The sequence below is a fragment of the Perca flavescens genome, chromosome 4, assembly GCF_004354835.1.
Source record: "Perca flavescens isolate YP-PL-M2 chromosome 4, PFLA_1.0, whole genome shotgun sequence".
Lineage (NCBI taxonomy): Eukaryota > Metazoa > Chordata > Actinopteri > Perciformes > Percidae > Perca > Perca flavescens.
Window position 1 is genome coordinate 29,654,211 of NC_041334.1, and position 122,557 is coordinate 29,776,767.

Consider the following 122,557-nt stretch of genomic DNA (forward strand, 5'->3'; position numbering starts at 1 on the left):
TTTTTATTGATTTTATATTTTTAAATATACAGAACAGACAAACACAATTGAACAAGAAAAACAACCCTTTCCCACCCTCTGCGGTCTCGAGGAAAACAAAAACAAACAAAAAAAGAAATCACACATTGCCTAGTTGCTCTCCTCTACTTCTTATGCTGCTGAGGTCATTAGGACTGATACTTGTGCTGCTGCGTTTCTCCATAGGTCTATAGTCGATGACCTGGCTTTGTTAATCCTTGCTTTAGAGAGCTCAAGCATAACTATGTCCAGAAAATACACCAACCACTGTTTCATACAAAGCGAGTGGGGGGGAGCCAGTGCTGAGCTATCCTTTTCTTGGTCGTGGTTGATCCGGCTAACCAAATTTTCTTCTGTCTCCCAAGTAGGTGTAATTTAGAGTTAAGTAACAAAACAAGTGGGTCAGTAGGAAGTCGACATCCTATCACATCAGATATTATTGATGTTGTTTTATTCCAAAACTCATGCACCTGTTCACACTCCCAGACCATGTGCAGGAAAGTTTCAGTTTGTTCAGGTTGGCAGAATGTGCAATAGGGAGCGGGAATGACTTTAGAGACGTATCTCTTCTGAGGAGTCCTATATGTCCTATGACATACGTTGAAGTGGATGGTGATTTGGGTTCTTGGAACAGTGGGAAATGTTGTCCCAAACTGTCTCCCAATTAATTACGTTCCCCTCCGGGCTCAACTCTCGCTCCCATTTCTTTACTATTGGGAGTTCTCCTACAGATACTTGCATCAGTTTAGCATAAATCCTGGACACTAATCCTCTCACAGGAGAATCAACAAGCCATTTAATGATTGGGTGCATCTCAAGACTGTTCCCCCATGGTACTCCATATCATTTTAGGGCTGATCTTATGTGAAGATAAAGGAAGAAGGACGTCCTAGGGACCTCAAAGCTAGCTCTCAGGTCTTCAAAATTTAACATACCTTCATCATTGAATACCTGATCTAGAGTATAAATACCTCTGTCAGGTGGTTGTAAACAAAAGGTTTGTTACCAGACATTAAGTATATGTTGTGCCAAATTGGGGTGTTCAAATGCCACTTATTAGCGTAGCGTAGTTGCTCCTCCACCTGTTGGTCAATGTGTTGGTGATAATAGGGCCATAGGCTAGCATACATTTTTTTGGATACACACCTGTAAAGGGAAGGTCTTGCAGTCTTAGACTTCCAGTGAGGTTTTGCTCTATTTCTCTCCATGGGACTGTAGATGAGGGGTCAATCCACACTCTGAGGGCCCGTATCTGAAGGGCTCTGTGGTACACTTTAAGGTTGGGGAGGGCCAGGCCTCCCATGTTTGTGGTATGTTGCAGGGTAGAGTATTTTAGCCTAGGTTGTTTATTATTCCAAATATACTGCCGAATTACGGTATCAAGTTTCTTCCAGAAATGTATTGGTGGGGGTAAGGGGATCATTGTACTTAAGAAATTCATACGAGCAACTATGTTTATTTTAACCACAGCAATCCTGGACCGTAGCGATGCCGGCAGCGCAGACCAATTGGCCAGATCCCTTTGAACACTACTAGTATAGTTTCATAGTTGTCCGGGACAACTCGCTGTAGCGATGCGTGAATGGTGATGCTCAAATATGTAATTTTTTTATTTTGCCTTATGGCCTGGGCTATTGGTTCAAGAGGGATCGCAAATAGCATGGGAGATAGCGGGCATCTCTGTCTCGAGCCCCGCGTGATGGAGAATGGCTGTGAATGCAGGCCATTGGTTGAGACTATGGCCGTGGGATTCGCATATAAAGTACGTACCATGTCAATGAATTTGGCTCCCAAACCAAGCCTCTCCATTACTTGCCACAAGTAGTTCCACTCTAGGCGGTCAAAAACCTTTTCCACGTCCAGTGATAAAATTGCTCCCGTTGCTGGAAGGTTTTTGGCTTTTTCTATTACATGGAGTAATCTGTGTATATTGTCTGAAACTTGACGCTTTGGTATAAACCCTGATTGGTTGCAGTGGACTAGCTTCTCAATGAAGCGTTCTAGGCGTAGTGCCAAGACTTTGGAATACAGCTTAATATCAGTCCCAATGAGGCTGATGGGCCTGTAGTTCGAGCACTCTGTAGGATCTTTGCCCTTTTTGTGTATGACCGAAATTAGTGCAGTGTTGGTTTGTTGATGAAAGGTGCCCCTCTCTATGGCCCGAGGTTAAAGTTTATAAAATGATAGGTCCTAGTGTGTCAAAGTACTGTAGTAAAAGTTCTGATGGAATTCCATCTAACCCCGGTGTTTTTAACTGTTTTTAACGCTGATTTGAGTTCCTCTAACGTAATAGGTTGACCCAGTTCTTCTGCCTCCTCTGGGTCGAGAAGAGGCAGGTTTAGCTCTTTCAGGAACTTTTGGCACTGTATCAGATCCAGATTGCAGGAGGATTCATACAACTTTGAATAAAAAGATTGGAAAGTGGCAGTGATATCTTTAGGATTCGTTGAGATGGCTCGGTCTGTGCGGACGCTGTTAATAGCAGCTCTGGACTCACTTTGTTTTAATTTCAGAGCTAGCAATTTGCTTGGTTTACAACCATTAAAATAGTAATTTTGCCTCACTCTGTGCATTATGAATTCAGCTCTCCTTTTTAGCAAATCATTTAGCTCTGCTCGATTTGTGACCAAAAGAGTATGTGTAGATTTAGAAAAGCATGTCTTTAGAGACTGCTCTAACGATTTACAACATTCTTCCAACTCCACAATCCTCTTTTTCTTCAAATTTGCCACTTTGTTTCTTTTCCAGGACCCTGGTCATAACCTGCTCCATACATAGGTCCGTGTTAGCATCAGAATCCATGCTAGCCGTCGCCATGTTAGCAGAGTTGGCAGTTCTGTCCTCAGTTAAACGGCAGCGAGGCCTGCTTTTTCGCTCCTCAGGCATTCCACTAAGTTACTGTGGTGACAAATGAAATGATTGACGTAGAATTAAAAAAAGATTAGACCTGGTTTTAAATGAAAATGCAGAGATGGGGCGAGAAACTTTAGCCTCGAGCAGCCATGCGATTCGTCGGTCACGTGATCTCCCTCTATAATCAATATTTTAACAATGGATCAAATGACTAATTGTATGTGAAATGTGTCACTCATAGTGATGAACCCGCAGATAATTAACTCTGAAGTTCCCCTCTATGGAGAATTTTAGCACCTTTCAACAAATTGCTTTGGTTTTCTGGCCTGTGCCTTTACTGTTTTGGTTCACCCTTACCATTCTTATCAGCATAGTTTTCTAAATAAACAGTGTACACTATCTGCCAAGCACCAAACAGCAGACGGGCAAAGTTAGCGACTAGCTGGTGAACATGGTAGAGCATTTAGCAGCCTGATATTTTTCTCAGGAGTTAGTGGAGACTAAAGGAGAGTGAATATTGGACTTGCATTCATTAGATGCTCCAAAAGGATGCTCATGCTGCTCTGTATCTGTTGGATGTGTAAATTGGCAGCTGTTTGCGAACAAGTCCACCATAGTAACTTGATGGTGAAGGTTTAGGAATTTCGAAGAAAGGCTAATTTGCAGATAAAATGTTCATCTAAATAAACACACTCTTACAGACATTAAAAGACACATGATGACCAATGACCCAATCAGATTTTGTCTATAACACTGACTTTTTACAGCCAACCTTTTCTTCCCCCCTCTGTTCACAGCCCTGTGTTAGAGTCTGTCTCTCTGTTGCATGTAGGCCAGGGTGACCACAGGGCTGATGAGGAGGTCGACAGGTGTCCCCCTGCCTCCAGCTGTGATCAGAAACACTCTCTGTGGTTTTTACTGAGAAAATGCCTCGCTGCAGAGGCAAGAACACACAGCTTCAAGAGCTGCTCACTTTACACATGCTCGAAGTATATCTGACTTACAATGAGCATAGCAAATATTACACAATGTGATGTACTGGTATACGATCATCAACATCACATTATACATACACTTTAACATGCAGGGTTGGGGAGTAACTAGTGACATGTAACGGTGTTATACAATTTAATTACAAAATAAAGGTAACTGTAATCTGTTACAGTTACTGGGAAAAAATGTGTAAATGTAAATTACAGTTACCTATGAAAAAGTTCATGATTACATTGGGGATTACATTTGAATATTTTCTGAAAAAACCTAGGCTATATGTTGAAGAATATAAGTGCACGTCTTCTTTTGCCATTTCCAGCCACAGCCGTCTAGTAAAGTTTGATGCTATTCTGATATTTGCGATTGGTTCTCCTGTTTGAATTTGCAGCGCCACCCGTCTAACAGTTAAATTACCTCTCAAGCTGTCTGAGAGTCGCCACTATAGCAACGGATAAAAGTGTGTTCCAGTGCTGGAAATATATATATATAAAAAAACATTTCATGCAATGCTAAGAATGTTTGCCAGCGGTCAAAATGCTATCGACGTCAAACATGTTGATGTCCAACCTCAGGAAACATCTGCAGGTATGTAAGTTACTGTAAGTAGGCTTACTGAGAGCTAGTCTATATCGACGACGTTTCATTTCCGGGATTGCTCCGGTGCTGCCGGAAATTCCGCCAGATGTCCCTCATTTTGGCCAGATTTCCGTTTCCTTCCGCTTCCTTTGTGTTGGCATTTTAAACTCTGGTAGATTTCTGAGGACTATGGTTAACTGCTCCTCAGATCTCTGCATGGTAAATAGAGACAGCTAGCTAGACTATCTGTCCAATCTGAGTTTTCTGTTGCATGACTAAAACAACCTTTGAACATATATATGTTCCATTTTGCAGCGGCTTCATTGCTCCGTCTGGCGCCTGGTGCCACCCAAGATGATTGTGATTGGTTTAAAGAAATGCCAATAAACCAGAGCGTTTTCTCCGATCCAGGAATGCTGTGTGGACTAGCCAGACCAAGTGTCTGGCAATGCGATACTATACTGCAAGCAGTCACATTAAATCAAGTAGGGAAGACATGCATACATGTGTTGGAGACATATTTTAGCACCATATCTTGCTTGGTGCATTAATAAGAGGTGCTGAAGTCTGACTTTGTGGTGACATTTCCAAAGTAACCTTCCCAACAATGCTAACATGATACACAGTCACCCCACAGATGCATACAACAATCACAACAGACATACACACAGGCCAACATTATCACTTTTGAAGTGACCTTGTTTGCACAGCCGCACTGCAGGAAAACCCATAACAGACACACTTGCACACCTAGTAGCACACTTTAATATGAAACTTGTGCTTTGGTTTATCCACAAAGCGGTTCATCTGACATGTGGCTCATTTTACGACAATGTTTTCCGTGCTCTCTCTCTCTCTCATGTGTGCCTGAGTCAAGCCTGAGATGTGAAATGTTCAGGAAACCACAGAGACACTCGACTCGAGCACCACACAATGACATTTAAGATCATATTCTCTCTCTCTCTCTCACACACACACACACACACACACACACACACACACACACACACACACACACACACACACACCAAGGCCTAATTTCCACCGGGGACAGGGGGACATGTACCGCCCACTTTTCAAAATCCCGTTTGTGTCCCCCCCGCCACTTTCAAATTTGTTTGATACATTATTTAGCCTATAGGTCTCTGTGATTGGCCACTATTTTAAACAATAAAGAAAGTAAGACATATTTTTCTTATCAAATGGAAACATTTTTCTGGCGGAAGACCCCCAGACCCCCTGTTTGTGTGCCCCCCCACTTCTCAACCCAAAGTTACACCCTTGCACACACACGCACACACACACAATGAGCACATACTAGTCTGGTGGCTACCTTTCTCCACCATGCCAACATGCTCACAATGACTCATGTTTAGCAGGTATAATGATGTTCCCCATCTTAGTTTAGCATGTTAGCGTGCTAACATTTTCTTATTAGCACTAAACACAAATTACAACTGAGGCTGATGAGAATGTCATTCGATTTGCACGTATTTGGTCATAAACCAAAGTATTGGACAAACCTTTTGACCTGATGATGGTGCTAGATGATTGGTCAGGAGACGCAAACTACTACAATTCAGCCTGAGGGGAACATGAATGTCTGTACAACATTTTATGCGAGAAAAAGTCAGTGGTTCACCAAAGTCAGTAGGATTCATCCTCTGGGGACCAATAACGATATTTCACTCTGGACCAAAGTGGTGGGCTGACCGACAATTCCATCCCTTGAGCAATGCCACCTTGCAACTAAAATGCACACAACCTATAAACAGTGAGCAAGTAAAGACAAGTACATTTTATTTATATAGCCCACAATCACAAATTTGTCTCTAAGGGCTTACAATATGTGCAATGTATGACACCATCTATCCTGAGACTCGTGGTTTGGATAAGGAAAAACTCCCCGACAATGTGATAAATGTTGTATGTTCAGAGCAGGCAGAAAAAAATCAAGTGATGTGTGTGAGTGATTATTTCCTGTTTAGGATGAAGTCTGTACAGTTTGGACACAGGGATTTATTATCAGACAGCTGACCAGCTTCATACCGTGTATGGGGAGATCTGTGTTAAAGTGATGGTTCGGAGTAATTTCACCCTAGGGTCCTTTGCACCATGACCTCGAGCCAAACACCCTCCCCAGAAGCTTTTTTCCCTTGGTCGAACATTGGGCAAGTTAGCGCTATCAGCCGAATGGGATAGTGCAGGCGCTAATGGATCCAAAGGTGTATCTCATAAGTTACCCCACTAATAATGCCCGGAATGGTACCAAACTTCTACAGTAGTACAAATAGGTTCGGTATTCATAAAACGAGGCTTTGGAAAGTTTGTAAGTACACCAGGAGTTTATTTAAATAACACTCGCCTGATGGCTTCTACTCTCTGCTACTACCGCTACCGCTGCTAGCTAGCTAACTCTCATATTCTCCTCCATTAGTTGTAGCTCCTCGTCCGTGTATTCAGGTACGGGTACGGGTGACTTTCGAAATTGAGCCACTCATCGTCACGTTTGATGCTAACCTCAAACTCCGCCATTTCGTTGATCTCTTCTGCTGTTCTCTCGCTTCTTGCTCCTTCTTCACTACTTTACCGGTAGTCTTTTCCGGCAATAGATGTCGCACTATCACCCGGTGTTGCTGAACATTTTTTTTGGTATATCCAAAGTTTTGAATTATTTTTAAAGTGTTTATAACTTAGTGTTAACTAATAATTGTTGCAAACTGGTTCTACAAACAAAATATTAGTGCATACCTGGCGCGAGATCCCGCACAGAGCACAATATCTATTACTCCAAACAATCCCTTTAAATATCATGTGGAAATCAGCGGTGGAAACCGTGTGAATTATGAAGCTGATGAACTTTCCTGCAATCTCAAAAGATTCTCACTCAGTCGTGTTCTCAGTTTCATATTTCAACACTGAAAACGTTCACTCCTTTTCTGAACATCAAATAGGTGCGAAACTCATTTTGCTACAACAGGGACTATTTTCAACCTTGGGCTGCATGAATTGACAGTAAACAACAAAAAGCAGAAGATACTAAGAAGAGTGTCAAAAATAAGACAATTCTGCCCTATCATTTCCATACTTGCACTCATGTCGTGAGAAAAATCTACTGAAACCTCTCAGTGTGTCACTACAAGCTGTTTTTCACTCATGTAGAATTTTACCTAAACTCAGAAATGGCAATCAGGTTGTTGAGTTTATTCTGATAGGAGAAGATCCGTTTTCCGATAATTATTTATCCAGAACTGTTCAGCTGTACATGCAGGATTTTGGTTATGGCAATGTCCTACTTCTGATTCTCACAGATTGACAAATTTAAATCTGGTGCAGCCAGCCTGACACTGTTCCAGTGAAGCATCTCAGGCCTTAAATGCCTCGCTTTGTTCTGGGCACAGTTCATCAGTAATTTATGACTTATACACAAATATATATGTAACTTAATATAAAATCTCAATGAACGGAAACTGCAATTTAAGTTCTAATCTGTGTTTATTAACCACACTTTAGAAATAAATCAGCACTTCTACCAACTTTCCACCTAAACTCCATGTATAATGAAATCAGTGCTATTATAGAAACCACATGACTGAAGTGGCTAGAAAGTGAATAAACACAGTAGCACACTGTGTGTGTGTGTGTGTGTGTGTGTGTGTGTGTGTGTGTGTGTGTGTGTGTGTGTGTGTGTGTGTGTGTGTGTGTGTGTGTGTGTGTGTGTGTGTGTGTTGCACTGAGAGTATAAATACAGGGCATGGGAAAACAGAGGAAATGTTTGGCTGTTAATGCGACTTTGCAGCCATTATTTTCCAAGAACACTTCCTTACACACACACATACACACACACACACACACACACACACACACACACACACACACACACACACACACACACACACACACACACACACACACTTAATTTTGCCTGGAAAGTAAGGAGGGTACAAGAACAACAGAAATATAAAGCTAAGATGTTTTCCTTTCCTCATTGGAAAAATGTCCAGCTCAGGAAAAGAATAAAAAAAACATCAAAACTGTAATTAACATTTTTTCTTTTAAAAATGTATAAAATGGGATGTTCCTCCTGTTCCACATTAATCAGCCAGCTTTGTAATAATAAGCAATATGATTATTCACACTGTGGCCCCTGCACTGAGTAAAACCTTGCATGCAATGCTACCTCCTGAGTGCTACATCTCAGAACCTCTCCAAAAACGCAGGTTTATTGATGTTCTGTATGTATGTATTTTCCCTCCGTCTCCACCTTCAGCTCCGTGAGAGCAGAGAATGTTATTTTGCCCCATGTAGGGCCTGAGAGTAGAGAAACATCCACGGGCCATGCATGCGTTCCTCACATTCTAAACCGAAACCACATGGTGGGTTTAACCCTAATGATATTTGGATGACTTGCATAAAGGGCATCCAACATCCAATCTAGATAAGTGGGCACAGAATCAATAGAAAAGCGGAAAAAAGGGTCCTCTCGCTTTCACCCCGTAGGCACACACAGACATTCAATGCATAGCATGAGCTTCCCATTACTGATCTGAGTGCATCCTTCTTTTGCTTTGTCTTCTCGTCGTGACTGGTTGTTTAGTTTGAAATAAAACTCCCTCTCTGTCTCACACACGGACGTACGAGAGATATGCACACAGAAAACAACACGCCCTTGTTATTACTGGAAAGTCACAACTGACATCCCCCTGCAGGCGGCTATGTGCCAACTGAACAGTCATGCCCCAAGCTGGGGTGCAAAAATAAAACACTCCTTATTATGCCAGGGGCATTCTTAGCCAAAAAAATATAGTGGCATTTCATACAGAGGTCTTGGCAGTGGTGGAATGTATCAAAGTACATTTACTCATAAGTACTGTACTTGACTTGAGTATTTCCATTTAATGATACTTTATACTACTCCACTACATGTAAACGTTACATTGAAGATTCACATTGTTAATACACAATATAAATCAGCTAATACATTATTATAATAATATAATAGTAATCCTTTTGTACGTTTACTTGAGTAAGATTTTGATTGCTGTACTTTTTAACAGAGTATTTATACACTGTGGTATTAATACTTTTAAGTAAACGATTAAAATACTTCTTCCACCACTGGGCCGGGGTCTATCAGTATGCACATGTGCTGCTCAGAGCTGCAGTATCAGTCTCTTATAATGTGAGCGCATCACCCATTAGTATTTATACCACCATAGACAGAAATAAATACATTGAAGGATCACCCTATTGTGCTTCTTCTAGACTGGGGCCACTCGGCAGTGTGTGTGTGTGTGTGTGTGTGCGTGTGGACGTCTTTATCTGGCACTGGCTAGGCTCTGCCTCACCCAAAAACGAAGTCACGTAGTACCATTCCAAGAAACTGTCCTGGTGCGACCCCGGTCACTGAGTGGTATACAGAGAAGAAGCACAAACAGCCAGAGGTCAAATTGTATTTGGACTTTGTGCATTATTTTCAGTCACACCTTTTGTCACATTATGAAGAATGTGATGGTACTTCAGAGAAAAAAATGAACACCCTTGAGATGTTTAAATTTTAGAACTGGATCTCAGATTCTCAAGCGAAATATTTATTGTACATTGAAGTTACACTTCAAAGTGGCCAAACAAGCTGTGAACCAAACATTGACATTGATATAACCATTGACCTTATAAAGTTGTTGTGGCAAACATGTTAGCCAACAATTGCCTGATATGAGCATTCATTTGGAGTTAAGTTTGTGTCCACCACAATGTCCAATGTCCAACATTCACTCTCCTTTAAGCTCTGTTTTAGTCTCCACCAACTCCTGAGGGAAATATCAGGCTTTTTAGCTGCTAAATGCTCCACTATGTACACCAGCTAGTCTCTAACTTTGTCTTTGTTAACTTTTTGTTGGTGCTGAGTAGGTAATGTACAGTGAGTTTATTAGAGCTTTTTTTTCTACTATAAAGCAGCTGGAAACAAAGCTGATGAGATTAAAACAGTAAATTTGCGAGCCGGAAAAAAACTAAACAGTGAGCTGAAAAACGCTTAAACGCTCTGTAGAACTGATGGGAACTACAGACTTGCGTGATAATTCTTTGTGAGTTTGTCACTAGGAGCAACTCCTTTCCCATTTCACATTAGTTATCTTAATCAATTGTTTGTATAAAAACATTGATCAGTGCAGTTTTAAAGGACACATGGAATTAAATATATTTCCCTCAGCAATAAACCAGCATCTGAATGAACTGATTTCTGTCAGCAGAAAGAAAACTGGAAGACTGGTTGTACAAGACTGGTACGGACTGGTTTTGAAACTCACTATATGAGTCAACCGTTATACTTGTACTAAATGTAATAAATTGGTTGCGTTCATAAAGAGTGCAAATCAGTGCCATTTGACTGAAAAAATTGAATATGAATGCAATTCGGCCTGTTTATTCATAGAACAATTAGCATGTGGACATCCTAAAATTGTACTGTTGCTGGTTCACCTTTATACACCTGAGTGATGCATGAGACTGCTACTTGTCAGTAATGCTTATTATGTATCGAAAGGTAATGTACAGCCAGAAATACATCCCCTGTGGAAAAGTACATGGTGTACCATTTCTCGTTGCCCTGAGATAAAGTAGCCAGAAAGCCCTCACCTAAGGGATTTTGCTGCAACCAGAACCTCTCTTTTCCTTCATCTAACCTCGTGCAGAGACGCAACGGCTCAGCAGACCGCACGAGCGCAACCTTATCAGCAGGCAAAAGAAGTGCCTCTGCTCCGTACCAGGGCTGACAATTAACTGTCGCGCAATGACTGGATTTCTCTGATAACCTTTTATTTGTTCCTCCTGCACATCACCACTCGCGCAATCTTGCTCCATACATGACCAGCCAGAGAGAAGCGAGCTGAGGTGAGCTCAAATCTCTTCCGACATATTGTACATAATGTCAGATATATCTACATACAAGCCTGCTGTGTGCGTTTACCAGCGTGACTGTGTTTCCCTACAGACAAACCACAACTTTGTAGTGAGTCTGTCCAGTATGACCTAAATGATCTTAACTGTTTCTTTCTGGCTGTTGTCAGTTTGGAATCAGAGAGGTCATTGGGTCAATGGAGGCACACAGCCACACGCAATGAGAGACAGTGCCCTCTGGCGGCCAAAGGATAGCATGAAAATAATGAAAGTTTATTGAAGAAGACCAACGTGGAAAACCTTAAAAAGAGAACTTTTAGAGAAGAGAGTTGTATTTGTGAGTAAAAGAGGGGCAAATAGGATTTACTAGTCATATGCCCAAAAACAGAATGGAACAAATATTTTAAGAACTGTTTGGCATCGACCATGACCTGCAATGTCCCGTTTGATGTACTTGAAAATGTTCTTGTGTAAACTGCCCATTCATTTCTTCTAACAATATAAAGTAGTTTCTAATTAGCTGTTCAAAGAAAATAATAACAAGCTTCATGGACAGCCATGTCCATGTACATATTAAAGATGTACAGGTAATGAAAAACAAATCACACAGAAGCCCACTGCTATGTACAACTGTTTATTTTTGATTTGCAAAACATCTGACAAAAATAACATTACATAAACACCAATTTAAAATAGAAAAAAGAAGATCTTTGAAAAAAAAAAAAAAGACAAAAGAAATTGCAATTACATTAGAATTTATGGTGACTTAACTTTTTTTTTTCAATAATTGGAGCCATATCATGCTGACCTACACAGGCAGTTTATGGCTAATAGATTCATCCGTATACATGTGTTACAAACATTACATTAAGTGCTTTTTGTTGGTTCAGGCATTTTAATTGAATGTGGCATGACTTGGGTTCACATTGCAAAGTTGAGAATGCCAAAAATAAAATGTACTCCTTAGATCAATACACATGACTAAGTACTAAGTAAGAGGCCAACCTTCTCATTAGAATTAAGCTGGGGAACATCTGAAGCCAGCTTCATTAACACCCTCCCCTGCATTAAAAAGGGACATATTATGGCACACAGCTCAGGGTAGATGTGACCATGGCAACATTGTTCCTCAGTATTCACTGATCAATAATAATTCTTTTATTTCATTCAGTGTTTACCTGAAGCAGTTTGACATGAATACAAAATAAACTTGGTTTTAATTCACCAAAGTGAGTAGTTGCTCCGTTAATATGATACTACGATCTTAAAGGATTTTTTCCCCCCCAATGAGCACCACTAAGTTGCGTGTGTTTCAAAAGACACGATCTTCCAATGAGGCTTGCCGCGCCGCTGGGAGGGCCGACATTTTGGACGATGCCTGTATTATGTGGTGTCAAACAACACACAACCTGACGATGCTCGAGATAAAAGCAGCATTGCATGGATACTGAGGATTTCCTAATTCCCCTTATTAGGACAAACACCGGCAGGGAATGAAGAAGGTGCGGGAGCAGACTTTAGGACAGAAGGAGAGGTGAAGACTCAGAGAGGGGATGAAATGATGCAGCAAATAAAAAAGGGACAAGGTAAGGATGGCGTACTACAGAGACCATGCTAACAGTACCAAATGGAGCGCAAACACACCTCCCGTTTCTCCTACTGCCACAAAGTCTTTCAGCTTGTTCCTTCTTTACAACTGCATTCACTCCACAAAGTTCTCCTCTTCAGTTTGCCCTTAAGAACCATAAAGATAAGGTGTCACCAAGACATCCAAAGGACAAAGATGCAGAGGAGATGTCTTTTTTGGAGTAAATGCAGCCTCACCCTAGCCAGTGTGAGCCCCGTTGGTCAGAGTGCAGGCACTATATTAAAAACACTCCTGGTATTTTGTGCGTAAAAAAAAAAAAAAAAAAAAAAGAAGGCAATGTTAAGTCTGAAGAAAAAACTGTACAAGAAAAAAAAAAAAAAAACTATGAATGACTTCATTAGCTGGACTCTGGACTACATCTGTGAGATATCTGAGGTAATCATTGAAGTATGACTCATTAGACAGCAATAAATACCAACATGGATACAAATATTACAAAAAGTAAAAACAGAGGCAAATGCTTAATGCTAAAGCAAAATCTGAGCTAAAAGAGGTAGGTTTTTTTTTTAGGTAGATTATGGTGTACATCCATACTCCTTTTTGTAATAACTAAATTGAGTTGATTCCATTACAATCCCTGTCCTAATAGGAGGAACAAAAAAAAAAACGACTTGAAAACCTTTGCACTGGAGATGGACAACTGTTTTCTATGAATGATATACATGTTTTTACAGACAGGATTTGTAATGGCAACAGTTATACAAAAACTTCAAAAATGTCTAATGTGATAAACTGTAAAGCTTGCTGGTGAAAGTGTACCATGAGTTGTATATTGCAGGCATTGTTACTGTGTTATGTTTGCCAACCTTAAGAAAATATCACCAAAGATGGATCCCTCTAAATTTGTGGTAGATTTCCATTGACATATGGGTTTCAAGTTCCAGCATTTTCAACGACCGCAACGCAGAGTTAAAAACTTGAGCAGCCTACCATGTTAAAACCAAACAGGAAACTCTGGGGATGCACCAGATTTAGTTGTATTTGCGTGTTATGTACAGTATGTTGGGAGGGGAATTAAATGGGGGAAAAGGTCCCAAAAACAACATTTAATCACATATTTAGTCATAAAAAAAAGGTGGTTCCCTTCTTATGATGAAACCTACATTAAGAATTCCCCTGGCGCGATGCGGTACTGACCAAAATCTATTTGTTGAATTAGGGGCTACATAATACATCCACAAGCCTCTTCCTGTTTGGTTTTCAAAGCCCCAAGAGCAACTCCTCTTTTACCCTGTTCTTGTGTGGCGGGAACTCTCCCCGTGGCACTTACATGTTCACCAAAACCTCCCGCTGTATTAAACATACACAAATCAACACCGTATCTCTATCTCAAAAACGATATTGAACTAAATCAACCCCATAATCTACATACTGAAGTATGTATTCAGAGAAAACCAACATGGAGACTTTTCAAAAACTTCAAAAGTCAGTGTTCAGTAACCAAGCACATCACACCCCTCATCAAACTGACATACTATACATATGAGTGGTACTGCCTAAACACTCAGTCCTCAACTCCTTAAAGTCCAATCACGGTAGAGAGATTTGTGGGGCATATATATATATATATATATATATATATATATATATATATATATATATATATATATATATATATATATATATATATATATATATATATATGTGTGTGTGTGTGTGTGTGTGTGTGTGTGTGTGTGTGTGTGTGTGTGTATGTATGTATGTATATATATATATATATATACATACATACTCCCAATGATTTTCAAGAAGAAAACCAATGATTACATCCAAAAACATCATTTAACTATCTGTGCTATGCAGATCATCTCTGTGTGCAGCACTGACTGTCAGCTAGTTGTCACAGTGACTGATGGAGAGTTGGAATAAAACCACATTGACGGAGAATGGACTAAACATCCTAAGCCATGTGGCCTGAACAAATTAAAGCAACAACTGTCACAACCTCACACAAAGCAGTTGTGAGAACTCGTCCAGCTCAACGACAAACACGTGCTCTCTCTCCCACCATCTTCCTCTAAGATCACAGAGTAACCCTGGTCTGCTCTCGGTGTGACATAGGAGGCCTGTACAGGCCAATCACAGGAACCGTTTTAATCAACGTCTTCTGTCACACAGCAAATAGAAGACCAAAAACCATGTGTTTGAGACTCGTGTCATCTCTGTATATGAGAGACGCTTTTAGTGAAATCATTTGAACTTGGCAAGAAATTGACTTAACACTTCTTTGGGGAATTTTGTTGATATAATAAAACACGCATCTCATAAAATGTTACCATAACCCCACATGCAGCAAGCTAAACATTACTGGCCTCTAAACCTAAGCATTTTAAATTCTCTTGGCAGTTTGGTTTATAAGCCATTAGATGCTGTCTGATGAAGCATAAGCCCAAGATGACAGCAGAGAGAAGGCATATGAGCTCCTATCATATACAAGCTTATCTTCCAAGAGCCATGGATAAATAGCATATGAATTTTAAAGATTATATTGTGAGGATATCCAAGGCTCTGGAGTCATCATTTCGATACATGATGTATCAGGTGTATAACTAGCTTAGTGATCTATATGGCTTATATTAGAGAGCCTGTCCTCTTTCTGAAAATGAACCTTGGAAATTAGGCAAATACATCAACCCACCACTAAAAAAATTATTTGACTGAGTCAAATACACAAGCAATCCCTGTTTAAGCCATTTCTAACTCATTCTTACAAAAAGAAACTTGATCAAAGTCAAAACAAAAGAGCATAGTGTCTCAGAAAGTAGTGATAATGAATCAAAAAAGAAAAAAAGGGTCAATATTATATTTGCATATATATTTCTGAAAGAATTAGCCTTGAGAATTATTTATGTAGCCCTATGTACAGCGGCAGACATCTTTTATACATTTATATACCTGGTATTTACACAATGCAGCCACTAGAGGGCTGCGCAGCATACATCATCAAACAGGAGGGCCTGAGTGTAGAGGTGCGCACCATAAGCACAACCCAGGCCCTCCGACATTCTAGAAAATCCACTTCCCTGTCAGAAACGAAAGGGGTACGATATCTGGGGAGGTCTGAAGCAGCTTCCTAAGCTCTCTGCCCACTGAGCCACTGTTTACTAAGGAGGAACAATTCATGGAATTGTCTTTAAAAGGTGAAATGACGTACAAAAAAAACATCCATTGCAATTACATCAGTATATATGCCAATTCCAAGTATGGTATGCAGCTATATATTAACAAGACAGGCCCCTTGCTTTGGCCTCGATTTACTATCCAGTTAGATTTGGCATTTTAGCCCTTTAAAATCTGTGATAATATAGACACTGTATTTCAATACATAGGCTTGAGTAAAATGTGGTAAAACAGTGCGTAGGATACATGTGGTAGTAATTAACTATTTACATGGAAACAAACAATTAAACAGAAGAGAAGAATAATGAAAAACATTTTTAAGAGAGTAACAAGCCATAATGCCGGCTTGGTTTGATTGACAGTTAGCAGTGTAAAAGTAGCTAACACATTTAGTGGCTAATTCTCATCTCAAAACCAGGCACCCCAAAGTCCTATCAAAACCTCACTAGATTACAGACCGTTCTGTACTCTGCAGTATAAACCTAAATAATGACAGTTTAGTTTTCATAGGCTGTGAGGCTAGTCAGACAACTTGCTAGCATGTCGAGTGGCTGCATGCGTGAAACGAGCCATCAAGCAGCAAGGCTATTTTTAGGTACTGGAAGCTTTTTGAGAAAGTAGTTGACCATACCTTTTGGTGAAAGGTATGTGTCATATAGATGCTGCCTTGGAGAGAAGCAGATGAAAAAAAAAAAAAAGAATGAAGTTTTGAAACATCAAAAAGTCAAAGTAATGTGCAGGCACTGCTTTTGCACTGAAAAATACTGAAATGTCAGTATAGTGTAGTAGACTGTATCTAAATTGTCCGTGTAAAGGTTACTGTTTTACATAGGTGATGTAAAACAACCCCAGTAAAACAAAGAGGTAGCTCAACTGAATGGCTAAATGAATAACTGAGTATGCTTGTTGTGTTGGTGTGTGCACGTCACGTACACACACAAAATGTCCAGGCATTTAAAGCAGCTGCTTGTTGATTTAAATAGACAAAAACACTGTGTATAAGCAGAAGTTGTATGTATGGTTGATTTGTATTATATGAAGTTTCCTTGTTTAGTCTCTAAACATCTGCTTGCTCTCCATCACACACACACACACACACACACACACACACACACACACACACACACACACACACACACACACACACACACACACACACACACACACACACACACACACACACACACACACACACACACACACACACCTCCATTTAATCCCATCCAGCGCATCCTCAACTCCCTCCCTCCATTTCTCCTCACTGAGGTGGTTCAGAGGTTCTAGGAGACCTCGCTGCCAAACACCTCCAACACGAGCGGAGTGAGCTGCATGCTGTGCTCCGGCTGGAAGGAGAGTGAGCGGTACTGTTTGGAGTGCTCCTCGTTGAGGCTGCGCAGGTCGGCCAGCTTCTGGATCATCTTGGCATAAAGCAGCTGTCCCCCTGGGTGGCGAAGCTGGATGTAGGCCTGCAGGGTCTCTGACAGACTGTCTTGGAGGGCTTCGATCCGTGCGTGATCCTGCACACCTGGGCGGTCTGCAGGAGGGGGAGAGGAGACTCTTAAGATATTTATGGTTGTTACACAAGCTAAAAAGCAAGCAAAATTAACTATAAAATTGAAACGGCATTGAGCAAAACTGAGCATCAAAATGTTTGTTTATTGTAGAATAGTATTTATCCCACAAAACAATTATAGTTCAAATGTAAATAAACATATAATTGCGTGTTCTTTGTGTTTGTATTTCTACTGTTCAGGTGGCTTGCTAGGGAGAGCACATCTAATGAATAATGAGGTGCCTTATATATAGGCGAACAAGATCACCCATAAACAATTCATCTTGACACTCTATAGGTTCCTTCCTCCACACAGTCAGACCTGCGGTACCTGGAGAAAGCAAGCAGATGGCCATCAGCAGCACATGTTCCTCCTCCTGCAGGTTGAGCTTCTTCAAGCCCACCTGGAACTTCACCAGTGGCTCCAACAGCTCCAGAGTGTGGCCCGCTACAGAGAATGCAACACATCATTACTGTCCGTGCGGCACATAGAATCAGCTCCATACTAAATCATAGAAGAAAAGCCCTCCAGGTCCCACTTACTCATTATTTTTCATTTTGTCTTGCATGCTGTGCATTCTCAAGTTTGTTTTCACTAAGAACTACCAGTTGAGAATTTCTTTTAAATCAGCAAATTTTAATTTGGATTGGTGTATATGCCTTTTCTTGGGGGGGCGGGGTTTATGTAGATACATAAATAAAAAACCCTACAAATACTGATTACATGTTTTCATTGATTATCATGACTGTACCTTAATTTCCTTATTTCATGCCAGGGGCTGTGAATTAAACCTTAATGTTTTCTGATTATTATTATATATATATATTTTTTTTTTGTTGAAATCTCCAACCCCTGATTCTATCTCGCTTTGGAAGGAGCTTTTTCTGCTTTTTTTGCCTCACTATATTTGCGTATTTTCAGGCGCTGTGTCCGCCATTTTCATAGCTTCCTATTGGATGTGTGCTTACGATATGTTTATTCCTTTTTTTGGAGTCCTGCCTTCACACCCTGTGCACTGTGGCTGGCGGCTATACACCAGTTCCCAAAGGCCTGACACCCAGAAACGTCACGAACACACCAAAATGCTGCCTTTAAAGATATTTTTTTTTTTTTTTTAAAGTGGAGTTTAAAATGTGGTAAAACAGTGCGTAGGATACATGTGGTAGTAATTAACTTTTCGGAAAAAAGGTGTTTACCAAGTATTGAAAAGTATAATTTGGATAGGTATGGAAAAAAGGTTGTACTGGACACTTTTAATGATACACAGCAGTAACTATGACTATGTTACATTACAAAATTACTAATGAACTGCAACTGTGAAACAAGGGGCAGAATTCATTTGAAGTACCATGTAGAAGAGAGTAAAAACTTTTTTTTAATACTTGTATAGGCCTGTCACGATAACAAATTTTGCTGGACGATAAATTGTCCCAGAAATGATTGTGATAAACGATAATATTGTTGTTCTGAGACCATTTTCATCCAATATAATGATAATGGCATAATAATGCAGGTACACTTTTTCAAAAATCAATAAACTATTATTTCTAAAGAATATTTAACACTGGAAGTGGAAGACATTTTTAATATCCACAATAAATGAACAAAACAACCAAAAACAATAAATAAAATGGACTCTGTTAACAAAAAATGCACTGGAATAAAAACCAAACCCAATCAAAATAATAAATAAAATGGAATTTTTTCCAGCCACGATAATTTCCATTTAAAAATGATCAAGCTCATTTTTATTTATCATGATTAAATCTTTTTTTTTTTTTTTTTTATTCATGATCATGATTAATTGATTTATTGCATATTGCGACAGGCCTATACTTGTATACTATTAATTACTGCATAAGAAGAAGAAGAAAAAAATCTGCATTCTAGTCATGTTCATGTCAACTATTTAGTGATATTTTAAGAGCACAACAGAGCTGCTTCTCCTGGCCCAGACAGGGGTCGTTTTGTTTGGTGAGCAGGTCAGGAGTGACATTCTTTAGTTAATCCCAGAGAGAGGGCTCTTGTGTGAAAGGCAAATGAAAGCCTTGCCCCCAGGAGCCTCTGTGAATATGTAAGACTGGTGTTGCAGAAAAATGTGTATTAGCATCCTTTTCCTGTGGGGTATGTAGGGAGGCGACCATCAGCAACCTTTTCTGTACTCCCACGCTAATGATCCTGTCGCTATCCTACTGCCGGACTGCTTCCTTCGAGCTCTGAATAGAAGCATTTAGCTGAGCAAAAAGGGTTGACGAGCATGCACATGCATACGCACTAGCTAATTTTCACGGCAGTCAGACGGTACACGTGGCAGAGTTGACACTGACCTTTGGTGACATCACTGATCTGGTATTTAAAGTCAGGCCCACCACAGCTCCAGGACATGTCTTCCAGGTTGAAGCTCTGATTTGAGCGCAGCATGATCACCTCAATGGCGCTGGACTTAAGCAGGGCAATCTGGTCCTCTGCAGTCAGCTCCCTGCAGGGAAAGATATCACTTACTAAGTTAGTGAACCACATTCATGTTTAATTTGAAAGCAAAGCGATACAGCAACAGGTAACCAAGTAAAGATCCAAACCAAGTACATTCCCTTTCGGTGTGTTTATGTCAGTTCATCAGTTGTATAATTCACGTCAAAAGGATTTTGTTTATCAATGGTTTACTGACTACAGGTTCGACGTCAGTCACATTCTTCAAAATTTATCAGAAGCATGCTGTGCAGGAAGACAAAAACATCCACAATATGGCTTTCGGTTTGCTTCCTCCTGCGGTGATGGGTCCCTGTGTACGGATAACTCATTTGATAAACCTAAATCGTACTGATGCTGTTTTAAGCGCCGTAACTGTCACAGTAAATGTAGCAATGTTATGAAAGTTCTTTAAATGTTAATTAAATGAAACTACTGAACTAGCAGGAGACATGACCTGAAAGCTGCAGATCTTCAGGGGAGGCCTGGGGTGTTTTTCAGGGCTTAGCGAGCAGATCATAAGTGGACAAACATTCCAAAGGTAATCCGACCGCATCCATCACTCGCTGCCAGTGGGAACAACAACTTTCAGGAAAAACAGGCCCCGACTCGTTTTAGAATTGACTTTGGGGTGACCCCCGAGACACTGAGTGTTTGTCCCTGTCAACACGCTGAGAAACAAACGCGCTGAAAGGCCGCAATTGCAATGTGAGGAAGGTAGGAAAGAAACAATGAAAAAGCCTTGGGCAGCTATTGTTATTTTGCCTTTACAGTTACAAATAATGTGCTGGCTTGTGTCTTCCACAGGTATTTTATTCTATTTTATTTTCAAGGTGATATTGCATTCTCCTTTTGTATCTCTTAAGGATTGACCTTGTGCCATTCAAACTTTCTTCCTCTAAAGCCAAGGCCACTTACAGGCAGATTGTGGTCCGGACCCAGATGCCATCCGGTTTGGACCCAGAACTATAACCGATAAATTGAGATTCATCACATTTTTGGCAGAGCGTTGCTTTTCTAACCAGCGCAGCTTTTCCAGCCTTTACTGCACCGGTTTAGCGGCCCAGGAAACTCACAGTCTATTTCTCTCGCTGAACAAGATAATTTGGAGGAGTGGGATATATAAGACGGAAAGAAAGAGAAAAGTAGATGTTAAAGCTGTTCAATTGTTAAGATGTGTTGAGATTAGGGCTGTCAATAGATTCAAATTTTGAATCGCAATTAATTGCATGATGTCCTAGTTAACTCAGGATTAATTGCAGATTAATCACACATTTCTTTATCTGTTCTAAATGGACTTTAAAAAAGGGATTTTTTAAGTTTTTAAATGTTCAAATGGTATTTGAGACTCGACTACTTTGCAGGTAACTCAATTCACATCGACAGTACGTGCAAATAACTTTAGTCTTATGGAGAGAACCATCTGGAACCTGCTATTCAGACGACCCTTTTATTTATCCATTCCTCCTCAAGAAGCTTTGTTTCTGCTAGCCATCCACTCCCATTCATGGATGTATTGTATTACAAGACCTGTAACCGCTCCCGTTTCGTCGTCTCATCCCCACTCTCAAGCCACACTTTTTATTTCATTTTAGTAAATTATTTTATATAATATAAGTATTTTAAGATGCAAAAAAGATATTTTTTTTTTTATTTTTTTTTAAAAAGGCAGCCCATATTTTACTTTAAATGACAAAATAACATTTATTTATTATTCGAGTACTCATTGTTTAGAATCCCTGCAGTTCAATGTAAAAACAATACATATTGTTGAAATATTATTGAATTGTTAGCTTTCTTTTTTATCAGTCAGTTATTGACTACATCACACGTTGATACAACTTACTAGGCTACTTTAATATTTATGGAGCTAAATCGTAACGCTAGTTAGACATAATGTTCTGGACCTTTGCTTGAGGAGATTTTGTCTAACTAGACCTCTTTGAATTTGAATTAAATACTCTTGCTCTAGTTAGACAATCACCTACTAACTTCACCCCAACATGATGTGGCAAATATATAATCTCATTCAGTGAAGGAACACCAACATAAAAATATTTTCAACAATATGTTAGCCATCTGTAATATACAGTCTCAGTAATCTATGGCCTTTAGACCACAGCCATCACTGTGACAAAATATCGACTAATCAGGCAGAAAAACAAGTAGGTGTACAAAGTCTTCGACGCACATTTAGGTAAAAAGTCACTCAATACAAAATACATGAGGTCTGAAAATGGTGTTGTTGAATAGCACGATAACAATTTTATTTTTATATATATATATATATATATATATATATATATATATATATATATATAAATATATATATATAAATAAATTATAAAGTAGTTCTACCTTTCGGCTGCTTTCAGTATACTATAATATACAAATTGCTTGTTGAATTAAAAAACTGAAAGGAAATTATTTCCAACTTTTTTAATTTAACAAATTGAATATTAAACTGAACACAAAAGACACCAATAAAAAAAAGAGAATGAAAGTAAAATTTTAAAGTGCCGTTTTCTACAGAGACTCTCGACTATCTTAAAAATTCCCTGAGCGTTTTTGGCAATGTGTTTATTGCGCAAGTTGATATTACGATGACAATATAAAAACGATATATTGTGCAACCCTACCATACGTCTTTGTTCAGGCAAAGATTACCTTTTGCCAGACAACAATATGTGTTTACTTGAGCAGTCTATTCTATATGCAAACAGAAAATCAACAAAGAAAATCAAATCAACAGAAAGTCCAAAGACCCTCTCCTCTATCTTTATGTCACAGTAAATATGCAAAACAGTACAGCCCAAGACTAAATTAGCAACATGTCATTATTCTAAAATAATTATTTTCGCTAACATCTTATATTGGCCATTGTGAATTTGGAAAGACAATATTTTTTAACTTAGGAGTCACATTTTCTAGATGATGATTAACATCAGTTGTTAACCTTTCCCAATTGGTTGAAGCCCTCTTGAACCTGTGAGTGACACACACACATACATATGCATACCTGAACCCAGGGATCATCTTGGCAAAGCCAATGACTTTCTGGATGCTATAGGAGACCAGGTCAGCCAGGTGGGGCAGCATGGAGAAGCTGGAGCCCTCCTCCTCGCTGGAGTCAGGGCTGTTGCCCTGCTCATGGTACATCATCAGCAGGTTGTTGAAGTTCATTTTTGTGTCGACCGACTCTGCAGTGAGCAAGAAGAAGACAGCAAAGCAGAGAGGAAGCAAGAAGAGACAAGAGGAGAGAGAGAAGGGAGAGAAAAGTGGTCACACACAAAGCATGACAATGTCACACTATTCCTCCATGCATAGACCCACTCTGTCTGCTGACCCACTCTGTGCTGAGAGAACCGAAAGAAATCATGGAAAAGAGAGGGCCTTGTTGATGGAAAGGATCATCTGAAAATATGCAATCGTCGGGGCAGCAGGAGTGAGATGACAGCTACGACAACATGTGAAGCATGTAGAGCTTGCTGGGGTTGTTTTGAGTCATTTGTCTCTGCTGAGTGTTGGCGGTGGGCCATGGCACCGTGTTCCTCGCTCTGTTCGCTCCATTAGTGGCGGATGCATTAATGAACTGATGTTTACTAGTAGGAGTCAGGTGTCTGGGGGGGAACAGGTCATTCACAGAATTTCCACTGGATTCTCAGTAAAGGGGCGTAAGAGATTATATACGCCAACATGCAAACAGCTGAACTGGAAGAAATTGCCATCTTACGTCAAGTATTAACTCTTTTGATAATATTTTTACAAAACACTAGGCCTGAAAGAATTAAATTTTTCGACAGAAATAATTGCGCTAAACAATATAATTGTCTCTTTCCGTTAAATAATACATTCTTTATTTATTTATTTCCTTTTCAAACTAATTCAAGTTTAAATGAATCCCAGGATACATCTTTTGTTATGTGACCCAGATATGCAGGTTCACAGCCTACAAAGTAAACCACGCCTCTTTGTTATCATAAAACATTGTAATTTTTGCTTAAATGAACAACATTTTTTTTAAATAGAACATTTATTCCCGTCAATAAAAAAACAAAACATTAATTATAAATAGAAAACAGAGCGTGTTTAATTTCTCTGGCATAGCTAACAGTTAACAGTCATACCCCTTAGGACCTTATCAAAAGTTAGCAAACAAGTTGTTCTGTCCAGATTAGAAAAATAAAAGCACAAATCCTCGTGGAACTACGTTAGCATAATGTTAAAGGTCCCATGACATGCTGCTTTTTGGATGCTTTTATATAGACCTTAGTGGTCCCCTAATACTGTATCTGAAGTCTCTTTCCTGAAATTTACAGCCACTAGAGCCAGTCCCACAATGAGCTTTCCTTAGGACGTTCCATTTCTGTGTCTGTAGCTTTAAATGCTATTGAGGAGGAGAGAGGCGGGGCAAGGTGGAGGGTGGGGGTGTGGCCTTGACCAGTTCACGGCCACAGTTGTAGCTCTATTTCCTCATGGGCGGACCAAATTCTCTGGGCAGCTGTGGGCGGCAGGGTAAAGCAGAGAAAAGGGAGGTAACCTTATGACCTCATAAGGAGGAGATTCCAGATCGGCCCATCTGAGCTTTAATTTTGTCAAAGGCAGAGCAGGATACCAAGGGCTCGGTTTACACCTATCGCCATTTCTAGCCACTGGGGGACAATGAGCAGGCTAGGGGAACTCATATTAATGTTAAAAAAACATCATAAAGTGAAATTTTCAAGCCATGGGACCTTTAATGAATGATGGCCATTTCCGCTACAGCGTCGTCACTTACGGTAATGTTACTAATTAAACAAAACACCATAGAAGATTAAACACCACAGATGGACTAACTACATTACTTAAACACATGTAAAAGGTGCTTTGGTGGATTTTTAACGTTTGAATGCCGACTGGACTTGCAACTGCGGGTGGGGTGTCCTGTGGTAGGAATAGGGTTGGGTACCGTTTGGATTTTTACGATTCCGATGCCGAACCGGTCCTTTTAAAACGATTCCGATTCCTAAACGATTCTTAAATCGATTCTTGAAAAACTGAAAAATGACAAAAGAAAGGCTTTTTATGGAGTTTTTTTTTTTTTAAATTGAAAATTATTTCAATTTAACAATATATTAACGTTTAAACCTAACACATAACTACAATAATTTAACAAATAACACTTACACTATTAACAAGTAACAACAAAATAAATGTTGAGTTGGTATGCCAACCAGCTTCAAACTTTAGCAGTTCTTTAGCAGAAAAATGACCATATTTGCCTTCTCTGGCAAGATAGGACACCTCTCCTGACTTATGGCATGTCCTGCACAGGAGAAAAATCTCAGATGGTGTCCAAGAGGTCTGTACACACCCAGGTAGGAGTTTAAAAGGGCAGACAATTTGGGGAGGCTGTCCTGCCTCCCCCACCACCAGGCTACAGGCTCTTGTCCTGAACGATAGACTAGCAGAGTAAGTGTAATGTTTACTAGCGATCACGTGCAGTCAGTGAATAGTTAATATGCTTTTACGTCCGTTTTGGTGAGCCCAGAGGAAAATATGCTATTTTAAAAGTAGCCTACATTTACGGTAGCTAGCTAACGGTAGACTACAGAGAAAGTGTGATATTTTTACGTCCGTTTCTGAGTGTGTACAAAAAGCCGTCTATCAGCAGGGATTGTAGAGTGCATGTCGGGGGAATAGCGCGGACACGCGCTTCACACCGCAAGCGGGCACGTGCGCCACACGCCAGAAAAGGGAGAAAGAAGAAAAAAAAAAAAAAAAAAAAAAGTCTGCCGGAGCGACAGAGGGAAAATATTTCAGTCGGAACCGAAATGAGGAACAGAAATTCGAGTTCTAATCCGGTCCGAATACTACCATTTGCGTAGGAACCGGTACCATAGTGGAACCGGGTTTCGGTACCCAACCCTAGGTAGGAATCCATAGCATCATAAGCTAGCTAACATTACGATTATGTGATGCTATGCCAGTATTGCAAACGCGTATGATGGATCCAAACAATGGTGTGACCAATCTCATAAAAAAAAAAGTGCGCTAATGCTTTAATTGCGGATGGACAATTATTTAATAATTGTCACAGGCCTACAAAACACACCTTATCCCACCTTTTTTTCAATGTAAAATTTGTTTCTAGATGATTCCTACACAAAGACAAGTGTGCAGGACAAACTAGTTTCATTGTAACCCGAGACTGTCAGTGTTTTCACTTGATTTGACTGAAGTCTCCATAGTGTGTGTCTCTTACCTGGAGAGTGACTGAAAGAGTCAGAGGAGGCATCAGACAGAGAGTGGAGAGAGGCCGCTCTACTGGCGCTACGCGTCACTGGGCCCTCGCGCACAGGAGGCTAGACAGCAGAAAAAGACACCGGAGGATTTTTAAATAAGTCTAGTCACCAAAAATAAAAATGGGTCTTCTTTCACAATCTTCATTAACACACCGCCAACAATTTTGTGTTCATAATTCTTACTCTCATTCAAAAATACAGAATATTTTGTGTTTTGTTGAATATCTGCTGAAAACAATAGGCTTAAAATTACTGGACTTGAGTATGTACTGTAAGTATATTTTGTGTGGGATGAACTACAGGTTAGATGTTTGAAAGGACAGAGGTGTTTAAGGGGGATTCAACACAGAGTTTTGGAGGAGAAATGGCATGACATTTGTTGACAGGTGGTAGAGCAAGGCTGAAGCAGAAGGAAATTCTGATGTGAGGAATCAACAACACTGAAATGCTGGTTAATGCAGGAAATGTAAAGATCCTTCTAAAGCAGCATAATACTGGTCTAACAGAGCTAGAACTGTTCCGTCAATTTAAAACTATCATAATGGGCCCTATCTAGTGCACTGCGTGTCTTTGCTAGTTTAAGATTGACGCAGTTTTCAATTTCCCGTCCAGCGCTCACGTTGTTTAAATAGCAAATGTACCTGTGCCCATCTGTGCGCCCATGGGTGTGTTGGTCTTACAGGGAGGTGTGTTTAGGTGCATTCTTGGCGTATTGCTATCTTGAGGCAGCAATTGGTCACGCCACAGACCAACAAAAAACCTGGTCTAAAGTCAATAACGCAGCATTTCATTGTTATTTTAACAGCGCATTAGTAAAATGCGCACAGCGCGCACACTATGCTTGTCTCACTCTCACACACACACACACACACACACACACACACACACACACACACACACACACACACACACACACACACACACACACACACACACACACACACACACACACACACACACACACACACACACACACACACACACACACAGAAGCGCAGCCGCAAGCAAACATGCAAAAGATAAAAAAATAAAAATATTACAATGTGAAATAGTATTATGATATAATCTGCTCACACGCTTTCACTTCACGCACAAGCAGATCAGTTTCTTCTCCTGAAAATCTCTCCTTCCTGCTTAACAAATCTGCCATCATAATAGCAATACAAGCGCGCCTGGCTTTTAAAAGGGAATGGGAGATGACACTCTGGTTTACTGCATGTTACGCCCAAAACACACCTATGATTAACTAAGACACTAAGTACAACCCTTTTGAACCATGTGCCTGGCGCACTGACCCTTTTTCCCGTCGTTAAACTAGCAAAAGCAGATTCGTACACGCCCCAAACACACCTGCGCCAGGCGCTTCACAGCGTACGCTTAGATTGTTAAAATAGGGCTCAATATCAGAAAGATTTCTATTCAGTTTGAAGTCCCACGAAATGTGTGAATTGAAATAATCTGACTGCAAAATGTTGACATTGATGATGAAGATAAGTGTATAAAGACACAAACCCTGAAGCGGCAGAAGTCAGAGTAGGAGTCGTCATATGTTTTGTGGTGCGCTTCCACCAGCGTGGCGATGACCTGACTCTGTTCGTCACTGAGCCGGGGCCGCCGCGCCTCCTTCTCCGCTTCACGCTGTGCTTCCTCATCCTTCCTCCTTTGAATCAGGTCCTTCTTCCTCTGCACTTCCTCATCGGTCAGAATGACTGAGGGTGCAAGTATCAAAAAGGGAGAGCGTTTATATACGAATTTATATACGATATAACCATATATGACATGAACTATGTACGCACAAAAAAGGTAAACTAAACATTGGAAAACACACGCATGGCGGGGAAGAATGAGTTTAAGATATAACTGAACACAGGTACTGTATATCATCAAAATTGCTTGAAGGTACACCACTTTTAAAGCTTTTCAGTATGTACTTGTGTTTTACATTGTGATGACAGCTATGCCAATGTGGTTTTGGGTGGTGGAAGGGGGGTGGGGGAGTTGTTATTCTCTGGAGGAAGAGAATGGGAGGGGACGGGTCCATATGGAGACCCCTGCTGCAATGAACAAGTGAATGCATTGTCTTTGTTCCGTTTGCTCCTTGTTGTTCTAACCACTGAATTAGCTCACAGAGACAGAGAGAGCGAACTAGCGAGAGAGAGAAAGAGAGAGAGCGAGAGAGAGAAAAAGAGAGCGAGAGCGAAAGAGAGAGAGAGAGAGAGGGGTCACAACAACATGCTGCTGTTTTTGCAACAGCAATGCCACTGGCTCCTCTCCACGTACAGTAAATCGCAGTGTCTCCCACAACCACTCAGGGAAAGAACATTCAGCTGGAAGTGAGAGGCCTGGGGACAATATCCGGATATATTGGGAGAAAACAAGATAAAAAAAATAAATAGGACAATGTACCTGCTATTTACAGACCATGAAAATAAACAAGACTGTGTGGAAAGAAGAGGCCTCGTTAGATTGAACATAACAGCAGGTGTTTAAACTTCAGATGGAGTATACTTACTCTATACACAATGTGTGGAGGCTCACTATTTCAAATAGAACATGTCAACACTCTAATGGGGGCAAAGACCCAGAGATATTTGACCCCAGTAAATATTACATAACATACAAGAGGGACAGTAGGTCCCCAAAACTGCAAACAGAAGTTGTGTCAATTTTACTATCAATTAAAAAAAAATTTACAGATTGAATGTAATTTATATGCAGTATTTTATATTAATGTCTAATATGTCTACGTGGGAGGGTTGTCACATAGTTTTGATCCACTTTCAACAGTGTTGGGCAACCACAAAACCGTCAATAACGTTAAACTAATAAATACAATCACTTTTTTATTGTTAGTACCATGCATTTAACCCAAAAGGGTTACTCCCCATTTGAATACATGCAGTAAATCACAAGGTGTAATGTTAAAGAGCATTGCCTTGAAGACATATGGGTCACCTGTCAATACTTACACTCTTTCATCATGCCAATGTCCACACAGCGTTTGAGTCGGCATGCCTGGCAGTGGCGCCTGTTGTCCTTGGTGATGGTGCAACTGCCGTTAAAGGGACATGTGAAGGCGGCCTTGCGCTTCATACTGCGCCTAAATAAATTGTATACATTTCAGACTATTAAAATACACACACAGTTATCAGTGTATAAACACACACACGTAGAATTCAAAGAACTCACTGAAGTTATTGAGAATTTGAATCTGAATGTTGATACGAGGGCAATTCAATTGAATTTAATAAATCTACCACTGTGGCACCTTTGACACTGTTGTGCACAAATAATAGTCATTTTTTCACTTCAAGACAGCATAAATATGGATGAGTGCCAAAGAAAACCCGGGGTAAAAGAGTCTTGCCAAACAGTGACGCAAAGCATAGTGATTTAGTCAGTGACGGACAGTACGTATGATCATTTATACACAGATGTGTGCAAAAACACACAGATAAGCGTGCTTGGTAAGAGTTCAAACAAGGGCCAGCTGAGAGACGAGGAAGGAGATTATTAAACATCCTTCTTCATCCTCTCCCTTTAAACATCAACACTGCCGAGAGGAACATGCGTAAATGGGCGGATACATCACACACATACACACACACACACACACACACGACTTGCTCTAGTTTGGTCTTTAATTAAATTGGAAACTCATGTGTGTATCAATGGGCAGGCATCAGCCAAGTCATTAGGAATAGGAAGGAGCTCATTTGTATTATCTACCTGCTGCTGGGCATTACTCCGATGTCAGTGGTTTTGTGTGTGTTCTTATGTAACTGTGGGTGGTAATTATAGTATAGTGTGTGTGTGTGTGTGTGTGTGTGTGTGTGTGTGTGTGTGTGTGTGTGTGTGTGTGTGTGTGTGTGTGTGTGTGTGTGTGTGTGTGCGCGCGTCAGGGCTGCTCGATTATGGAAAAAAATATAATCACGATTATTTCGATCAATATTGAAATCACGATAATTTAACACGATTACTTGTTGACTTGTTGCAATTATTGAACTTAAAATTTATAAAAAAAAATAGTTAGAGTTAAATCAACTGTTAAAAAAACACATACAACTGTAAAATTTGCCTTAACTTTATTTTTTCAGTTTACTTGCAAAAAGTAATGAGCTAAAAAATTGTTTTTCTCGATTATTCTGTTTTTGTGATCATTGGGAGCCAAAATCATAATCCGATTACATTTCGATTAATTTTACAGCCCTAGTGTGTGTGCGTGTGTGTGTTATGGGTGTAACGATTCTCCAAATCCTCACTTCGATTACATTTTCGATTCTAAGGTCACAATTCATTCTCGATTTTTCCTCTTTTTTTTTTTTAAGCACAGGTTTCTATTCCATTTTTAGACTAGACTTTTATGCAATATAATATCTGACCTTTGTTCACAATGTGCCACACTACTTTGTCAAATTTAAAACATTTATCAACAACATAATGTAACAATAACTTACATCTTCAGTCATTTGGAAACTTAAACAAAATAACCTGCCATCTAGTTTCTCTTTTGTAACTGCAGTCTTCTTCCCAGAAGATGAAATTCAAGTTCACAACAAAACAAACAAAAACAATAAAACAGCCATGTCCATAGTCTTCTCTGAATAATTAAGTGTCTTAAACTATTTCCGAACAGTTGAACATATACTACTCCCTGTGTCCTCCATTTCTACATCACCGAGGCAAGCGCAGCGGAATTGGACACTGACTGCGACTTGTAGCGATCGCCACTTTTTGGTCCTACACGTCCTGCATCACAGACACACACCCCCAGTCGGCCTCGATAATTACGCCGGCAATTGCAAACTAAAATGGCGCCAACGCTCACTAGTGGAAGAGGCCAATTCCATCCAATGAGTGGCTCCGTAGCTTTCCAGCCCCCGGGGACGAGTAAAAGGTCCCAGTTGTTTTTGCCTCGTTCTAAGCAGATTACTACAAAATTGCCTCAATAGCCTTTTTCAGTTTAGTGTAAGATTTATGTTGAGATTTTTTCAAAAAAGATTTTTTGAAGTGTTATTTATTCCAATAACAGCAAAGTAATTAAAATGATTTATTTTGAGCATTAAACACTTCATTTCCTGCATTCTGGTGAATTTGTATGCACCTATTTCTACCTTTTTCTGAATCAATGTATGCTGCAAATATCTTTATGTGAAGAGAAACATAGATTACAATCCAAATATAAAAACATAATGGAATATATTGCAGTAAGGCTCTCAGGCATTCTGTATTGCTTTCAACTATTTATTCTCCTTTGGATCAACTTTTCTAATTATATCTGAGTCAGCACACATGTAGCCTAGGCATCATTTACTCTTCCCTCTTCTTTTGCGTCTTTTGTTGGGGAAGTAACCTCCTTAATGTGCATATGACAATTATTCACCTCAATGATACATTAATTAATTTTAATTTATTAATAAATCCCTGGACTGTAATATTTCAGATGTGTTTGAGCAATGTCCAAAACTTTGTGCACATTCAAAATACAGTATATCTGTGTTCTCTGTGATTTGGAGTTGTGATATTTTGAGAAAAATAAAATTATAAAAGGCTATTACAAGAATAAAGTCACTTTATTTCAGAAAATAATCTATACCTGCACCATAGTCTGCTGTGCATTACGCGATTGCTCAGCTGATACGGTAGATCTCAGACCTTCTGACAGACACAGAGCCCACCTTTGGGTCTCTGGTCTCTGAATGAGACAAATAGTTTAGCTAGAGAAGTGGCTGTACGCTGCTCTACGTCGGAGGTGGAAAACCGAAACTACTGCAGAAATACACGTAGCACAAACGCAACATGTCCACAGCTGAGCGCATCCATAAACCTGAAACTGCCCTGCATTTTACATTGACAGTGGACACTAAGCGACGCATGGGTCTGCTTGAGTCTGAACCGTAGACTGGAAACATCACGTCACGGGAACTTCAAACTAAATCATTAGTATTGCCTTCCTAAACTTTGTGTTGATGGCATCAATGTATTGGACTGATTTGGCTAGGATTCCTCCAAAAACTTCACCCCTTTCACAGCTTTCCTCACGGAGAGACGGTTGCTAGGTGATAGCAACAAATACAGCATGGTCGGACCCCGCACGTAGCTGCCCGTTCTATTCGCCTCGGAAAAATAAACTGGACAAAGTTACATTCGGGGCTACACTCAAAACATTCGGGGCTGAAGACCCGGCAAAATCAGCTGACGCCACTCCTGGTGTAAAACGGGACATTCTAGCGTCCCGACAGGCTTTTGTCAGGACTCGGGACAAGCAATTCAAAATCGGGACTGTCCCAGTCAAACCGGGATGTCTGGTCACCCTACCCCAACCCCACGCTCACAGCTGTACAGTCTCCGGAGCGACGTCAGAGTATTGGCCGTAGCCGGAGGTAACTAAGGAGGCAATCAAAGATAATCAACTAAAAGCAAGAGGCTTCACTATGTTAGTTTTTGGTGTCCCGCAGGGAACCTGACTGTTCTTTTTTTTTTGTGGGTTTTGCTAGGAATGAAGAGAACGGTTGAAGCATTTCAACACATTTTTTTTCCGGAAAGCCAACCAGACGTGACATGGGGGCGTGGCAGCATCAGCGATTCCATTTTTTAATTCAAAGTTCGAGATTGTGACTTAATTTCATTCAATTTTGAATTTAAATCGAAATCATGACGCCCTTAGTGTGTGGCCATTATATATATATATATATATATATATATTTTAAGGGTGTGACGAGATCTCGTTTTACGAGATCTCGCGAGATTAAAACGTGACGAGATTTCTCGTCGAGGTGAAAAGTTGTCTCGTGAGGCGATGTGATGTCAGCGTGATGGAGCGTGAAATTACTATTGAAGATCCCCCTGCAACTTTTAAATCATTTGTGTGCAAACATTTTGGTTTTCCTGCGGAAATAATAAACGGCGAAAGAGTGACAGACAAGACGAACACAATATGTAAACATTGTAAGAAAAAAATGCCGTGTACCGCGGCTAACACGAGCACTATGCAAAAACACTTACAGCACCACCACAGCTCTCTACTAACTACTGCACCCGCGACGAAAACATTAAAAGGGCAAACAACTCTAAAAGCCTTTGCATCTCTGCAAATAATTGCCGTGTAAGAGCCACGGCAATAACGAGGGACATAGGCGTTTTCATTGCAGCTGATATGAGGCCATTTTCTGTGGTGGAAAATGTCGGATTTCGGCAACTCCTAAATATCCTTTGCTGTCTCCACTTGCCAAAGCATACCTTTCCATCCCTGCTACCTCTGTTCCAAGTGAGTGTGTTTTTTCTACTGCAGGAGACATAGTTACTGCCCAAAGGTCTCAACTGCTGCCAGAAATAGTCAACATGCTTATATTCTTGAAAAAGAACATGACCATATCTTAGGCTGTTCTGTGTAGTAAAAAAATTGTTTCTGTTTGCACTTGTAGTTTTGAGAGAGCAGTACTTTGGTTATTGATACACTTACTGTTTGCATTCAAAGTTTTTCTGTTATTTACACATTTATTTTATTTACACATACTGTTTATTTTTTTATGTTCGATTTGTGGAAAGGAGTTAGATTTCTCATGTGAAATTGTACAAGGCAGAAGCCAGTTGGTAGAGTTTATACAAAACATTTTGCAGTGTTTGCACGTCCTTTACTGCATATGATTCATTAAAATAGTAAAAAAAAGTGAAATAACATTCATCATTAATAGTTGATTTCAAAATGCACACAAATTGTTTTGCATTTTGTGATTTTTCAGTTGAATAAAAAAACTATTTTCCATTCATATATTTCATCATTGAGGATTTCTTTAAAAAAAAATTTAAAATCTCGTCTCGTTCTCGTGAACCCAATCTCGTGATGTGTCTCGTCGAGTAAGCGTCTCGTCACACCCCTATATATATATATATATATATATATATATATATATATATATATATGAGCAATTGTGCTGCAACACAATGCCTCTAGAGTGTGTGTTTGTACATTGAAATTGTCAATTTGTGTGTGCTTTACAACAGAACTGTGACCTCACATTTGTATTTGTGTACCTGAAAAAACCTTTGCAACCTTCACAGGTCATGGCATTGAAGTGGAAGCCGGTGGCTTTGTCACCACACACGCCGCAGATCCGTGGCACGTTTCTATCAAACTCATCAGGGGCCAGAGTGGACGTACTCACAACTGTTGACTCCATCACTAAACAAAGAGAGGGCAAATGGAGAAAAATAAGAGAGAGAGAAAGAGACAAACAAAATCAGCTCCTGGTTAAACAAACTGTTCACTTGCTCAATAACTCAATAAGAAAAAAGGAAAAACATTAACCGTTAACGCCTAACATCTGTAGTGAATTTAAGAATATTTCCTTAAATTATAATCTATTCAATCAGTGTTGCACTTCATGGAAAATATGTGAGAACAAAACAAGTCATTTAAACTAACTTGTCATTATATTTTTAATGAGATAATGTTTTAATGGTCATGTTTTTTCTTACAAAGTTGCTGTAAAAACAACTCTACAACAGGTGAGACACATCTCTTCTCACCATGCCGACCAAACAGTGTCCCTTCCTTCAGGACATATTCAAGTCCCCAGTCTCCCCTTTGGAGGTGAACGCAAACTCAAAGACTTTTGTCCAGGGGTAAGGAACTGGAGCCATATCAATCAAGTGGAAAAACTCTTGTTCCACTCCAAAATGCTGGCTCTGGGTTACATTTGATTACATAGTGCTCCAAGTATCTATTTCACTGAACGGCCTCATGAGAGGAAGAAAAAAAAAGGCATGTCACCGCAAGGCTAGAATCCTCATAAACAAACAATCACTGTCCTTTTCACAAAGCTCCTTTCTTACCCTCTTCCTTGCTTCGACTGCAGAATGAAAGCGAAGCAAATGACGGAAGTAGATGGAGGGCCAACGGAGGGTGGGGGTAAATAACAATACGATACAATCTCACCAATCAACATCCAATACGGTAAGGGCCTAACTAAATAATTAAAAATGTTTTGACATGTCTAATTAAAACCACTGGTTTGCTTAAAAGGTCGTACATACTCCTGTAAACAACTGTATTCTTATTTATGTTTTTTTATATTTAGAAAAAGTGAATATGAACCGTAGGACTTTAAACTAATGTCTGCTCACGGCCAATTATATTAAATCAGACATGCAGTCCTTATTAAATCCAAAGAAGAAAGGAAACAAGAGGATCTTTTCAATTCCTCACTGCTGCAGGCATCATGGACAGCAGTGACTCAAGCCTCTCTACAGTATGTTGATGTCTTGTATCCCAACCGTAAATATGCACGTGATTGGAAGGAACAGCAACTGACATCAACGATTTATGGAGGGAACTGACCAGACAGGTTGAACTGAAATCTGATCAACAACTGATCACAGAAAAACTCATAGGTTGATGGGAAATCACTTCAGACGATTAGTCTCATCACTGAGCTCCGGAAAGAGTGGGCTGTGGCTAGCTGATGTAAAGAAAACTAAAAACAGAGGAGGTCATTTCACAAATTGTACAGAAACAAAGATAAACAGATGTAGTGGGTTAAATCTACACTGCCTGACAAATGTTAACATATTTGCTCTCAGTTTACGGTCTCTCTGCATGTTTTGTTACAGTAATCAACTAGTCTACAGTGACAGAATAGGCAAGGGTGTCCTAAACTCTCCTGTTTTTCCCCAATTGTCTCAGCGCACAACTTGTTTCCTTCTCCCACCAACCGTCTCACACATCAGCTGAGCAGAGGTAAGGTACACATGAGTCAAAGGTCCCTCAGAACGACATACCAAGCTATGACGGCTGCAGTAATCAAGATAAGCCCTCTCTGCTATTTACTATACAATAACACTTGTCATTAACGTGATGTAATATGAATGGCCACAGGTTTTACATTTCAAGCATTCACACTCCATGTAGTCTACAAAATGTAAGTAACCCTGCTGGCCAAGCCTCTGACGCTAATTGTAGTTTGTATAAAAGCACCGAAAATGAAGTGCAGCACACCTGGGGCCCGTTTCAGAAAGCAGGTTTAGTGAAAACTCTTGAGTTTGTTAACACTGAGATGAAGGAAACTCTGGGTTTTCTGTTTCAGCTCCCTCTCTTCATTCACTCTCTAGCATGCTCGACCACCGCTGTGCTCTCTCTCTCTTTTTGTCTCTGGCTCTTGGGATGAGGAGCCAACTTTGAATGCTGTGTTTACAAAAAAGTAAGCTCTATCGCCTACATATTATACCTTTTAATAAAAATGTATTTCATGGGAAAACACAACTTCTAAGTAAGACCATACACAGAAATCATAGTAAGGGTCTTCAGGGGGAAAGGTCTGGTGTTTGGTGAGGTGACACATATCAACATACAGTACAGAGTACGGTACATCTACAGTATGACCCAACAGGTCACAGCTACAAAATCGTTATTGCTATAGCGTAATGTAAGGTTACATAATACTGACCAGTATAAACGACACAGCCCTTTGTAAAACATCAAATCTGTTCTACTGCATGTAGGCAAACTAATCCCACCAGGCATTCACACTCATCACTCACTGTGAACCAATAGGGAAAACACCCATTTATCTTACCATATCATCAACTGGTCAGTGATGTCAGTCCTATGTGACTACATTCAGCGCTGACAGGCCATTACACTGAATGCACAGTAGTATTGAGAGAGCGCTAAATAATGCATGAGGTTATTAGACCAGATCTGTACTCATTCCTGTGACCGGGCGCGCCAGGGAACAGGTTTTGAGCTTTAGGCTTCTACTGAATGTCTCACTCTTAACTGATTTACATATTGTGTCTCCTTTGTAATAATGTCAGATATTACTCATGTCTCATATGTTGGCATAAAGCCTAAGGATAAAACAGTAGCACTGATTTCTGATAAGCTTACAGGATCGAGTCCTGATCCATTACAGGCAATTAAGTATGCATTTTTCACCTCCAGGTATAATTAGTGTGCTTGTAGATTTTAACAAGTAGGGCTGCCACTATTTTCTTGATTATGCGATCAGTTGTTTGGTCTATAAAAATATGTAAGAAATGGCAAAAAAATGTTGATCAGTGTTTTCCAAATCCCAAGCTGTCGTTCTCAAATGTCTTGTTTTGTCCACAACTCAAATATATTGGGCCCCATCTTGCAGCCGGCGCAGCACAGCGCAGAGCCCGACGCAAGTGTCGACACAGTTGTCAATTTCCCCGTCCAGCGCCCACGTTGTTTAAATAGCAAATGCACCTGTGCTCATCTTTGCGCCCATGGACGTGCTGGTCTTACTGGGAGGTGTGTTCAGGTGAATTCTTGGCGTATTGCTATCTTGAGGCAGCGGGAAGTGATCGCGCCATTGACCAACAAAAACCTGGTCTAAAGTCAATAGCACAGCATTTCATTGTTATTTTAACAGCAAATTAGTAAAATGTGCACAGCGTGTGCCCACACACACACACACACACACACACACACACACACACACACACACAAATAAAAATCTTACGGTGCAAATCTGCCATCATAATAACAACGCACCAAGGTACAAACGCGCCTGGCTTTTAAAGGGAATGGGAGAGGACACTGGTTTATTGCATGTTACGCCCAAAACACACCTACAACCCTTTTGAACCATGCGCCCGGCGCACGGATCCTTTTTTCCGCCGTCGAACTAGCAAAAGTGAAAAAATAGGGCCCATTCAGTTTACTGTCATAGAGGAGTGAATAAACCAGAAAATATTCACATTTAAGAAGCTAGAACAAGAGAATATTTTTCATAAAAATTACTCAAACCAATTAATCGATTATCAAAATAGGTGGTGATTAATTTATTAGTTGACAACTAACTGATTTATCTTTGCAGTCTCTGGTAACTAGACTACTTTACCAATTAGAGAATCACTGCCATGTGTTTTTCAATAGTGCATTGCTATAGGATAGACATTTTTATATATTGCCACTGACTGTATTAGTTTAACAACTTCCAGAGTCCAGCAACTTCTGAAGCAAATGTTGAACACCAACCTGTTGGATCTAAAAACTTCTCAGGTGGTTAACAGATTTGTTGCTCCCTGCAAAAAGGAGCAGCATATTTTTGGCAGAAATATGTTAAGAACACGCTGAGCATACAGAGAGACAGTGAGACTATGCTGCAGAAGGGGTTTGACACGTTTGAATGGATATTTTACTATTCTCCTTCAAACCAAATTCCACATTCCACAACTTGAAGAAAGCATGAGAAAACCGTAATGCTGGAAATTAAATAGAATTGTATAATTGCTTTAGGATCTCGTTTATTTGTTGTTTTATTGTCATTTTGACAATAAAACTTTTGGCTAGGACTTAACATTGGAAAAAAAAAAATCAACCTGATTAATAATAAAAGTACTGAAACTAGGGAAACCAGGCAAAAGTAATTTGAGATTCCACTTCATCTAATTAATTTAAAAAGGGACTGACACATTAGGAGTTGCTATTGATTGTGACATATACAGTATATGTGTCAAAAGGCTATATTTAAAAGGAGAAGAAAGATAAAACATGGACAATTATAGTTGCATGTATTCATGGGAGGCGTGGAAAGCAACTGAGGGTTAATTAAGATAGCTCATCTCAGCTACGTGACTAGTATGAGTAGGAATAAGCTTACACCAGCTGAAGGAAACCAATCACTTGAACAAATAATTCAGCATTATGGCCGCCACATTAGTTTAGGTAAAATACTTTGAATCTCTTACGTTGTTTGGGGTGTTTATTAAATGTGTTATATCTCTCTCTCTCCTTCAAAGCAGTGGTACCATTGTACATGAGTGATTTGATAGCTTTGTATATTTATCATGGCAACATCGGAGTCTGAAATCTTCTCACCATGTTATTGAGGGTGTCATGTGAAGGGCACGTTTTTACTCTGCTTCTTATGTGTCCATTACACCTCACTACACAGTTCAGATGAGCTCTCACCTATTTCCCTCTGAATGGCTGTTTGCAATCAGAGAGAGGAAGTGCCAGGCCGTTACAGTAGGGTAGGAGGAGAGAGGGATGCACGGCAGAAGCATGCTAGAGAGGGGTGGGGTGAAGGGGACGCTGGAGAGATGGAGTAAAAAACAGATATGGATATATACATAGATACAGCGAGTAGGGGAGGGGTGACCTCTTTGTCCCAGTGGCTTTCTGTGTCACAAGGCATACCCTGCTGGCTGTTGTGGATGTGACAAAAGGGATAGTATGAGGAGCGGCACTCAGCCGTGGCCCAGAAAGAAGCAATCAACACAAAGCCTGATTTTGTTATCTAAAAAGATGGCTAAAAATACACAAGTTATAAGCACTTCAATTACTGGCTAAATATAAATAAATGTCTCATTTCTGACAGCCTCTCATCTTGAGAAGTTACAGAGGAAAAAGGTTTGCTATTCATGTAAGAATCACATTTTTAGTATGATTTATTTCTGTTGGTATCGCTTTACTCCCTTTTTTTTTTTTTTTTTTTTTTTTTTTAAATCAAGGAGCAGATTTTGTTTGTGTTTGTACACTGTGTTTGTCCATGTGACAATGAAAAATCGGTTGGTTGGCCAACTAAATTGTATGTACTGTATGATAATGACTGGTATTAATACATTTCATCTTAATGCAAGTCTATTTTAGGTTCAAGCCATAGAAAGGATCGACAGCCACCACACCCCCCTGCACACCCAATGAGCATTGGCAATGAAAACCAGGACAGTTATTCCGTTTTGGGGGTTTATAAGGATGTTGGATTAATCAGATGATAACTTCCTCAGTTGAACCTTACAAGGCACAAAATCGGGGGAAATTACTATTCCCTGAAGCCCAAATGTCTTGTTATGTCCGGCCAACAATGATACCAAACTGAAAAAGACAGCAAATCCCCAAGAGTGAGAAGCTGATACTAGGAAATGTTTGGCATATTTGACTTTGCTAATTCAAAAAATTCAATATTTTTTTGTCTTTTACTACTTGATTAATTGATTAATCATTTCAGCTCTGATTAAAGTATTGACAATATCATAATTCTTTACAGAGAATAAGCACCATTTGCTCCGCAACTAAAGATAACCCTTACATAAGAAGTAATTGATGAACTATGCTAAATCAAGGGGTAAAAAGAAGGAAAAGCGGTGTGTACTGGAAGCCTGGGGTTTGGGAGTCTGAGTTGCACAGCGGCAGTGGTCGATGAGCAAGAGATGAGGCCTGCTGTAATTATGCGCAGTACCGCAGACCTGACTCAAGCGTGTCATTTCAACTGGGTGGTGAAAGCTGCAAAATAAAGACATTACCCTAATTTTGGTGGCGTAGCTGGAGGAAAGTCTAGGGAGTTTTCCTTTCTTTTTACCCAACAAAATAGCGGAGACAGAACAAGTGCTACTTAGCATGCAGTGAAGCAGTGACTCATCTTTTCCTCCTTTGATTTATTCACATCATGGCCGAATTGACACGCGTGTCTCATAATCCAGGGACTGACGGGTCCCAGGTTGGATTTAAAGACACGACACGGTCTGCAGAAGCATTAAACATTTCATAGGTCATCAATTCTAAAGACTAATGGTCTAGTGCTCCTGGTGGTCTGGACTAAATTAAGATCAACGTGTCTGAAAAAACACCCTTGTCATATAAAAGAATATCTTTTAAAACCTGCGCATAACCTACACTACAAGACCAGTGATTAAATATTTATTACTCAACATCTGGCCAACTTTTAACTCAGGTGGAGTTGAAGGAATACCCCACCAATTTTTGCATGAAATGATACAACCTGTGTCACATTTATCAGTGTAAATTGTTTGCACCATCTGCATCCCAGTGTCCCAAATGGATACGTCTAACTTGCAAGTCTCAACTACAGATGGTGTGAACCTAAGGGACAGAGAGTAGAAACTTGCCAATATAAGAAATAGTAACATTTCATGCCGACGACATTGCAGTGAGTGCATTCCTTAGAATATGGTCATTTGTGAATCTGAGTATTACTGCTGCAATTTTAGTTGCTGTGAGATATTCATACAGGGAGGGGCCAAGGTGGACCATGGCAGAAGTCCAATACCACTCATAAGGTAGCTTATCTCCTTCTGGTCTACTCGCCATTTCATTTCGAGCTCCTCCATTGTCAGATTATGTGATTACCAAACAGGAAATACAGGCCATTGGTTTTCTTTCTGTCAGGTGCCCTGCTACTTACAGAAAAGACACAAGTGAAAACTCAGCTGTAAAAAAAAGATTTGGACCGCAGCCTAGGTGTTAGCTTAGCTTCCATCAAAGTCAATATTAAGTGATCATAAAAACCCACCGTCCACCAACACCCACCATCTAACAAAACTAATTAAGTGGTGCTATTAGTGCCTGGGCTTTGAAATGAAATGTGATTGAGGAAAGGGCAAGATATAACAAAGTGGGTAAAGAGAAGGATCCAGACAGCATTTCAAAGAGGGATCATTTTAACGACACACAGACGTGCAGAAGAGGAGAAAGGGGAAAGAGGGAAATAAAAAACCTCTGGCATCACGTTCCAAGAATGTCAGCAATGAGCTTACAGACCACATCCCAACACAAAGAGTCAGAGTCGGAATCACATCCAGACTTATAACAGCACTGGAGGAAAGAGAGGGATTGCTGTGGAACGCTTGAGTGGGAGAAGGAGGCCCTGTCTGACAGTCCAATAAGCATCCTCCATCTACATCACATGACGCAATCCCACAAATGGTTCTGAAATTGTTCCATGCTGCCAAAAGTTTCTCTTAAAGGGAAAAAGAGAGAGAGAGAGAGAGAGAGAGAGAGAGAGAGAGAGAGAGAGAGAGAGAGAGAGAGAGAGAGAGAGAGAGAGAGATATGACGGAGAAATGTAGAGAGGGTTGAAGGAGAAGGGAGATAACATTATGACGATGTGTTTTACTGCATACCTCGGACTGGGTCACTACGAGTACAGAGGAGACAAAACAAATCAGATCTGGAATGACCCGGGCTGCAGAGAGAGCTGGGCTACAATGGAAATACATGGACTTGTGATTGACACATAAAAGTACATTAAGACCCACAATAATGGCAAAAAAGGGTGGGTGCAAAATGGAAATTTAAGAGGAGGAAGAAAACATGATCTGGGATTTGTGACAGAAGTGTAATTCAAATATGCTTTGTGTTTAGAAATTGCCTAAGAAGAAAAAAAAAAAAAAAACATGGGGAGAACAGAAAGAGAACAATGGACAAAAACAGACAATGTGGACCTAACAACAAAGCAGACAAACTGAGTCTGTAATGCAGCTAAACAACTGGCTAAGCAGACTAGTCCAGTCCTGTACATCTCTCTCTCTCTCTCTCTCTCTCTCTCTCATCACAGGGAGCATGTTACAGCAGCAGTAATAGCACATGACAAGGTGACCTGTGCCCCACACAGGATGGTCTAAACTGAGGTGGAAGAGATGGGGGTGGGTCACATGTCCTGTGTCCAACGCTATAGTCTCTGCACCACTTCCCCCCTGCCCAGGCCCCAGTGCTGGCCTGCAAGGCAAGAGAGGCAGTGGCGGCAGCCTGCCCCCTTATGCTGGGCCCCTTGCTGGACTCTGGAGAGTGGAAAGAGACGAAGCAGGGAGAGGGCCTCTCCAACACACACCGAAAGTCCTGTTTATGTCTATGCCGAATTTGACAGAGAATGCACAGTCTCAAGCACACAGAGCCAACTGGACAGAACCGGACAGCAACAGACATGTGGGTGAAGTGGGTACAAATGCAGTTAGCCCACAAGTCAAAGTTAGATAACTTCCATAAAATGCAGAAAGCTTTTGAAAAGGTGAAAACAATTATACTAAAATTTCATCCATAATCCAGTTATACACTGAGATTAATTTTAAAAAGAAATCTAGATATACATCCACCGTACTGGATAGCATATAGTGACTTATATTTTGCTTTGCAGGAAGAACTTTTTCTGCATGGCTTGTGCTGCACATACAACAAATATTACCTGTGTGATGTGTTTGGCCTAGAAACCATTAACCAAGGGAGGTAATTGAGGACCTAAAGACATTAGGGAGAACTTAACACTTCATTAGTCTCAAAGGCAACTGAACGTATGCGGCAAACAGCACGCATGTACAGAGCTACATACAGGAGGGTCTTTACAGTTATGTACAGCAGCCTCTTTCTATAGGGTTACATGTGAGAGGAAGCAACCAATTACTGTAGTCACGAAAGGGGGGTGGGGGCAGGGTATTTCACTGTACAGGAGACCTAATGGACTGTACCATCACCACAGCACACAGTTCCATGAACAACCTGCTACAGTTAGAGTCAATAAAGACACCAACCATGCCCATTTTGTATCTTTTTATCACATGTACACACTTAGTCCTACTTACAAATGAATTGAAAATGTATTCCAAAGCTGACGCATATGTGGTCCTCATTGGGGTAGAGTCTCCCATCCTGGCCCAAATAACATGGTTATCTCGTATATTTCCACATGATATAAATTCAGAACATGTGTGACCGTTGATCGTTGAGTTGTTGATAATTTTTTCCGAAACAGGCGATGCAGCAGCTGACATAAAAACAACATCCTATCTGCTACTTTTTTCAAGCGTCCAACTTCATTATAGCACGAAGCTCATTGAGAAAATAGGTAGGAATACATCAATGTACTCATTGCCATTAGATGTATTTGGTCCACCTCAGATTTACTTTGAAGTGATGAGCAGCAGAGAGAGAAGAGCTGGAGGATGTTTACATTTCAGATGCAAGAAAGACAAGAAGCTTGTAGTAATTCATTATAATCAGTATGAGCCAGTGGCTCAGTTCTCTACAACTAGGAAGTGAGTGGTTAAGGTGTAAAAATAAAAATAAGTGTAGATATATAAATAATTCTTAGAAAAAAAGCATTGCTTTATGTGGTCTAAATGTATGTTACATGAGAAGAGGGTATAATCCTGCAGTGATTAGTTCAGATCACTGCAGCTTATCCTTTCTTTTTTTTTTTTATCATGTGCTAACACAATAAAAATGTGAGTTGATACTTCACAGATATTAAAAGCGGCTAACTAGCTAGTAGTAATATTAATAATTTATGGGGGGAATTTTCACTCTGTAGCTGTATGATATAATGTTCTCATTTGGACAGAAAAACACCCTATACCTAAATGGACTGTATTGATAAATTAATTTTCTGTTGTGCATTTTTCATTACACAGCCCTTTGGCTTAAGAAGGTGTCACAAATGACAGGTCACATATTAACCTGACATTTTCAATTTCATTTCATTATTCAGTATACCGATATTACAGTCTTATTAATGGCAATGTTGATACTAGTTCATGGATTATACTACCTTAATCTTAGAGAGATTTATTGTGTATGATTAGAGTGAGTGTATGTCAAAGTATTATAGTTGTGAAATCAAGAGACTGCAACAATACCATGAAATCTGTGCAAAAATGTGTGACTTCAAAAGCAACATAAATTATATATCTTTTTTTTAAAGACAGCAAGCTATCAATATAACGTTACAAAGGGGAATGCCTTAAAAGCAAAAGAAAAATGTCTCACCTGAGGTTTTCGCATGCCCTTATACAATAGTAAGACTTGAAACCGTTCTTCAGTTTATCCGAAGTTGTTAATCCTGTTCAAAACAAAAGCAAAATGGCATGTCGCAAGTCACTGAGTGGGCCTATAACGTCGTAGCTGACCTGCAGCTGCTCTGTTTATGTAACACTGCATTACTTCCAACAGCAACATACACACTCAATTGCAATCATCACATATATAGCAGTAAGGCAAGTATGTAGGCAAATACATTGATAAAACAACATACTTAAAACTGTGATAAGGCTGTTTTTATGAAGTCTTGAGCAAGAGAAATCACAATAACTTAAATCCCGACTCTAGCATTCCTGCTGTGCATGCAAGTTTCATACCTCAGCTCAACTTTTCCCCATCAAGACCGAGTTGCTTTTAATCCTCTTTAGTCGCCGTTTGTCGTCGTGTTCATGCTCTTGCAAAGTGTGCCCCCTCCATGTTGACTGGGTGGGTGAGCTTTGAGGAGAGAGGACCGCGTTGTACTAAACTCAAAAATGTGAGGAGACTTGGGGAGAAAACGTCAAACTCGTACGCCCTTCCAGACGTTGGCTCACACAGCAGCGCTTGTAGTAGCTAACGTTAGCAACGTGGCTAGCTGGTTGCTTTAACCCTAAAACGCGGCACCAAGTTCAGCCAGCTTATTAACCGATATGCGACCGCGGCCAACGAACATCCAACGAAAAAATGGCTGAGACGCAACTGTATTTCACTGACGGGCAAACGTACGCACGAACATGAAGAAAACTCAATCAACACATATGGTAGTCCGACGTGAAATACCCCTCCTTCTTCAGGACCCAAATAGATGGTCTTTACTTTTTGTTATGCACCGCCCCCTCTACAGGACCTCTACGGAAAAGAGGGATTTCCCCCCCAGCCCCTCCGGTAACCAATCACAGGGGGGCTCGTCATGTCTCCCGTGTTGTGATTGGTGACATTTCGGCCCCGACCGGCTTGGTTTGGTCGGCTACGGTGTCCATAAGGCGGAGAGCCGCCCCCTCAAACAGGGGTGTGTCGTTACGTCAGAGGTAAGGAAGAGGTAAACAACTTTGACCGCGTGAGGTTTAAAGCAACATCGTTTGCCTCTAATCTCTGAATCAATGGACACCGTGTGGGGGGTTACCGCATTCACATTAGATACGTGTGGTGTCTCAATAGGTGGAAATAATCCAGTTGAGGTCCTGTATGTCTTTCTTTTGCTGCTACAGGCTTTGAGCCCTATATTTGAAATACTCCACAACACCATCACCGTCGATATCACGCAGTTGAAATAATAACATGCGCTATGTCCGGTCCTAAATCTTTAATTTAATGCATTTTGCTCCATCTTTTCTTTGACTGATTATTTCTCTTTCAGATGCGTGCAGTGAGGCGTGTGTATTGGAGGGGTGTGTCTACTCTGCAGTACAGTGGTAGGCTGGAAAGCAATGCCGCCGCATGGCGATCTTGCCATACATTTGCAATGCATGAGAGATGGCCGAGCCTATGCTAAAAATAGACGATTAAACAACTCCTCTACACGATCAAACTGGGCAAACGCTGCTGCTCTTCATCAAGATGAAATTTCTTGTTTTTTAGGTGGCATTTGTTCATTCACGGTTGTGTGCACAAGGAGCTCTGGTTTGTGGTATAAATGGTGGGTTGTTTGTGTGTCTGTGTGTGCGAGCATGTGTGTGTGTGGGGGGCCAGCGGAGGGAGCCTGTGTGAAGGTCAGGGGTGTGTCTATAATGTAAACAGTAAAGGCGACAGATACGAAGGGGAGAGGGGAGAGAAAAAGAGAGGAGGCCCCATCCGTTTTCATATATCCTCTTCCTCCTAATCGTTCTTTACTTCTGCGGCAGCCAAACAAGAGATAGGCCTAGATAGGGTGCAGATTGTAAAGAGAATATACAGCTCTTTACAAATTACAGAGATTGTCATATGATATAACAGAATCTGCCTTTCAAGCACATTCATTTTCACGTTTTTTTTTTTTTAAATAATAGCATCTTTTACTATGGTAATTATACTATTTGTATCCCATTTTCTATTTGTGCTATTTTTAATTTATCTTTATTTCGGTCTTTAAGTTAGAATACAATATTAAATAGGCTACTGGAAACAGTGCATTCAACTCTACCTGCCTGGTTTTCAAAATCCGGGAGGCATGGCGGCGCGACCGGGGGGAGGGGATGTAGGCCTACGGTTAAGTGTAGGCTACTAAGTGTTAAGTGAGGTCAGCTTGCATAACGTTTTCTGCCTTTGTCTGTCCTTTCGTGATGAAGGATGAAATCGTGTGCCCTTATGTGCCTCTTCTACGCGATGGTGCCAGTGTGTTTTAATGTGCTGGGTAATTTTTTTCCGTCGTGGGCTACATTAAAATCAATGCGACACACCTTACAAAAAGCATGGAGGTTGTCGATGTGACTAGGTAAGATGCATGTAAATTGATTATGGCCAACACTGTTGAAATGTACAGCTATATTTCGATTTCTTTGCGGGAACACCGACTTCACCTGTCATTTTTATCCGCTCGCTTTCGGGTCTGACTCTGAATTTTCCGCGAAGCTTGCGCAGAGATCAACTGCGCAACTGGGGTTGCCAGGTTGAGGTGACAAACGGGTTGAAAATTGTATATGGTGTGTGGATTGTGTGAATAGGATGCGTTTCATACAAGATCTGGCAACTGGTCAACATTAGACAAATATTGGTCCGATTATTTATAAAGGAGTTTTGGCCATGCAAATTACGGGAGTTTTCCGGGAGAAATAACCGAGAATAAACCGGGAGAGGTCCGGGAGATAGGGCAAAAAACGGGAGAAACCCGGGAAAAACTGCAACAGATAAGTCAATGAGTCGATGTCAAAAACAGATTATAGCAGTAGGCTACCCAAAAAATGAAGGCTAAAACTATATTATTGTGCCTATACCCCTCTTACAATTTAGAAAATGTATGAATTAGCTAAGTCCCCTTTGTTGTGTTTATCAAATGTGTATCAGACATGTATCCCCTACATCCCCTGATCTATCAGTCAGCATTGTGCTTTGAGCTGCAGTGTTTTGTACACTACTTTTATACTTTCTAAATCCATTGCCAGCACAGCCTTGCCTCCAAAATGAAAAAAAAAAAACATTCATGACAAATATGCCCTAAATATTCCAGTCCACTCCACATTAGACAGTAATAAAAAATGTTTACCCTCTGTGTGGCTAAAGAGTACAGACCAATCAACAATAACAGCCACACCATAAAACCCAAGAATAATAACCTTATAATTAGCATATCCTGAGACCTTAGACATGTGTAAGCTTGTTGACTGTTGATTCATGTAGAGTAACTGGTGGTAAAGTGTGTGGGTGTTAGGTTCATGCTCATGGAGAGTTGATCCTTGTCCTGCGACTTGGGCGGTCTCCAAGTGTGCCACCAGCTCTGGATCAAGCCGTTCTCCTAACAGGGATTTATTTGGCTCCACAGCACCCATGTCAGGCATGTTTTGTGTCATCACATGCGCCGGCCCTTAACAGTACACTGGCTTGCTGTTTGGAAATCATAAATCAGTGACATCCACTGAAACTATGTGAATATGTGTTTAAATAACTTGCATAGTAACAGCACATACTGGAACATGCCTAACAGACAGAGTTAACTTTAGGCTGTTCTATAGTGCAAAGTACAGGACATGTAAACATCAGTTGAACATACATATTGGAGAGATGCTTTATTTGTAAAGTGGAACATTGGTCCATTATGGTCAATTATGGTGCATTATGACGTCATTAACGCTCCCAATAAGATGAATTAAAACATTAAAGAGAAAAAGCATCATTTTCTGAAATGGTGGACTATGCAGAGTAAAATTACACAGGACTACAGGTGTGAGTTGTGTGCAAAATACTGTTCATGTATTGTAAAACTAAATAGTAAGGTCATAAACAGTAGCAGGGTAACAGACATTAAACAAATAACATCAGTGAAAATAGATTGTCAGGGTACAAAACTGTCATGTTGCAAGGAAGCAAATCAGATTTTACGATTCTGTAGAGAAAAGCTGACATACACGTGCACACACGTACACACATTTACAGTAGCTACAGCTGCAGGTGCATGCACATCTGATAAGATGAGAAATATAACAGTAACTTTTTTATCTTCAATATATGCATGAAAGCGTGACCAAACATCATGTGCCTAGTTAAGCGTCACATACCTCCCTCCCAAATAAGACGAACACATCCTACACATGTTTTGATAATTACAGGATGACCCGGTATGTGGGCAGATCACTCAGGTGCACCAACCCCCTTACAGCACCTGAAAGCCTCTCTGGCAGAAAGCATGTGCTGATCAGCTGGCAGCTGTCCTGTGGATACACTCAGTCTTTGCCCTTTGCTCCAGTTTGTAACGTTTTAGTGCAACATACATGGTGTGCCTATGAAACCTAGGATATCCTGCCAGAGGGACTACTACCCTATTGCACTTATGTCTGTCATCGGGCTGCTGGTCAAAACCCACATAGCCTCACTTCCCCCCGGGCAATTTACACAGTCTGAAGCTAGCCTATGAGCAAATAGATCAACTGCCATCACCGTCACCCCACACTGCTCTGTCACATTTAAACATGGAGAGCATATATGTGAGAATATTGTTGATTACAGCACAGTCTTCAATACAATTCTCTTCACTCTCAGGGACTACATGTGAGCACCATCATGTGCGACTGAATCTCGGACTTGCTGAAAGGCAGATGAAGATTGACTCATTCTCAGCACTGCAGACACCCAAGACTGTATGCTAAGCTCATCATGCCACTACTCCCTGATCACATATAACTGAGGCACAGCACGGCCCCACTGTCATCATTTTGAGAATGACACCACAGCCACCAGCATATAGTCGCTTACCAAGTTTTCATGAAAGAAGAAAGAACATTAGATTATTTTTTTATCTTTCAGCAATAGCCTGATTTCTGAACCATCATCTTCTAATTAGTAGGTGTAATATTCAGAATCATGTACACAACAAAATAAGGAATAACAGGTTTCTTACACAACATAATATTCGGAATGCACTTGCCACGACTAGGTTTAAGTCAGATGAACGAGGAGGAAACAAGGAGGAAACTCCTGCATTCTCATCAAGCCCTAAATCAGCAGTTTCAAGTCCTTAGAACTGCAATACCGCGGGATGTTGAATCCTTCTCCAGTACACTAGGAGTATCTGTAGCAGCTGCATCACTGTATGGTGTCCAAGATGCACCACCCTGGACTGTAAAGCTGTACAGCAGGTGATGTAAACAGCATAGTTTCTCACAGACAATAAACAACCAACCCTCCAGGACATTTACCACAGGAGACGCTTGAAAGAGGCCCACAGAATCATCAAAGACACAAACTATGAAGTATTTTACCTTCTGGAAAACATCATCGGAGTATTATTTCCAGAGCCAACAGTTTCAGGACACCATAGTCCTCAATGCCATCAGACCGTTTAACGTATAGCCAAATATCACTCGCTAATATATCTGTCTTTTTTTCTGTATGTTCTGTTTTGGATTGCTCGGCAGTTTGTAATACAGATTTGTACTTGTAGTGTCTCGTACTGTTCTTTAGTTGAAGGTACAATTAAATTAAATGAAATTCAATTTGATGTTATTGTAATGCTGTAGCCAGTATCACATACATTATGTAATATTCACCTGGATGATTTATTTTTAATTGGCCACAGTTCAAAATAGTGCAGTTTAGTATCATCTGAAATGTAGTGACGCTAAATTATTAAGATTCACAAAACATTGAAATATTGAAATAAAGTAAGTACCTCAAAACTGTAAAGTACTTGAGTAAATGTACTTAATGTTCACCCTTGATGATAGGTTTAATAATATACAATCAATAAAATTACCACAGCCAATAAAGTTTTTTTTTATTATTACAATAATAAATTTGAATGATACACACACTTACAGAAGTTGTTTAAATGTGTGACATATAGTTTAGAATTAGTATTGTGTGAGTTCATCTGTTTTTTCTTTTCTTCAAAGTTTTGTATTGCAGCAAATACAGAGCATTATTAGAATTCCTTTTTTCTTTTTCAAATATTGACTTGAGGAACCAAAGGTTATTTTTCTTTTTAATAATTCCTCAGAAGGTAGCTACGAGGGGGTGGAAGCTATTCCTAGACTCCCACAGTTCTTTAACTTCATAAAGCACAAAAACAACAGGGCTTATTGAAAACAGGTATTAGTTGCTACATGAGCCAGCTCTCCTCCAGAGTTTAGACGGGAGCTGCAATATGGAGATCTGACTACGCAAGAGGATTACCATGGTCTATTAAAGTCCCTCTAGTCCCCTCTTCTGGGAGGATGTGGGACAACATATGGACACACTGATCATCCATTAACATGTACTATCATGGTTCCCTGGGCTTTAACAAACAACATCAGTGCAGTGCTAAATCTTAATGTTGCATTTTGTCAAAATGGCACAGAGGACGTCAGCCATGAATCCCAGAGTGCCTGCCATTAAAATGTGCTGCTATGCAACCGGTTGAGCAGCTGCTTCCAAGCTATTGCACCAAAGTGGAGCCTTAATTGTCCCTCAACAAAACAAGAAAAATAAACAAGATGTTATGCAATTGTAGTATTCAAGATGCAATAACTTTATTGTCAACATGCAAGCCCAACGTAATTGCAAATAATATATTAGTGACTACCCCTAACTCATTATATCTCCCAACCCAGTCAACTGGATCAATTGTTCAGAGTATTGCTGGATTGAGAACCGGCAAAACGACTTGAAATGGGCTTTGGTGGGTGTATACATTGTGATCAGCATGAGTCTGGGCAGAATGTGCTGCTGGAGTGTAGGGGTTATGAAAAGGAAACTGAGATGAGCATTAAAAGAAGCTAAGATAAGCTTTACAGTAGAAAATGTACTTGGAGATGTTGCATGGGGAATGCATGCTCACATCATGGTTCACATTATTCAATATTTGAAAGAAACAGGGTTGTTAGAGAGAATTTAGTTTAGTTCATCCTAGTTTAGTTTGGTTGGTTTGTTCGTTTTTGTTTTATTTAGTTTTTGTTATATTTTATTTATTTATTTTTCCTGCTAATCTACTGTTTGGCATTCCAGTCCGGTAGGTGGCGGTAATGCACCTTAAAATGGTTGCCAACCGTCAATTAAAAATCTGAAGAAAAAGAAGAAGAAGAAGGAGAAAACAGAGCTTTTATTTAGAGGAGACCAAATCGGTTAAAGAGTAGCTAGCTAGCAGCATGGCTTGCAGACATTATTGAAAGTAATTGACGTGACCCTCAAACCTTAAGTAATTTATTTAAAAACACATATTGCTAGGATCGGTTAGACAAACGTGCTCGAATGTCTGCACCTGCCTGATTTCACACTGCGTTGCTGCAGCAGTCTCTCACCACACAGCGATGTTCGTTAGGTTTACAGAGTTAACGTTAGCAAGGTTAGCTTTCGTTGGCTAACTTGCGTTATTATTGCCGAAAACACGGGATAGTTGGTGTTAAGATTAACAGTTACAATTCACCGCTGATACATACGACGGATCAGAAAGTTGGAACTACAAGTACGGTCATGTGGCTTTCGTTGGCGGAGATGGTCCCATGGTGTAATGGTTAGCACTCTGGACTTTGAATCCAGCGATCCGAGTTCAAATCTCGGTGGGACCTCATCCTTTTTACCTGTCATTCACCGTTAAATTGTTATGAATGAATGCTTGTCATGAATCGTGTTGTTTCAAGGGGATATGTAACCATGAAGATGCGTAAAATGATACAATACTCTAATGAGGTGTAGGCCTACATTTCCATGCTCTTAGCTAGTAACAACAGAAGGTAACAACATATCTTATTTGGTCCGCAAATAAGTACAACATCTTAAAATATATTTTAGATAAAGCCTTTGAATGATGAAGCATACACTTGCATTTTATTCAATTTTATTACTTAAATGTCCTGTCAAATATGACAGATATACCATTCTTCATATGGGCCTAAAATATATTACTTCTTTTACATAAAAATCCATTATGAAAAATAATAATTGTGCTGAAGTCATCTAAAAACGGTATCAATTTATAGAAAACACACAAAAACCAAAAAACAAAAGCGTATAGATAAAAAAATTCAAACATTCAAAATATCTTTACACAATAATGAAGTCTTTGGCGTATCTGTTGCCATAAATATTGGTTAGTTAAATAAGGACATAGACAGGCCAAGACTAATCTGTGATATGGAGAGACTTTTCTATACTGGCTCTTTTTATAATGTCATCACCAAAATTGCAGAGACTGTCATATGAGAATGTCCTTTGGTTCCATCACATTTTTAACTTAACAAAGTAAGGCTTTTTCTTATTTAGCTGTAGAAATGTTGAAAATATTTAGGTCCTGTCCACAATCTCTTAAATTACATTTGTTAACTCTGTTTTAAGGCTGACCCCCCTTTTACTTGCTTATGTAGTTAGTAGCCATATACCATTTTGTTAAATCATCTATCTGTCTGTGTTTTAAATTGGAGGCAGGTTTAGCATAATACACTACTACATCTGTTGTTATCACTTCAACAAAAATACACTATAGTTGCATCAAGAACAAAATGTTGATTGTTACAAATGTATGTAGTAGTTAAAATGTAGCCAAAGACACTTTCTTCCCAATAATCCAAATACATGATCTCTTCCATATTTAATTACTTCATTTACTCTTTTGAACATTTCTAATGACCAAAATTTCATCTGGTCACTTTACACATTAAAGATGACTCTTACATTTTACTACTTGTTAAAGACTTCTTAGCCATATTTCCTTTAGCTCTAACTTTACTACAAATAGCAATGTGGTACTTTGTTATAAAACATTTGAACTGTTTGAAACAGTGTTACAAATTAAATAACTTTATCAACAGCAAAAAACAAAACCAAAAAAAAAAGACCAAAACTCTCATTTCAATCTCATTTGGTAAAGGTTACCAAAGTTAGGTCAGTCTTTGGCTTATCAAACTTTTCCTCTCACGGTTGTGCACGTTGTGCTTTGTAAACTGACATGTAAATAATACTTTGCCCTACAGAGCAGTGATCTGTCAAAACTGGATTATGTTATAAAAACAGCCACAGCCGAGCACAGTCATGCCACCTGTACAAATGCAAGCACAAATGTAGTCACACACACACTTCATTAAAATTCATATTAACATCTCCCCCAGATTCCCTCTCTCATCTGCGTAGTTGTGGTCCCAGCATGACTTTGTTGATAAAGTTGACAATGGCCACGGCTGGCTGCTCGGGGTCCATCTCTGCAAACAGGTGACACACGTTCTCTGTAGCGTTGCCTGTCCTCCTCGCAACAAAGCCAAACATCCTGCAGCAAAAAGGAGACGTAAGAGGTAAAAGAAAACGGGAGAGCTATTAATAATTGACACTGAAAGAAACCCAGTTTTGTCTCATGAAGTCAAAGTGACAAATTGTATTGTGATTAACTGCCATGCAAAGTAGCACATTGTACCAGTCGGTAATATCACTCGCCAAGAAAGACACACAGTGAAGCAAGCACTTACTTGCTTGACGCGCTATCAGAATTAGTCCACCTGAAGCACGAGCACACAAATAGAGACACAGAGACAAAACGTAGGGAAACATGAATAACAAAGACATGGAGACAGTGACTAGCAATCTACATTCACCTCTTAGAGTAAAAAAAGCAGACAAATCATAAATATCTTATATTTATAAAATATAAGTCAATACAGGAAGTATTTGTACAGCAGCAGCAGGCACACAGATGTTACTGTCTGTACTAAAGATAATCAGCGGTAACACGTACAAGCACAAATATTTTTTTTTATTCAATTATACTGTGAATGTCTGTTTTATCAATATGTCTCAGTGACCCACCTCTGGTCTTGGGGGTTGAGACTGCTGAAAGTCACACTGTTGATTGGGTAGTGTCTCCTGAAAAATAATCTTTGTACACACAAACAATATGATGACTCATTTGTCTTTGGCGTTGGTTTTAAGTATCCTATCTGGAAAGTTTTCTATGAAACATTGTACATACTGTGTCAGACCACTTTTACTTACAGTACATAAAATGACCAGTTACATCGACTGAATTGAAAATGTTAATAATGTTGTCAAGAGGTAAGATGTACCTTCTTTTGCTGTCGGTTAGAGTGATGCCCTGAGCAGACACTTTGAAGTGGACCACTGTTGCCACCGGACGTGGACTTAGGCCCAAAGTACACTTGGTTGCCTTTGAGATTGCCTCAGGGCCCGTCAACGACTCGGTTTCCACAGAGTTCAGGTAGAGCACGTTGCAAGCTTGTTCACGAGAGAGATGAGAAAATATAGATTAACATAAACATACAGTATGTGTACTTTCAGCTTGATACTATGAACATATGAGGCTTGAGCATTCTCTGCCGGTCGAAGGTAAGAACCGCAACTTTTGCACTGCATGAGATAGGTCCCGTATGGAAGTGCATGTAACAATGGAATCACCAAAAACAAAAACAAGCCCATGTACTACCTGCTCCTTGTTTGAGGAGGTCAGCTGCTGTGCTGGTGTTTGTTGCACTCTGCATCTCCTGAAGCTCCCCAACCAGATCTGAAACATCATAGTCTTCATCAGTTACATAACAACACTCTTACTTAATGAGGGTCTGGTCTGTAGCTGTTGTAATAACCTGTTATTCTTTGAGTGTTTCATTGTTGTCTCATAATAAATAGGTATTATTTGATTTTTTATACATATATATATATATATATATATATATATATATATATATATATATATTTTTTTTTTTTTTTTTTGGAATAAAATTCATGGCGTCTAAGTATAATGGCACTGATTTTACCTTTTTCTGGGATGCGAAGGGCACATGGCAGAGAGATGGGAGTGATTGAATGCTGGTACACCAGGGCAGATAAACTTCCTGAGATGAAGACAGAAAGAGAAAATACGTAACACAGATTATGATAATGACAGTATAGAAGGCATTAAAAGGAAGATAACTGGGGACTTGAAAGGAGGTAAATAAAAAACAAACACTTTCTTTAGGTTCACAGGTTAAAACGATCAGTTTCAGTGTCTCGTACGTAACAAAATTTGTTAAACATATTGCGGCAGTTGTGTCTCCCACGTAACTGACCGAAGTAGGACTCGTTCTGACAGCCCTTGATCTTCACTCCCCGTGGCCCTGTCTCGACGAGGAAGTGTCTAACCAGCTGTTCCAGAGGGTCCCCTGGGAGGGAGGAGAGGAGGGTGAGAAGGGAGGGAGTGAGGATGAAAAGTAAGGCTGTCTTGCTGAGAGCATATTTTATAAGGATGCATGAACAAACATACAAAAAAATGTATGTTTCTGATTACAATAGACTATCAAAACCATAATGTAACAGCATTGGTTGGTCACGACAGTGCCTAATTTGTGTTTTTCATTTCATGACCAGAAAGCCTATCAATATTGCATGAATAAATATGGTCTATCATCAACAAAAAAAAGATACATACACAGGAATGCATAATAATAAAAAAAACATCACTTATTATTTATATTGGTACCTGTGCCATACATTTGAAAGTACTAAAACTGTGCTTACACATTACATAATTGTTTTTCTTTTTCATTATGGAAAAAGGAAAGGAAATCACACATTGGTTGGATCAGAAACTACTTAATAAGCACTCAAACTACTTGGATTGGATGTTTTCTGTGGTCTTATTTGCTGGCAAGTATCTTTCTCGTAAACCCAAAGGTAGTTCTCAAACCGTGGGTGGAGATACTCAGATTAGGGGGCGGTATATTCTAATGAGCCTGCATGTGACAAAGGAAGGGGAGCCAAATCTGAATGGTTACGTTGAATCCCATGTTTTCTGATCTCGGCATTCTAGGCTTTCTATACATAGTTTGTTGAATGGGAATTGATGTGACTTGACTGGTGCCACGAAAAACACATAAGCCTTTTTTCACAGCAGGCATTTTGACTTGTCAAAGTAGGAACAGCATAGGTGTTGCTATTAACATTAACGATGGCTCTGTTGTATTCAAGAGTTAAGTGTGAGGCTTGGCAGTGTGACAGTGAGCCAACATGCACAATACCAGGACCCTGGATCATGGATACCTTTGCTGCCAGTGACGTTGGCATTAGCAGGAGGGGTGGCCACCTTGAGGGCCAGGCCGTAGGCCCCCTGGAATGAGTTACTGTCCCTGATGAGGAAAGTTCCTGGTTGCTTGTCCTTCAAAACAGCTATGGCTACGGTAGAAAAGACACATTACAGTATGGGTGTTGTAGTGTTAAATAAGAGACGCAGCAATGACAATATATCATCATCATCCTTTGTTTTAACGCTCACCTTGGTCTCTGGAGATGCCTGGCTTGTACCAGAACTTGGAGCTGTCCTGGACAAACTTAGCATTGACCCTGATGTCTGCCTCCTCCCTACAGCTGTGTTGTGAAGATCCCCATCTCTGTTCTCCCACAGAAGTGGAGAAGGTAACGTGGTGCATAGGGGAAGGAGCTGAGGAGGCCCTGAGTAGAGAGTTGTGTCCGTTTAAGGATCCTGGTGTGGACGAAAGCCGTTTCTTCTCGGGAAGCGGTGGCTGGATGGCGGGGATGGTGACTGCAGTGTACCCAGTGTATGGTATGTGAGGGACGTTTAGTAATGGGTAGTAATAAGACGCTAAGGGGAAGGTTGGTGTATGATATCCTTCGGGCACAGGTGATGGCGGTTTGGTGTCGGCTGAGCTGTCTCTTTCCGGACTCAGTCTTTGTCCCGCTATGTCTGTAGCTGATGTAGAGCGCTGAGGAGAAGACTGAAGGTCTGGGGAGCCAATAGGAGAATTTGGGGAAGTGGTGGAAGGGCTAGAACTAAGACTGACAGAAGGGTTCATGGATACACCTCTGCTGCTGTCAGATGTTGTATCACTAGGAAGGGTAGAGCCATTCAGTTGCACTTGGACTGGAGTGATGATGACAGTGGCATAGCTTGAAGTCTGTAATTGGTTAGATCCCCCTGCACTTCCTGTGATCTTGGCTGCTCCAAGCGTACCATCGGAGCTCGAACTCTGCTCGTTTGATGGTTGTGTGGAGTTTATGGATATGTTGGAACTTTGGGTTTGTGCTTCTCTTGGTACTGGTGTGATGGCTTTGCTGCTATTTGAGCTGGACTCCACATGTGTAGAGGTTTCTTGGCTTTGAGAAGGACTATCAGCAGTTACACTAAGGATAAGGCAAAGTATGGAAAAAAATTGATAATTATCTACAAATATGTATAAATCAGGGCTGCACGATATGAGGAAAATGCGGTATGCAATAACGCTGTTGAATATTGCGATAATGATATTACTTGCGATAAAGAAACAGATATTAAAGTTTACTAATTTCTGCATTTCTGCTGCTTTCAGTATTCTGCTAAAATACAACAAATAGCTTGTTGAATTTAAAACAAATGTAAGGAAATCATTTCCAACCTTCTTTTATTTAACAAATTGAACATTGAATTGAATATACAGTAAAAGGCAGCACTAAAAAAGAATGACAGTTACATTTTAAAGTGCACTTTTCTACTGATATTCTCTTTCAACTAACACAAAAAAATTTGTCTTTTGCAATAAGTCACAGCTTTTCCCAATGTCTATATTGCGCCAGTTGATATCGCGATGGCAATGAAAACAATATATTGTGCAGCCAAAGAATAAATGCAATTTTATTTTCAGCTTTAGTACATAGAGTTGTCAAAAAAATTTAAGTTTCACCCACCTGTCTTCTGTGTGTGTGGGGCTGCTGCTTCCAATGATTGTGTAGTCAGGATCAGAGTCCAGCCCAGGGGTACTTGACTGTCCATTAGAGTCGGATTTACCCTCTGAACCCTGGGATTTGTCATCCTCCAAATCAGCCTTGGCCTCTTCCATATCGAGAAGTGAGATAAAACAAGATGAGATAAAGGTATTACAAGGAAATGAGAAAAGAAGTAACAAACATGTTATTTCAATGTTATAACAAAAACAACAACAATCTCTACTGTATCCATCCATCTATCCAGTCACCTTTGTGATGCTGAGTGTGCTGCTGGTCTCGAGATCCAGAGGGAGTCTCGGGCAGCCTGCCTCTCCCAGGAGAGGGGCTACTAGCAGGCAGAGGCGAGGCTGATCCAGAGTGGTACCCTGAGGCGTAACCCCGGCTCTCATGGCTCTCGGCTGGGGACGATTGATAAGGAGAGCAGGGACAGGAGTGACGGGGCTGTGGAGGGGTGTGGTAACCACTGCTGGCTCCATCCCGCACATCCATTAGAGACTGGGGGCTGGGGTAGCCCTGATGAGGTCCAATAGCATATCTAGGCTCCAGGTTTGGACTCTGATCCAAAGGGTGGCAAACGCGAAATGCCGGCATGGCTGATTTGCACTGCCAGAACTCTGCCTCTCTCGCCACCTCCCATGGATTTTCACTTTCCCACAGTGGAGGCGCCTCTCTTGTTCGTTGTACCCCTGCTCTTTGGGACCAGTGTGGATTTTCTGATTGGTCGGGGTGTAATGGGTGGAATGCTCTAACTGAGGCTGATTGGTGCTCTCGCCTGCTGGAGCAGTCCCGACAATGGCAACCAGAGGACGGTGTTGGAGAGCTGAAGAACAATTCCCTGTAAGGGCTCGAGGGCAGTGATTGATGGGAGAGATGAGAGGCAGGACTGTGGCTGGAATAATGGAGGAGGTGACACTCTTCCCCAGTGCAGAGTCTGTTTAAGGCTGGGAGGGTGTGGCTGTGTGGGTGGTTGTGTTCAGCGGTGGAATAAGGGTAGCAAGGCCTGAGGAGACAGGGCAGGGGCGGGGCTGGGGGTGGACGTTCCCATGGTAACTCAGGTAAAGGATGGGCGCTATGTCGATGGCAGAGTTCCATATGAGTTGAATGAGGAGGCGGGGACACGGATTTGCACGGTAACGCCGGCAGAGTTTGGCTTTTTGGATTCTTTTTAATGCTGTTGCAACGGCCAAGACAATGGCCGTCAGAGAGGCAGGGCTCTCGTTCCCTCTCCCATCCGCCATCGCCACACTTTGCGCCTGCTCGACCGCAACACGAGTGCTCTCGCCTCAAACCCCCAGGACTTTGCGGATCTCCGTCATCCAAAATCGCTGTCTCTCTATCCTTCTCTTTCCCTCTTCTTTTCTCCTTTGCTCCATCTTCCCCGTCTCCTCGCCTCACTGGACAGTCAGTGTTTTCTTTTTCTGGGCGGTTTATGGACGGAGAGGAGTCTTCCAGGTGATCAGACGGGACTGAGGAGCGGCTAGAGTCAGAAGTGTAGGTGAGAGACTGGGGCTGGCTGGGAGTTTGAGGCTTGACTGTTGGGCTGCTAGTGAGGCATCCGTTGGGTGACGCTGCTGAGGCAGTCGAGCCCGGCCCACGGCGCTTCCTCACCTGGGCGTAGAGGCTGCCGTCCAGAGGGCCCCTCGTATGACAGATATCTGGTACAAACAAGAAGAGAGTTTGATGAGATGTTTGACCCTAGCGTAAAGCTTACTCTTTACACCTGTGTGTGCACGTTTCTTACTTTCAATGCTGTCTTGGTGGTGCAGGTTAAAGTTCTCATAAGAATCCCATCTGACCACAGGGTCTGAGGTGTTGTAGTCCACTTTGATGGAGGCATCATTCTTGCGGTATTCTCGACCTTGGAAAGCAGACATTTTTGATATGAAGCATGTGAAAATGTAAAACGACAGAAATGCAGTGACAGACAGACAGACGATAATATTCACCTTTCATTTTTTCGGGCCCATTGGAGAAGATAAACTCGACTGTAGCATCTGGAGGGAACCTGTCATCTACAGGAAGACGAGCATAAAGGCGGTGACTAAAATATCCAGGCCGTAACTACAGAGACTTATAAAAACATTCACAAGAAAGTGCGATCTGTGAAGTGGAAACACCAAAGTTAATAAATAAAGATACTTGCTTTCACTCCTCATCATGGAAACAGAATAACACTTTGAATAAATCTATCTGAAACAAGTTCTCTTTTTACATTCATGCATGCGGCAGTATGGAGCACTAAGAGCAACTGTCATGAGACTGCTGCTTACTGAGCCATGTACATGCATTTCTGTTTCATCTCAACTGACACTGTCATTTGACATGTATCTCAAAATACACACAAACACCACAATGGACTGAAAATGAGTGGATCTTAAATTATACTACCGTGTAAGTAGTCAAGGAAGCAATATAAATATACTGTACAAAAGAGGAGTTCCCTTTGTTTATTGATATGTTTACAAAATTTTCAAATTTAGTGTAATAAAAGCATAGTTATATATGCTATATATATATTATAAAAATATTATATTTCTATGACTCCAAACTTTTGACCGGTATATATATATATATATATATATATATATATATATATATATATATATATCCTCCCAGGAGTGATAAAATACCCGCATAAATACCCATCACTCAACTCGCTTCTGCAATGCTTTCATGACTGTTTCAAAACCTGAACATTGCCCCTACTTTCTATTCCATGTATTTCCTTAGAAACTGTTGAGCCTCTGTTTTTTTATACCCGTGCAGGCCAAGTCCAGTTCAGTCTTGCCAAACCATAGCTGGGCTCCGTGGACAGTGCAGGTGTGGAACTGGACTCTGAACACCACCTCCCTCTCTGCTGCTCGACACCGTCGGTGGTAGCACTTCACCTGCAGAGGAGGATGCAGGTAAGAGAGCGATGTACTAATATAAAAGGTCATTTCACATGGACGGTTTCAAAAAGTTAATATATATTATTAAGTGTGACAAAATAGTGAATCAAATTTGACTTTGCTTTGTTGTAGTGTTATTTTTAGGCAGATCATATGTCTTTGGTGCCTGTTGCTGCTGTGGCAGCTGATTACTCTCCGAGACCAGAACAGTACTTGTCTTTTTAGGTCGCTAAGGGCTCCGAATGTTTTATATCCTCTCAAAGAGACGGTGGCAGGTTAGCTCAGTTGGTAGAGCAGGCGCACATATATAGAGGAGGTTTATTCCTCGATGCAGAAGTCGAGTCCGGCCTGTGACGGTTTTCCTGCGCGTCTTCCCCCTCTCTCTCCCCTTTCATGTCTGAGCTGTCCTATCATTAAAGGTGGAAATGCCCATAAAAAAAATCTTTAAAAAAAGAAGAAGAAAAAAAAGAGACATGCAATACAACGTAAGAAAATAATTAAACATGCATGTTCATAGTCTACGGAGGATTTGTAGCTTAAGAGATAATAATCAGGCACTTTTTAAAGGCAACGTTACGAAAGTTCCTCAGTTATTGCAGTGATGTACTGTATGAGTGGATATGGATAGGATTTAAATCAAAGTAAGGTTTTCAAATAGTGACACGATAAGCTATGGCTCACCATAATATCCCCCTTTAATAATAGCGCTGGCTCCATAGTCACACACAGCTTCCTTGCCCTTGAGCTCTGGGGATCACTGGACACACACACACACACACACACACACACACACACACACACACACACACACACACACACACACACACACACACACACACACACACACACACACACACACACACACACACACACACACACACACACACACACACACACACACACACACACACACACACACACACACACACACACACACACACACACAGAATAAAACAACTGCCACATCCGCTCAAAACACACATTAAAGCAGTCAAAACATGTCTCAGTTGGGTAAAACAGTGGTAAACAACATGAACTTCAACATAAGCACAGAACAGCCTACACCTAAACATAGACAGCAGCCTGTATAGACAAACATCTGTCAGTTGGACAGGGGATGGGAAGGAGTCTGTCTGCAGGTGGTGAGCTGACGACGCAGTAACTTGACAACTGGCCATGTACTTACTAGAGGCCTGAAGTGTACACAAGCTGTAGAGATTGGTAGATTTTTAGGAATGGATAGAAACCTGCAGATACAGAAAAAAGGAGGAGAGGAAAAACTGTAAAAAGGGGGAGAGTTTGCAGACAATGGCTTTATTGTTTTTCCCCTTCAACATAGTAAAACACTTCTTTTTTTTTTCACTATTCAAAGCTAATAATTACCGTAACTGCACTGCAAGCTATTATACAACCTTAGTTTGTGTGAAACTTACCTCCTCCCGCCTGGAAGTTTGGTAGTGATGGAATGAGGATCTGGTGGAGGAACAGAGGACTGCTGTTCATTTTGATGGTACCTGACAGCAACCCACCAAAGTAGTAGATGTACCTGAAGAAGAGAGGTGAGGAAATATGAGAGCAGGGAGCGACTGAGGCGATGACAGCAGCAGCACAAGAAGTGATATAGTATGTTGCAGAGGAAGACATACAAAGATATATGAGCGTGTCCCACCTGTTCTGAGAGGGCTGTAGGGAAGAGGAGACTTTGTCTTCACAGAACTTTCTCATAGCTAGAGTGGTGAGAGCCTGGTCCGCTCTGTGGACACAACCAGAGGTGTGTTAATAAAGGCTTTAGTACAGCCAACTAAAATAATCGTTAGTTGCAGCTCTATGCAATGACATTGACCTAACTATGACTGAAAGTGAGCAAACAGGTTTTGGCCTTGATGACAACAAAATGTAACTGTGAATACAGTTTTTTAAGTAGTTGTACAGTTGATTTAATTTCAGCACATAAGAAATGTATCGCTCTGGTTATGCACTTTAAGAGAGAATTTAAGAGCTAGGTATCCGATTTTTCTGGATTTAAATGCAGCTTTGACGGCAGATGTAAATTCAAAACAGATAATTGATCATCTGCACATGCTGTTAATCACGAGTGCCTTGTGAGATTAATAATGATGCAGATTACCCAGCTGATATCTTGCTGTAGTGCATGTAGGCTGCCACAATGACCCCAGTCTTCCCTTTGTGTCCCTGTCAGAACACAGATCAAAGTGACCATTAAATAGCTTGCTAGCATTTTTCACAGCAAAGCATAAGCAGATGTGGATTCAGGTTACGCTGACCTTGCAGTGGAGGACCACCACATTGTGGGGGTCAGAGGTCAGCCAGGTCTCCATGGCTTTACAAACAGCACAAATCCTGTCCAAAGGGGGGGCGTGAACATCAGGCCAGCCGTAGTCCTGCACCTGAACCGCAGAGGAGGAAAGGTGTTTCAAATTCTGGTTTTCGAATGAGTCAAACCTGTCCAAGTGTGATCTGTCATCTTTTAAGATGTAAATACTTGTACCTTTGGGTTAAGTCTGGTGATGTCATGTCTCTTCTCTGATAAATTCAGTAACTAGAAAAGGCAGAGACACATAAGAAGATATCACAAATCTATTTTTACATATCAACCACAAACTGAGCAAGAAATAAAGCAAATATACAATGAAAGGAAACAGTAGAGGAAAAGGAAAGGCAGTTATAGCAGTCCCTATCAATGCCAAATAAGGACTTTTCTAGATAGTTACACAAATATGCAAATTAAACCTGTTTAATTTGTTTTAATAAAACTAACTTTTAATAGCAGCCATGCCCTCATTATTCAGTCCTTTTAGGAGACCAATTACAACATGAGTTGCCTTATGAAAGTGTAGGAGAATTTGTTGTTGTTCAGACAAGAAGTGGTTTCATAATGTTTTCAGTTTTACGACTAACCAAGAACTTGTCTTGGTGCTTGGATTTCAGCATGGAGGCCACTTCCTGTAGGTTTCTGTGGTACCGCTGCTCCTCCAGGTCCGGTGGGAAGAAGACAGAGATGATCCTCTCCGTGATGTAGGTGAGGTCAAAGTCATAGTGACGCTCCATCACATGCTCCATCACTTGTTCCACACTTTTACTCCTGTACATTGTGAGAGTTCATTGTTTTAATGCAGCCAAACAGCCATTAGGCAATTAAGATTGAGCTCCTTAATGTTTTTTTTTTACTGTGCATTTTATTTCTGCGTATCCATTTCACATATCAAATATCATTTTCTTTTGTTTGATGCGTGATTCAGGCTACTTGGTACCTCAGTATAGAGCCTCTCTTCTTCTGTGGTGTAGAATTAGTGGAGCCGTGCTAAGAAAGAATCAGAAAAGAGTATCGCTACTGCAATGATTCATGGCATTTCTTAATATAAAACTACATGTTAACATTCACTTACCAGGTCTGATGTTGAGGTACAGGTGGGAGTCACCTGAAAGGAAATGAGCACATCATATTGTTGGTTTTAGCAGCAGTCACATAGCCATATGCTATGCACATACACATGCACACACACACACACACACACACACACACACACACACACACACGCACGCACGCACGCACGCACGCTCGCACGCACGCACGCACGCTCGCACGCACGCACGCACGCACGCACGCACTGGGAATAAAATAACACAAGTCATGTGTTATATTTTACACTCTTGGTCCTGCTCCAGCAGCGCAGATGAAGGAATGAAAGGATGGAGGGATAAGGAGGAAGAATGGTAAGATTCATTGTCACTTTCTTTCTGTCATCTGCTGCAGCTCGTTTAAAGAAGAGGCTGTCAGCACAGATCTGGCTGTTCCACATGATGGGTTAGTGATGCATGATGTCTGACACACACACACACACACACACACACACACACACACACACACACACACACACACACACACACACACACACACACACACACACACACACACACACACACACACACACAGAGACTGGTGCACACCAACCATTAGAGACATACAGATAAAGACAAACAAGCTCCTGCACGCATGTCTACAGACATGTAAAGAACTTGAGGACATAGTATTGACTTCTTTGAATTCTTTTTTCGCACACTGTATACCTGATTGGTGTTTATTGTGCTGACCAGACAGTTGTAAAAAAGAAGTGCTCAGTTTAAAGAGAGATACTCAATAAATATGATTGATTGTGGTGTTGTTTTTGCCTGGTAAAGAAGAAGGAGAGGAGTGAGAGGGATAACATTTACTGGAGGAAGTCTCTACATGTGGCGTGCAGTCTTTGTAATCTGGTGGTGAGCCAAAAGTAAATTGCCAAACCCACAAACACAGAGAAAGAGGGAGGGAGGAAGCTGAGGTAATTTATTGTTTATTATGAGGATAACAGTTGACCCTGAAGTGACAAGCTAGTAGAAATGTAGTATGTCAGTGCATGTGTTAGGGTCTGTGTCCATATAGCATATTTTTTCTGAGCGCCAGTGTCTTCTTTCAATTGTTCCAAATTAGAAGAGAGCGTATGAAGCGCTACACACAGCGTCTTTTTTCAGAGCGTGCCATCTTTTTTGCAGCCGCTCCAATCGCTTCTAGTAGAAAATCTATAAACTCAGAAAAGCGCTGGTGTCGACAAAGACAGAAAAGCCCATTTGTAGAAGCAGATCGGCCTGACACTGAATGTTACTGGTGAGTGTTGTGCTTTTACCACAATACACGTTGTAAGCTTATTGTTAGCTGTGTAGTCAACCACCTGTTATTATAAATCCAGACAGCTAGCTAGACTATCTGTCCAATCTGAGTTTTCTGTTGCACGACTAAAACAAATTTTGAACGTACACGTTCCACCAAAACAAGTTCCTTCCCGAGGCTATATTGCAGAGGCGCAGTGCTCCGTATGGCGCTTAGCGCCGCTCATGGCGATTGAGATTGGTTTAAAGAAATGCCAATAAACCAGAGCACGTTTTTCTCCCATCCCGGAATGCTGTGTGGACTCGCCAGACCCTCCTTCGCAGCCCTGTGGAGGAAGGTCTGGCAAAGCGAGACTAGCTACCTAAGCTAACGTTAATGTCGTCACAGAAACAAAAACCAACGGGCAGCGTTTTGAAGCGCTGGGATGAAGCGCTCCCCCAGCGCTGTGCCAGCGCTTTTCTGCCAGAGAAAACGGCTATATGGACACCCAGGCCTTTACTTTACTCTCATGAGATGAAGTCATTTACAATGCAAATCACATCAAATGATTAAAAACACCAAGACATGCATTAATAACATGACCTAATGAATGGAAAATGACGGAAATTAGCTAATAAATGGAATCTTTATTGCAGCACAATGACGGGCTCCAACTGTAACCTTGACAGGTGACACCCTTTTAACCTTTGACCTTTGAACTATTCCTTGAGATTGATTGACAGCTGAGTTGCCCTCTGTGGCTGAGTGCTGACAGGTGTCAGGCAACAGGTTAACAAGTCAAATGCCTGCTATTACAATGATCTACAACTTGAGAAAAACAACAGCGACTGTGCGGAAATACACTCACTAGTTTTATGTTGACAGAAAAAGCAGAGTTTCGATCAATATTGTCGGCCATTTTTAATGCTACATTTTTAATTACAATTTTTTTTTTCAATTGATGTCACAACTTCCAGGTAGATGTTGGGTTTAAGGACTAATTTGTAAACCATCCCTGCTCTAACTTTGCCAAAACAAAGGCACCTAATACTCACGATTGATTGTCAAGCAAGTTTTGATCTAAGCTCCAGATACATTTATTTATGAGGGTATTTGATTTCAGTCCCTGACAGTCGAGATTGTATTTGTTTTTGTCTTTGTTCATGTCATCATGTCGACAACAACAGCATTACATTGTCAAAATAAAATAAACTGAGGCAACCATTGATACATTAATTTTACCATTGTAAGGGGCTTTTGCATCAGTATCCTTATAGTAAAAAATGGCAGCTCATTTGATTTGGCAAGGCAGGAGGAGTCTGTGCCAACCCAGTAGTACTGTACTAGTGTTTTAGCATTTCCAGAATAGAGCAAAAGCACCCTGGATTTGTTTTTTTAATAGTTCAAAAAGATTTGTCATGAAGATGGGGTTTTCAATTACATGGCATGGCAGCACAAATGATAGCTTTCTTATTTCATGGCACACACACAAGGAATCTGTGTGGAGATGGCAAACGCCATTACACAGTGGCACAGAGAAAGTCTGACAGAGAGTTTAGGAGAGTGTGATGGGGGAAAGGGAAGCATAAACAGACATGTGATCCAGGGAGGAATGAGTAAAAGGAGAACTGCAGAAAGGGCATGCTGTAATTGGTTACTTCATGGCAGAGAACATGCAACTGCTGAACTGACAAGATAATATCATTACATAATTATCGTCATGGAGGTCTCACACAGACTGACAGCCGATATACTAAATATTCTGTATTTGTTTTTTAGTTCATATTTGTTCAAATGTATTGGTCTTTAGGCAATCCGTTCTTTTCACATTCCACCCCAGCACAAGCATAATCTGTACTTTCCAGTGTGTTAATGTACAACAACAGATCACAAACATGTTATTAACCCTACAGTAGGAAATTAAAGAACACAGAAATTCAGCCATAGGGGATAACTCCTCTCTTAATAGGTTTAATAATGGTAGTAAAGTGGATAAAGTGGTCAGCTTCAGGAAGGAACAGTAAGAGACAGACACAACATGCACATGTGTACCTATGTGTAAAAACAAACACACACACACACACACACACACACACACACACACACACACACACACACACACACACACACAGGTCAACAGGAAGCAATTTGCAACAGGATGTCAGTGCTGGTCAACATAGGTTCATTCGCACATGCACATGCACAAAGACATACACACACATGCAGAATGTATACACGTTTCTTGGTGGCTCTGCCAGCCTCAGGATCTTCATTAATGCATGTGGGCTGTATGCTGGAGCCAATGGGAGCATAGCCATCTGGTTCAGTTTGTCCTGTTCACCAGCTAGCATTTATTAAGGTGCTAATGACAGAAGTCAATCCCATCCTCAGGGTCTGACTGACTGTAGTGGACTGGAGAACTATTAAGTGGTTCAGATTGCCTTGTTCTTTAAATAATACTTTGTATTCATTTATTAAAGCACAAACGGCAAACATTGTCTATTTTCAGCTTCTCAAATGTAAGATTGTGCTGCGTTATCTTTTGATTATTCGCCAGGGGTGGGATGGATATGAAGCTATTGCCAGCAGCCAGCTGTCTAGCTTTGCACAAAGACTGGAAACGAGGAAGCAACTGGTGTTACTTTGTTGAAGTTTAAATAATCCTCCTTCCAGAACCTCTAAAACTCACTCATTAACATGTTATTGCTTTTAAAGGTGTTGGTAGGTGGCTTTTGTTACCTTCAGACAGAACCAGGCTAGCAGTTTCACCCTGTTTCTTCATGTTAAGCTAAGCTAACTAGCTTCTGGCTCCAGCTTAATATTGAACCGACAGATGGATTTTCTCATCTAACTCTGAAAACAAAAGCACATACATATATATTCCACATGAAAAATATTGTTAGTTGGGCTCTGGTAAATTGTGATGGGCATTTTTCATTACTATCTGACATTTACAGCTCATCTGATCAACTACAAATTTGATCGATTGGTTTATCAGAATTATTCTACATTGAGGATTCAGAGTGTAAGTGGATCTGTAAGTGTGTTCACAGAGTGTCAGTGGATCTTGATTAAGAGTTTCCTGGCCGCTCCACAACAGAGTGACTGTGGCACAAATCTTAAAAGTTGTCACTGCCACATCTGAAATCATCACTCCTTTTCCATTGAGAGAAAATCTAACACAGAGATCTGCCGGAGTAGCTGAGTCAGTTACGGAGACGCGGGACATAATGTGTTTAGAGTGTTTGAGACACGGGCGTCGCTATGCCGTCCAGGAGGAGCAAGTTTCATTCTGACAGTCGACTCAGAGCTGACGTCACACTCTGGAGAGGGAGAAGTGAGTAAGCCATCCCGTTTGAAAGTGGAAAAACAAAAATAACCATGGCTTATTCCAAGTTCCATCATCTCACAAAAGACACTGAAGTCCACTGAGAGCTAAATAAAACTCTGAGGGTTTTTATTTTTTTTTGCACAGACCGAGGGTACTAGAGGGCGCATTTAGGAGTGGCTTGGATTTAGGAGGCTTCACATGAAAGTATGGCATCCCCTCTCTTTCTTCTGATTATTACACTGCCTTTCTTGTTTTCTCTCATCTTTGATCCCTCATTTCTGCATTTCCTAACCCCTGCAGTCTGTGTCACTTCCCCCTCTGTCTCTCTCTCTCTATCTCTCTCTCTCTCTCTCTCTCTCTCTCACTCTACTTTTAGTGCCTGGGGACAAGGGACAGGATACAATCATCCCTGCCGTGAGATACAAGTATGTGCTCCCCCTGAATAAACAACATCAGATGACCAAGGACACCTCGATAAGCATCACGCATAGCAGGGGCATGTCGCTATGTAACTGGCCCCGGAGAAGGAGGGAACAAGAGGAAGCTCGAATGAGGGCTCAAAGCAATAAAAAAAAAAAAAACTGTCCAGGGAGTGGAGATATAGATGGAGCTTAGAGGGAGAAAAAAAAGGCACCAGGAAGACGGGAAGGAAGAAAGAGGAGAGGCAAACAGAAAGCGAGAGCGAGCGCTGGATGGGAGAGAGAGGTCAACAGCTGAACATGCTGACCACTGACACACATCAGAGAGATTTCACAGAGCTATTTTGATAGAGCTCCTTATTTTAGACCATATGTCCCTCAGAACACTTAAAGGCTCATTTTGTCTATTTGTCCATCAGTTGTCTCGCAAATCCACTTGCCTTTCTGGCAGCAGCAGTGACATTTCCATCAGATCTGCCAATGGATCTGTACTACAACTCTATCTGACTGCATCATGGCAACATACATGTATTTGGTCCTTGCTGCTTTGCCTAACAACATTTAACATCCAGTAATTGAAAAAAAAACACACATTTATCACAACCTACTGTCTATATCCATCCAACACATGGCTATCAAAAGAACTATATTATAAAGGCTCAAAGAAGCTCAGATTGTTTAAAATGCCATCCCAAAAAATAGGAACTGTATAATTCCTGGAATATTGAACAGGTCTCGCTGTGCACCTATCACTTGGCTTGGGCTTTCAGGAAATGAAAGCAATGTGTAAATATAAACACTGTGCATGCATCCGTGTGTGTGTGTGTGTGTGTGTGTGTGTGTGTGTGTGTGTGTGTGTGTGTGTGTGTGTGTGTGTGTGTGTGTGTGTGTGTGTGTGTGTGTGTGTGTGTGTGCGCACTGTCCCTGTAACACTTAATTTATGACGAGTAAAGCAGTAAAATGAAATTAGCTATGATAATTATTTGTCCACAGTGCATAGTGCTTTCACCACCTGAGTTCTCCATCTCTATTGACTTAAAGTTGTTTCTACCTTCCCACTGATGTGCCATGGCACGTAGAGCTATCACAAGACAGCATGTCCACCCGTTCTCTCCTGTGGTGATACACGAACACAACAGAAGAGGTTGAAAAACATGACACTTGTTGCCATGTTGATCAAGACACCTGATAGGAGAGACGCCACAAAAATTCACAACATCTGGATAAAAGCTAGACCGATACATGGGCCAATATGAGCATACTGCAGATACATAGGTATCGGCATAAATTGCAGCCGATAATTAACAAGAAATGCCAGTTTGAGTTATTTTAGAAACTGTTCCAGCTCCACTAGCACTAATTAGGACTAGAGGAAACTCTACAACACTTGCTTCTTACACAATCACACATTCCATAAAGCATCATCGTTGCTATATCAATTCATAAATCAGCATGAAACATTATCAGAACAGCTGGTGTGTATGAGCAGACACTGCAACCATCTGTATGTCACTACACAACATTAGGATTCATCAGATGATGTTAGGACAGCTGACTGTGTCTGGGATACAGCCATTTGTCTCTGTCAGGTGCCCTTTGGGTGTAGATAAGTGTCTATACACAATACACTACATAGACATGTATATACAGTGTTGAAGTAGATAGATACAGTAGATAGAAACGGTGGGAAATTGCATTCTTATCAGAATCGTAATCAGACATCAGAAAAAGCAGCAGCATACACAAAGTAGATAGTATAAATGTTGATAAAATTAAAAGTAGGAAAAGTTGTGCATACAAATAGATGCACGCTGGTGTATGCAGACAAATCTTGCAAATGCCCACACAAGCAAACAGATGCATGCCCAGAAACACATCTAATCTATCCCCTAAACAGTCTGGCACAGCTTTAACAGTTTTATAACATTTTACATTTAAAGGCATGTATAGTAGCATATAGAAAAGTGTTTAGGTTGTTTCCATAATTTCCAGACCTGCACATATATGGACAACTATCTCATTAAAAAGTGAATCTTTCACTCTCTAGTATTAAAAATTAATATCTGTGTATTTTTTGTAGGTCACAGCAGGAGTCCTCTGCTTCATTTTCTGCACTTTCCTTAATCACAGTAAATGAAATCCTCTTTCTGGGCAAAGCAGGAGCTCTTAGGCTACAGCTTTAATGGAATAATATGCACAATCACATGCCGCATTATCAGAGCAAACGCTGTGAAGAGGCTTCAAGGTTGGTAGATTGCAACTCAATAGAAAAGAAAAATACACAAAGTACATAAAAAGTCAAAACTGATGTGCTGAATACATCTGAATAAACTAAACCCAAAGCTTTACTCAGTAAATACAGAGCATGTTTTACCTCTCAACAAGCAGCTTCAGTCTTTCCCTCTGCGCAGTCCTGTCTGTAGAGTGGGAAATACTAGCTCCCTCTCTTTCTCTCATACAAGCTCTCTGCTCTCTCTCTCCCTCTCACCAACTCACTTTGCTTCCCTCCCTCTCTCTCTCACAATAACACACACACACACACAAACACTGTGTCAGCAGCACATCCAACATAGCTTTCCCCTCTCGCTCTGCCTGTGTCATACGCACAGAGACAGTAAAGCACGTTGACTGTGCGAGTGCTTTCCCCTTCGAGTGCACTTACACACACATCAATACACCACATGCAGACACTGGGCAGCCCTGCACAGTACTTCTGTCCAGTGACCTCTCCAGTGGCCTGAGGCTGACAGAGAGATGACAAGTGGCAGAATTAGATGGACTGCACAACCCTCTGGATGCAAAAAAACAAAACTAGTGGTGACTGTTATGGAGATGGTACTAAGCTGGCATAACTCACTGATAAAAGCATTTAAGACTTGAAAAGAAGACAAAAAAATTCCAAGCAGACAGGCAACAATATGTGGAAATTGGGGAACATAAATCAACATATATGAACATAACATGTGGGGTACCACAGGGGTCGGTCTTAGGACCAAAGCTCTTCATAATTTACATTAACGATATATGTAGAGTTTCAAATATATTAAAATGTATTTCATTTGCAGATGATACAAATATTTTCTGTTCTGGTGATAATTTACAGCAGCTTTTGGAGATGATCGCACCAGAAATTACCAAATTAAAACAGTGGTTTGATGTAAATAAACTATCATTAAATATAAGCAAAACAAAGATAATGTTATTTGGAAAACAAAAAATTAACCCTCAAGTAGAATTAAAAATTTATAACATAAGTATTGAAAGAGTATACGAAAATAAATGTCTTGGTGTGATTTTAGACCACAAAATCTGCTGGAAACCTCATATAAACCATGTCAAAGTTAAACTATCAAAGACCATAGCTATAATAAATAAATCAAGACATATTTTAGACAATAAATTACTACATACTCTGTATTATACCCTCATACAACCATATCTAAGTTACTGTGTGGAAATCTGGGGAAATACATACAAAACCAACCTACAGTCGTTATGCACAATACAAAAGAGAGTAATCAGAATCATAAATAATGTTGGATACCGGGAACATACAAGTCTTTTATTCTTCAAGTCACATATTCTGAAATTCATTGATCTGGTTAGATTTAAGATGGCACAAATCATGTTCAAAGCAAGAAATAATTTACTTCCAGGAAATTTACAAAAAATGTTTATGGAAAGATATAATGGATATAATTTGAGAGAACAAATAAACTTTAAAAAACTTAAAATAAGAACAACTCTAAAGAGTATGTAAATCACGATTGGTGGGGTGAGTTTGTGGAATGGATTAGACCAGGTGCTGAAACATTGTACAAATATAATAAAGTTTAAAAAGTTATATAAAACCACTTTATTAAAAGGATATGAAGAGGCAGAGAGATGAATGGGAAGGTGTGTTGGGGTGCGGATTGTTACGGTGATGGATTGCGAAAATGTTGTTGACTTACCTACGATGTAGATAGATGAACAAAGGATTTGAATCGTGAGGGATTGGAGAAGTATTGTTGTGTATATTGGTTGTCCTGTTGTGGGAATGTATGATGAATGAAGAAACGAATTGGGGTGAATGAGGGGTAGGAAACATTACAAGCTTCGGCTTCATCCTGCTCCTTTTCGGACTATCTTTTTTTTGAAATTTTAAGCACTGTGTGTATTTTTTTTTTCCCGTTGTGTGTTACTACACACTTTTTGTTGTGTGTGTGTGTGTGTGTGTGTGTGTGTGTGTGTGTGTGTGTGTGTGTGTGTGTGTATATGTATGTGTGTTGTGTATCTATGTGTGTGTGTGGGTGTTTGTGTGCATGTGTGTGCATGGGTTTGTAAGCATATGTGTATGTGTATCTATATATATGGGTACAAACTGCATGTGTGTGTGTATATATATATATATATATATATATATATTATTTTTGTTTTGTTCGAAATAAAAATAAATGAAATGAAGGTGGGAGAAGCTTTAACTGGGACTATAAAACACCAGGAAAGAAAGGTAACATAGATGAAAGGTAAAAAAAAGATGATGACAGTAAGACGCAAGAGATGAAAGAAGTAAAAAAAAAAGCAATATGTTGACATATGAGCAGCACATAGAAACATACAGTGAGTGCATAGCGTGACATGAAGCAGACAGCAATTTGCAGCCTTGACCCAATGTTCCCCTTTATTTATGAATACCCCCAAATGGGACTGATTACATACACAAAGTCTGCCTTCCCAGCTGCCTCTCACTTATTTGTGTCCCCCCCCACAACACCAATGATCACTCACTGGCAGGCATCTACGGCACTCTTGTTATTTTCTATATTTACCCGCTGAGACTTCTCCTATCCAGATTGATCATTGCCCCGTGTGACGATGTCCACTCTCGGCGCCTGCCTCTCCTGCAGCCACCAAGAGTTGTTTTTGGCTATCGCCGTGGTGACCAGAGGGACGAGTATGACAAAAATAATAATCCTTTTTTAATACATGCTGCCAAGGCACAACAGCTGGTAGTGCCCAGTTGTACACCATTGCAGTGTTTGGAGGAGGAGGGGGCAGGAAGGCAAAGTCCGCCCCATGTCATAAATCACAGGATTTAAAATGAGGGGAAGAGCTGAGAAATAAAGCATGGGTCCAAGTACCAATGTGCTGTTTTTTTTTTCTCTCTGTTTGTGTTGTTGGGCAGTGAGGCACAACGGCACAGTTAAAGCAAGGTGATGAGCTCACAGTGGTGTGTGACACTGAGCTGCTGTGAGCGGGGTCACAGGGGAGCAGAGGAGAGCTACTGCCAATGGTTTGACATAATCTGTCGCCAAAAAGAGTGCTTCTCTCTTTCACAGCGTAAACATGTCCTCTCATAATAAAAGAATCCACTCAAAAATAACAAAGGCTTTTGTCAGGCTGCTCTCTCAAAACAGTCTTTTGCATGACAGATCTATTCAAAATGTGTCTCTACCTCCTCTATGATGGATTTTACCTTGTGTGATTGTTTAATGGTGACAGGAAGATATTTTTCTTTGATTCTAAAGGGATTTGTTTTCAGGTAATTTTTTTCTCTTTGGTATCTTTAATTCTATCATATATTTTACCATTTTAGGCAATAAGCTAAAGTTTACATTATTTTGTAAACATTGTGATGTACAGTGGCTGCAATATGAAAAATATGATTTATTTCACAAACCTCATATATTATAGTGTCAAGCCATTATGCCCTGACAATATTGCTGCTAATACAGAGACATGAGATAAACAGAAAGAGCAGGGGAAAAGAGGGGATGCCTTGAGTAACAAATCCTAAAACAAGTGAAAATAATTTGTGCAGGGGCTGAGATCATTTCAGTAACATCCAGGGGGATAGCACCAGACCCTGGGCCGGGGGCCCTATGCATAGGCAGTCCTGATGGGCCCCCATGTTCCTCAACATATTGCTAATTATAGACATTATAGCCTATTAATTTAAAATTAAACATGTTTTAAATTAGGCTAATACAATGGTGTGTTATATGCAAACAGCATTGCTAGTGTAGTTTATTTATTTAGCCTTTACCTCAGATTACATGTATAACCAAATTATCATTTGAAAGTGTATGTTCTCTCTTTATATGGGTTGTCTCAGTTTGTTTTTAGCACTAACAGTCATGGAGATATTCAAGCAGTTTAGCACCATGGATTTCATTTTTTAGTTTGCGACCTTTCTTTGAAAATAAGTCAGTTACCAATTGTTTCCCCTCATTTAGTTTTCTCTCCTTCTCCTGTCTTTCCTTTCTTTTTTGGTAGCATGATTTGACTTTCTTTGAGAAAGACATTTCTACAGCAGAAGTTTGCGCTCCACCGGCTCCACCAGACGTTCAAGCAGATGGACTAAACCATTTGGCGCATTAGCAAGGGGTGGGTGAGACCTTAGTCTTTTTCTGTATACAAAATGTAGTCAGTCAATCAACCAAGTTATTCAGCCAATACACTAACTTTACATTTCATCTGACATGCATTATGAAATTTAATTAGGAAATGAAAATATCCAGGTGAAATAAAAATATATTACAGACTTTTCAAGGGCCCTCTCTCCCCTTGGGCCCTGGTAATCAGTATCGGTTTTACCCCCAGTCCGACGCCCCTGATAACGTCACTAAAATCTTTGACACAAGTTGAATTTATTTAATCAAAAGCATACTACTTCCTTTTCTTTGTCTTGTTTCTGGAAGAAAATTCCTGATTCAGGTCATCACCAGTAACAATGGACACTTCTTGCTAGTTGAAGCTTTGCATACATACATCTTGTCCTCACTAGTAGTAGAGAGTTTTTTTCAGGGCTGTCTGGGAAACTGTGGGGAAATTCAATGAACTAAAATGCCTCTATAACTCAAAACAGTGATTGAAAGCAGTTCAGTCCTCCACTTGACTTTCTTTAATACAGTAAACAGCACAGCTAATCTATTACAGTCTAGTCTATATCCTTGACGTTCCAATTCCGGGATTACTCCGTTGCCGCCGGAAAATCTACCAGATTTCACTCATTTAGGCCTTATATCCGTTGCCTTGGGCTTCCTTTGTGTTGGCATTTTAAACTCCAGTCAATTTATCAGAACTATGGTTAACCTTTTCTCTGGTGCTTAGCACATCCCAAGACGATTGTGATTGGTTTAAAGAAATGCCAATAAACCAGAGCACGTTTTCCTCCCATCCCCGAATGCTATGTGGAATAGCAAGACTCTCATCCAGCGCGCTGTGGAGGAGGGTCTGGCAAAGCGGGACTAATTACAGCCTGACAGATAGGCACACAGACAGTTTCCCTCTGCAAGCTGCCATCTCCCTAAACTGTGCTGCCTCTTGTGCTTTCTCCTCCTCTGACCCCCACCAAACAGCTCACCAGGGCTGTAGTACTTGAGTAGGACTCAAGGTGCTTTTCTGTTGTCTTGGACTTGTCTTGGACTCGTTGGTATTTGGACTTGGACTTGTCTCGGACTCGGCCATTGGACTTGCCAAATATACTAGTTGGTCTCGACCGAGTCCAGCACTATATGAGTTTGTTCTAAAGTAACTTCCTCCTTCAAAACAAAACCATTCACGAAGTGTGCTCGTTCAGAAAACAGGTATTAGGGCATCGAGATTGGTCGCCTGGTATACACCTGGCTGCATCATTTTCATTTTAGCCACAGACACAATGTCAGTGAGCACTTTGTACTTTGAATTCTTCAGCACAAGTAATAAGTTCAAATTCATACAAGTTCATATTTTAAGTAAATAATATGGCCTAATCTGATCCTATAGTGTGTTACTCTGCACTTGCTTTTTGATAATTACAATTAATAAAGCAAATTATCATCTTAAAGTAGAAGATTTACTGTCTCTCACATCACATAAATTATAAACAGGTAAGTAAGTGGTCTTAAAGAGAATTCTTTTTTTTCTGTCTCGGTATTGACTGTCTCTCATTTGGACTTGGTCTTGACTTGGACTCAAACTGTTTTGGACTTGTCTTGGACTTGAACCTCTTTGGACTTCGTCTTGACTCGGTTTTCCCTAGTCCTGGTCTTGGACTACAAGCCCTGCAGCTCACAACTGCCCCATTCAGATCATCCTAAGAGCACTTCTCACAGACAATGCTAATAAGTATCAGAGAATGTTTTGTAAATGATTGTTCTTTAATAAGCACAAATGCTTCACATCAAGCTATATTAGAGAGCAACTGACTTCCCGGGTGTTCGAGGACTCTCAGGATCTCCTGTTATGCCACATTAACACATGACTGAATTGCTCATAGCAACCTGGCTGGTTGCAGTTCGGTGGGTGGGCTTCTTTAACCAGACATCTAGGTCAGTGCACACGGCTTACTCCACTAAAGAATCACAACATATTAACATCTGAACCTCTGACTCAGGAGCACAATTTGCTCAGGACAGGAGGAAGGTAGAGTGGTGGATTCAGTGAGGAAACGTACGGCTTACCTTGGCTTCACATGTCTTGTGAACCGCAACCTTGCACTCTGCACACAGAAAAGAGAGTACATGTTTTATTGACAGTGAGACAGAGAGAGGGCACTCAGGGTGAGCTCATCTATGTCAGGTCTAGGTGTGCATCCATGCTGGTCAGTTGTGTCTCTGCCTGACCTGACTGAGACGTGGACTCACCCTTGCAGAAAGCCCCAGGGTTGTCGATGTTCTGCTTGCACACATCACACATCCGTTTCCTCTTGAAGCTCTTCTCCGTAAAGGCGTGGCTCCCTGCTTTGGCGAGCTGCAGGCACACACAAAATATGGAATTAGTCAAGAGGTGAAAACAATAAATGCTACTGAAACCATATGAATGCGTATGCAGTTGTGACATGTTCAGCTTAAGCAGTTTCCCCATGCGTCTCAGCATTAAACTGTCACTGTCCCCTGTCTGGCTACTGTCAGTACAGATGTGCGCTGCTTCCGTGACACACCAGCATGAGCACTGATGCCCTACCTGCTGTACATTTAGCATCCTCCTCTAAAAACTCCTGTCATATCATGCTGTGTTTAAGGCACCATGTTGTCTTGTCTTTTAACTTGTCCTCATTCTGTCTCAGTCTGTGGAGCAGCTAAGATGATGAAAAACAAGCAGGTTTCTGATCTGCCACACTCATCTAATGTGCTGTGTGATCACATATAAGCTAAATGTAACTGAATAGATGGACATGATGTTCATTGTTTTAGTGGTGTCCTTTGTGATGCTGTTAGCTTTCTTTAGGTCCCCAGTTGTGTCTGTCCAGACTGAAATATCTCAACAACTTTTACATGGTTTAACGTTACCATTAAATTTGGTACAGACATTCATGTTCCCCAGAGGATCAATTGTAAAAAATTGCATCTGGATAAGACGAGACTGACCCTGAAAACTCCCTTTTCACCATCCTCCCATCAGGGAGAAGGTTGAGAGCTATTAAGACAAGAACCTCCCGCTTTCTCAACAGCACATACTGCAGAGCCATTAAATCTCTAAACAGCTCTCCATTTCTGTACCAGCACCTCATGAAAAAAGGTTCCCCTAAGGTGCCTGTATAAATTGTACATCTCTTCACACCGGTTTTCTAATATTACTTTTTATGCCACCCATACTAGCGGTATTTTATCTATTTATTGCAAAGTTGTGGATTTGCGCTATGCATTGCGCTATGCAATGTTATTTTAGCCTCCTGGACTTTCATCAAGGTATGTAGTGGATTGGTGTCCCCTTTTTTATGTGCCTTTTTTATCTGCCTGTGTTAAAACTGTGATCCCATGTGGGATACCATATGTGTATATATTAGCTCTATGTTTTTTGTTGTTTTATTGTGTTGATGTCCTGTCATGAGCACACTGAAGCAAATTCCTAGCAACTTGCACCGAGTTGTATGGCAATAGGTATTGAATCTTGAATCTTGAAAATGTTGGTGACCCCCTGACTTTTCCTGTAAACATCAGGTCAACATTTTAATTTGTCCAATACTTTTAGGTTTATGACCAAACAATTGCAATCCTTAGCCTTAGCCATATTTTGTGTTTAATGCTAATTGTTAAATGCTAAATGTTAGCATGCTAACACTCTGAACTAAGACGGTGAACATAGTAAGCATTAATCTGACTCCGCCAGATGGATTGCTTCGCATTTGCTCGGCATATCCATCTGGGAACTTTCCGTTGGAGAACTTTTGGGAAGGGGCGGAAATACTGGTTAGCTGATTGGATGAACCATCTGTCTATCACCTATGTTGGTGATAGACGGGCCAAATCAACCAATCAGATCCACGAAGCGTATGAAAATACAACCACAAGCCCGCCTCTGCTGCTGCAGGCAAAGCATAGCTCGTAAGCTCAGCATGCAAGCAACATGTCGGTAAAGGATATTTGACGTTTGTGTAACGAGAATTTAGGAATAAAAGGCACCATTTCAGGTTCCCGGACCATATTCCAAAAGAAGAATCCAAGAGAAAAAAAGCATTAACGAGCGGCTAACAGAATTAGGGCTACCGCTGGCTGATAATACTGGTTAGCTGATTGGATAAACCATCTGTCTATCACCACCTAACCCACCTCAAAACCAACGCTGATTGGCCCGGCCCGGTCGTTTGGCTAACGGCTCCAAATGTTCTCTATCTCAAGATGCCAGACTGATCTGCGAGTGGAAAACTGGAGCTCGCGATATCAGGACGGTCTCACGAGGCTAAGTAAGCATTATACTTGATAAACATCAGCATGTTAGCATTGTCACTGTGAATGCTAACATGTTGCTATGCTAAAGTTAGCCTATGCGTAGCTAAGTACAGTCTATAGAATCTTGTTAAAATTGCGTTGTTCTGCGCTGTTATATTTTTCATCCACCTTCTCATATTAGCCAATCAAAAGGCCTTTTGCCTCTCCTCAAGCCATTACAATAAATGTAAAAACATTGTTTAAATAAACACTGGGTTAAAATATGCCTAGACTATATGGCAATAATACAGATAAACAATTTACCTTGAAGACAAATCTTTTGCCACATACCTACAGAGAGACTGAGCATTCAAGCAAACCTAAACCAGGTTTGTAACCAAAACTATTAGACAAATACTGTGACTTTTATTTTCCTTTGTGATGACAGGCTTACCCTCTTTTCAACACAGCAAGGTGGTAGCACACTGGACTAGCCAGCTGTGTAAACACGAGACATGAGCTTCTGTGGGCAAAGCAAAGAAAGAGACAAACCGTAGACAGACCCACTGTTTGCTGTCTTTCTCAACATGTTGAACTCATATCTCTGATACTATTATTAATATTATTGGCGGAAAGGTTTACAGTAATATACTATAAAAATACTTTATGTAAGTTAACTAAATGCTACTCAATAACATTTAAATTAAAATGATAAAGAAAAGAAGACTGTATAAAACACACACACACACACAGACACACAGACACACACACACACACACACACAGTCTCCTAAAAGCAAATAAATGTAGTGTCCTGATTCATAATGCATGAATCTTTCTTTTTATAAACCAATACATTTTCCAATACTACAATAGGAAAGTGTTTATATAAAACTATGGTAATGCTCTCCCAAAGCAATGCTTTCTGACAGCATGCGAAGCACATTAAACCATTAAATATTTCCTTTAGTAGAGAAGGAGGTGCCTGGAAACATCAGGAGGGAGTGTGTGTGTGTGTGTGTGTGTGTGTGTGTGTGTGTGCGTGTGCGTGTGCATGTGTGTGAGGCAATGTGAGAGGTGGACGGCCACAAACAGTGTACCTGCACACACTGGTGTTTCTCTTCCTGTTAAATGACTCGATGCATTTCTCTGGCCTTGAAAAAAAAGCTCAGGCATTTTTTACTTTTTCCGATGCCTGGAGGGGCATTGAATTTCACTCTGAGAGGTGAAGGGGCATGTAGGCTACTCCGGCTTGGACTAACACTCTCACAAACATTTTTTATTGACTATGCGACACCAGAGTCTCACTTCTCCTCCCACCATCTTGAATTATGAGGGGAAGGAAACTCAGTCTATTAACCACAATGTATAATAAAACAGCCATGTCTCTCAAGAGGAGAGTGCACAGTCTAAATCCTTTATGACTAGAAATGTATAATTCATGTTTTACGTCGCCCTACCCTGAGCTTTGTATGGTTACATAATGTGAACATAAAGGCTGCTGATTTGCTACGACTTCCCAACCCTCAAGAAAACAAAATCCACAGAATAAATACTTTGAATGTTTGTTTTTTTCATTAAAGGGGAACTATGCCATTTTCTTTTAGCTTAATTTACCTTAACTGAACAGCTTCGGAGTCATTGGAATGGTTATATGACTTTTTTTCGGGTTGAATGGTGGTTGGCCTGCTTCCCCCTAGCGCCTGTGAGTGGAAAAACCACCCTTGCAACTTTGGGTGGGCATTATGTTGCATGTATTGATCTTATAATCACACCAGCAGTAACATTGGACTATTGACATACTATGGACTCTGCTGTTATGATGAATGGAAGCTGCTCTAAACCATGGCATCCACTGAATGTGTTGAATCTAGGTCTCTGTGTGGGTGCTAGTGTGTGTTTGTATATGGGATTTAGGAAGAGAGACGATAGGCCTGGGAACCTGACAAAAAGAGGGCATGTGAGGGCAAAAGAGGATCATCATCCCCTCCAGCCATTTACATTTGAAATGTTATTACATAACTTGTGAATTGTGGAGCTTGAATCGATTGGACTTGTGATGACATGTGATGGCCCACTGAGTTGCTGTACGTGTAACCGTGTCCCTTTATAAAACAGACATGAGATCACCAGCAGGATAAAATAGTAGAGGACAACATTGAGGAGTTAGTTGGACCAGACTCACAGTAAAGATAAGTTACAACTTTTATCAGAGTCACTTTTTTCCACAGTAGGGTATTCCACAATATGCTGAATAAACAAACATCTAAATCTACTGAATTCTCTGCTACAAGAGAGAAGTTTAATAATGCTATAATATTTCTCAAAGGCTAGGCTATATATAATATTATCTGGATATATCAATATCAAGACATAAAATATCAACATTAAACCATCTCAATATTAAGAATCTTATAGTAAGTATTATATAAGTAACATTGTGATATTACAGAAGTTAAAAATACCAAAATAACATCAATAACTCAATATGACTGGACACTGAATTCATTTTTCTTTCGCCATTTGCTTGGGGCCAACTCAATTACAAATGTTTTTTTACAAGTTTATAGTATTTGAGTTTTGTGGCTGCACACCTGAGCCAAGTTGTACAGTTGCATTAAATTCACTAAAAACATAACGAGTGCATTGGTATATTGCAGAATCAGGTGAAGCTGACATTGGCCAGGTTAATGACTTGGAGTTCAGTGTCTTATCCTTCTTAAAGGTCTATGAACTCTTTCAAAAGACAAACATCTGAGATGATTTCATTTTGGATGAACATTATTTCATCAGTTCCATGTTGAAACCTCACTGCCATTCATCTTTTGATGCCAGTGACAGTTTGAAGTTCAAACTAGAAAAGCAGGACGAGTCAATAGCACCGCATGGTGGCCAAACAGTAGTATAGCTTTCTTTTTAATGACGCAGAGCTAGTGATATCTAGCCTATGTTGCAAATGTCCCTTAAATTAAGTGAATCATATCTTAATCTACAAACCCTTTATTCCATATCCCTTATTTTGGAAGTTTAGGGGACAGGCTGCTTGAATTATATACTTCAAATTACGTAGTTAACCTCCTGATGCAACTAATGACATTTAGTAATTTAGAAATTTTTTAGTACATTTTTTCCTGTTAAATGCATACTCATTCTTTACACATTTTAACTTAAGTTAAATATTAAAGGTTTTCAGGTGCATGCGTATAGGATTCTGTTTCCTGTGCTAACATCAGCATGATGAAAAGTTGTTCTACAAATTAAAGCATGTTACCAGAGATGTTAGCAGTAGGTTGGTGAGTTAGCACATAAGTTGAAGAAAATTGTGTTGTAATCATCTGTCATATAATGACAAATGGGATCAAAGAGCAGTGTTTAAATATAAAACTGACAAATGAAATGACTCATGAATCTCACAGCGTGGGGGTGTCTTATTACTAAATTGGCATAGCTTTTACACTTTTCTCCCAGTTGTTGTTCTTTCCCTCCATTTCTCCCTATCAGTACATTAGCGGACAGTAGAAGGAGGATGCCACAGTAAGGGTGTATACCACTTTAGGAGCATGTGCCACATAATACAATCCAATGACAATGATAGTATTTGTTTAATGCTTTATAATGTTGAGCATTTTATTATTATTAATAATAATAATAATAATAATAATAATTGTAAAAAATAAAAAGTGCTTTACAATAAAAGACAGAGGTAAATAAGATCCCGAACTTAAGATATAAAAATATACAATAATAAAAAAACTAGTTACAACAAATAAGCATTGGACTGTACAGGTGTATTTGACGTGTATGTATTTTTGATACCAGTAAAAGAGAACTTCAGATGAGTGGACATTCAGTCTCCGGAGGCTCCAGTGACTATCAGCAGTGTTGCAGTATTGCATTGCAGCATTAAAGAACCCCACCCCATTTGGACTTTTGCAGCCAAAGCCTATGTCATTCTACAAGCATCTCTGACCACTGCGGAGAGCCCGGAGCACAGAAGCATAATGGAATTCGTTATGACTATGGCTGCATGAGCTTTTTATTAATGTGAGGACAGCAGCAGTAGTAGCATTTTATTATTCCTGACTTGTTTTGGAATAACAACTTAGGAGCAAACAACTTAGGACCTAACCTTAAACCAAGTCTTCATCCTAAAATGTAATGATTTACATTATGGGGACTTGCATTTTGTCCTCAAAAGGCAGGCAAGCCCCCACAATGTCCCTGTTTAGCGAAGGGGGATCCTAATAAACAAAACTAAAATGTGACAGTGTAAAATGATTTATGTCTTCACAACATGACACCCCCCCACACACACACACACACACAGACACACGCACACACACAAACACACTGTAAATTAATACAGAGTACAGTGACACACCCCCTCTGCACTAAATGCTTTGGTCTGTGTGAGTGTTTTTTTCAGTGACACCTAACTAGTGATGACATGCTGGAGAGCAGGAGCCACAACTTCTTACACACACATACACATACGCACGCACGCACCGCACGCACACACACACACACACACACACACACACACACACACACACACACACACACACACACACACACACACACACACACACACACACACACACACACACACACACACACACACACACACACGATCCACTCAGGAAGGGACGGGAGCAGGTGGCGAGCCAGGGGTATGCTCTAGTTCTGGCAGGGTATTTATAACCTGCATGAGCAGGGGCTGTCACCTCTAAACAGCCATGAAAATGCTGAAAATAGGTGCGGGAAAGAGTGTGTGTGTGTGTGTGTGTTTGCGTGTGCAAGAGAGAGACAAAGGAAAAAAAGCAGACGCTACAAACAACATAAAGAACTCCTGGACTGGTTACGTATGACATATTTCATTCCTCTCCACTGCCGAGTCCACCCATTCAGTTGGGACTATGTTATCATAATTTGGCACGGTTAGACACGCACGCAAAGAAATTCAGAAAGACACACACAATCAGGGCTTTAGGGATTTGAAGCCACATGTGATCTGAGTAATGTTTTTGTTCCAGTAAGATCCAGAAGTGTACTGTGAAGCACCCTGCAGCATTGTGTGAAAATACAGTGACATTACTTAAAATTACTTTTCTTTCTGTTTTCTTTTACTCTGACATGCGAGAATGCACACATTCTTGTGCGTAGCCTTGGTACTAAACCCACAGACACTTTTTTATTATAAGTCTCTATAAAAGTCCTCCAGAGGCTTTACGGGGCTAAACCCATACATGTTCCTAAATAGAGCCAGCAGCCAGGCAGACGGCGGGTCAGAACCGGACAGTAACTTAAACCACTTCCTCTTGAACCTTGACCTCGCCCCCAAGAGACATGATTAACAGAGATCAAGTGGATCGTCCATTACTGTCTGAATCTATTTTCCTCGTTTACTGCAACTGATCCCTTTGAGTGCAGTAGGAATGCCATATTTATAAACTTTTGACAAATCTCCTCTCTATTCATGCTTCGGATGCAGGTCTAAAATGGGACGTGCAAAACACACGTTCATCCTCTGGTATGCAAGCATGTGCAGCACAAGATGCTTCTGTTCTATTTGATCCTGGCAAGAATACAGAGGAGGAATATTTCATAAGAGAGAGAGAGAGAGAGAGAGAGAGAGAGAGAGAGAGAGAGAGAGAGAGAGAGAGAGAGAGAGAGAGAAGTGCTTTGGATCTAATTTGGAAATATAGTGGTCATTCTTTGGATTCCTTTGGTTGATGCCCATAAAGTAGTATGTGGTGAATGTAGTGTATAACAATTAAAGTTCAGCTTCTTCTGCTGAGTCAAGGGACAAACACTACCTATGGTTATCCATGGCTATTTGAAACAACTGCAACAACAATGTACATCCAAACATCTAGGACTTCTATCTTGATTACTCTGTTCTTCAAAATGCTCTTTGCATTTAGCAACTAATAGACTTAACATACTGTATGACCATAAGAGAGACATTTCTGCCATGTACAACCAGAATGTTTACAGTTCCCTAAAAGAGCAGTTATAGACTTACCTCAGCAAGCTGAAGGATTCCAGGATGCACCTCAGGCTCTGCCTTTATGGGGATTCCTCCTGTGTCAGTATCACGTCCGTGTGTCTTCATCCTGCCGGCGCTGGCGCTGTGAATGCACCCCATACTTCCAGCAGACACCTCTTCTGCCTTGTGTCTTTAATTCCCTCAAATCTTATCCCGACTTCCACACGAGTGCTTTGCTCCAGAAGGTCCTCTTCTCCTCCTCTCAGCGCTTCATGTTTTGAAGGGCCTCCTTATGTTTCTGCGACAGCTAACGTCTTCCTCTCCAACATGTTTCTCCTTCCCCAGTGACTCCTCACACCTCTGCCCTTCTCTCTGACAGCTTATCCTGCCTTGAAATCCACCCCAGATAACTTTTTTTCCCCCACCTCCTTTCCCGCTCTCCTCTTACAACCCCTCTTTCACCCCTCCAACAAGTGTCACCAAGCAAAGACCCTCCACTCTTTCCCCCACCTCTCCTCTTACACTCTTCCCTGTCCCTTGCTCCCTGAAAGCATACACTCACCACCTCTCTCTTCCCTTCCCCCTTTCCACTTGCCAATACCTTCGTCTCTTCTTTTCGCCTCTACAAACCCTCAAATGTCTCGTACGCTGCTCTCTTCTGCTCCACACTTACAGACCCTCCAGTCTTCCCCCCTCTCTCTCTCTCTCTCTCTCTCTCTCTCCATCAGGCTCCTCTCCATGGGGGAGAAGGGGGCAGCTGTTTTGGCTTGTTGATGTCAGGCCCTTCCCCTTTCCTTTGGCTTCACTTCAGCCCCTCTCACTCTCCTCTTCCTCATGGGGGAGTGATTAAATAGAGCTTCTTTCACACACGTCATCCCTCTAGACTCTGTAACTTTGCACATGAGAACATAGAACATACTGTAGGCTTGATCCCACTTCTTCCTCCTGTCAGCTTGCTGTGTGGAAAGTGAAGGCTTTTTACTGCTTGTCTGGGTTTTCAGTAAACAGGATGACTGCATATCTGTCTTAGATGTGAAAATGCTAGATGTAATGAATAATGAACTCCAGGACCCTGTTTGATAGGATGCATGACACCAACATTAATGTCCTCTCTTTTATTCCCTCAGTTGCTCTCCACTGAAATAAAAACAATGATAGGCTCTGTGCTTAAATCTTAGATCTGCTACTCCCGTCGTTGAATTCCTACAGCGCACACACACACACACACACACACACACACACACACACACACACACACACACACACACACACACACACACACACACACACACACACACACACACACACACACACACACACACACACACACACACACACACACACACACACACACACACACACACAGAGTATTTCTCCAAACTGGGTTCTCCAGACAAAATACTGCTTCAAGCTGGAGGTTTTAGGGTTGTGAGGGGAAAATCTGCAACAATAAGCTCTTTCTAAGACCATGTTTATGGCCTCCGGTTAGACCATACAAGCAGTCCTTGGTTTAAAGTGAGACAAATCAGTGGCTACAAGCTAAATTAGGCGACACAAAATGTCATGAAGAAGTGCGTTAGTAACATTTTTAGTATTTCAGTTCCAGTATTGACATCAGCAGACTCGGTGTAGTTGACCATGACAGATTTTATATTTAAAATGAGTACTGCGCACACTTCACTTGATATAGCCTACTGTACAATACGATACAACTTTATTGTCAGTTTACACTAAAATTCACTTTGTGTTCTCGAGCAGCTCCGCCCAAGAAGAAAAAAAAACACACACAGATACATCATCTAGGGACCTAGAATGACGCAAACCCGAGTCATGTTGTTGCTTGAAGTGGAAGGAAAGACCCTCCTGTGTGGACCAGCTGCTAATTCACATGGCAACATGGGTGGGGGTTAATGGTGGTGGGTGGGTGGCTATAGGGTGCACATACACACAGGTTGAAACTTCAGGATGCGGCCCTCTTTTTACTGACACACACAGTAGAGGATAAGTATTTTGATCTTTAAGTAATAGTAGCAATACTACAATGTAAAAAATAACATGCGTTAATGTGTAAGATAGAGAACTAGATGGTAGACTTTAATGACTAATACACAAATGAGCTGTTGCTGATCCATTTTAGAATTTTTGTTGTTGCACTTACTACTTTGTATATGTGCATATCTCTACATACGTATAGGCATTTGTGTCATCAGGAGTTAGTTGCAACACTTTTTAAAAAGGTGTTACAACCATCTCCATCCGTCTGTCATTATTTAACTAGCCGATTTGTTTGTAACAGTGATAAAAGAAGGCAACTTTGATGTTCATTCATTCATCGAGCTGTGACATACACAAACTCCTTCCTAATTATTTCTCATATGTTAAACATTTAAATCTACATTATCAGGTATTTTTGATGCTACACTGACACATGCTTGTTCCATCACCAGTTCCACTGTTAGTGTCTAGTATGCTGATGACCATTAAAGAGTGGCCTGCTGCTGAGGTGTCTGGAGGAGTTCTATCTTACTGCAGTGGGTGCCCTCTGTCTGTGTGGGATGTGAAGCTCAGCAGGATCCTAACCAGCTGCCACCACGAGTCCAGCCCTCAGCAGGGGGTTGAGACTGAAGAAATGTTCTGTCTCTCAGACCACACCAGGAGAACCGTGAGCAGAGGAAAAGGATTTGTTGTTGCATATAAAATGATGCGTTTGAAGATGCAACTCACCATCCTGCATGATGATATGCCATCACAAAAGTGTGTAGAGTAGTTATGTTAATAAGACACTTTACTATTAGAGACTAGCACAAAATCTGCTTTAAATGTGTTTTTTTTTTATGGTCTTGGCCCGAATCCCTACAGTAATGCATAGATAAATACACTTAACCACATACTATTTTAATGCACATTATGACTCCAATTTATTGCAAATTGGAAGACAGGTTCATGTAATCCCACGGAAATTCTCACATCCTGCTATAGGCAACTTCAGTTTCCCCAAATATTTGTATTACTCACTTAAGGAAGAGTGAATGATTTAGACAGCTGTGGAGACTCTTTAAGACGGCTGGAAACAAGCATTATAAGCCTTTAATTGATTTGATTATTTCATCAGAAGGTGTAGAAAGAGAGAGACATTGGTACAATGATTGGGGATAATAGTAATGGCACTTGATTGATTCTCTAGGAGTGAGAAACGTGGAGCGTTGGTTTTTCTTTCGACATACAAGTCTCTCCTTCAACACTAGGTTCTATTACGGTCCTCTCTTGAAATACTGTGAACCAGTGAAAAACAAATTTTAAAAATCAGTGCTTTGTTGGAATAGTGCACACGACAAATCTTTGTAACCAGTCTCAACATTCATGACTCGTAGCATTGGAAGACAGGATTTTTGACAAATTCTCATGAATAAATTTGACTGATTTAAAATTATTCCATAATACCAAATTTACTAATAAATAAAAATGGCTTATAATGAATAGTTATGCATTTAATTTGGCAATTATGTCCATGTAAGTTAAGTCTGTTAAACACTAGTTCCACTAAACAACTGTCACGTCCAACCTCACCATCCTTATCGTCCACAAATATACAAATTCATTTTTTCCCCACTTTTTCCATTTATTTATTACAATTAATTCAATGTTATCCATCACTTTTTCATGTGTCAGCTACTCATCGTTTTCCCATTTAAAACAAGTCCAGTATGTGACTATCCTTAAGAAGATGAATAGTCCTGAAGGGGAGGGAGGATGGGTGTGTGTTTTGAAAGTAAAAGGACAGTTTTGTAGGAGGAAAGGAAGGAGGAAGTGATGTCCTCCCAGGAGCCTCTTCCATGTGAGGAGTTTTTTTTTCATAAGCTATGTGAGATTATTTTTTATTCTGCTGTTTTTGTCCTCTTCTTGCGCTTTCGGGCCTGGTCTTATTTTCTCTCTATTCTATGTCCTCTGCGTCGTCTCCTTCGTCTCCGTCCATTAGCAAAGCGGCATACTTACTGGCTGAGCTGAACTTCTGAAGGCAAAACAAAACAGAACCTGGATCAGTACAGTTAGCCTTGGATGCTAAACAAATTAGAGCGTAGAGAGATTAACGTTCACATTGAGGATGAAACATCATCAATAATTGCATGACTGATGAAGGGCGGTTTATTGCTGTAAAAAAAATTATCTTTTTATTAAAAGGGTATTGGGGAGCACTGGTAAAAACTTCAGGCTTTAGGGAAACCCTTTATGAAGAATAATTTAGGTGACGTCAATGTCTGACTAATCCTTGGCAGTGAAGGACTTACGGGGATTGGGGTTTCTTCAAATTTCTTTGGCTCTGGGGGTGGTCTGGAGTCTCGGTCTCTTCTGTTATCCTTTCTACAATCAGAGCGAACACTGAGGTTAAAATTTATTGGTAAACCTCAGTGCTGAAAAGTTGACCCTCGCTGTGAATCCTCAAACACAACTAAAAAGAAACTAAAAAAAAAGGAGCACACATTTAGCTCATTTGTATCGTCTGAAAACGTACATCTACAGCACTCAGTTCACACCGTGCTCAGTTCTCATGTTCAGAAGAAAGGACTCAAAATTCAGAAATGTCCCAAATTTCAGGCCAAATTTATGTTGTACTGTTGATGTTTTAGCGCTTAAATGGATAATTTCCCATGCTACAGCATGTGGATTACAACTATAACTATTTGAAGTAGAAAAAGTAAAGCATTTAATGTGCCCACCGTAAATCATGGTGTTCTTGTGTCCCTAGTGTCCACAACACTAGGGACAATGAATGCATCACCAGTTGTCTGAGCATAGGCCATTCTTTACAGATGCCCAGTAAATGTCCTCCTTGTCTAATTAAGAACTTTGGAGTGGCTAGCTTTGGATGGCTGACCTGTCTGCCTCCTTCCTTCGGTCTCTGTTGGGCCCCTCTCCTCTGCCCCGCCCTGCTCCAGGCCCTGCTGGAACCCCTCGTGCCCGTGGGGGCCCCCGGTCCCGACGCACACCGTCAGCCTTGTTCTCATCTTAAAGGAGATGCCAGACAGTTGAGTGAAGGGAGGTTGTTGGACTTTATACAGTAGACTACACTCGACACACTGCAGCATAAAAAGCCACTGAGGTGAAATATAGTGTTCGTCACTGATATAGGGCCAAATGAGAGGTGTACAACTGCTTGAATGCAAGCTGAGCTCGTACAGTGTAACTCATTTCATTTAAATTTGATATTGGCTTAAAAGTTTTGCCAGAGGTTTACAAAACAGTAAACAAAAAAAAACAAAAAAGAAATAAATCTGAAAAGTTCTTATTCTGATACAGCACTGCAAACAACAATTGAATAGGTATTCAATGTTTTCACAATTGGCCAGATAGCTTGAGTTGAGTTTGAGTAGGGTATCGTTTGGATTTTTACGATTCCGATGCCGAACCGGTACTTGAAAAACTGAAAAATGACATCAAAGAAAGGCTCTTTATAGAGTTTTTTTTTAAATAAAAAATTTAACAATATTTTAACGTTTTAAAGTACTTAAATATAAGTGTGATATGTTTACGTCCGTTTCGGAGCGACAAAGGGAAAATATTTCAGTCAACACATTAAGTGGAACCGAAATTTGCGTTCTAATCAGGTCCGATTCATACCGGTTGCATAGGTTTCGGTACCCAACCCTAAGTTTGAGCGTGATATCATTTTTCCAAGTCAGAATTGTGTTGCATGTGCATATTATTCTGCACCATATAGGTAACTATTTGTATACCAATGCAGACTAATAATGTGAAACATGTTTCAGTGCTCCCCTTGTTAGGAATAAACTCCGCAGAAAGATGAGCTCATGACCTGCTCCGGTCAGAGACAACTCACTTTGCCAAATATGTCCACTATGATACAGGTACAAAGTAGTGTGAAATGTAAGCATAACAGCTGCTCTTGCACCTCGTCGTGTGCATGAGCCAGTCTTAATGAAGTTGCATTGTTTCAACAATGTTAAAAACATGTATGAAGGCTGAATATCATTGGGTTTAAGCTATGAGCTGAGGAACAAAAGATAGCTAGCCGAGGCTAATTTATACAGTATAAACACTGCAGCGTTATGCTGTCCATCTCCGCTAAAAATGTCTTGCTGAGTCGAGTGATAAACTAACTGACAAACTGGTGTTAAGAGCTCTGTAGAGTATCTGTATGCTAATTATATATTATATATAGATTAAGTTAACAACCTGGCATTTCCACTGGTCCGAGGCTTTGCATTTTTTTGTCTCACCAGTAGTAGGGATCTAAGAGTGGCTGCCGACTTGAGTTTATTTCAAATTCAACACATTATTGCAGATGTGTGCAAGTGCTTTTTGTTTACATAAATGTCTCCCTTCAGTTTCCCTTGTTTTTGTTGAGTCCTTTTATAGTTGACATGGTTTGTTCAATTGTATTCAGTCTACACACTGAGGTTGGTTGTGGGTAAAATCCCCCACTCATCAGAATGGCCTTACCTTTTTCAGATCCTCTTTCATCTGCAGAACTCGGGGAGCTAAAGAGAAAGTAGGAACAGTCAGGAAAAGGTATACAAAAAAATTTACTTTTCTACAAGCCTTTTAGCTAATTTTGGGTGTGAAAGGTTTTAAATTGGCTGTTTCTGAGCAGCACGTTCCTGAAAGTCTTCCTAACATGCAGTATAGGGGTTTTTCCATACACGTGCGTTTTTGGCTTGACTCAGTAAGTCAGCCCAACACGGCAGGGATTTGCATTTCCATTTCAACAGGGCTGCCCGCTTGCCGGCTCGACTTTTCTGGCTACGGTGCTATAGGTAGCTTTGTGTATTTTGGCCATTTTCATATTTCTAAATATTCTAATGTCACAGAAACGTCGTTTTTGTGGCGGTGCTCTACACAACGTGGCACCCACTCATCTGCTGTTATTGCCGGCATAAAACGGTAGACATTTCATTTCCTATAAATGCTTCACAATAAAAATCTGCTGTTATTTCGTTATCTAAAAGCTTTTATTATGAAGCAGCAAAATTAGGAAATGTTGAGTTTTTATTAGCTGTAACATGACTCCTATATAGCCGAAAGCAAGATATTTCTCAGTACAAACAGGGACGCAGTAGAGAAACTAAACTTCAAACCACTAAGATTCAGCTGGAAGCTACAAAAAAGTACTTGGAGCTGAACACAGACTTTTAAAAAAGGTCTCTCTCTCGCTCGCTGGTCTCCTGCACAGACATGAGTTGATTCTCACAACATTTGAGGGGGAGGAGGGGGCTCGTTAGGTTTGGCCATGGCTGGCGAGCGGTCACTGCAACTCTGGAGATGGTCTATCTCAGGCATAACTCAGAGCGCTAAAACTGGTAATGAAAAACCGCAAATCAGCACGTCATGGTTCAACTCGGTGTAGTTAAAAGTGCCAGAAATCCCCCCCCCCGCCATACGTCTCACTTGAGTTCTCACCGGAGCTTGGGAGGAGCTGAACCACTTGGGGAAACAGGAGAGACTGGAGCTCGTCCATCACCCTCGCTAGAGCCTGTGCTGGCTGCACTTCTCTTGGCCCAGACGTTCTCCTTTGGAGGAGGTGCAGGCATCACCTTCAACGGCTCCTTGGCGGAGCTGATAGGGGGGGGCTGCGGGGAGGTCCCGGGGGAGGAGGGCTCACCTTCTCTCCCACTGAAAACCTCATTCTCCCCAGAGCGCTCGCTATCTCGACACCGGGAGCCTGGTGGATAAAAAGAGCAGCACGTTGTTTCTTACGGTTTTATGTCACTGAAGACTGTCCTTATTGTAGAACACTTTTACCACTTGATCATTTTTAGTTTGCCTTGGTTCTTTTGTTTGAAGTACACAGAAACTATAATAACTAACTTCAAGTGGAAGGCAGCATTTTTGGAGACAATACAAAGTCTAAAATGTACTAAAAATCCAAACTTTATTTGAATCATCTAACAGACTACAGAGTTTATAATTATTTGTATCATCTAACAGACCACAGAGTGACTACAGAGTTTATAATTATTTGTATCATCTAACAGACTACAGAGTTTATAATTATTTGTATCATCTAACAGACTACAGAGTTTATAGGGCAAAACCAGATTCCTGAAGGCAAGCTCTATCGAAAACAGAATGCAGAGGTATCTCACCTCTTCCAGAAGTACTTCCTTGCTGTGAAGACTCGCTTCCTGTGCGAGATCGCTCAGTAGGAGGTTCTTCATTGCGCCAGCTCGGGTCCCTGAAAACAATAGAAAAGGCTTACTGTATGGTTATACGGCAGTAGCCTATTTAATGAAGCCAGAAATAGTACTCTTGGTGAGGTGTGGCACTGGCTGGCTGAGTCCTGATTAGAAGCTTTGAATATTTGTTATTGATTAGTACAGAAGCTTAGAAGCACAAAAAAAAGGGTATTCGGGACAGCCCTACTTTCTCGGTTGCCTATAATGTAACTTCCACTCGACGGTTTTACTACGTTAGAGCTAGCCGGCTAACCTTTGCTTGCTTGCTCGCTAACGTTACCGCTAGCAAAATACCATCTGAGTGGATACGTTAGTTGGCTTGCAAAATTACTTCACCAGCTAACATGATCCATGATACCAACTTACGTATTATGACAAACAGAGTTGATTTTAGCCAAAAATAATGATGTAATACAAAGTATCTTGTATGTCACGTCACTGTATTGGCCAATGGCCAGGATAGGCCAGTATTTAAAGATAAACTACACACAAAATGTGTTTTTCATTGTACACATAATCACATGTCTTATGATGTTTAAGTGTAAATAACTGCTTTGTCTGTCTCCTAAATTTAAGTGCAATGTAACTGCAGAGTATGCTGCTTTGTCATAAATCAATGTTCCTGAAATATATTTAAGCATAAACATCATCGACTCCTCCAAAAAACAGTAAGTATTTGAAAACAACACTTCATAAAAAACACTGAGTTATCACCATCTCATCAAAAATTACGCGATGACCATCCGTGTCAACCCCTGACCTGTCTCGCATCTTTCTGTCGGGTCCCCGGCCTTTGTCCTCCTCCAGCTGCCTCTGCAGCCTCTCTTCCTCTTTCTTCAGCCTCTCCTCCACCTCCCTCTCCTTGGCTGCTGTATCAACCGGCTTGGCTGCACCAAAGATGGATGAGGCCCTGCTTCCGGAGCTCGGAGCTGCAGCTGGGGAAGTACCACCACCGCCGCCGCCACCCCCCCCACCGCCGCTGCCTTCCTCCTCCTTGGGCACGCTACGGGGCTTAAGGTTCAACTTAGGTCTCTGCTGAGGACCTGCTGTGAGAACAGGAAAAATTATATTAATATGGAGTATTGTGGCTGTGAATATCAGAAGATGGTGTTAGCACAGTCAGACACGCTAAACTACAGATTCTAAAAAGGAGTGTGAAAGCCTCTTACAATAATTGCTAACTTTAAAAAATAAAAATAAAAAAATAAAAATAAAAAGTCTATTAGTGGAACACCAAATTTTCTGTTAAGAATAAGTTTAGCCAACCGAAACACTCAAATAGCCCTATTTGATAGGATCAGTTAAAGTAGACAAATCATGCTCATTTTCAGGTTCATACTTTTTAAATATTTCAGGGCTCCAGACTCCGACCAAATCGGCGCATTTTGCGAACAATTTTTTTTAGATAGTGCGAGTATTTTTAATATAAGATAAGGACTTAGCCTTAGCCTCACATTAGCCCTCCTCTCTTTATCCCACTTTGTTTACAGTCTCAAACCGGCTTGCGTGCACTTCTGGTTGGCTGAAGTGTGTTCAAAGACCTCTGCAGTGTTATATTCTGTGTCGTCACAAAATTTATTGCAATTTTACTCAGTGTTGCTGCGGGATATCACTTAATTGCCTGTGCATTCACTGATGTATTTGCATGTGTACATCAATTTGCTACACACTGTGGTACCGTTTCCTCACTTGGCAAGAGAGGTAGAGATGTGAGATCGGAGACCGCTAAAGGTTTAGGCTTCGGTTTGATGACCGATTAAAAAAAATAAAAATATAAAAAATATAAATATATAACTGTTTACCTCGTGAAAACAAATAGTGCTTGTGTGAGTGTTGTGAGCTCATCTGTCTCTGGCGCCCTCATTACTCTATTTCCCACACTGGGTGTTAGATACTCCCCTTTCCAAGTTTGTTATTTAAAAAAAGACAGGAGGAAGGGAGAGCATGGCAGAGCCAGTAATACAGTACATTGACAGAAATAGTACTTTGATTACATTTCTGAATGTGCATTTGTTAAGCATCACTCAATTTAAATGTGACTGAACGAAAATAAGACAGCAGATTGTAGTTTCTGTATTTGTTACCAAAGCATTTATCAGTAATACAGTTAAAATACAAATAATTTTTTTTAGTTGGGGGCTACAGTAGCCTGGTCCTACCAGACTCTCGTACATTTCATTTGTACAGAGAGTCTGGCCACTCTTCATTGACTAAACCGGTTTGAGTCGTGATTCACTCTGATAAGTTGAGTCCTACTACAATTCAATCTAAAACGATAACAGCGCCACACACAAACTTCTTGCAACATTAGCTACTAATAGTCCTAGCCATCTTAGCTTCCAAAAGCTTTATAACTTACAATTTCGTAGGCAACAACAACTCTACAAGTCAACTCAAGCGACTGAGTGAGCAGAGAATGTCGGAACTTCCCGACCCGCAGACTCAGAGCCGGAAACATTGCAAGCTCGCAGAGAACTCACGAGTCCTCGACGACCCGTGAGCTCCCGTGTCAGTCACGCGAATCAGCCGGCTACGTTGTCATGAGTGGATCATTCTGTAGCAGACGAGTGAGTGAACTTCACTCAAGCTCAGGGTGAAGCAAATCAACAACAAAAGCCATTCTTTAATTTCTGAAATAACAGAATGTTCTGACGTAGCCTAGCTAGGCCTACTGTAGGTTTTGGTGTAAAATGTAGTAGGTTAAAATGCAATTAGGTCGAGCAGACAGTCCGAAACAATGCAAGCTCACCTTGGCTCGCCTATAGATCAATACTGACTCAAGTGACTTGCACAACCCGGATCAGTTTGGTGAGCGACTCAGAATAACCCAAATCCTTAAAAAGAATCAAGTTTGCCAGGCCTATCATTGACAAGTGTTAACTTCCTTGAAGGCGGGTACTCTGTTGAAGTTTAAAACTACTGGGTCTGCCCAGAGCCACTCTGGTAGCCTGGCTCCGCCCTCCTACATACTGTCTGGTAGGACCAGGCTAACAACTATTGGCTTAGCATTGCTAGCGTTCGCCTTAGCCAACTCCTTCACCACTAACGGAGTGAGCTGGAAAATCAAACTTTTCCCGAACCCGGTGGGGAGGAGGGCCACCAACAAAACTCAGCAAAGATTGTTCTTGCTTGGGCTTTAACTTCTGGATATTCGGCAGCGTTGCCACAACGGACCAAATGGCTTCGCTCGCATCTTTTTTCGCCACGCCATTAAAACTCAAACTAGTGCACGACCTCAACGTCCTCGTTCTCAGCCACTCCCTCTGTTCACTGATTGGACCGACAAAGATTTGGTCAGAGAAAACCCACGAGAGTGAGTGAGTATGTGAAGAAAGGACTGGGTTGTCTTATCATTTAACAGTTTGTGATATGGTAGGCCTCCCAGAGACCCAAATGGATGTGCACAAGCACCGAAAATGTTAATTTGTCATGATACGTCCCCTTTATTAAATAATGCTGATGAAAAGTAGTATTTGTATATTCATACTCACTCTCACCTTTCTCCTCACGCCTCTCATCTGTACGTCTCTCGTACCGGTCCTCACGGTCGCCATAACGATCCCGTTCCCCATAACGATCACTGCTACCTCGACTGTCATCATAGTCACGACGGAAGCCACTGCCAAAGGCACGACGACTTCCTCCACCACCACGAGAGTCAAAACCTAGTAGGATGGCAGGAGAGAAAAAGGTTAAGAGATGAAAATGGAAGTTTTTAATTAAGTGCATACAAGTTTATATGAGAAAAAAAAAAAAAAAGGTAGTCATGTAAGCCAATGGCTTGATTAAGATGTTATGATCAGGAAGCCAAAGCGCTGCTGATACAGCCAGTTGGTCTTGAAGAATAAGAACAATGACACACCTCCTCTATCGAAGTCTCTGCGATCCCTGTCGTCATAGCGATCCCGGAAGCGGTCTCTTCCTCCATCATAGCGGTCATTGTCCCGCCGTGGCCCATCTCTGAAACGATCCGGCTCATAGCGGTCCCGTGGACCTGCAAAAATTGTAACAGAATAATTTGTTTTCACTTGTGGAATTCCTCTGCTAATGAACTGCTGGTCTGACTGGATTCTGATTGTACATCAAATAGAGGTTGGAAGGAAGAAATGCATTTTTTTTGTAGTCAACATTTTGGATAAATACACGAAAAGCTGTCATCATAACCCGGAGTGAATTTGAACAATTTTGAATAGTTAGCTTGATTTAACAAATTGTTTCAACTAATATTCTCCTAGGGCATGACCACAGTATCAGCTTTTTATGCTAGTTAGAATGGGATTGACACCAGTGATACTAAGACACAGGTCCCTTCTGTCAAAAGCTGCCAACACAAAGACTGGGATCAAGTATGAAATAAGTATAGATTTCAAAGAACAAACAAAGCCAATTCTGACTCACGCTCTAAAAAAGCCTCCTCTCTCTTGGGAGGTCCATCGTCGGCATCTGAACTGGGCCGAGCCCTCCAGTCACTGTCTGTCTTGTCAGGACCCATGTCTGACATCCGTCCACCTCTGTCTCGGCCTCCCATAGAACCATTGTCTCTTTCTGAGGTGTGAAGAAAAAGGAGGAGGAGATATTACATTTATTTATAAAATATAAAAAGGTTGAGGGACATTTTCCCATTTACTTTATCACTATAAATACTGGCCAGAAGAAGTTACAGCAAAGAAAATTTAGCAATGCACCTTTATCATTAGACTGGTCTGCAATATCCACACGGATCCTTCGGTTTCCCAAGTTCTGATGACATGAACAAAGACGGGACAAAGTCATTCTTCCTAATACATTTTGATGATGGAAAGAAACCGTCATTTACAGTACAACTATAGATCGTTTAGATTTTATTGTGCAATACAACTATGAGGAAAGTCGTACGCTCCTGTTAGTTCAGATCCAGTGGTTAAAATAAAAAAATGCAGAAATATAAAACCAAGTTCTTGTTGCATCCTCTCACCTCCTCGTTGAGACTGAGGGCCCTCAGGAGGGAGTCCACATCATCAAATTCAGCATAGCCAAAGCCCTTTAGCCTCTCTGGGTTACTGGGCTCTCTAGGCAGACGCACTGCACTGATCTGGTGATGAAGACAATGACAGAATTACATATCCAACAGAGAATGCACTAATCTGTGCCCAGCATTGTACAGTTCAGCCATACAAGATAAGAAGAAACTAAGTGCAGTATGCAAGTGAAAGAAATGGAAGGAAAGGGTGGACTTTAAAATGGAGGAAGTGCCAGATGAGTGTTAAGTCATTCATTTCTGCTCTAACCCAAAATAAAAAATGTACAGGTCAGGACTTTAGTGACAAATCAGCAAGGTTATTTTGCTAATATTTGTTGACCTGCAAGGTTGTGACCATTTTAAGTCCCACTCTTTGACTTGACAAGCCAGAGGCAGGCGTCAGAGGACTTCAATTTAAAAAGAAAATGTATGTATGCAACTGAGACTTTAACTTGAGTTTCACAGTTTGTGTTTCCATGCAGTAGCTGCAACCACCGAGTTCTAGGTGCTATACGCCCTACGTCGTGTGTGTGTGCTTGCTACACGTACTGCCAAGCCGCGGAAGAAGTCTTTGATCGAGTCCTCAGTGACATCATAGGGAAGGTTGCCCAGGAAAGCCGTGTAAGGCGGGCTGCGAGGCAGTCGGGACCGGTCGACATTGGGTTCACGAGCTGAGCGAGGTGCTGTGGGCAGGATGGACCGGTCAATGGGTGGTGCCCGGAATGAATCCTCCTCCGTGTGCCATGAGGTCGAGACTGGAGGGATGAAAGAAAAAAAAAAAAAAAAAAAAGAGAACATTTCAAACAAATACCTAAAACTTCCCTTAAGTTAATGAACAACAATTGATAATTTTCTCTTTGATACTTGGCCCTTAAATGGAAAAAAATATATGCATTAGTCCCATTACATTCAAGAGACACTAGAACAAATGCCATCTTCCATTCAAATTGAGGCATTTTGTGGCAAATAGTTACTGTAAAATTTAAACCTTTATTGTCACACACCCTTTTAGTTCAGCAGACACTTGAGTGTTATGAGACAAGTGTATAATCAGTATTAGGTTTGATGCTAGCCCCAAAACCTGGATCAAATAAAGTGGGAGAGTGTGATGGACTGAAGTTTGATAGAAAAGCTGGTGCATCAGGTTATATGAAGTACACCGCGGACTCCGAGCTCAGAGTGTGACGACTGACTCATGAACGTGTCCACTGTGGGTTAAATGTGCATCAGCACTACATTCGTCTTGTGTATGAACACTGTGCTGCGTTTTTATGAACTACGATAATCTGGTCATGGTTCACATCTCTCGCCTGCATCCGGGCGCCGTGTCACTCGCTCTTACTCAGACAGGGTTTCTACAGGTTTCACCAAGTCAAAGACTTGTGAAGACCTTTTTAAAAGACCATTATTAATGATATTTAAGACCTGTATCACAACATCAAAAACAAAGTCCAATGTCAAAGTGAAACAATTCCCTGAATTCCTCAATCGCATTATAGGACTGGTGTCTAGATAGGCTGCAATTGAAGTTGCATGCTGGTCTCATTTGTAGTCATAATACAGTGAATTGTATTGGACTAGCAACAGAAAGAACTACAACACCACAGAATTAAAAAAATATATATTCTAAAGCGCTGCGGGAAGACTTCAATGACCATTAGAGGTAGTGTTACATCGACATAAAAAAAAAAACTTAAAACCTGTTTGAAATTATTCAAGACCTAGAACACAATACTTCAGCAAATTTAAGACTTTGTAAGTCCTAAAATTTAGATTTAGAAATTTTTGACTTTTTAAGACCCAGCGGAAACCCTGCATAGAACTGAAGTCAAAGTTATGTCCAGTAACTACTGTTTTTCGGTGTGCAAGGCGGCCGGTTTCTTTGCTGCTTGACAAAATACACAGCTGCGCAAATATTTAAAAATGTAGGCAAATGTGGAGCGGTGTCTCCCTCCATGTTACAGAAGAGCCTGTGAGCGAGTGAGGGTGGAGTTGCCCGGAGAGTGTGAGAGGAGAGATGCAAACACGGGCACGGCTTTATGGAAGAAATGGATTATGTAACGCAACATCAAACTATATCAATAAACAGTAATGTCTCAACCCATTATCTCGTTTGAAAATACATCAATATACCTAAAAAAGTCGGTATACCGCCGAGCCCTAATACAAGCCACAAAGGGATATGGGCAAGGGCACATGAGAAACTCCATCCAATGAGTGATAGTACATAGCTAATAGAAAATAGAAAAATCTATGAATTTATTCGGCCAACCCTATTGTTCGGTTCATAATATGGGTTTTTTGTGATTAATGTAACACCCAAGGCCTTAAGCTAGGGTTGTGCGATAGCTTCTATTGTGGTATAGTGCAATCGTGGTTACTCAAGATTGCAGATAGGCGATCCCATAGCCAGTCTGACAGGCAGGCTACATTGAACACACAAATGCCTCGTCATTCAATACCCAAATCCAATGCCTAAGGAGTAAATCTCATCGGCGTCAGTGAGCCAATAAGCATGCAGCATGCTTTTACCGAGATCTAATAATGTTTGTGATTGGCTGTCTCACGTTACAGAGGCAGGCGCGAAAAACTCTACGTTACACACGGAGACTGGGGTCACGTAGTAGGAGCTGAAAAATATGGTAGTTAATTAAGGATTTAAATTCACTGATCACTTGTGCTAATTAACGGGGCTCAGCGGGCGGATTTGCCGCTCCACTAGATACATCTCTAAATGCACAGTAGGGCGCACATTCTAGAGATAATTTTTTTAGAACTTCTTCGTTCTGATAGTATGTTAGTTAAAATCGTTTTAATACGAGCGTGGGAAAAACTAAATCGATCATCCCTTCAATCGCCAATATACAAACCCATCGGCAATTGGCAAAAGCCTACCTCAATCCACTCTGTCCAACCACCATTTAACAGGGCAGTGGTAAGTTAGCATTACTAAATCTGAAAGAAAACTATAAAGATTTAAGTTTAACATTGCAGAAATGTAAAACTTGCAACTTGTAAAAAATAAATAAAAAGCAGTTTAATAACCTGAAGGTATTTAATTACTTTATTAATTTAACAATGTATGTATCATGGTTACAGACCGCTATCTTAGAGAAAAAAAAAAAAGGAGTATCACTCATGTCAGCAGAAACTCCATGTTGTGATGTTTTAACATAAAAAATGATCTACATGGTTCACTAATTTCCTCTGCCTTTTTGTTAATGCACTATAACTTAATAAGACCTGGCAAGAAAAGACAAGTAACAGTCTGCCACAACACATTTACACATAAAAGAACACAGTTGCTCATTTTATGTTCAGTGACTGCATGCTTCGATGCATTTTCCATTTCTCCCCAACTCAACTACGAGACAACATGAGCAATAGAGTGATGAAATTGATCTTAATATTGTTAGATGGAAAAATGCAAGACAGACACAAGGTATGCTAGGTAAAGACTTTTTTGGTATTTCAGTGTGCGCTCACCATCTCCCTCCAGCTCATCAGTCTCATCGGCCCAGCTAGTGGACTTGGCTGGGTAGCTGGGGGGCGCATTGCTCCCTCCCTTGTCCTCTGCCAGGAAGTCAGTCAGAGTAAGGGTCTTCCCCTTCTTATTCTTCTTCTTAGCTGGAGAGGAGATGAACACAGAGTACATAGTCAGCCATGGAAGAAACACGCTAGGCCATTGGTTCGTTGTCTATATTGATGTGTGCAAGGATGTTTTTTTAAAGCCTTTATCCACCACCCCACCATTTTCTAAAAGTTCTAAAAATGACCATTTGATACATTTAACCTATTTGTTTGGAAATGTACAGATGGCTGAAGAAAACACTGAGTTTGGGAGTAGCGGCAGAAGTGAAAGATGGTGTGCAAATCTCTGATAATTACAGTGTCAAAATAGTAATGTCAAATTGCTTCCCTGCCTTGTATTGTATGTCAACTGTTATTTTGAACAACTTAGTGTAGTATTACAAAATATAGCAGCTGAAGCAGTGAAATGCCACACAACAGATTTATTCTTCAAACAGTCTGAGTTTGTGTCTCTCTCTCTACTCATGTGGACAGCTGCATCTCTGTGTAGACAAACACTATTTGTAGTGTGAAATGTTGTCCAGCTAAGCCAGATAAGTAGACTGCAATTTGTGAGTGACAATACCACTGACTTTTGATTTCCCTTTTGGAACGTAAACAAACAGGGAGTGGTCTGCCTGTCCAACCTGTCAAAAAAAGGCTTGCCTCCTTTTGATCAGCACCAAGTATACAACGCAATCATTGCGACAGGTTCAAACCACTGGACCGCATGTTTGAGGACTACACATTGGGGCCTGAATGCTCAATGAGTCACGTATCCATTGCAGAACCTTTCCTCAAAGTGTCTATTTGAATTGCAAACAGTTGCCAGTTGCCCATTGGGGTTTCACACAGCTCAACTCATAGAGCAGGTCTGGTTTGTTTTGGTCTGAAGCAGAAAAAGGGGAGCGACAAAGCTGGCTATGAGCTTCATTGTAAAATCCCAGCTGTCAGGACATTCTTTACATACATCGTTACAAAACATGCACACATACAGAGCAACACAGACGGTTAAGAGCTCTTTCCGAGTACATAATGCTCAGTCATTGTTTACAACCAACAGGCCTAGCTGGTCTTGACTGCTTGTACCCTGTAAAACCGAAGAATAATATACAGACTGCTTAGTAGCTTTCTTAGCGCTCCGCACTAATGTGACATTAGCAAGCTAGGAGCTGCGTAACGTTAACTTGTCAGTAACGTTACTGACTTTTGCTAAAACTAAGGGCGCCAACGGTTAACTGCCTGGCTACATTACAAACGCAGGTTGTTTGTTTGCTATCTACACAGATCGCTTTTGTCTTTAGGTCTATGCGGGCTTAGTCAGCAAAAGAGTGCTGACGGGTAAAGTACCCCTGCTTAGCTGGCTAGGTTTTAGGGCCTAGTGCACGTCGCAGCGCCAGGATCCAAGTGCGCCATCATAGGAGCAAGACTTTGACCGGCCGGATGGGACGGCTCAAAGTTGTGAAGGGGCCAGGGAAGTATTCAGAATGCCATTTAACAGGCCCAACTGCCCCGTTTAATCAAACACCGATACCAGGGAACCAGGCTGCACACGTGGGGAGACTCCTCGGGAAGCCCGGACTTCTCGGCCCAACCCCTCCTCCACGACACGCGCTTGCGCCCGATGCCTATCTGCTCTGAGCGCCACGGCAAGCTCCGCCACGGACATACAATGTGCCAGAGCTGCACGCAGTTAGCAGCATTTCATAACATGTCACACAATGTCCAATACATGTAATACTTTGCAAACTCAAAAGCGGACAACACAAACATGGCAATAACATTGTTCACAGAAAAAGACCGCATGTAATCTCTAGGTTAAGTATTCAGATTGTGCAAGTCGTTGCTTCGTTCATTCGCCTTCCTTCAGCAGTTACGCCTTTACCGGGCCAAAACAACCGAGGAACCGAATTATACACGCAGGACAACTACGCCAATCAATAAGACGAGGCATTAACAATCCAAAAACTTAATATATTCAATTCTATCGAGGTAAAAGCGACTGAAATTACCCCCATCCGACCCAGATCGTTCACCCTCATAAACCTCACCTGACGCCGCCATGTTGGAGAACGAGTTCTTCGTAGTAGTTCCCGGATGAACGCGTCAGAGGTTTATTATCGGGAGCGCGCATCGCCGTTCACGGGCATGTCTCCTCCCTTGGTTTGCTTACCCTCCATAGATGAATGTCACCCACATCTGTCATTTCTTCTTCTTTTTATATCATATTTCAGCACAACACATTTAACACTTTATACATAAAAAACCCAAAGGCATAATCCAATTTCATATAAAGTATCTAAATATAATACAGCATCTACTCTGAATAAAAAGAGGCATTTGTTCCACTGTCTCCATAAGTGAGACAGTAACGAATCTAATGTTGGATATTCTAAAGATAATCTCACTCACAGAAGCATCAAATCGGCAAATACATTTATACACAAGATTTCTCACTACAGCTTGAAGTGTATTAACTTGTGTAGACACAAATAATTCACTAGCACTACACCATCTAGGCCTTTTATTCTCAAAGCATCATTATATATACCTGTAATCTTTTCATGCTTCCCTTCTTCTAATTGACCCACAATACACTTTAAACAAAGAAATTTCCACAGCATCAGAACACACACTAAACCTACGCGCAAGGATATTTGCTCGTGCATAAATCTTACATCACTGCCTGCATGCAAATCTCATCATCATCCGTAATTTTATCCGTAACAAAATGCTCTAGATATTTCACTCTGTTACAGACATTGAGATCGTTGAGATTTGAAATATGGAAATTTGGAAAATACAATTTCAGTGAAATTGTAATATTCATAATTAATCTGAAAAATTAGTGGTGAAATTATAAATTATGTGATATAAAATCTTATATGGTTAAGCCTAGACCTTGGTGTGTGTGCATTGAGTATTCATACATGAATTATTTTATCCCTTTCACACTGGTATATCAATATATCTTATATTATTGGACTAATGCATTTAAATGTGAGCAGCATTTTGTTATTGCTGCTAAAAGTGATGCTAATTCTAATTTGATATACCGTTGCATAGTTGATCTACAACAAAGCATCATATTTTATAAGTTCAACGTATTTTATGTCAAATCTTTATCTGGAAACAAGGAACTAGCATTCTGCTGTCAAATAAATGCAGTGGAGTAAAAAGATACAATTCTTTTTTTAATAACTAAAATAGGAACATCCTACCATCTGGGGTACCAGCAGAGGTATACTTTTTGTCATATCTCACGGGTGATTTATTCTATTATTCCAATTTTTCATGACTTGATACTTGAGATGAGAGGTCAAGGAACATTTTTGCATATGCCAGTGTTCCCTTGCCAAAATGTAGCCTAACTTTGGAGCCTTATTTAGCCCACCTGCCGAAAAGCTAGCATGACATGGTTTGTACCAATGGATTCCTGAGGTCGTCTTGTTTCATATGATATCTCTACTCTAGCTTTAGATCCCAGCGCAGTATAGCCTCCTAAAGACAATAACGTCGTCCGGGAGTGCTGGCGCTCTGGCAGGTCTCAGAGGGTTTTCATGGAATTAGAAATGTAGAGACAGGGGTTCATACTGAGACCAAGGTCTCTATCTACTTTTGTATTGAAAGACAAAATAAAATTAAAAAGTGGGACTGTGGGTTAATTGCAATTATGTTATATAATAGTTATGTCAAAATGACCATGGTTGGTTTCACCATAAATATAACACAAACTAAATGATACCAGAATCAAAGGTTGGGCTTTTATAGGCTACTAATGTAAATTGTACTTAGTATAAAAATTGCAAGTTGTATTAAGGAAAAGTGTATAACGAAAAATATATTTTTGTTAGGTAGTCCTTTTATGTTAAATATGTTGGTAGGATGAGGGATAAAATGATAAAAATATTAAAATGTTAAATTTAGGAGGGTATTAAAAGGGAGTTTACAAAATATAGGTTTGTACTGTATTTCAAATTACATTCTTTATATTAGAAACCAGCGGTAAACAAGAGAAGTTGATGAAGACCAAACCAAAGCTCATATGTCATATTTGTGATTCGACCAGAAACTTAACTAGTGGAAAAATAATATAGCCCTGTGTTTGCTGCATGTGTTTGCTTGCACAGTAACAACAAAACAGATGTATAAAGTGTGACTCCTGGCTTGTTTTGAAGTTCCTCTGCCCCCCAGTGGCCAAACATCAATTAAGACAACTTTAAGCAAGGTGTGCATGCTGAGTCCTCCATATTGCTGTATAATTACAGCAATAAAATCATGTAATTTGTCAGCCATTTGTTTTTTTGGGATGTGGTTATTTTGTCAACAGAGATTTATATAATATGTCAATTAAAATCATGTAATACCTTAAGCCTTTGTTTTTCAATCAACAAGGGCTATTATAGTGCAATTAATATGACAACAACATATCACTAAAACATAATGTGCACATTCTACATCATGTAACAATAACAAATTCACAATGCCATGACTGTGGGTCAACAAGTGGTTTAATTTATTTTTATTTTGCTGTCAGTTCAGGCAATGGTTGTTTTTTAAATGGCCCTGTCTGCTTTACTGTGGTCGAATGCCTTTATTCAGAATTGCTGAAATCCTTTACGGCTTACACAGAATGTGGTCTTGGTTCAAAATTGACTTTAGTTGATTGGACCAGCATGTCTTTTTTTTCCATAATGGATAGTTGTGGGTTGTTGGGATGGTCCCAGATTCTTTGTTCCAAATTAGCTTGCGTCCACCAGCTCATCCAGTGCATCCTGGAGCCTGTACAAAGCGCAAACAAAACATTTTGACTTTAAAAATATTTACGTTGAACTATGTGAACTGAATGGAACTACCTCACTTGATGTACTTGTAACTTGACCATGCAAAACATAATAACAAGTGATTTTGGTATTCACCTCCACCACCATCAACACCTTGTCTGGATCTCTTTTTTCTCCTCCACCTAACTCTTACTTGAACGCTTCACCATCCAGCAGATTCTTGTAAGTGCCAATCTCGGCCTCCAGTTTCATCTTCATGTTGAGCAGCGCCTCATACTCTTGGGTCTGATGCTGAATGTTTGAACGCAAGTTGGTCAGCTCCTCTTCCAGACGGATAATAATGCTGTTGTACTTCTCCATTTCCATGTTGTTTCGTTGTTCTGTGTTGCGTAATGTGTCCTCCAAGGAAGCTTTCTGATTAAAGATTGAAAAGGAGGAATCAAAAGTGTGCCAAAGATGTTTTTAGGCAAGCAAGTCTAATTTAGAAAAAAAAAACATTTGTGAAAAAGAGAGTGTTATGTAAAGGTCATGGTATTTTAAAGAACAAATTCAAATATTACAACAAGAATTTAGAATCTAATTTGTTTAAATTATGATTGTGGATTAAATATGCAATGCATGCTCACTAAGCTCTGTTGAGATGCAAGTTCAATTTCCAGGGTCTGTATCTGTCTGGATAAGTCACCCCTCTCCATTTGGGCTCCTTGGAGAGCTTCTGTGTTCTGTGATACCTCCACCTGCACATCCGCAATCTGAAAAGGGGGGGATGTTAGCCCACCAACAAGATAGTTGCATTAATTGTGTTTATAAATGATTTCCCTTTGCAACTTTGCATCACCTGATTTTCATGCCATTGTTTAAGTTCTTCTGCGTTCTTCATGACAATCTTCTCATAACTGCCCCTCACGTCCTCCATGATCTGGGCCAAGTCGTTGCCTTTGGGAGCGTCAACGTCCACTTGCACGCCTGACTGAGAAATCTGATTCCTCAGCTCCATCACTTCCTATCGGACCGACAGAAAGAGAGAAATGAACAAAAACTTTCAAGACTTGTGTGACTTGTGAGCCACTGTAATAGTGAAATGTGATGGATAATCTGGATGTACTGTAAACTCACATTTTCATGGTTCTTCTTAAGGAAGGCGAGCTCCTCCCTCACAGCTTCAATCTCGTTCTCGATGTTCATTCTGGTCATGTTGGTGTCATCTATGAGTTTCTTCAGCCCCGCAATGTCGGCCTCCACAGACTGGCGGATTGCTATCTCATTGTCGAACCTGAAGGAGTGCACAGACACACTCTCTATTACAGACATCGGCTGTTAGATCAGCTCTTATTCACACATCGTGTTGTACTGTATGAAGTTACAAAATGGCAAGACTGAAGTTTCATAAAGTGTTTCAGACACTATCCTGCAGTTTCTGAAATCCTATTCTGTCAGATATTCTAGATATTAGACCACATAGACTGTACAAACTCTGCACAGGCTTTAATTAGCAAATTCTATCATTTCCTACACTGAAGCATGTCTGCCTTTGAACAAGATGTATGAGCTTAATGTATAAATAACTCTGAGAAAACAACATACTTGACTTTGAAGTCGTCAGCAGCAAGACGGGCATTGTCGATCTGGAGCACAAAACGAGCGTTTTCCGTAATCTTGTCAAAGATCTGGAGAAGAAAAAGAATTTAGGATAAAAAATATTTTTTTTCAACAATTTCCATTGTTTTCCAGAAGTTTCTTTTTTCAACACTCCAGTCATTATGTGCTATGAGATAGCAATGTTTTACACAGCTACAGAATAAAGCATAACTATTTTCCATATGGGATGATAAAAAAAAAAACTAAATCGGATTAGATTACACACTAGGGCTACAACATGATTGTATCCATAGTAACAGTCAGTGAAAAGAGGAACCACAACTGAAGGACAGGAAAAGAGGTAGTTCCCGTGCCAACACAGAATCTGTTTTGTTTTAGCATTGTTGTAAAATTGGATTTCCTGTTTGAATAAACCATACAGCAAGGTTTTTCTTCTTTCCAATTCCCACCCAGCTGCACTGTATCTGTCTGTCATTTTCTTTGTATATAGCACTGTATGTGTTTATGTGTGCAGAAATTGCAAAATTCTTCTCTGTGCATGAGTGGGTTTGTGAGTTAATACTGTTAATACTGTGTTGTGTCCATGGTAAACTGCCTCAGAGTTGAAGGGGAAATACTTGGGCCTTTATGTGTCGAGAAAGACAAAGTGCCACCATCAATGTGTCATTATGTGACACTGAAGATCTGGAGTCTGTAAAAGAATGTGACATTTGACCCTGCAGACCGGAGCTGATTGTTCTACAACCAGTGCACTCACACAAATCTGTGCACAAACACACACACAAACACACACACACACACACACACACACACACACACACACACACACACACACACACACACACACACACACACTCATGCTGGCAGTCCAAGATCCTTTGTGTGTGTGTCATTACCACACATCTGTTTTACATTGAAGCCCTCCTACACCAGAGAATGCTTGTAGAATCCCCATTTGCGAGCAGGACCATTCAAAAATGCATATGTCTACTAAAGGTTTGTCTGAGAGCTTTTCAGTCTGTCTCACATGATGATGCCCGCGTGTTGGTGATTCATCAGAGGAAGTTCTGGCCATTTTATGGCACAAACGAGTTTTATGGGGGAGGGTTAGAGCTTAGCAACCACACCCTTCATTCTCTATCGAGAAATTTGATAACCTACAAAGGAAATGTTGCCCGTCTCAGCATAACGGTAGGCATGAAATAAAGAATACATTCACTGATACAACTTACTGACACAAGTGGGTCTACATTTGAAACATTGTCTGTGATGATGAGTGCCATCACATGCACTTATTCTCAAATTAGAGGCCCCATCAAGCATTTCTAAAGCATCTATATCCCTAACCTCCCTCGTTCTCTGTCTCACCTTGCTGTATCAAACACATCAACCAACAACCGCAGCATTTCATACTCAACTTCCCCCTATACATTTACATCATTATTCATTGTCACGCTTACCTGTTTGCGTAGGTCATCTACGATGGGTTGATACTTGCTGTAGTCTCTCACGTCGGGCCCTCCCTTCTCCAGAGCCTCCATGATCTTCATCTCCAGCTCCTTGTTGGCCTGTTCCAGGTTTCTCACCGTCTCCAGGTAGTTAGCGAGGCGGTCGTTTAGGTTCTGCATGGCTCCCCTCTCGTTACCCATGATCCCAGCACCGGCACCACCACCAGTCGACATGGACACACCGGCACTACCAAAACCTGAACCCATACCACCACCCATTCCACTGCTCAGCTTGAAGGCAGATGAAGAAGAGGTCATTGGAGCACCAGACCGCAGGGAAGATGCGGAGACAGAGGAAATGCGGCTGCTATGTCCACCAGAACCTGCATACATGCTGGCAGCCCGCTGGGGTGTGGAGCGGGTCAAGGAGAAGTGGGAAGAAGGTATCTGCTGTGTCGTGGATCTTCTGAAGTTCATTTTGGAGAAGTTTAGGCAGGGCAGAAAATTAAGTGAAAAATGAGATGTGGAGACTCACTGCTGGCTGGCTTAAAAAAAAGTGACGCTGGCAGTGGGAAGTTGAGAACTTATACTCCTGCTTCTCTCCCTCAATCGCAGCTGGTCTCTCAGACCCTGCCCACTTTAACATCGCCCAGTCTTCATTTCCTTCTCCCCCTCCCTGCTCTCTCATGCTCTCATTCACCCACATGTTCCCTTTTTTTAACAGACAATATATTTTCTGTCTCCAAGGAAACGTGTGAAGCATTTGTCCGTTGTGAAAACACTTAAAAAACATTCACATTTGAACAACCAGAGCAAGTGAGTTCACAACAAATGAAAGAAAGCAGTAACGGACATGTTGACCCGGGTAAAGTAAAGTACATGCTCCAATGGAGAAAGCTGGAATAGAATTAAAACTTAAAGTGTAACTAAAAGGGTAGAATATTCTTTTCAAAATGAGGTTAACTCTGTAAGCGTACAACCAAATTCCTTTGGTTTGGCCATAAAAGGCATGTCTACCATTTGCTACATAGTTTCTAAGTTTGTGGTCAGCCATGCCCCAAAATAAAGTTTTGACTACCTACCTATCTAAACTAAACTGAAAAGGAGATACTGTGTAGCAGCTGCAGCACTGATTCTTTTAGTTGGAACGAAAACAGAGGGGGAGGAGGGATGTATAAGCTTAATACATAAAATAATGCTGTACTTTGAAGTCGTCAGCAGCAAGACAGACATTGTAAATCTAGAGCACAAAACCAGTGTTGTCCACAATCTTGTCCAAAATCTTTGCAGAAAAAAAGAATTTAGGAAAATAAAACGTTTTTGCTGGTTAGAAAGAACACAATTGGTTTATCAGGCGCCTCTTCTTTCAATGCTCCAATCATTATGTGCTATGAGAAAACAATGTTTTACACAGCTACATAATTATCAGAAAGCTCTAACTAAAACTGATTTACTGAGTTGCAATCATTTCAACACAGACAATAGGGTGAACAGTATTAACAAGGAATACGCACTGCTGTAAAAGGAAACCCAAGGACACCCGAGCTTCAAATATACAAAGAAGGCCGAGAAGAGATGAGATGCCTAAAGAACAAAAGTAAGCCAATAGCACATTGTTCATAATACAATCAGAAGAGAAGAAAAGCTGTCCTCATTCATCAATCCTACTTTAGGCGATTATCTGCTCCAATCAGTTCTGTTGAGGATTTTGTACAATTATCTTTTGAAGCCTTTGATATCGCAGTATGAAGTGCTCTTTTTTTCATCACCTCATCAACCTATGTCTCTCATCCTGTCTCTAGGTATTTTGTACTTTTCCACTGTCCCATACTGATGTAACCTGTCAATACCAGCTCATCATGTGTTAACAGTAAGGGTAATGATCTAATCAAGCTTACACACATATTGCAAAGAGCACCTTTGATTATCTAATCCATTTTACACACATATTGCACAGAGCACCATTGATTATCTATTCAAGCATACTCAGACATGTTTGACATGAGCACAGTTACACGTTTTCCTTACCTACACCCACATTTCCTAAAAACATGTAACTTCTTAGTAATGTCCTTTGTCATATAAAGGCACTTTAGGATGTTAACTTTAATTATTTCTTCACAGGAAACTGGCAAAGGCTCAAACACTCTCCTGAGCTTCATTCAACCTAGTTCTTTTCTCTCTTGATCTTACCTCACCTTCATGGTTAATCACATGTCAGTGTTTCTCACACTTCACAACTGCCCCTCGCTGTTCTTTTTTTAAAATAGTAATTTCTTTTGGCAGAACTCAATAAGAATTGGAAAACAGCATATAGAGAGTAGCAAAAAGCAACAAAAAAACAAAGAAACACTGATGAGTCTAGGTCTGTGACGAGGACAGGATGATATAAAGAGGAACGATGAATTAAATCAGCATGACTCATACCTCATGACATTTTGCCTCGCCCGCCAGGACACAAAAAACAACAAATTGACAAATAGAAACAGGGATGTACCTTGATCAGTAGTTTTATATAACATATTGCATGTTTGTGGCACATATCCTGCTTAAACCATTTGTCCATATGGTTTGATTTCCCAGATTAAGACAGGAATAAAGCAGAGGAAAAGAGGAGAAAAGGGCCCAGAGTATGTGAGTCATAGTAACACACAGCAGGAATCTGGAAAACTACTGCAGAGGTTGAGCTTCACCAATCTTGGACAACTCTCAGATTATTACCGCTCTGTTAAGCATGGCCTTGAATGAACTTCACTTCCCTGCCTCTTTCTCTTAGATTTCCTTTCGACCCAGCTGCAGTGCAGAATGAGAGCTCTCACATGCTTATATATACAAAGTCAAAAATATGTATTTGCATAGATGCATATGCATATTTATGCAGATGATTGTTTGCATCTTGATACATGCCAGAAGGAATGCGGACATGCATGTGAGTGTGATTCACTCTTACACACTCACTTTCTTCCCTTTCTCTCTTGATCACTCCCTTATTGACTCACACGTGATGTTCAAAAGGCATCAAAAGATGCAATTTGTTTATCTTTTTAATGTATATCTATATTCCAGTTTCATGGTGAGGATCGACAACAAAGTGTAGGGGTCACACATCAGAGGTTAGTGAAATGTGTCGACTAAGAGAACATTTTCTCTGTGGGATGTCATGTCCATTTCTAGCGTAAAAACATTTCACAGGAAGACATAAAGAGCAGTGAGTTAGAACTGCTACAGTGGAGAGTCTCCAATACTCTTGTTTCTCATGTAGGCACACATGAGTAGTTTCATTTAAGGAAATAAAATGTTTTTTTAAAAGAGTAACTCTACTAGGCTACACAATAAACTGTCTTTTAAAAATCTGTTTGTAGTAAATCAATGTCAGATTTATCTTTTAAGAATAGTTAAAGCTACATTGTGTAAGAATTACTCTCATCTAGCGTTGAGATCATATATCGCAATCAACTCTCTCTCGCCACGCAGTATTGCAGCTACGGTAGCCTTCAAGCTTCAAAAAGCGAAGGTGTACAAAAGGCCGTCTATCAGATGTCATTGCTGGAGTTCATGTGTTCTCTTAATACATCCATGAGTTCATGTCGGAGAGTAGCGCGGACACCACAAGCAGGCACGCGCGCCACCCGACGGAAAGGAGAGTGAAAGAAAAGGAGACTGCAGTGGTCCAGAGGATAATTAACTAGTTGGGATTTGGTATGGGCCTCCAAAGCAGATCCAATGTTCACTCTTTTTCCGGTCTCTTGCTCTTTCCAATATCCTTTTTCTTTTTCTGGGCGAAGAAGAAGACTCCCGTTCCTGAAATTTGGATTTTGAATACGTGTGGTCCTCCACGTTTCCTTCTTCAAACTTGGCGGGGCCGGGAAGCTACGATACCCTGCTGCTAGCTGTTAGTCGAAAACGCGAAAGGCGGAGCAGTATGTCCTGTATGTCCCTTACCGGCTAACGTATTTCAAGATGGTGCATGAATATGGAGCGTCTACCAAAGAATTTCTAATATAGGAAGAAGTTCCACTCCCTCGTTACTTACTTTTTTGTCTAGTAATTTGAATGTTGCATTCGAAAGGGGAGGCAAAGAAAATACACACTACTGGGTGTTCAATGATGTCATACACATATACGGCCAGAGATACTGCTTTACAGCAAGCTCTGAGTCACTTCCTTTTTTCTCTCGAGGCATCAACAACACAGCTGACAGGTTAGGCTCTCCTTGTCAATACTCGTGCTATAAAGAGGTTTGCTAATGTTTTAAAGACCACGCCTAAATATTCACTCTGACATTCACGCTCTGCTTCGGATGCTGTCAAGCTGGATCTCCGATTGTAATCAGACCTTCACTGACCAATCAGCATTCATTAGCAGAATGCTAGCGTGTTATGGGCAACAACGACTCACAAATCTGAGGTTTCTCAACGACAATCGGGTGATAGAGAGACATTTAGCCGTCTAGCTCCATAGGGTCCCATTCATTTTGCACTGGACCGCGATCACCCCCCAGTGGAACTCTGGTGGAACTGCAACCAAATTCGGTACAATGGGGCTGAATATGGAGCGTCTACCAAAGAATTTCTAATATAGGAAGATGTTCCACTCCCTCGTTACTTCTGGCTTCTGAACTGGTTGCAGTTCCACCAGAGATCCATATAGGGGGCGCTCACAGGCCAGTGCAGAATGAATGGGACTCTATGGAGCTCTACCCCTCAAAATCCACTTTTCTCAAGATATCATTTTTTTTCTAGTAATTTGAATGTTGCATTCGAAAGGGGAGGCTGAGAAAATACACACTGCTGGGTGTTACATTTTTTTTAAAGTGGCTTTTTTGTTCTAAAAAGCCTTTTAAAAATTGAATGACGTCGTACACATACGGCCAGAGATACTGCTTTACGGCAAGCTCTGAGTCGCTTCCTTTTTTCTCTTGAGGCATCGACAACACAGCTAACAGGCTAGGCTCTCCCTGTCAATACACGTGCTAGAAAGAGGTTTGCTAATGTTTTAAAGACCACGCCAAAATATTCACTCTGACATTCTGGTTCCGCTTCGGATGCCATCAAGCGGGATCTCTGATCGTAATCAGTCCTTCACTGACCAATCAGCATTCATTAACAGAATGCTAGCGTGTTATGAGCAACAATGACTCAACCTGTAAGAAATCAAAAGGACATAAGCACTCGTTCATTTAACTTTCGATCTATAACTCATGTTGAACTTGCAAAAACTACAATCAAATCTGAGATTTCTCAACGACAATCAGGCGAAAGAGACAAATTTAGTCTAGCTCCATAGAGTCCCATTCATTTTGCAGTGGACCGCGATCACCCCCAGTGGAACTCTGGTGGAACTGCAACCAAATTCGGTACAATGGGGCTGAATAGGGAGTGGAAAGGCTTTCCGTAGGTCTACCCCAGGTCATGCAAGCGCAAATGTAAAATTCCAAGCTAATAGGAATACTTGAAATTGATGGTGGTGGTCAATATTCATGAAAAAGGACAAGTTTGTGAACGGGCAACACAGCTACAAACGTAACACAATAGGGCTTTCAGTGAGGGACCGTGCGGTATTTATGGAATGGACCACCGGAGGAAAATAGGGGAGGGTCATGTCTTTTTATTCTTTGTTGAGGGGAGGGTCATCCACAATTTTTTAGTCATAGTTTACTTTTGTATTCATAGAAACAGCAACATTTCAAATTGGCTTGTTTGGTGCATATTTTTCCATGTAGCCCTCAGTCTCGGCCCTCCTTTGCTACCAGATGGGTCGTCTGACCCATGAGTTTGCTGGGGGGCAGGGGGAGCACTGACCCCCTGGTGGCTGAAAGGGATAATTGCATTGTTTAAAAAATTAGTGGAATAATTACATCTGGCATGACCAGATATTTTATAAATATCTTAAATAACACAAAACAACTAAATGGTGGTAAGTAATACATCTGATTTCATATGTTGCTTTAGTAAAAAAAATATTTCCTGGCTGACGATGGGAGCAGCAGGACGCTGTGTAGATTTGGACTTACCTTTATTCCACTTTGTTGAAACGGCGAAGTGGAGAAAGCCTAGTGACGAGTCCATAGCAACCAGTTTGTGTGTTGAATTTGTTACACAGAGTGCCTTGCTGAATGGTCTCAATGTTTTATTGTTTGATTTCATGTGAATAGTAGTTTACTAGAGGAGTAACTTAGTATTTGAAGTAATGCAGTAATGCAGGAAGTGTGCATTTAGTTTCCATGCTTAACAACGTTAGTGAGTAAATCTAGTGAAATGGCCACCACACCATAATAGAGGAGTGTGATGCGTCAGATGAGAATGCAGAGGTTTAGTAATATATGTTATTGCTGTAAAAAAACAATGAGAAACTGTATACCTTTACTAAGAGCAAATCAGTACAGAAGGTATTGATAAATTGTAGGGTGAATGTCATGCCTTTTTTTTCCAAATTGTTTTGGAGGCTCATAGAAAAATTATTACTGGTGAGGGAAGGATGGTGTCTATTTTGACTAAAGGTCGCAAAACCCCTCCGGTGGTCCCTGAAATAAATATTGAACAGTCCCTTATGTGTATAAGTCAAATGTGTGAAAAACTGAACAGCTCATGATATATTGTATCTTTCAACACCTTTGTTAAGTAAAAAGCACATTCAGTAAGGAACAGGAGCACAGAACATGGAAACTACAATAAGGATACAATCCAGGCACAGCAGTGCTTTGAGCTAAATGCAAACATCGAAATGCTAACATGCTTGTCACTACCGTTGACATATATATAATGGACCAACAGAGCCCGTTGCTCTGGACGGGGACCAGTGAAGGCTATCAAAAACACTTTTCCGGTGATCACTTGATTTACTGCGCAGCCTCCAACCGGGAGAAACAACATAAATGTGAAGTGAGCAACGTGTCTGATAGTTGTAGGTCTTCTAGCTGTGCCAAGAGAAATCTCAATCATTCCCAATCTTACAGAGACGGAGAGCGTAGATATATGTAAGGAGATAACATGGGCACAGGCTAATTATTGCTAACTAAAATGCTAGTTAACATCATTAATTAAACCTAAACAGCTCATGTAAGTCTAAACTGCCTGCGAGCTTCTCCTGTACTGTACGGTAAATCCTCTACTATGTGAGGTACAAGGTAATGGAGCCTTTTCTACATTGTCGTGTTTCTTTAGAAATGAACAATGGACAAATATTGTCTTTAAACGATTCAGATGTAAAGTTATTCGCTGTCAAAGTGACGTCAAATTGAATGGCAGTCAATGGAATGCTAACGGGAGGTGATCACTTGTTAGCATCAAAATGGCGCCATAGGAGCTACGCATTCCAGACGCTGGCTTACCCCCTTGTTCACTACCAGGCGATCATGCCTGCACAAGGTACCGGTACCTGATTTGTTCAGGTCCTATCCCCTGACCAATGGGCTATCCTGACCTTAACCTCTCGAGGACAATGCCTAACCTCAACAAATCTGGCTGCTGTGCAGGGTGGGTCTTGCCGTTAAATGCAGTGGGATTCATAATAACGCATCACTATCCAATCCATACTAGAAACCCAATTTGTGTTGATGGCACAGTGGATATACCACATGCCTTTGGTGTGGGAAATCTGGGTTCAATTCCCACTGTGATACATCAACCAACCATAGTTGCTCCAGAGGCGTGCGGCCTCTGACATATATAGCAATTGTAAGTCTCTTTGGATAAAAGTGTCAGCTAAATGTAATGTTCACATCCTGTCTTTATCCCATGACCAATTGGGCTTTTTCTACTTCACTGGTTTTTTAGAGGTACTTTGCATCCAAAATGTTGCATTATTACCTTTACTGGATTTAAATAGGACTCTCCTATCTAATCTAACTTCTAACTCTCACCATTGTGTAATAAAACCAGCCTTATCAAATAGGCTCTGAGAGGGCCTGAAAGCCTCTCTCAACAGCCCCTTTACTTTAACCAATGGGCTTTCCTGACCCTGACCATTCAAGGTCAATGCCAAACTTCAACTATCTTCGCATTTGCGTACTGTAGAACAAATCCTGTTTTCGGTACACAATATTTTTTTTCCTAGGATGGCAAACCCATGACCTGCCTTACTCTGCCTCTGATTGGCTTACCCTGGTATTCTTACCCTAACCCTAACCTATCCCACTCCTCATGCCTAAACCTCACCAACCCAACAAACGAAGGCAACAAGTACTAGCGAATCGGGGGCAGAGAAGGGAGGGTCATGCCTTCGCCATCCTAGGAAACACAAATTTGCTTCCAGTAAGTATCGGGCAGCCACAATGCTGATGCCAATTACAGTTACCATTTTTACCATCTTAGTATAGCCTGCTAGCATGCTAACATTTGTTAATTAGGACTAAATACAAACTACAGCTGAGGCTGAAGGGAATGGTTGTTTTGCGATTTTTTTGGTTATAATGCAAATATTTAGATAAAAACATTTAGATAAAAAAGTTAAAAGATCACCCAATTTATCTAAATCTATTTTCTAGGTACCTCAAATATCAGTAGCAAATCTCACGGAATCGATCCAATAGTTGTCAAGATATTTCACTGAAACATTAATGTCATCCTCGTGGTGCTAGAGCAGTTGTTGTGGAATTTCCAGCTTATGAACTCATGCTATGTAAGTTGAAACAATGGTACCCAGGTGTCATTCAGGTCAGTGCCCAACTTTACCTCATAACCTTTCCAGACAGAGGAATACTTAAACTTTGTGCCTCCATAAATGACGGGAGACTTAGCAGCTGTATGATTTATTCTCTAGGTACCTCAAAATTCAGTAGCAAATTTCACAAAATCCATCCAAATGTCATCCTCATGGTGGTGCTAGAGCAGTGGTTCTCAAACTTAACTCAAACTCCATTAGAACATGGAACCCCATTTGATTTTGTCCTAAGGTCCCCAATCTAATTCCAGATGTTTTATTACAGAAAGAGTATGAAACATGACCAAAATAGTCATAAATAATGTCATTGTGTTATTTCTGGATGGAATTATAGTGAATATAAATGTTTTGCTAGGGAACCCCTGAAACCCCCTCAACCTCAAGGACCCCTGGGGGTTCCTGGACCCCACTTTGAGAACCACTGCTGTAGAGGAAACATCAGGGGCTTACCAACATCAGTAGGTTTCATCCATAAACTAACTAATTTCCTGGTAATCCATCCAATAGTTGCTGAGATATTTCCATCCGGACCAAAGTGATGGACGGACTGACTAACATTGCCATCACAAGAGCCATACCTCTCGTGTGGTTAACAAATCAGCAACACCAAGTTTCATGCAGCAGATAATGAGAAACAGTAATAACATGTGACCACATGGGCCACTCCTGGGCTGAAAACATACACTTACATCCTTCAGACACTAGGGGGCATGGGACTCAAAGCGAACAAACTTTCTCTAGTGAGAGTAGAGTGGGGAAGACCACAGAACTGCATGTTCTGTAACTTTTTCCCTGGCTTGTTACAATAAGGCTACATGGGTGCTCCATTGTTTAACTCAATGCACCGTGCCTCGGTGTAGATTTTCTTCATGACTGTGCCGGAGGCTCTCTGTGTGAACAGGCATCACAGGGCGAAGCAGGAAGTGAGTTTTATAACTGATTTTACTGATAGTTTGGAAGGCTTGGCAAGATCCTTCTAAACACTGCAAAGTCCAACTTTAAGACCAAAGCTTACAGACAGGGTTTCATAGTATTTGTCTTCCCTTTTTAATTTATTTTCTGCATCCATCAAGTTCATTATAACTACATTATAATGTAAAGATGTGCATACAGCGATGTCATCACCTTTGCTGTAGAATTCAGTCTATCATGGATCCCAGCCCATTCTCACTGAACATCTCAGTCAACCTGTCATTCGTTGTGAAATAGGTATGTTTCTTATCTTTGCTAATTGTCTTCTCATACCCCCCACTTGCTCATCTTTTCTCTTCCCCCCTCCTCTCTCTCTTGTAGCATGTACGTGTTTCTCTCAGCACATTCCTGACTTGATGTGTCATACTGCAGCTTTATACAAACCAAAACATCACTGGCCTCTTAAGAGACTTAAGGTCAGAGGGTTAGCTTTTTGAATTACCTTCTTATTTTCCTCATGCAGAAAGAATGAGGAATTATTTCATTCATTTTTCATTTCATTCATAACTGAATAATGTTTAATCATGTTTACTGTAAGTAGTCAAGGGTGGAATAAATAAAGCTCTGTTAATCGGTTGGTGTATTTGTCAGAGAGACTGAGTTAATGAAACAACAAACACTGGTTTACTTGTACTTATATGGTTGCCTCCAAGTTTAGCACAGCAGCTCTTTTGTGAAATGTCACGTCACTGTTTGAGATGAGCCAAGCAAAACATGCATTTTTTGATCGGTCCAAAGCCTGAATGTCCCTTTCAGGTTGTTAAGATGTACTTTCCACAACATGTGCCTACTTTTCTATATTAAAGGCTAGTAAATAGGTGTTTTTTTGAATAATATAAAACCTCGAAAACAAAAGAGGAGGGGTGTGGTAAAAATGTTCGGTGAGGGAGCAAGGGGTTTATTCTGGGAAAAATTAGGCAACAGTCATCAAACCGCTCAGAAAAGATCATGAGTCATAAATCTGTCGAGTGACAAATGAATCATGATTTCCACAGTTTCAGATTATGCTTGGGGCTCATGTTTTAAATAAAACTGTCATGAAATGATAAGGCCTTATCAAAAATGTGTTTTGATCTTTAATATTTGCAACCATGGAATCTATCCACCCAACCCCCACCCACACATCCATCCATAGTATTTTCATATTGTGTTTGTATGGGTGGGGAAAGCTGTTCAAGACAAGGTAGGGTTCAGGGTTAAATAAAAAGACAAACTCTGCTCTCTTCAATTTGCTCTTTATCTGGATGATATCGAAGGAATGTGTTTGGGTGTGTATGTGTGTGTGTGTGTGTGTGTGTGTGTGTGTGTGTGTGTGTGTGTGTGTGTGTGTGTGTGTGTGTGTGTGTGTGTGCTTGCATTGCTTTGCAATTTTTGTCCATTGATCACAGCTGATAATGGAAACATCCTGCACAAATGTGCAGACTACAAACACAGCTTTTTAAGTTTTAGATGGTACCACCTCTAAAAGTCTACTTACACTTTTTGCTGTATCAATCATATTTGTTACATAATAAGTGTTTCATGCAAGGATTTGTTGCTACAAAATCAAAAATCAGTCAAAAATCAAGATTAAAGATAGCTGAACATATTCAGTCGGTATGTAGTTCTTTCACAATTATGATACATACAGTCACAGCCCACAGACACATAAAGCACATAACACTGGGCAACCACAATTT

General features: G+C 40.6%; 4 protein-coding genes and 1 non-coding gene across 15 annotated transcripts; 1 reads left to right on the forward strand and 4 right to left on the reverse strand.

Annotated features, from left to right (window-relative positions):
• Nucleotides 1-17,279: 17,279 nt before the first annotated feature.
• LOC114554225 (vitamin D3 receptor B) lies at nt 17,280-45,772 on the reverse strand. The gene is made up of 10 exons (XM_028575918.1): nt 45,305-45,772; nt 44,937-45,009; nt 34,446-34,593; nt 29,381-29,511; nt 27,924-28,120; nt 26,372-26,471; nt 23,147-23,327; nt 19,986-20,137; nt 17,989-18,105; nt 17,280-17,639 (listed from the first exon to the last, which is right to left on the reverse strand). The coding sequence occupies exons 3-10, from the start codon at nt 34,589-34,591 to the stop codon at nt 17,386-17,388; spliced, it is 1,278 nt and encodes a 425-aa protein (XP_028431719.1). The 5' UTR covers nt 34,592-34,593; nt 44,937-45,009; nt 45,305-45,772; the 3' UTR covers nt 17,280-17,385.
• A 6,795-nt stretch (nt 45,773-52,567) lies between these two features.
• trnaq-uug (transfer RNA glutamine (anticodon UUG)) lies at nt 52,568-52,639 on the forward strand. The gene has a single exon. It is a non-coding gene; the product is annotated as a tRNA-Gln (tRNA).
• A 1,047-nt stretch (nt 52,640-53,686) lies between these two features.
• On the reverse strand, nt 53,687-87,459 carry LOC114554411 (tensin-2). Of its 4 annotated transcripts, none has more exons than XM_028576241.1 (27): nt 86,690-87,459; nt 78,662-78,767; nt 78,479-78,516; nt 65,065-65,097; nt 64,930-64,979; nt 64,577-64,760; nt 64,167-64,217; nt 63,943-64,065; nt 63,786-63,850; nt 63,327-63,410; nt 63,091-63,203; nt 62,844-62,904; nt 62,339-62,414; nt 61,525-61,654; nt 60,713-60,778; nt 60,508-60,624; nt 59,015-60,421; nt 58,728-58,872; nt 57,322-58,187; nt 57,090-57,221; nt 56,120-56,212; nt 55,826-55,903; nt 55,498-55,575; nt 55,121-55,289; nt 54,864-54,932; nt 54,527-54,556; nt 53,687-54,330 (listed from the first exon to the last, which is right to left on the reverse strand). In XM_028576241.1, the coding sequence occupies exons 1-27, from the start codon at nt 86,810-86,812 to the stop codon at nt 54,186-54,188; spliced, it is 4,632 nt and encodes a 1,543-aa protein (XP_028432042.1). In that variant the 5' UTR covers nt 86,813-87,459; the 3' UTR covers nt 53,687-54,185. The 4 variants fall into 4 exon arrangements, with proteins under 4 accessions (XP_028432042.1, XP_028432045.1, XP_028432043.1 ...); XM_028576244.1 differs by lacking the exon at nt 86,690-87,459 and adding an exon at nt 81,120-81,190; XM_028576242.1 differs by lacking the exon at nt 54,527-54,556.
• Nucleotides 87,460-89,707: 2,248 nt separating this feature from the next.
• On the reverse strand, nt 89,708-105,588 carry eif4ba (eukaryotic translation initiation factor 4Ba). Of its 7 annotated transcripts, none has more exons than XM_028575554.1 (15): nt 105,466-105,588; nt 103,331-103,471; nt 100,394-100,599; nt 99,800-99,916; nt 99,531-99,585; nt 99,244-99,390; nt 98,708-98,839; nt 98,343-98,510; nt 95,606-95,888; nt 94,756-94,844; nt 94,070-94,331; nt 93,113-93,150; nt 91,527-91,656; nt 90,940-91,012; nt 89,708-90,662 (listed from the first exon to the last, which is right to left on the reverse strand). In XM_028575554.1, the coding sequence occupies exons 1-15, from the start codon at nt 105,476-105,478 to the stop codon at nt 90,585-90,587; spliced, it is 1,932 nt and encodes a 643-aa protein (XP_028431355.1). In that variant the 5' UTR covers nt 105,479-105,588; the 3' UTR covers nt 89,708-90,584. The 7 variants fall into 7 exon arrangements, with proteins under 7 accessions (XP_028431355.1, XP_028431354.1, XP_028431353.1 ...); XM_028575553.1 differs by having other exon boundaries at nt 95,606-95,891; XM_028575552.1 differs by having other exon boundaries at nt 98,337-98,510.
• A 2,319-nt stretch (nt 105,589-107,907) lies between these two features.
• LOC114554496 (keratin, type I cytoskeletal 18) lies at nt 107,908-111,849 on the reverse strand. Of its 2 annotated transcripts, none has more exons than XR_003692422.1 (7): nt 111,258-111,848; nt 109,783-109,865; nt 109,315-109,471; nt 109,037-109,201; nt 108,825-108,950; nt 108,334-108,612; nt 107,908-108,196 (listed from the first exon to the last, which is right to left on the reverse strand). XR_003692422.1 is itself a non-coding variant. In XM_028576384.1 (7 exons), exons 1-7 carry the CDS (start codon nt 111,720-111,722, stop codon nt 108,157-108,159), a joined length of 1,257 nt encoding a protein of 418 aa, XP_028432185.1. In that variant the 5' UTR covers nt 111,723-111,849; the 3' UTR covers nt 107,908-108,156. The 2 variants fall into 2 exon arrangements, 1 of the variants encoding a protein (XP_028432185.1); XM_028576384.1 differs by having other exon boundaries at nt 108,392-108,612; nt 111,258-111,849.
• Nucleotides 111,850-122,557: the final 10,708 nt, after the last annotated feature.

Coding starts and splice junctions, on each gene's coding strand:
- LOC114554496 (XM_028576384.1), bottom strand. CDS start 111,722: ATGAACTTCAGAAGATCCACGACACAGCAGATACCTTCTTCCCACTTC. Junction 109,866..111,257: donor TAGATGACCTACGCAAACAG/GTAAGCGTGACA, acceptor TTTCTTCTCCAG/ATCTTTGACAAGATTACGGA. Junction 108,197..108,391: donor CTGGATGGTGAAGCGTTCAA/GTAAGAGTTAGG, acceptor CGCTTTGTACAG/GCTCCAGGATGCACTGGATG.
- LOC114554411 (XM_028576241.1), bottom strand. CDS start 86,812: ATGGGGTGCATTCACAGCGCCAGCGCCGGCAGGATGAAGACACACGGA. Junction 64,066..64,166: donor TCACCAGACTTAACCCAAAG/GTACAAGTATTT, acceptor TCTGCGGTTCAG/GTGCAGGACTACGGCTGGCC. Junction 54,933..55,120: donor CTAACCGACAGCAAAAGAAG/GTACATCTTACC, acceptor GTGTGTACAAAG/ATTATTTTTCAGGAGACACT.
- LOC114554225 (XM_028575918.1), bottom strand. CDS start 34,591: ATGGAGTCAACAGTTGTGAGTACGTCCACTCTGGCCCCTGATGAGTTT. Junction 28,121..29,380: donor CATTGGCATGATGAAAGAGT/GTAAGTATTGAC, acceptor TTGCACCCTCAG/TCATTCTGACCGATGAGGAA. Junction 23,328..26,371: donor CTCTTTCAGTCACTCTCCAG/GTAAGAGACACA, acceptor TGCTCACTGCAG/AGTCGGTCGACACAAAAATG.
- eif4ba (XM_028575551.1), bottom strand. Junction 99,586..99,799: donor CCCTCAGTCTCAACGAGGAG/GTGAGAGGATGC, acceptor TCATGTCATCAG/AACTTGGGAAACCGAAGGAT. Junction 95,892..98,336: donor GCGTGAGGAGAAAGGTGAGA/GTGAGTATGAAT, acceptor CTGTTCTCACAG/CAGGTCCTCAGCAGAGACCT.